The sequence below is a fragment of the Marmota monax genome, unplaced genomic scaffold, assembly GCF_021218885.2.
Source record: "Marmota monax isolate L192 unplaced genomic scaffold, Marmota_monax_Labrador192_F-V1.1 WCK01_AAM20220418_F8-fsc00400, whole genome shotgun sequence".
In the NCBI taxonomy this organism is placed as follows: domain Eukaryota; kingdom Metazoa; phylum Chordata; class Mammalia; order Rodentia; family Sciuridae; genus Marmota; species Marmota monax.
Window position 1 is genome coordinate 362,621 of NW_026692772.1, and position 121,896 is coordinate 484,516.

The following is a 121,896-nucleotide window of genomic DNA, read 5'->3' on the forward strand; positions in this document are numbered from 1 at the left end:
GGCTCCTGCTGAAGGCCCCAGCGCCTGCGTGCTCCCCAGCTCACCTGGCTGGCCACCACAACGCGACCTGCTCACAAGGCTGGAACTCAGGCAGCTCTGGGCCTCTCTGGGCCACCTCCTACCTTGGCTGGGAAAGGGCAGGGTGCCTGCCTCCCAGTGAGCGCAGAGTGGACCCAGCTGGCTGCCCTCTGCAGCAGGGCTGGGGATCTGGATCACACATGGGAATTACCTCCAAGTGTTTACAAACCCTGAGGCCCAGGGCACACCCCAGGCCAATTAATTATCTCCCAAGTGATTACAAACGTTGAGGCCGGGGTATGTTTGCGTTTTATGAACTTTCTTTGGGGGACCACCCTAGCCTACCTCCATCTCTATCCTCTTGGGCACATTTCCAACAAAAAAGGAGAAAAGTTGCATCCAGTCATCTTTACAGATCCCCGTAGCAAGAGCCTGGCCTGTCTCACCGCAGCTTCCCCAGCTCTGGGGCAGAGGCAGCTTCTCACACACACGCTCAGGATCTGCAGAACACTCCAGGAGACGTCACTCACAGGCACTGGAACCCTTCCGGGCACTGGGCAGGACTTGCTGGACACAAGTGCTGTGCCAGGTCCCCACCAGGCAGAGTGCATGCGCAGGGGCATCTGATGCCACCGCGGCCCCACGACTGAGCGCACTGGAACACAATGTCCGGACGAGGGTGTGGACACACCGTTTGCCTGGGAGACGCACCTCATGTGTGGGCTTGGAGCAGACCTGCCTTTGAATTTCTAGTAAGGACCCAAAACCAACCAAGCATCGAGGGATCAGCTCCTTTATGTTAAAGACATCACGAGGTTTCCACTGGTAGTGAGGAGCAGTCTTTCTCAGACGCCCTCCACGCGTTGGCGTCCCTTCCCCACAGGTGGCTGTTTCTGGAATCGCTCTCTCTGAAGCATTCCAGAAACCTCACTGATGGCGCAAGGGATGTGGCACAAGGGGACATGGACCACAGAGCCTGGACTGCACTGAGCCTACAAAATGTGCTTTGTTCAGAGCTTTCCAGGGTCCACAGCAACAGGTAAGAATCACTGAATCCATCACTGCCTCAGGAAGAGATCGATGATTATTTGTGATCTCAACTGTGATCGGTGCTTGAAACTTTGAACTGAAATTCAATGGGAATCAGAACTACAGAGATTTACAGGGTTTAAAGAAAAAAGTCTAACTGTATTAACCATGAAAGATAAATATTCTGAACAATGTTTTGTTCATTGTTTTCAAAATGTGAGTTGTTTTGAATTGTAAGATGTGTTATCCAACAAAAACGGCTCCAATGGCTTGACATGGCGCTTTCCAGAGTGAGCTGCCAAGAGTGTTTCCAGGGAAGCCGCAAAGGGGGTCCCCAGGGAGCTTTGCAGCGGGGTCTGCTGACATCCTCTGGCTCCGACAGTGGGGCTGTCCGTCTGCACAGCTTGCTTCTAGGGACAGATCAGGCCAAGTGGCTTTAGCCTGTGAGGCGTACACTGTGTCATGCAGAATGGAAATTCACAGACACGCAAGCATTCAAACACCAGATGCGTTACTGATTATTTGGCCTTTTTTAAAAATCAGTTTATTAAAAAAAAAAAACAGAAATTGAGAGCACTGAGCTTTTTGTCTCTGAGAAGTTTTGTTAATATTCCTGTTAGTGATCTTTAAAGTGTGGGTTTGTGTGCAGTTTGGTCAGCCAGCAAGTACTGAACATGTCTGAACATCTCTGAGAAGTGACCAGCCAGCACTGGGAGGTGCTCAGTGGCATTTACAAGGCCACTGTGCTCCTGACCACTTAATAACATTACCCTTGTTTTTCCTGCGCTATTTCAGCCTGCTGGGTTTTTTCTATACGGAATTATTAAAGATCTAAACACAAATGTTTCACAACAAGCCAAATTTTGTTTTATCTTTGAACAAAACATTTCATAGCATTCTCATTTTAAGGTCATGGTTCAAGCACTGGCTGAAATTCTATCTTCTTGGGAAATATTTTTTTTCAATTATCAAATTAATCTTTTTTCTCAAAACCACGAGCATCTGGCTTGACAGCAACCATCCTGCACCCAGCCTGTATGTCCCACCTCTAGGTGGGGGCAGCTCCACCCAAAGGAGCCGGTCTCTGCCCCAGAACACCCTCCTGCGCTGAGCTCCGTGGGAGACCCTGAAGTCCACTCTCTGACGGGCGCAGCACTTTAAATAAGAATGGTGGTCCTGGCGAGGCAGGCACAGCGAGCAACCTCTGCTCCCAGGCTTTCTAGAACACCAGCTCCCCTGAGCAACAGAGGACAGTGTGAACCTTGAAACCAGCATCCAGAGAAAGGAGGTGCCACGCCTGCTGAGCTCTTCAGAGCCACTGGACATGACAGCTTTCAGCCTCTGTGTCCTCACATTCCACCCAAACTGTGCCCTGGGGCATAGGACCTTCAGGACCCTGCATCCTCCTTAACTCTCTCCTTTCCACCCAAAGTCTCCCTCTCTCTCCTTACACCCCCTCCAGGAGGGCAGGCCACTCACCCAGGGCTGCCCTGGAGATCAGCGCTGGAGTCAGCCCCATCTCCCTGTGGGAAGCAGATGACCAACCACTGTTCTAGACTCAGTGAAGCGCTGCAGCCTCAGGTCCCAGCCTGGATCACACCTTCACGTTTATCACACCTTCACGTTTATCACACCTTCACGTTTATCACACAATGTTGTCACAAACTTTGGTGCTTTGACTACCAGTAACAGGTGCTTTGTGGTGACCAGAATTTTGGAACCCTGCGGCCCGGGACCCTCTAGTTCTAGCAGGCTCTTTTCTTCTGGTCCCAGGGGCCCTGCCCCTCCTCCCTTGCAGGGCCTTCCCCAATGCTCTTCCTTTCCATCCGAGTGTTGCTTCACCGATGCCCAGGAAGGTGGGATCCCCCAGCACAGTCCTGCTCGCCTGCAGCACTGGCCTGCCCTGGCTCCCGGGGAGCCTCGAGGGCCACAGATCCTCTGAGGTCCAACTGGACACTCCAGAAGCGTTACTTAACCCCTCAGGCTCTCTCCTCATCTGAAAATACTTGAATGACTGATCTCTGATGAACTTTCCAGTCTTATTTTAAAAATCTGCTTCCCCCCCCCCCCCCCGACCTGCTTCTTGTCTGGGCTGAGGACCTGAACTTCCACTAGGGGGCAGGATTCTACCATCGCGATATGAAAGGATTTTCTGATGGATTCCTGAGAGCAGAAAACTTCAAAGAAACTCCTTTTCTCACTCCCACCGCTTTTTAAAAGTAAAAGCCAAGGTGAGAGGATGCCTACAAGGCAGGGACCCACATATTTCAGAAGCATCTGGATCCATTTTTAATATAAGCATAAAACAAAATCCACCTGCTGCCCTCACAAACTCTTCGATATGACACTATAATTTGACATTAAAATCAGGTAAAACTTGTTCACTGTCGTACAGTTCAAGGTTTTTTGTCTGCCAGTTGGAAGGCAGCAGACCCCAGCCCCGCGGTGCACCCCTGCGAACAGCTCCTGCAGCCTGCAGTCACTCTGGGCCCTGGCAGCTCCGGGATCCCTGAATTTTATTGCTGTCCTTAACCAGCTGGGCACACTTCAGGGAATACAGCACTTGGCTTTCTGCGTTTACTTGTCAAATCCTTAAAAGGATATTCTTTAAATAGATTTTATGACATTTCATCATACTTTCAAAATTATTGCCAAAATTGGCTTTTCCGTGCACGCTGCCACCAGCACTAGATCGAGTCCCCAGAGCATCCTGGCCAAGCGGCTACGCCCCGCGGAGCTCTGCTGTCCTCCGAAGGGGGCGTCTTGACTCCAGCTCCTGACCGTGACCCTTCCCGCCGCCGTGGCTTGCCAGTTAATTGCATGATACGCGGTAGTTTGGACTCTAAAGTTTCTTGAAACCAAGCCTGTTCTCCATCAATTCAGCGTCAGAGCCGCCAGAGCTCAGCAGGTTGGGCCCCTGGGGCAGACACGGTGCACAACCTTGACCCTGCTCCCCGCTTACCTTCGCCACTTGTAGAGGCTGCTTCTGCTCCTTGCCGCCCTGCAGCCGGAACCCCCAAGGCGCCCCTCCAGTCATGGAGATGCAGATGAAATCCCCCGTGCCCATTGTCCCTCTGGCTGGGCAGCGTGGTGAGCTGGGAGGCCTTTGGCGGACGCGCGCAGCGGGTGCAATGGGGCCGACTGGGCGCGCACCGCGCGGAGCTCGGCGCCTCTGGTGGGTGCTGCGCCCGCGAGGCTGGGCGTCCAGGAAGAGCCCACTCCTGCGTCACGCTCCTGACTCGGCCCCCCGGAGGGAGGGCGCGCTGCCGCCGCCGGGTCGGGAGGTGGGGAGGGACGGTGGGGAGGGAGGGCAGCATTCCTCCGCGGAACGGCTGAATCCCAGCGCTTAAGAAGAAAGAACAGTGAAAACCTTGCGGCTGATAATTCTATAAATAGCAGAGAACACGTGAAGTTTTAATCCCACGCCACGAGCGACATCCGAAAATATGTGCTTGGAGAATACGACTCCTGGAGGAGCAGATTCTCCAAAGGAATGTGGGGTTGACCACCGTGAAGAATGGAATGGACAGAGAGTTCAGGTGGGTCAGGCTACTGCGTTTATGCCGTCTGCTGAGTGAATCCCATAAGAGGAGGGTTATTAACAATTATCAACATTTCTGCAAACCTCCTGCTTTCTGACCTGTAGTCTGCCTGGAGGAAGGGAGGGAAGAAGAGAGATGGAGAGAGAGGGAACCCTATGCCTCCCCCATCTACCTCCTAATAAGTTCTCTGTTGCCTGGTTTGGGAATTTCAAATCTAAATGCTCTTTATTCCTTCCTCTGACCTTCTTAAAACTGAATCTGAGAGTCAACAGCTGCATCACCTACAAGATGGTTTCTGTAGTTTCTCATTATATGTTCTGAATCTGGGTGGTCCAAAATGGACATGGATTTCATATGTGTTCCAGAATATTCTAATGTTTTAAATTGGAACCTGAGGTACCAGAAATATACAAGTGGAAAGTTTTAACTTGGCCATGATGATTTTCTTTTCCATAACCCTCATCCACATAAGAACACAGGTAGGAGGAGGATCCTGGGAGAGTTGGTGTGCTCCAGGTGGGACCAAAGAGTGGCCAAGCAGACAGATGCAGACGCCCACACAGGGCTTCACACAGCACCCAGGCACCGGGAAGATGAGAAGTCAGCAGCAAAGGTTGCCAGGCCATGGCTCATCCGCAGATGGATTCTCTCAGAAAGGGGAATTAACTTTGACTTTTTTAAACACAGAAGAGGGCTGGAGGTTTAGCACGGCAGAGCACTCGCCTAGTAGGCAGGAGGCCCTGTGTCTCACCCCAGCACCCCACACACACACACACACACACACACACACAAGACAGTCAATAAGGCATTGCAGTAGTGCAGCAGACCTGACCTCTGAGAGCAGAAGGCAATAGCAGCTTGCACAGTTGTATCCACCGCTGTCCCCTTTGCTGTGCTACCCACTCTAGTTTGGCTCCTGTCCCCACAGCAGGAGGAGCTCCAGGCAGACCCACAGGTGACATGCTGACCATGCCCCTGGAGGGTTCCTGCCTCAGCCCAGGGCCTAGCACGCCTTGGCCCTCCTGCCTCCCCAGCCACCCTAATCTCTACTTCCTCTTCCTGGGCAAGTTCTCAGCTCTGCTCAGCCACTGTGTTTGTGTGCCTTTGGGTAGAACCAGTCCTCACATTTCCACTTATGCCCTTTCTGTGGGTTCTCCCATTCACCCTACAGAATTCAACTCTCCCCTATGGTCTCAGACATATTTCCTTAACCCCAGGCCAATGCATTCAACTGTCTGTGAAACCTGTTTCTATGATGTGGATTTATCACAGATACCTACAACTCAGGGCTGGAGTGCAGCTCAGTGGTAGAGCACTTGTCTAGCATGCCCAAAACCCTGGGCTCCATCCCCAGCACCACAGGAAAAAGAAAGAAAGAAGAAATGTGTCTTTGATCTCTATCCCGATTCCTCACACAGAGCTCCTAAAACCCTTGGAAATTGTTAGGAAACCTAAAGTCCATGTGTTGAAATTGAAGTTAATATTCCCCCCAGTACTGTTGTCCCCCTGAGCCCCTCCACCCCTGACTTAATTGTTGTGAGACACTGGAACTGGGACAGCATAATGTAACTGAGCAGAAGATAAGTGGCTCGGCGCCAGCATCTCTAACTGCAAGGGTACGGTGCGGTGCGGTGCGGGGCTCCAAGAGCTGTGTGCGGGTTGCAGCCCAGATCTGACTCCACCCTCCACTGCAGATCAGGGAATCAAATCTGCTAGGCCTGCTGGAGACACTCCTGCCAGGACCTGGATGTGTGTACTGCACTTATCCCCAGGCTCCCGTGCATCCAGCCAGGACTTAAACTCTGCCTAGTTAAAGCACATTCTTCAAAGCTTTGGTGCCAAGGGTGGAGAGCCTCCACTTGCCAGTCTCACTTGACCTCTGCCACGGAGCTGTCATCCCAGCCCTGAGGTGCCTGCTGGTGATGGCTGCCCAGCCTTCAGGCCTTGGGCCCCTCTCTGCTCATCCCCTGCTCCTGCCCCACTCGGCCCTGCACATCCAGCCTCCAGATAGAGGCCAGGGTCACTTCCGTCTGGCTGAGCTGCATCAGCCTCCTAACACTCCCAGCTCCAATCTGCTTCTACCTCCACTCGGCTTCCCTCTATGGCCAGAAGCAATTTCTGAAACACATTTTCTGTTCCACTTTTCCTGTTCCAGGGCTCCTAGAATAAAATCACAGCTCATTCACTCAGACGACTTCTGCCTCGACTTCCAGTGCTCCCCGCCTCCTGCTCCCGCTCCCCACCTTGGTGATCACTCAGACACGGAGCTTCTTTTAATCTCTAACTTGCCTGCTGCTCCATCTGCTCAGCACTCCTCAGCCAGCTAATGCCCACCCTTCCAGCCTCCGGTTCCACATCCCCATCTCAGGAGGCCTGCCCTGATGTCCAGGGTAGGCACTCCTTCCCCACTGCCTGCGCTCGGCACTCTCCCTTTCACTCCCAGGGTCTCCCAAATGGTGTGTGTCCCACGTGAGATTGCTCACCCATGAGACTGGGTCACTGCTGGCCTATTCAGAAGTCTAACAATAATAATTGGTGCTCAGTTAAGGAGAGTGAAGAGTAGGCAAGATTTCCCATGACTAGGACACAGAAAATACATCCAAGGAGTTCTAACTTAGTTTCTTTTTCTTCTCTTCATTTGACTGGAAAGGGGCTTAGGCAGGCCAAAATCCCCAAGCAGACCACACGGGAGGCCACGTGGATCAGGGCCGTCTCCCTATGCCCTCCCCCTCCTGGCTGTGGGCTGGTTTAGCTGGCACCCACGGCTGGAATACCAGACAGTTCTCTCAGTCCCTGCCGTCCCCAGGGGTGCCCAAAAGCTGGGACCTCAGAACCACCTGCTGTCACATGTATGTCCCAGCTACGTGTTTGAGCCTTGTCCCTGCTCTGCACATCCAGACTCAGTGGAGGAACTGCACAGGGGTGGACTTGACCTTCTCCTGCCCTTCAAGGAGAGGAATCCCTCAACTTCTCACATGGCCACAGAACCAGCTTTACAGGCCCTGGACTTTGGGTGAACTTCAGCAAGTACACACAGAGAGAACGACTAGAATCAAGTCAGTTATGTGGCGACACACTGAAAGCAGACTTCGACTGTACAAACCTGGCCTGGACTTTATTGACCAGTAACAAGAAGAATGTCAAGCAACAGTGCTTTCTACATTTCTGACTGCCTGCTCTTTGCAGTCCCAATTAAAAGAATTAAACCTCTCCAAGAAAATGTCATCTGCTAAACTCTGGGGACCAGGGAAGATGGGTGGCCAGGCCAAACACAGCCCCAAGTCTTGCCAGAATCACTAGGAACCTGAGCCCAGAGCCCTCTCTCTGTTTTTAGTGCTGATCCTGGTCTTGATCAGGATCACTAGGAACAGGGCCAAGTGTCCTCATATGTGGGAATTTTTTTCTCTGTAATAATTTAAAATACCTTTGAAAACCCATTTTCTCTTTTTAGCTGAAAGGTAGATTTGTTTTTCAAAACATTAAAGTGATGCTTCAGAAAGTCATCCATTCTACCAGATAGTTCAAGAAAATATAAGAAAGGTGTGTAGAAAGGCATATGTCAACATGTATGAAAATCTAGACAAGTTGACAATCTAAAAAAGTACAATTTATGTCATCATGATAGGGGAATTTATTTCATATATGAGGCATTTCAAATACATTATTTCTGACATATCTCATTTAAGAAATGAATTTTTTAAAAAATCTAGTAATCACCCAGATTTAGATAATTAACTTGCAAAGCTGTAATACCTAGACCAAGAGTATTGTATTTTGGGAGGAATTCAGTGTTTTAGCAAAAATGTCTAGTTAAAAATACATGAAACCCAGCAGTCATTGCACAGAAATTCCAGATGAGATTGTGTCCCTCATTCCAACATTTTTCCATTAACTGAGTAGTTGGGTTTGCTGTGGATCACTGGAACTGGTTTTCCTGTGAAGTGCTTGCTACATTTCTGACTGCCTGCTCTTTGCAGTCCCAATTAAAAGAACTTTTATTTAAAGTTAAACTTGACAGAGCCTGACTTAAACAAAGGGGGAACTTTTCCGTCCAAAAGCAAAATCAGATAATGATCATTAAAACTAATTTTGCTTAAAATTTTCCAAATCCACTTTCTCCTGCCTTACCAATAAATGAAACCAGCTGCTGGAATGATGCAGGATGCTTTGTTTCAGGCTCAGTAAAGCAGAGGCGGTCTTTCTAGTTAGCACAGACATTCAATTAAAAACACTCGGGCTGAGGTTGTGGCTAGTGGTAGAGTGCTCACCTAGCATGTGCGAGGCACTGGGTTTAATCCTCAGCACCACATAAAAATAAATAAATAAAATAAAGGTCTTGTGTTCAACTATGACACACACACACACACACACACACACACACACACACACACTTTAGTTTCCTCAGGAATTGCGTTAGCTCCGGAGCCCCACAAGTAAGTCATTTCCAATAGTCTTCTGGAGTGAACAAGTAATGGGCACCACCCAGTACAGTGGCTGTCAAAACCATTAAATTACAGTTTTAGATTCAAGCAACTTTTGTTCAAAGATTGACAAGCTTTATAGTGGGGCTGGAATTCTTTTGTCACAGAATTAACAGACCAACAAATACACCATCAACACTGAAGCTGAAGGTGAGCTTGGACTCCTCTCTAAAGATCAGGGGAACAGGGCTGTGGCTGCAGCTCAGTGGGGCAGCACCGGCCTCACACACCGGAGGCGCCGGGCTCCATTGCCAGGACGGCAAATGAGCATCAGTAGAACAAATCATCAGTGAGAACGGCTGGACTGTGTGCAGCAGGCAACCTTGTGTCGGCAGACAGGGAGCACGGTATCCTGCAGTCCAAGGACAGTCTCCACAACCCTGAACTGGGAGGTTCATTCTCCCCCCGTTTATGAAACTTCTGTGACTCTCGAGCCTCCAGACCTCCTCCTGTCAGTGCCTGGGTAGGGAAAGGTAACTGCCGCATTTCTCGGTCCATGTGCCTCTGAAAGCAGCTGGGCAGAGACTGGGCAGAGGCAGTCTTAGGTCAAATGTGCAAGTGTCAAAGATAGATGGACACCAGCGGAACGACACAAGGGAGATGGAGATGGACAGCTGCTCTAACCCATGCACAGTGGACGCCCTGGCTGTCTGTCCTGCAGGCACCCCTGGTCTGTGCTGAGGACTCATTTCTCTTCCCCAGCAGGGGTAGCAGGGTCAGGGCAGTCACTGGCTAGGGAGAGAGAGAGGAAGGAGAGGAGTCCCTTCTCTACATGGACGCCTTCAGCACCGTGCCTGGCCCGCATTGCCACTGACCCACGCGGAGCTGCAGCAAGGTGTTCCAATGCACGGTGTCATCTATAGGAGTGAGTGAGTTCCACTATACGCTGAGATAAACCTGAGAAATGATGAAGCCACTCAGGTTCCACCCAGTTCCCCGGGTCAGGCATCATCCACAGGGCTTGGCTCCTACTTCCCCAATGTCAAGATCTAGAGCAAGAGTTAGCAAATGTGGCCCAAAGGCCACACTGACCCTTGAAACTGCTCCAAGGTCTTAGTGGGAAAGCGGCCACAGCAATATGTAAACGGTGGGTGTAACTATACTTCATAAAACTTCATCTCTAAAACAGGCAGCAGCTGGATTTGGCCCACAGGCTAAAGTTTGCTGACCCTATAGTTAGACAGTGGTGTGGACACGAGGTGTCCCCCCAAGCACTGGTGTTAATACAGAAATTTCAGGGGAGAAATGATTGGATTATAAGAGCTGTGCCCTAATTAGTGGATTAATCGATTTGAGGGACTAAATACAGTTTATTTTTATTTTTTTTTTAATTTTTTATTGTTGGTTGTTCAAAACCTTACAAATTTCTTGACATATCATATTCCACACTTTGATTCAAGTGGGTTATGAACTCCCACCTTCACCCCATACACAGATTGCAGAATCACATCAGTTACACATCCATTGATTTACATATTGCCATACTAGTGTCTGTTGTGCTCCGCTGCCTTTCCCATCCTCCACCATCCCCCCTAAATACAGTTTAAATGGACTCCCTGGATGGTGACTGTGGGCAGGTGGCACGTGGCTGGAGGAGCTGCCCCGTGATAGGGTAGTCTCATCACTGGGGTTCTGCCTCCTGGGGCATTTGGACTGTTGTGATGAGTGGGTGGAGAGATATCCTGCTGAGCCGGGCTGCCAGGGCCAGTTATCGGGACCAAAGGTACTGTAACCCAAACTCTGTGGCTCCTGGCTCAGAGACCGGGCTGAGCTGAGAAACACACACACCTGAGTTCTGTATTTCCCATTCCTGACTGGGCTCAGGCATCTCCTAGAGATCTCTGTGGGCGTCTTCGGGCCTGGGCTGTGGAGTTCACAGTCCAGGTCCACCCCGCTGTGTCCTGACTCATCTCCGCCCTCCCGACCAGTTCCCATCCAAGCATATCCACTCTCTTGAGGCTTTGTCAGAGAAATGGGGAGTCCTACACCAGCATTCCCATCACCCGTGGGTCCTCCCACCCCGAAGAAAGAGGAGTAGCTCCCCAGTCCTCCCTCTGGAGCCTGTGGGCCCTGAGAGAAGTCACACACGACAGCTACTTCACCCCTAGAGTGTGTCTGGGGGATTTTCTGCAAACGCCTTCTTAGTCAAATCTCAGCCGTAAAACAAAAGGTCTTTCTTCAGCCACAGTGCTTAACATTGTTTGGAAACGTCTCCGCGCGTCCTCCGTGGCACTTGCTAAGCTGATCTGCCCTCTTCTGGCTGACCGTCTGTCTCTCCACGGCCTGCCAGGCCCACAATCTCTGCCTGCACAGGACTCCACTGTGGCCCATGCTCAGCCCTGTTTGGTTCGGAGGCCAGGCACCCTGCAGCTGGCTGCTCCATCTTCTGTCAGCAGAGGGCGCAGGAGGGCCCTCTGGTGGGACCTCCTCTTCTTTCTTGCGCTCCAGACCCCTCGGCAGGCAGGCAGCATTCTGTATACCTGGAAGGCTACAAAGGAAGTGGAATGAACGCTGTCTTGGAAGCCCCAGCCCTGTCCTCTTCCCTGTCTTGGTGTCTGTCCCTCACTTGGAGCCACGTGGCCGCAGGGCCTGTGGACCGGTCCCCTGGCTTCCTGCACACTTCCCCACCCACCCTGCCTGGCTCCTGCTCGTTCCTGTACCACGGTGTTTTGATGACTCCACGTGTCCCCTCAGGAATCCTGTGCTAGAAGCATGGTCCTCAGCGAGGCAATGTTGAGAGGTGGCAGAACCTTTACCATCTAAGGCCTAAGCCAGGCACAGTGCTGCAGGCCTGTGATCCCCGCTGCTCCAGAGGCTGAGGCAGGAGGATCACAAGTTCAAGGTCAGCCCAGGCAACTTAGACCCTGTCTCAGAATGAAGTTAAAATAGGTGCCCAAGGCCTTGGCTTAGTCCCCAGTGCTGCAAAAACAAATCAGGAGAGAACAGCCCTGCTGGGAGGCAGTTCCACAGGCCGTCACCCTCAGGAGGGATTGGGGCAGTTGTCTCAGGACCCCGAGAGTTCTCAGGGCCTATGGCAGAAGGTAAAGGGTGAGCCTGGCCCCTGACTCTCTCTGGTGTCACATGATCTCTTCTGGAGGTGAGATCCTCCCCAGGAGCCAGACTCATGGGTGTTATGGGCCAGGCTACCCGGGCAATGACTAAACAGACTCCCTTTTACCCCGAGACTCCATATCATGTAAGAAATGCTTCTGCCATGGGAAGCCCCGCCTCTGTGCCCATTAATAGTCACCTAGCACAGCACACCTGGCAACCCAAAATGGCAATTTTAAATTTTTTTACTTTTTAGTTGTAGTTGGACACAATACCTTTTTTTTTTTTAATATTTATTTTTTTGTTTTAGGTGGACACAATATCTTTACTTTTATGTGGTGGGAGGATCGAACCCAGTGCCTCTCGCATGCCAGGGCAGCTCACTACCACTTGAGCCACACCCCCAGCCCCAATACCTTTTTTTTCACTTACTTATTTTTATGTGGTGCTGAGGATCGAACCCAGGGTCTCGCAAGTGTGAGGCAAGGGCTCTACTGCTGAGCCACAGCCCCAACCCCCAAATAGCAATTCTTATACAATGTAAAACTGTTCTCTTTGGTTTCCATTTCTCTTGGGCAATGTACCTTGTCAGAGATTGATTGTGTAGACGTTGGTAACCGTTCTCTAACTTGTACTCAACCAGGGTCATTTTAACCCACTTCCCTTCTGCTTTCTTGCTGCTCTGCCAACCTGGAAAGTCCCGGGAAACACCACGGGACCCATTGCATTGTCTCGCTAACTGCCCAGTCCAGCTTCTGTACCGGCTTGCGACGTCATCGGATGTGGTTTTTGCCTTTAAATATCGTAAAATGCTCAGGCCCCGGGCTGTTCCTTGCAGAGACCATCATGGGTCCTCCTATAGGGAGCTGTCACCAGCCAGCTGGCTAAATAAAGAGTCTTCAATTTGGACAAAACTGGGACTTGGTGAGTTTTCTGAGCTACCTGTCCCACACAATGGAGCTCCCTGATCTTGGATCTTTGGCCTCGACAACTGTGAGCTAAATAGACCTCTTTTCTTTTTAAGGAGCCAGCCTGGGTGTGTTGTTGTAGCATCACAAAGCACAGTCGTACTGTTTCTCTAGCTCTTTCCTCCTCGCCCTGTAACCTTCCGTTCCATTGCCACATGGCTGCCAATGTCAAAAGTACAAAGGCAGCGACTATTATAAGTGGTTTTCTGCTTTGAGTCCCTTTACTGCCCACTCCAGGATGAGCCACTAACACTTGAGTAGAGCATAAAATGCTGTCCAGTACCTGGAGCTGGATTAGGACCTTCCTCACGTGACCCCTGCTGTCCCTGCTTCTGCTGTCCGGGCCACCACTCCAGCATGTCCCCGGGGTGTGTCACAGTTCCAGGCCCTTGGCCGGGCACCATCTGTTCTGGGAAAGCCTTTTCCTGTTCTGCCAGCAGAGAACATCAACTCATCTTTCAGATCATCCCCAGATCCATTTTCTCTGAGAACCCCTCTCTTCTCATTAGGATAAACAAAAACTTAATTTTCTCTTTGGTGATATCATTTTGAAAGTGGTCATTGGCATTTTAAATCTGTTTTTATTGGTGATTAGTTTCTCCTCTCCACAGCTGGAGATGACCTACCCCTCCACAGCACAGAACTCCAGGGTTGGAGCACATGCAGTGCTCTTAATGTCTTAAGTACACAGGAAAGGAAGTTGAATACTAGCAGGAAGCACCAAGTTTTGTGAAATTCCAACATATAAACTGGCAAAAAGTTATGACTTATAGCACATGTGTCCAATATCCAAGTATTTATCCTGCCCTTTAAAAGCTAATTTCAAAAATGGTCTTATATAGCTGGATCTTATAGCCCTTAATATTATGCAGTGTTAGCTTTTTTTGGATTTGACTTTCTTTCTTTTTTTTAACATTCTTGCAGGGATTTTGTTTTTGAGAGTTTCTTTTTTTTCCCTAGAGCCAAATTCCCAGTTTTTCATTTTAACAGAGCTGATCATTTACAGTTCATTTCAGAATAGGTGAAATTCTTCAGCAGCACTCTCCTAGCCCTGCCTGTCACTCCCTGAACTCACATGGTGCCAGTGTGCAGGGAAGACTATGGGCTCCCCTGCTGTTGGGTCAGCCACTGCCATCCGTGAGCCTCACAGCTGCTGCAGGCACAGGGGAGCCCCAGGGTGCTCCAGGAAGCCACATGGAAGACACAGGACATGTGGTTATAAGGTGCCTCCAGTCAAGTGACTGTATCTGGCACTGCAGATGAATTCCTGATGAGTGGCTTCGTTACTGTTCCATCGTTCTAGTAAAAAATAATCTGCAAGGATTTTGTCAAAGAAAAGCTTTGCCACAAGTGGCACCCTCTCCTCTCTGAGCTCCAAGGTCAGAATGATGGTGAGTGTTCCAGGAGGTCTGGAGCTCCATCAACGGCTTGAACACAGGTCTAGAGATGACACGTGGGTGTGAGGGGAAGCAAAATGTCCTGCTTTATAGCCAATGATTCCAAGAGGACATTTTCCCAGCAGTAGAAGACCATGCCACCTTTACATGTTGGTATGGACTTCAGCCTGTCCACCCAGCTGTAAGTGGAGCAGCAACAGGAGAGGCAGGAGAAGCGCCCTTCCATGCTCCCTCCGTGCGCTGGGATCTGCAGCAAGTCTGAGGTTACCGCAGTCTGGCTGCAGCAAAATAACCAGGGGGTGATGAGCAACTTGTGTAGATTGATACAGCAGGAGTGGGAGCCGTTTATTGTAGGACAGGAGGGGTATATCTACATTCCACACAGCTTATCTAATTAACATAAACTAGATACAGCAGTCAACCAATCAGGAATCTCCACACTTAATGGCTCGCTGGAGCCACCTCACAAACCACTCCCTCTGCAAAATGCCAGCCGCCATCCAGACTTGTTTACAGACTCTAACATGATGTGGTGACATTTTCCACCACTACGGCATGAAGGGATATTCTTTTCTTTAAGGCTAATAGAAGAAGGCAAGAAATAAGTAATGGAGGCAAGGCAGGATTTAGAGAGGAAGAAAAGAGATGTGAAAAATCACCTGGAAATCAGTCAGTGATGGTGGAGAGAACACAGCATCACAAAAGTTAGGGTCCTTATATTGAGAAGGAGAATTATCAAGACTTACTCTGCAAAAGGTTTAAGAAAGAGCAGGGAGATCTCTAACTCAGTTTTTTTCCATTCGCTTTGCTGTTTCAAACGCCCAGCTTCATTGCGAACTGTGTGATCGGTTGGTGGGGTAACAAATGGCTTGAGACTGTTGTGGGGCTCAACCTCAGGAACAGAAGGCTCTGCCTCCCCTCTGCTGCTGCAGACAGTGGCCAAGCCTCTGAGCACACAGTGTGGCTCCCTCTTCCTCACCCCACTGAGAGGCTGGAGCCAGACATATAGCAAGAGGGCACACACTGAAATCCAGAGACAGAGGTACTGCTTTTACAGATAAGTCCTGTGACGAAAGCAGGTGGCACCTTTCCTCCAATCCCTTGGAAGCAGTGACCCAAGCCACAGAAAGGAAGCAGAGGCTAGCAGAGGAGACTGCGCCAACTCTGCTGGCAGTCGAGGACTGTGTGGTGCTGGCTTCAGGAGGCACAGGGGAGACGTCCCTCCTGCCTTTCTCCTCTTCTGCCTTCCACTTCTGGTCTTCCTTTCCTTTGCATGTTGGGGCGAAATAGCAGTAAATAGGGAGCTTCCCTCCTCTCTCCTCTGGCCTCCTCCTCCTCTGGCTGGAGCGTCCTGGGCCTGCATGTGCAGGTGCATTTTAACATACGTATGTGCACACACGCACACACACAGGCTTACTCTGCTACTTAAAATCGACTTCAAGGTACAGGAAATGTGGAGAAAATGGTGTCATGGAAAAGGCAGAGGGGGATGATGGCAGCTGCCAGGTCAGATCTCAGCTCTCCCCAGACCCAGGGGACGGTGAGCTCTGCTCCCAGGCTTTGTAAACCTCGATTGTCACACGTGTGCTGTTAATAATGATGATCATGGTGAAAGTGCCTGCTAGAGTCTGGATATTTGGTGTCCCCCAAAAGCTCATGTGTGAGGCAATGCAAGAAGGTTCACAGGGGAAGTGATTAGATCATGAGCGCCTTACCTCATCCATGGAGTAACCGTCCGCAGGTAGGACGTGGCTAGAGGAAACAGGTCACTGGGGGTGTGCCTTGGAGGTTTTTTGTCCCTTGTGAGCAGAGCTCTCTCTGCTTCTGGCTGCCATGTCCTGAGCTGCTCTTCTCCATCTCACACTCTGCCATGATGTTCTGCCTCATCTTGGCCAGAGCAGTGGAGTTGGCTGAGTGTGGACTGAGCCTCTGCGACCATGAGACAAATATACTTTTCCTCCTCTGATGGCTCACCAGGACTTTTGGTCACAGCTGTGCAAAGCTGACAAACACAGTGCCCTAATAACATTGCTGTGTGCCAAACAGGGTGCCAAGAATTTTGTGTTATCTAGTTTAATCCCCACAAGGACCTTGGAGTTACTATTATTTTATAGATAAGGAGCCTGAGATTTAGAAAAGGAGCACGCAGCTGGTAAGTGGCAGGAGCAGAAGTATGGTTTGGCTTGAATTCAAAACCCTATGTTCTTCTGTAGACTGACTTGTAAGTGTTCACCTGTGGGAGGCCAACTAGCACGTGATTGTGTCTGACTCCCCCACTGACCAGTGCGGCGTCCAGTGGTCATGCTGTGGTCTGAACAGCCCGGTCTTCTGGAGTGCGAGCGAGCGACTATGTCTTCGTGCATGGGCGTGCCTTCCTATATCCCCAAGGGTCAAGCTACGCTCACCTGTTCCTTTGTGATATTATCCCCTTGCCCTGTTTGGGACAGAATGTTCCATGGAAATGCCTTCTATGTGTCCCCTTCTCTTACTCTGCCCTTGGGTGTGGCCTACCTAGATGTCAGTCAACCTGCTGATAGCAGACCTCATGAAGCTAGACTCAGCCCCTTGAAACCTGACCCCTTACTTCATTTGAATGGCTTCTCCTCAATATAAGGGGTCAGCATGTGCTCTCTCTCTCTTCCTGTGGACTCTTAAGGTCAGAGGAGCCGTCACAGGACCCAAAGAAAAAGGTATTTTTGTCTCTTGTGTGGTTATTTCATGTAGCCCAATTAGCCCAGTTCCCCTGGAGCGACCCTGAGTGTTTTCGTCGGGAGCAAATTCAGAACCCTATGTTCTTCTGTAGACTGACTTGTAAGTGTTCACCACCGGATGCCTCCCTACCTCCAGACACACACGCCCAACAGGTGGCTGGACATCTCCACTTAGATGTCCCACAGAACATCATTGAAGCAACACCCGCACTTCAGTTCCTGCTCTCGTTCCTGGTCCCCAATCCCTCAGTAGCACCATTCGTCACCAACTGCCAGGTCAGAAGCCTGAGAGCAGTTGTCGCCAGGGGGCAAAGTTGTGACATATGCAGTTGAGGGGGAAAAATAAAGAATGTCCGTGTGCCTCTGCCTTTGCCAATGCTTTATTCACTTACATCATTCAATACAATTTCACTCTAGGTTCTTAATCAAGAAAACAACACTCCTTAATGCTGGGCACTGCAATAGACATAATCAATTCACAGCAAACAATTCTAGATTAACTCTAAGCACTGCAAACACACTTAATCATGAGAGGCTATTGACAGACCTTCTCCCTGCATGCTAAGTTCAAAAGTCTCAAGTCTTAGGCTTTAAGTCCAGCAGATGCACACTCACTCAGACTGTGGTGACCAGGTCCGGAACCAAGGCAGGATTCTCCTGGTGTAGAGTGGACGACCAGTTGAGAAGAGGGTTGTAGGGAGAAGTTGCACCTCTCACCAGGGTCCTGACAAGATGGTAGAGTCTGAGGGCAGTGAGGATCATGCAGTGCATCAGGAAAAGGATGACAAGTGATGGGATGTCAGGTCCTCATGAGGCTCTCTAGCACGAGTGCATCCTTGTTTCAGCTGGCTGAGTCTCTGTTCATTTGCTCTATTATTTATTTATTTTTAATTTTTAAAATTGATTTTTTAAAAGTAAATGACAGTGAAATCATTACAATTCTTATTACACATATACAGCACAATTTTTCATATCTGCTTGTATATAAAGTATGTTCACACCAATTCATGTCTTCATACATGTACTTTGGATAATGATGTCCATCACATTCCACTGTCCTTGTTAGCCCCCTGCCCCCTCCCTTCCCCTCCCACCCCTCTGCTCTATCTAGAGTTCATCTATTCCTCCCATGCTCCCTCTCCCTACCCCACTATGAATCAGCCTCCTCGTAGCAGAGAAAAAAATCAGCATTTGGATTTTTGGGATTGGCTAACTTCACTTAGAATTATATTCTACAAGTCCATCAATTTACCTGCAAATGCCATGATTTCACTCTTTTATTGCTGAATAACATTCCACTGTGTATATATAACACATTTTCTTCATCCATTCATCTACTGAAGGGCATCTAGGTTGCTTCCACAGTTTAGCTATTGAGAATTGTGCTGCTATAAACATTGATGTGGCTGTGTCCCTGTAGTATGCTGTTTTTAAGTCCTTTGGGTATAGATTAAGGAGAGGGATAGCTGGGTCAAAGGGTGGTTCCATTCCCAGTTTTCCAAGGAATCTCCATACTGCTCTCCATATTGGCTGCACGAATTTGCAGTCCCACCAGCAGTGTATGAGTGTGCCATTTTCCCCACCTCCTCACCCGGCTCCATTATTCATATTACACTTTGGGGCTTTTGACCCCCCTTTCAATCCTCATCAGCTACCACTGGATTTCTCAGTGACATCATTTACCCTGGGGTCAGAAACATCTGGTCTAGTGGTCTCCACCCTGATCTTCTCCTTTCCCTCTTGTCAGAGCTTCACTTTGAGGGTGGGGAAGTGACTTGTTTATGTCTGAGGCCACACTGGAGGGCTCTGTGGGTGTGCGTGCTGAGACTGCAGGTTTCAAACTAGAGTTTTTAAAATAGAGTTGCTTAGGCTCAGGCCTAAAGCCATCATCAAAGCAGTTGACGGTATTCTCCGTCTTGTCCCCTGCCTCTTGTTCCATTGGTCCACCTGTAGTCCTCTACGTCACTGTCTTTGCTTAGGCCATCACGTGCTCTCACCTGGATTGTTGCCAACAGTGCTCCAACAGAGCCATCCACCGTCCTGCCCCTTCCTGCCTCCATCTTTTCACCAATCCTGGTCTTTCTGGAAAAGCACCATTGTGTCATTCCTGTGTTAATCCCTCATGCCTCTCCAGTGCCTTCAAGGGACCTGCCTGGGCTCAGGCCACATTTCCCACATGCAAGAGGACCTGACCCCCAGGGCCTCTGGAGGCCCGAACTTCTCCTCCTGTCCTCAGGGCTGGGTGGGCGCTATCTCAACTGCAGATCGGGCCATGTCCCTTCTGACCTGTTCCCATGGCAGCCTGCGTCTCCCCAGAGAACAAGCCACTGGTTTTGAGTGCAGGTTCTCTGAGACCAGGAGCTGACATGCTTTTTATGCAAAAGGCCAGGTGACGTGTATTTTGAGCTTTGCAGGCCTCAAGATCTCAGCTCTGTCATTAGAGTGCAAAAGCAAACAGAGATCAGAATAGTGAAAAGTGCCCAAGTTCCAAGGAAGTTTTATTGATGGACCTTGGGGATTTGAATTTTGTATGTCTCAAAATATCCTTTTTCTTTTTGTGTTCTTTTTAACCATTTAAAAAGGTAAGCAGGTGTGTGGTCCAGAGTTTTCCTACAGGCTATGATTTGCCAATCCCTGTGCTATTCCATATTCTTTAAACAGCCAGGGCAGTGTCTCACCCAACTCTGTGTCCACAGTGCTTAGTCCAGTGTCCAACTCATAGTAGGTGTTTAATAAACACCACCTGACACTATCCTCAGTGCTTACTCCAGTACCCAACTCATAGTAGGTACCTAACAGACACCACCTGACACTATCCACAGTGCTTACTCCAGTACCCAACTCATAGTAGGTGCTTAACAAATACCATCTATGCTATCCATAATGCTTAGTTCATTACCCAACTTAGGGTAGCAGCTAAACAAACACTGTTGCATAAATTAGACCTACCCAGATAGTTGGGATCCAGACCTGAGTCAAGGACAGGGCAGTGTGATGTCATATATACCACGAGGTACACCGGGTGACATCACACAGGGGCTGGAGCTGAAGTGGGTAGTAGCTCAGGGCAGGAGATTCAAGACGCTGGACAAGGTGAACTTGACATGAGAGACACCGTGACATGGGGCCTTGGTGGAAACTGGACCCGTCTTCACTGTCACTAGTTCCTGCTCCACTTGGCGCACTTGTGATACCGCCTCACATGTTGAAGTACAGCCCTAGAGAAGCACACCGAGGAAGCATGTAAAGCAGGGGGGGTTTATTAAAAAGGGGTAACCTGGGGCTGGGGCTCAGTGGTGCAGCGCTTGCCTTGCATGGGTGAGGTGCTGGGTTCCATCCTCAGCACCACATAAAATGAGAAATAAAATCAAGGTATTGTGTCCATCTACAACTTAAAAAAATATTTTTAAAAAACCGGGAGAGGGGGGTAATGACTTCTCCCAGGAGGGAGAAGGGGGTCATAGCTGGTATCCTGGTCTCCCAAGAAGTGAGCGGTCCTGCCTTTTTTATAGGTCTTGGGGTTCCTTTGTTTTCTTCTAGGCTGGAGGGGCCAAGGTGGTATGATCTGAGCAGGAACGGGGTGTACTTAACAGCTCCCTTTAGGAGGGACAGTCCCTGGGCAGGTTACCTTAGCAGCAGGATGGCGCAGGGGCAGGTTATCTTGTTAAGGAATTAGCCCTTCAACCCCTCTCCAATTTCCCAGACTCACTCAAATTCGCCTCCTTGATGGACCTGACTGGATTTACAAGTCTATACTGACTGTCTAACTCTGGCTTCACTTGTACCCCGCTTTCCATCAGCCCATTTAACCTGGCTTTGTTTGCTGTGCTTCTCATTTAGAATAGCCCATGTTTTGTCATTTAATAATGTGAAAGGAAAGCCAGTGACTGGGAGACGGGAGAGCGAGAAATGAAAGATGGAGGCCAGGCAGAGATACCCAGCTCTGACAAATAAAGGCCATCTCTCTAGAGTGCAGAGAGGCACACAGACTCGGGGTTCAGGGCTTTTATGGGGCAGGCTCAGGGATTAGAGCCAGGCTGGTCCTAATGTGGTGGTGAAGGGTTGGGTTGGTATGAGGGAGTGGTGAACCCTGGGAGGGTGGGAAAGCAAAAATTCTCTTAAAATGGTGGCTGTTTTATACATAATGGAATATTACTCAGCATTAAGAAAAGAACAAAATCATGGCATTTGCAGGTAAATGAATGGCGTTGAAGAAGATAATGCTAAGTGGAGTCAGCCAATCCCCAAAAAACAAATTCCGAATGTTTTCTCTGATATAAGGGAGGGCGACTCATAGTGGGGTAGGGAGGGAGAGCATGGGAGGATTAAATTAATTCTAGATAGAAAAGAGGGGTGGGAGGGAAAGGAGGGGGAAGGAGATTAGCAAGGATGGTGGAATGTGGTGGTCATTATTATACAAAGTACATGTCTGAAGACTTGAATTGGGTGTCAACATACCTTATATACAAACTGAGATATGAAAAATTGTGGTATATATGTATATTAAGAATTGTAATGCAAAAAAATTACATGTATAATGGCATAAATTGGTGTGAACGTACTTTATATACAGAGATATGAAAGACTGTGCTTTATATGTGTAATAAGGATTGTAATGCATTCCACTGTTGTCCTGTATTTTTTTAAAAATAAATCAATTAAAAAAAGGAAAAACTGGATAAAAAAAAATACGTTTTACTGGGCTGGGGTTGTGGCTCAATGGTAGAGTGTGTGCCTAGCACATGAGAGGCCCTGGGTTCGATCCTCGGCACCATATAAAAATAAATAAAATAAAGGTATTTTGTCCAACTAAAGATAAATACTTAAAAAAAATAATACCTTTTAAAAAATGGGGGCTGTCACTTAAGATGGCCTTCCAGAAGCTAAGCAAGGACCTTACATCCTCCCCCCACCCGCTTTTTGTTTGTTATTGGGTCCCTTAAGGGACAGGGGCATAGATGGATCTTCTATTACTTCTTCCTGCTGGGAAGGGGCAGCATCTGGACCCTTGTGAGGGGTGTGGGGTGTCATGGAGGCAGTGGAGAGGGCGGGAGGCGCTGGGCGACCCTGACTCTGGATGGCCAAGTTTGGTGAGGGGTTGGAAGTCCTGTGACAGAAGCTGGTTCACAGTTTGGTTAGAGATCCTTGGCACCTCATCTTGAATACATCTAATGGCGCAGGGGGCAAGCATTAGCAAAAGGCCTGTGGCAAGGAGAGAGGTCAGGAAAGGAAGTGTCCACTGGAGAAGGGGGTTCTTAGCTGCCATCCTTCAGACACAATGGCAGTGGGAAGCTCTGAGGCCTAAAGGAGATCAGAGATACAGGGGGCATTAGTAATGAAGTTCCCTTGGTGGTAAGGAATCCGCTCTCCTTCCAGATAGCAGAGTGGGACAGAAGCATGTGGACGGGGTATTTAGAGTCAGTGTGGACATGGAGGGAGGCTCCCTTTGCCAAAGTGAAGGCTCTGGTGAGGGCGACCAGTTCAGCCTGCTGATTGGATGTGTTTTGGGGGAGGAAGCTCTTCCACAACCGAGGTTAGAGTGTAGCAGACCCTGCCCCACGGACTCCCTCCTGCAGGAAGGAGGAGCCATCTGTGGGCCATGTGTATATGACCTGGAGCAAGGGGCCTTCCTGTGTGTGGGAGGGGTGTGGGAGAATCTCCTCCAGAGTTCCAATGCATGAATGGGTGAGAGGAGAGGTGGGAGAGTCCTGAGGGGTGGGGGGAGAGTAGCAGGGTTTAAAGGTGAGCACTGTGGAGAATAAGACTGGGAACTTCCACCAGGGAAACCTGTAGAGATAAATGGCCACTGGGGGGTAAGGAACGTAAGCCCTGGTAGGTGAGGAGACTCTTTAGGTGAGTGGGGCACTAAAGGTCTGTTTCTTTCGACTCATGAATGAGTAGAGAGGCTGCGGCCAACATTGGTAGGCAAGGGGCCCTTCCCTGAACAGTAGGGTCAAGACCCCTCAATAGCTAAGCCACAGGGGCAAAGGTTGGCCCCAGCCTGTGTCCGAGGACTCCTAGAGCAAATCCCTCCTCTTCAGCTATGTAAAGGTGAAATGTGCTTGTAAGATAGGGAGATAGAGAGGGTTTTGAAGTCATTCTCCCGTGTTGTAGCCAAGGGAAAAGTTAAATTGACACCTTTTCCCCTTAGGCCTCTCACCAAGCTGAGTCTGTCCTTCGTATTTCAATGTCAGCTTCAGTGTGGCCGTGGCCAGGGAGATGGCTGCCTACGGCTTCACAAGGTAGGAGAGCTCTGGGTCCCTTGTTTGCCTAGAAGTAGGGTCTCTGGAGGAATCCAGAGCTTTAGTGGCAGGTAGAAGGTGGGTTGGGGAGCAGGAGGAGCAAAGGGAAGGCTTAGAGTGGGGAAAGGAGAAAGCCTGCACATAGGGATTTCCTTCCATTTTCCTGAGCGCTCACAAAAGTCATGAAGATTGGAAGGTTGAATTGGTCCATGGGCCTTTAGATCAGGAGCAAACAGAGTCGGGCTAAGTGGGCAAGGAGGTGGGCCAGGAGGCAGCTGAGAGGAGAGTCAGATGGGACTTGGGGGTTTCCCATGGCGAGTTGGAGTCTGGGACTGAGAGAAGGGAGTCACCCACTACTTCCCTAGTCCTGGTCTCTGCCCATAGAGAGTCTTGGTTGCTTGGTGAAAGATCTGACAAAGAGACCAGGGCTTCCACGAGCTGTGCTCAGGAGCTGAGAACCAAGACCTGAGAGTGAACTCGCCAAGGTAAAGGAATGGGCGAGAATCTTGGTGCTGGGCCAAGATCTAAGTTCTAGAGAGGACACTTGTCACTGCCGCCTCTAGGAGTGGAGGGGAGGGGCAAAGTCACTTACCCAGATGAGGCCTGCGTGGGGATGAAGAAGGGTGCTGCGTGAATGGAGGAAGGTGTGTGGTCATTGTCCTGGGCCCTCGGGCCAGGGTCCCAAAGCAGCTCCGATCCCCGGAGGGGAGAGCAAAGCTGGTGGGAGAACATGATGGAGTCACTGGCATCAGTGAAGACAAGTGCCCAGGACTAGTCACACACACGCCTGGGCTAAGAAGCGGCTTGTGTCAGGAGCCTGACAGGCTGCTCTGCGAAGGGGAGGGACGCAGCAGCAAGGAGGGAGAGTGGGCATTGTGACTGGGCAGAAAAGGGAGGGGGTCTTGAATGATTGAATGGGCTCCTGGTGTGAAGCATCCCAGACAGTAGGGTCCACCTCAGAAGGAGGCAATGGGAAGGGCACTGGCAGGTGGAATCGGGGACGGTCCTAAGGTCAGGGTGAGGGTCAGGGGAGCGGCAGGGGGTCTGGATGGAAGTGAATATGAGGGAAGGAGGAAAGCATAGTCCCCAACTTTGTGAGGATGTCCCTTCCCATAAGGGGAACAGGGCACTGTGGAATGACCAAAAAGGAGAGGGTAAAAACTAGAGAGCCCAAGGCACAAACAAAGCCAGGTGTCTGTAAGGGTTGCTAGTAGGCCCCAGAACTCCTTGAGGACTGAATATGTAGCCCTGGAGTCCAGGAGGAAGGAGACAGGCCCGCACAGCTACCCTGGGTTCCCGTGGAGGGATGGCAGTGTCCGGTGATGGGGACCCGGGCCTCCTTGATTCTCTGTAGCCAGTCCTGAGAGTTGGAAAGGAGAACCAGAAGAGCCGGGTGGCCAGGGGCCATTATGGACTCAGGGACAATCAATGACCCAGGGTCCCCCCTGATGGTTCTTAGGATAAGGGCCCAGAAGCTTGTGAGGCTTAGGACATGTGCAAGCCCAGGGACCCATCTGACCACATTTAAAACAGGGTCCAGGCAGTCCCAAGGGACCTTCCAAGGGCCAGTGGAACCAGGGACAGATGCTGAGGCTGGACGGACAGCTTGAGCGAGCATCTGATATTTCTGCTTCCAGGCCTTCTCGTCTCTCCCATTACACACCTTAAAGGCCACACCCAGGACCCCAGCTCGGGGAGTTAGGGGTCCCCTCTCGAGGCACCTTAGTTTGGCCTTAATATTGGGAAAACTCTGGGAGAAAAAGTAGGTCATTAGTAGTGGTCTCCCATCTGGAGTGTCAGGAGGCAGATTAGTGTACTGTAATAAAGCCTGGGTCAGGGGGTCTGAAAATGTAGAGTTTCATTCTTAACTTGGAGGACTCCCTGGAGCTTTTCATAATTGATAGCCTTATGGGCCGCCTTTCTAAGTCCTGCCATGAGGCAAGTAATGAGTTGGTTTCTACTAGTTACTCCTCCAGGTGAATCATAATCCCAGATGGGGTCCCAATCAGGGACCACTTCAGTGCCCATCGGATGGGCAGGGGAGGGCTGATGTACCTCATCAGCATAATTTCTAGCTTGCTCCCAGACTCTCCTGTGCTCCTCAGGCAGGAGGGTGTTAGGCAAGGTCATATGGACATCGTGGGAGGTTAAATCATATGATTGGGTCAGATATTGGAACTCTTTGATATATGTGGGGGGGCTTGAAGTATAGGGTCCAGGCCACTTTTCTATCTGTGAAAGATCTGACAAAGAGAAAGGCACATGAACCGGATGACAGCATCTACCCCAGCCAGCTTGCATAGAGGGCACAGAGATGCGGGTTGGGCAGTGGCAGCCCATGAGTCAGTACCAAGAGGAAAGGATGGAGGGGCCGAGGGGACAATTGCTGCGGTGGCTTCATCAGAAAGAGGGTTGTGCCATGGTGAGGGCTCATCTGCTAGGTTGAAGGAGGAGGTGTCCTGGGTAGGATTTTCTGTCCCTTTGGAGGCAGGCGTAGGGTAGGTGAGAGCTAAGAGGACTTGTGCGTGAGGACAAGAGTTGCAGAGAGAGGGCTCAGAACATAGAAAGGAGAAGGCCTGAATGTATGATATCTCTTTCCATTTTCCTGAATGCTCACAATAGTTGAAAAGATCCCTGATAATATTGGGATCTAGAGTGCCATTAAGCAGCCATGTAGAGTCATTATCCACAAGATATTGAGGCCACATCTGATTGCACAAGTGGATAAGTTTTGGGGGGGGTTAGGTCCAGGGTGAGAGAGAGCTCAAAACCCAGGACCCAAATAAAAGATGACCTATAGACTCGGTTGACAGTAGGGATCAGCTGTAGCTGTGAAGCTGTGGCTGGGGTGCCCCAGACCACACAGTAACCCTGGGAGTGCCGAATGTTTCAAGAATCCTTTAGGTTAACTGGAGACAGCTGTCTTATGTGCAATGTCCAGTGGTGGGTGCAGAGAGGTCATTTAGCAGAATGGAGGACCTGGTCCCATGATGGAATTCAAACTGGGGCCTAGGGATGCTTAGTGACCTCAAAGAGGGGAGCGGGCACATTGGGGAACCCAATCCTGGGTTTCGGTACCAATGTCAGGAAAGTGAGGAACTGGGAGACAGGCAAGCAAGAAATGAAAGCAGAGACCAGGCAGAGACACACACGAGAGTTTATTTATCAGAGCCATCTCTCCATAAATAAATAAATAAAGGCCATCTCTCCATAGATGGAGAGAGGCAAAACAGGCCTGGGTTTGGGACTTTTATGGGGCAGGCTCAGGGATTAGAGCCAGGCCAGTCCTCATGCCAGTGGTGAAGGGTGGGGTTGGTATGAGGGAGAAGTGAGCCTTTCTCAGAAAAGCCCTTGGGTGGGAAAGTAAAATTCTTCTTAAAAGGGGGGCTGTCATTTAAGATGGCCTTCCAGATGCTTACCAAGGACCTTACATAATGGAGAAAAAAAAAAGCTTCTTCAAAACTGTTTTTGGAATTATGGAATTAGAAACTCCAGACTGAGCTCCATAAATGCTTAGAGCACCTGGGCTCTGACCTCAGAGGCCCATGAGAAGGAATCTTGAGTGCTGTCAGGGAACCACTTCTCTTTCCATGTAGTCTTATGCTCACTTGTTCTGCTTTCTTTCCCCTTTAAAGCTTAGAGCAGGACCCTGAAGGGCAGGGACCAGGACCCTGCCTTCCCTGACCCACCTGACCCACCTGCTGTCAGGCTGTGGTTACCTGGGTGATGGAGTGGTTGCACAGGGAATGTCAGAGGCTTGGCAATAGGGCTGGTGGCCCGTGGCAGGCTGAGAAATCACCTGGCCCTCACAGTGGAAGGCAGTGGCCACCACAGGAATAAGGTCAGTCATAAAAGAGGTGAGCCCTTGGGGCCAGGAGAATGGAAGCAAACTGAAGCCCAGTGGCCATTTCAGAGGAACAAGAGGACTGTGTTGAGCACTCCAGCTGCTGGTGAAACCATACGGCCAGGCAGCACCTCAGTAAGTCCAGAGCTCAGATGTCACACAGTCCTAGAAGATGGGGGAAGCAGCAGATTGGAGGGACACCAAAGTGCCAACGAACAGGTGAATGTGGGCAGGAAGCACTGGCATGACTTCCAACTAGCTTTAAGAATAGTGGCTCATTTTATGTTCTGAAGGAGCCGCCGTCTGTTAACCTACTGAATGATTAGTTCACACTCAATGCTCACTGAATATGGAGTTGATTTAAAGTCTTTTCCAGCGTCACCATGTAGGAACTGGAAACCACAGCTGCCAGTCCTGGTGTCAGACAGTGGGCCTCTGAGCCAGGGCTGAGGATGAATTTACAATCCAGACAGCTGTGCAGGGCCAGTGAGCAGGCCAGCCATCAAGAGGCCCGATGCTTCCCACCCTTGCTGGCATAGCCGTCCTCCTCTCGGAGCTGAACTGTGACATGAGCACCTCCACCAGCACTCTTACAAGCCATGCAAGCCAGACTTCATAAATCCATCTTATGAGGAATAGGAGAAGCAAAACAAGACTTTAGCACGGATTTTCAAGCCTCGTCAATGCTGAAGCCATGAGAGTGGTCACCATCGCTTAAAATCTCATGGAGCGGGGAAAGGAGCCAGAAGCTTGAACTGACTTAAAATTCCTGCACAATTCCTCTGTCACCTCCGCAGTGTTCCCTTATGAGTCTTACCTAGTGGCGCATCAGCAAGGAATGTGTAGTAGCTTTAATTTTCGGTAGCCCAGAAGAAAGCACATTTTGAAAAACAAATCCCAGTGCGGACTGTTTTGTAAACGTTGAGTAGCGCACAGGGCAGCGAAATCGATGGGCTGAAGACCTTCTGCTGACAGCGCGGTGGTCCGGCCTCCAGCCAGCCGCGGGGCAGGCGTCTCCCGGGGGCGCAGACTCCGCGCGGCTGAGGCTCCTGGCCGGGGCGCCATCCGTGTCCCGCACACCGGGTGCAGGCACCGCTGCAGCAGCCCCACGCAGAAGCCCGGCAGGGCCGCCCCAGGCCGCAGAGCGCGGGCGCAGCGCCGCCTGCCGGTGAAGCTCGGCCGGCCTGTGCGCCCGCCCGGCCCCGGGCTCCGCCGGGCAACGCCACCGAGGCCCGGCGTGCAGAGGGGTGGGACGCCGGCGGGGAGAACCCGCGAAAGCCGGGAAAGCGCGAGAAGAAGAGCAAGAAGGGCGCCAGGCCATCGCCACCCATCCCGCCGCCCGGCGATTCTGGGTGGCCCGCCCCTCCCTAGGTCCCGGCCCCGACCGCCAGGCGGCACCGACCCAGGTCTGGCGGCTCTCGGCGGCCCCGCCCCGCCCCGCCCCAGGTCCCCGCCCTGACGGCCGGGCCGCCTCGCCCCGACGGCGGTCGTGCCGCTCTCGGTGGCCCCGCCCTCCACATGGCCCCGCCCTCGTGGCTCCGCCCCCGGACCCTGCGCGTGCGCGTTGGGGAGCGCTGGTCCAGCCCCGCGACGCTGAGCCGCGGGTCTGACGTGGCAGTCCAGCTCCGCGCGGCTCGGGCGCCGGGAGGGGAGACTCCAACAGGAAAGGCGCTGGCAAGCGGTCGCCGGCGCGAGAAGCCGAGCTTCAGGTACTGCCCCCGGCCCAAGCTCGCGGGCGGCGGGAGGGACCCCCGCTTAGCCTGGTGGTCCTCAGGCAGGTTGGAGGCCAGGAGAGGAACCGCCCAGCCCGGTGGTCCTCGGTTGGGGGACTGGGGAGGGACGCATCCTGCCGGTCCTCAGTCAGGTTGGAGGCCAGAGGAATGACCCGCTCAGCCGGTGGCCCTCGGTAAGACAGGGGCCGGGGGAAGGACCCGCTCAGCCGGTGGCCCTCGGTAAGACAGGGGCCGGGGGAAGGACCCGCTCAGCCGGTGGCCCTCGGTAAGACAGGGGCCGGGGGAAGGACCCGCTCAGCCGGTGGCCCTCGGTAAGACAGGGGCCGGGGGAAGGACCCGCTCAGCCGGTGGCCCTCAGTAAGACAGGGGCTGGGGGAAGGACCCGCTCAGCCGGTGGCCCTCCCACAGATTGGGGGCCGGGGGACACCCACTGCCCGCGGTCCCCCGGCTGGTTAGAAATGATGGCGGGGCACAGGTGTCCTTGGTCCTCAGGCAAGTTAGAGATGATGGGGAGAGATCTGCTCAGCCTGATGGTCCTCCGGCCGGGTGTAGACACTGGGGAGGGATAGGAGGGACCTATACTCCCTGGACTTCTGTGCAGACTGGGAGGGGCGCTCTCCGCCTGTGGTCTTCAGGCTGGTTGGAGGCCAGCAGAGGCAGGGGGCGGGCACTTCACCTGTCCCTCCGTACCTTGGACGAGGAAGCTGCCTGGTGAGTCCTGTGGCCATGTCCTCCAGTGTGATCGCTGGACGTTCTCTTCCCGTATTAACTTAGTCTACTCCTTCTTGGAGGAAGAACGCGTTAGAGGTGTTCTTAGTAGAAATGGCAACTGTATCCTTGAGCTTCACGAAGTCTGGATGGCAACACGACCAAGTCCCGATCTTGTTCCAGGGTGAGAGATGCACACGGCTAGGCAGGGGGCTGGGGTCTCTCCGGGTTGCAGCTGCCCAGGTTTTGACCCCAAGCCATCTGTGCCAGGTGGCTTTCTGCCACGTCGCCACTTGAAGCTGAGTCAGGTTTCTGGACTCTGTGGGGTGCGAGGAAGTTTGACGTGGCAAGGGCGGGGAGGAAGCAATTCCTCCCAGGGCCAGCTGAGGCTGGGGTTCCACGCTCTCCAGAGAACACCCCTGTCCCCTTTTCTCCCCAGCTGGGGGCTACTGGAGGGTGTATCCAGCCACTTGCTTCCTACAGTCTGGGAAGGAAGCCCAGCCTGCCACGTCTCTCTCCACTGTGTGGGAGGAGGGGAAAGAGCCGTGGTCCACAAAGCTGACCAGAGACCTGTTGCCTCTCTCTTTCTGCCAGTCCAAGAACAAAGCCATCTCATATTTTTTACTTGTTTGCTTTGATTTTACAAACTTATATTTTAACCTGAAAATGCAACCAAATCACCAACTTTGGGCTTCAGATTTTAAATTTGAATGTCATTCCTGGACATAGACAGATTCCAAGTCTTAGCAGGTATCACCAACCTTTACCTTAAAAGGCACTGAATAAGAGCAAAAGGAACAACGTGCCCATGCTGGGTACAGACACTGGAGAGAAACTGCAGAGCCAGGGTTGTGCATCTCAAAAGGACGGGGGGGGGGGGGTCTTTTCTAAAAGAGCAGAGGCTGGTACCTCTCATACCATGTCACACAGCTAAGTATTAAAGACATGGATTGAAAACTCACTTTTTGGGGGCAGGATTTAGAACACTTTCTGCCTTGTTATAAAATTCTTTTTGAAAATAGTCCTATGAACTGTCTCTTATGTGAAAACCTGGGAAAATGAAAAATTTAAAGCAAACCAATGTTGGGGTTCTGAGAGACTTGAGATGGTTCTGTTACATTTGGGAGTGTTTATGCCTACACACACATGAAATTACACTTTTTTTCTTACAGATGCTATGTTCTTAGAAGTGTGATATCATTTAAATCAGACAGAAATTCTGTCTTCTACTGAGAAACCACTGGTAACTTTGAAATGGTATAGCTGCCTCTCAGCTTGGCCAAATCATGACTCACAAAATAAGGCCATGACCAACTTTATCTTCTGCTGTATTTGCTGGGCTGACTTCTCTTTGTCAGAACTACCAGGTTATAATTGCTGGTTAGAAGAGCACTATACAGATTTGAGTTAAAAAGCCTGTGAATACAGCCGGCTGGCAGCCAGTGGTTGGCCAGTTGCACGAGATGATACTGCCCTGTGGCTATGGAAACCAGCCCTTGAGAGAGGCTGCCAGACACCGAAGGCCTCCGCAGCTGCGGATGTTTCCAGGTGTTGTGCCTGAGAATTGGCCCACGACTGTTGAAGTGATGCTCCTGAGTTTCAGAGGACTCTGGCTGCCCTTTAGGGTGTGACGTGCCACCTGGTCCTTCTGCCTAAGCTCAAACTGTCACTTATTAGCAGTGTCTGTATTTTGGATATTTAGTAACTAAAACCCTCTGTTGATAAGTGTTTTTCTGTTGCAGGGCTCTTTTCTAGAACTAGCTTGGGAATGATATTTTCACAATGAGCCGACAAGGTTATGTGGCCACACCTCCTTACTCTCAGTCCCAGCCAGGAATCGGCCTTTCTCCTCCTCATCACGGACACTATGGGGACCCTTCCCATGCCACTTCTCTACCAGGTAAGGCATGTTATTTTGACCTGGATGTGATTATTCAGCCCTCAGGATCAGAAGATAGATGTTCTGAGGAGGGGCTTTGAAAGAGTGGGGGGTCATTATCTGACACCATGGTTCTGCATTACAGGGTCACGGTGCTGCCCTGTGGCTATGGAAACCAGCCCTTGAAAGAGGCTGCCAGACACCGCAGGCCTCCGCGGCTGCGGATGTTTCCAGGTGTTGTAAAATAAATAAGTAAAATAAAGGTATTGTGTCCAACTACAACTAAAAAATAAATATTAAAACAAAAATCTGGCCCTGGAAGCTTTCTGTCACTATCTTAATCCTCACGGGACAGTAGGTAGCCACTTATGAGCCCTCTTGCAGCTGAGAAATGAGGTTGGGTAGAGGAGGCTTGCCCAGGTCACAGAGTTAGCACCACTGTGGCCAGGACTTGTGCTCGCCCTGGAGGAAGCTGACGACAGCGCTCCTCCACACCCTGGCATGGCCTGGGATGTCTGCCCTCCCTGTCTGTCCACAGCCGTCTTCTCCAGGAAGTGCTGCCGGCCCAGGAGCCCTCAGTGCTGGCCTCCTGTTCCGTCCTCTTCTGCAGGTGGCCCCTGCTCCCTAGGGTGGTAGACACTGCCTTGTCTGCTTGGAATCTGATGTTTGAGGGACACTGTCCTGTTCTTCCTGCTGCGCTCTGGACGGCCCTGTTGAGGGGCCCCTCCTCCTCGGCACTTCTCCCTGCCTGTTTCCCTGGGCTGTGGCGCTCGCCTCAGGTGCGTGTGCTGAGGCTGTGTCTGCAGCCGTCTCCTCTCCCAAGCTCCGGGCAGTGCTTTCCGTTGCCCTCTGTTTATGCAGCTCGTCAGGCTCATGTCCACAACAGTCAGGGTTGTTTCATTGAAACCTATTTTTTTCTGACATTTCATATCGCATCTGTGCATGATTTATTTAGTCATTCACACCAAAACTTTGCACTATTAAAAGAATGTCTCCCTTTAAAGCCACCCCCAGTCAATTGATGTCCTGAATCTCTTTGGAGCAGTTGTAAATATTTCCCAACTGCTCCCTCCTTTTCACCCTCCTGCCGCTCTTTCTGTTGGGTCTGTCCCTCTGTTGGATGGCTGACGAGCTCTCTTTAACGTTGTTGCCCGTCCAGGGCTGCCTGTCTCCCGACGTCAGCTCTTGAGCTGGAGGAAGTGTGTAGCATGCTGGTCTCATTTGGGCTCTGCGTTGCTTAAAGCCTGGTGTGGTCCCCATGGCTCCTGTTTGTACTTAAGCTCCTTACCCCTAGAACTCTACCCACCTTTTCTTGTTGGCCTTCTGATGGATTCAGACAGCTGAGCTGAGGTTTCATGAGCATCTGTCCTGCTATAGATCTGGCCAGTAGCACACTTGCTGTTTTCTCATGTCACGTCTCCATTAGTGCCTGTTAGTTCTGTGTGTGTGTTTAATTCTTGTGCTGTGTAACAAATCTAAAGATTTACTGTTAAATCACAATACTTGTGATAAAACAGTGAAAAGGCAGGCCCCACTTCAGTCTTGCGGTATGATGGATCTGGAGGAACTGCACCAAGCACACTGACCTTGGAGCTGGGCAGCAGTCTCACGAGATGTAGCAGGTGTGGGGCATGCGCTCACAGTCCTGTGGCTGGTGTGCCCACAGGACTGGGGGCAAAGAGGTGCCTTGGCAGACAGGGGCGTTGTCGGGTGGAGGTGGCCTGTTGGCTGGGGCCGTGGCCCTGGCCAGGGCCTTTGTTGCCAGGGACGCGCTATGGTGGAAAATGAGCCATGTCAGGATCTAGGCATGAAGGGCAAGAAGTGCCACCGCATGGTCCAGGTCACAGTCCAATGGGCAGCTTGGTGGAGCTCTGCCTCGCCCGGTGGACAGCTCTGCACAGTCCAGGGTGGGCAGGACTGGGGCAGCTGCTGCTTGCTGGAGCAGGCCCCTCAGGCTTTGCACAGCTGGCTTCTGGGGGCAGCTAACTGTGTGGTGGGCTGTGTCCTGCTTGCTGTGGGAGATTCAGCAGTATCCTGGGCCTCTACCTGCCAGGGGACACTGGGATGTCCTTTGCCCTCCAGGATGTACCAGACATGGCCTGAGGTCCTTCCAGGGAAAACCATTCCTGACTGAGGAGCAGTGGCATTCTGTGGGAGGCGGGAAGTCAAGGATCAGCAGGGGCTCAGCGGGACAAGCTTTGCAGTAAGAGTCCCTACAGCAGAAAGCCTCTTTGCCAACTTCAGACGAACTTCTTCCCCAGATTCTCTCTAATGTTGGTTTCAGTGTGTTAGATCCAGAGCCAAATTCAAGCTATGCTTTCTGCAATACTGTGTTGGTTATGGTTCCTGTGCTGATAACTGAATCCCTTGCAGTGGATTTGTTGATGGGCATCTGGAGGCCAGTGGGGATTAGGGAGAGGCCTACCCAGAAGAGTGTGGGTCCCAGAGTAGTCCAACTTACACAGTGCCTTTCCCTGGTTACTGCCTTTCTAGCCCAGAAAGACCTTGTGAGACGCCACCCGGCCCAGGAATGTGAGGCTTTGCTGAATTTAGAGTACTTAGCAAACCCAGATCCACAGACAGGATGAAAATGGAATTTGCATGGCTCCAGCTCAGGACACAGAGGGGCAAGGTCGCAGGGACTGGATGCGGTGTTGAACAAACCCGCCTGTAGCGTTTGCCATCTTAGGAAGCCGCTGGTGTCCCAGCCAGTCTTCCGTGGGCATAGCATGGCTGCTTTATGCCCATGTGTGCTGCTCCCTTCCTGCCAAGATTCTCCTGCTACTGGGTAAAGAATACGATCCTTTGTACCTGATCAATAATCTGGCTCTGCAGATAACAGTGCTGCTGATTCCCTTTGCCCAGGGTGGAGTACAAATGGCATACAGAACTTTGAAATCTGACACCAACCAAACGGTGACCCTCCTCCAGCCACATCTGAGCCTCCCCACACTGGCCTGTTGCTGGTCCCAACCATACCAGAGTTTGGGGTGGTTGCTAGGCTCTCTGACAGGACTCTTACCAGCCTTTGTATTAACAGACCTTCTACTGATCCACACCATGGAGCACAACACACCTATACAGTCCACCCTAACTCTGCTTGAAGATAGCTCCTCAATGAGAGAGCTCCTGACTGTCCCCACCATGCAGCTCAGCAGCCATCCCTAGGTTCCCCTTGTATCTGCCCCAGGAGGGGCTCCTGTATGTCCCCACCATGCAGCTCAGCAGCCATCCCTAGGTTCCCCTCTGTCTCTGCCCAGGAGGGCTCCTGTATGTCCCCACCATGCAGCTCAGCAGCCACCCCTACATTCCCCTTGTGTCTGCCCAGGAGGGCTCCTGCAAGTCCCCACCATGCAGCTCAGCAGCCGTCCCTAGGTTCCCCTCTGTCTCTGCCCAGGAGGGCTCCTGTATGTCCCCACCATGCAGCTCAGCAGCCATCCTTAGGTTCCCCCCGTCTCTGCCCAGGAGAGCTCCTGCCTGTGCCCACCATGCAGCTCAGCAGCCATCCCTAGGTTCCCCCTTGTCTCTGCCCCAGGAGGGCTCCTGCCTGTCCCCACCATGCAGCTCAGCAGCCATCCCTAGGTTCCCCCTTGTCTCTGCCCCAGGAGGGCTCCTGCAAGTCCCCACCATGCAGCTCAGCAGCCACCCCTAGGTTCCCCCCTGTCTCTGCCCAGGAGAGCTCCTGCCTGTGCCCACCATGCAGCTCAGCAGCCACCCCTAGGTTCCTCTGTCTCTGCCCAGGAGAGCTCCTGACTGTGCCCACCATGCAGCTCAGCAGTCACACCTACGTTCCCCTCGTGTCTGCCCAGGAGAGCTCCTGCCTGTGCCCACCATGCAGCTCAGCAGCCACCCCTAGGTTCCTCTGTCTCTGCCCAGGAGGGCTCCTGCCTGTCCAAACCATGCAGCTCAGCAGCCACCCCTAGGTTATACTCTGTCTCTGCCCCAGGAGAGCTCCTGCCTGTCCCCACCATGCAGCTCAGCAGTACTATGGTGGTGCTGGGGTCTTGCAGGGAGGGTATAGGCAATCAGCAGTGATCACAGGGCACTTTTGTTCTCTGCTCACCCCAGTTCTTTAGAGTCCTTTGGTGCTTGGGATAGTGGAAGGGAATGGGAGTGAGAATGAGTTGCATCACGGCCATGCATTTGAAAGGCAGAACTCCTTTTGTGTGATCTGTCTGTAAAAGTTCCTGTTTGTAGCAGAAGTGTTTTCCATTCTCTAGACCCCTTTGCGATTGATGAAATGGATTGCTTACCTTCCTGTGGTAAACAAGAATGCCTGTTTCCTGTCTTGCATGTAATGTCTAGTTGAAATCATGTGTATGCTGCTGCTGTAGATTTTCTACCTTGATTTGTAAGGCCAGATTCGTGGGACCCAATAGAGCTCCAGGAGCCGAGTCCGATGCAGTCATACAAGAGTCTTTATTGCAAGCTGGAGCCTGGACTCACAACCTCTCCTGAAGCAGTGGTCCCGAGGAGTGAGTCCTGGTCCTTTGACAAGTGAGATTTTATAGGTTTTTGGTGTGTCACAACATCACACAGCAAATCATTTCATATCGCGGGAAAGTCAAATCACAACTCTTAATATTGATTAGCATATTCATTGGCGGAAACAAGTTGGGTAAAGGTATTGGTTAGTACAAGAGGGGGATTCATTTGAACCGATTGGTTTAAGCCACGAGGGATGTACCTTCTGAAGTATATGGTTTCCCAACAATTTATCAACCACCCTAAACTACTGGGGGGGGGGGAGTCATCTGGCATCCCAGGTATTTCCCTGTCTCATGCTGATTGGTGGTTGCTAGGGGTTGCTTTGGGTCCTGACCTATGGTGACTGAGTCAGGGACACCTGGCACCTCAGACCTCTCCTGTTATTTACAGACAAACAAGTCAGCAGGGGGGCTGTCTGCCTAGGAGTGCTCCTGGGTTTTTTCAAGGACAAGGGTCACACCCCCTTCCTTTGGACAGGCCTTGCTCTGAGGTAGAGGCTGGTTTCTCAAAAATGGAGTCACATCAGTTTCTCAGGTCCATAGTGAAAATTCAAGAGTGCCGTGATTCTGTCGTGTTGTGATGATAGAGTTGTGTGTGTTATGAGTGGGCTGGTGTTTGCCCTTGCTCTGAGGCCCTAGGGCAGGGCCCTGGCCTCAGGGAGTTCTGAGCACAGTCCTTGCCAACGGGGAACTGCTGCCAGGCTGGGGATTAAAGTCAGCACTGAAAGATGAAGTGTCTCTTCAGGTCCAGCCTCTGAACAGAGGGGAGGCACTCAGACCCCTTCTGGGACTGCTAGTCTCATGTTCTAACTTAGGTGGGCTCAGGTTTAGGACACCATGTGAAGATGCAGGTGTGTTTTTCTCTTGTGTGGGGCTGAGGATTGAACCCTGGCCTTGCATATGGTACGCAAGTGCTCTACCAGCCACACTCAGCCCCAATGTAGCTATTAGATTAAGTTTTTTTTTTTTTTTTCCACAAAAAGACAAGCACTGTCTGTCCTCACTCATTTGTAGAATCTGAACTGGTCTCATAGAAGTTGAGAGCAGGATGGTGGTGGCTAGGGATGGGGGACGGGGGTAGGCTGATCCTGGCCAGCATGGCTACATGGCCAGGAGGGTTTCTGGCTCTGTGGCCAGGCTGCAGGCCCTGGATGGCAGTAACCTCCCGCCTCACGCCCCCAGAGGCCTTCCGGATGTTTCCACCATAAAGAACAATGAATGCTTGAGGAAATAGCGATGTTCAGTCTGATTTCCCCAATGCAAAGTGCACACATGATCGAAACATCACACACACCCCATTAATGGGCATAGTTGTAATGTTTTGTGTAGGTTTAAAAAACTAAATATAAAAATAGTATTTAATATTCGGGTGTCGTATTTGGAAACTTTATGCTGGTAAAGTTAATATAATTTCTCTGGTTTAAGCAATTGTCTTTAAGGGAAGAAACCCTTGTGAAAGTCTCAGTGTCACCACTCACGGAGACGCCACTTCAGGCTGCCGGCTGCTCCCAAGCACCCAGCTGTCTGCAGCAGCTTCCAGAAGCTGTGGGAAGGGAGCGAGCTGGGGACTGTCAGTGTGAAGCATGGCCGAGGCCCCCTGGAGGAGTGCAGGGTGGCTCCAGGTCACTGGGGATGCCCGAGAGCAGCTAAAGCAGACCACTCCGCTGTGCAAAAGGCAGGCAGAAGGGCGAGAACCGTCTCTTTCCCCCCAGGAGGCTGCAAGGAATGCTCCTTGTGTTTTCTAGAGAGAACCTGAGCTGTGAAGCAGAGCCCTGCCCAGGCCCGCAGCTTCTGGGCTGTGTAGGCAGGGCTTTGGGCTGCTCCAACCTGGGGTGGATCTTCTCCTCCACCGCCTCTCCAGCCGCCAAGAGAAGAAATGCCTGAAGAGCTGCAGAGAGCGGCCTCGGAGGGTGTGTCTGAGAGGTGCCGAGGGAGCCCCTGCCAGGAGTGCCCGCTGACGGCTCATGACCCCGTTCCCTGCCCTTGGCCTGGTGGGACTTGAGCCGCCCACGGCTGGGTCCCTGGGGGTCCTGGGGGTCACAGAGCTCCAGAGGCCATACAGGCCTGGGAGAAGCAGCCCCTTCCCACTCTAGGTCAGACTGCAGGTCTGTCTTCCTCCTTAGTGTGAGGGTGCTCCACCAAGCCTCTTACGGTGTTTTCCTGTGGAATTTTCTGGTATCGACTGCAGTTTGTTTCCTTCCTTCCTTCCTTCCTTTCTGCCTCTTACGGTGTTTTCCTGTGGAATTTTCTGGTATCGACTGCAGTTTTCTTTCTCTCTCTCTCTCTCTCTCTCTCTCTCTCTCTACCAGGGATTGAGCCTGAGGGTGCTTAATCCCTGGGCCACATACCAAGCCACCTTTAAGTTGCTTAGGGCCTCACTAAATTTCTGAGACTGGCTTTGAACTCCTGGTTCTCCTGCCTCAGCCTCCTGTGTGCACCACCGTCCCTAGTGTAACTACAGGTTTCACCGTGTGGCCCACTCTTCCACCAAGTGCCTCCGCCGTGTGCAGATTTATTTACTTATCTGTTTGTTCATTCTTTTCAGCTCTACATGACAACAGACCGTATTTTGACATATCCTACACACATGGAATATAACTTATTCTAATTAGGAGCCCATTCTCATTGTACGTGATGAGGAGTTCCACTGCTTCCATGATAAACACGGGAAAGTTCTGTCCAACTTATTCTACTGTCTTTCCCATTCCCATTACCCCTTCTTTCCCTTCATTCCCCATTCTCTGATCCAATGAACTTCTGTTATTTCCCCCTACCCTGTGGGGTGTTAGCATGTGCATATCAGAGAGAAATTTTGGTCTTTGGTTTTTTGGGACTGGTCTATTTCAGTTGGCAGGATAGTCTCCAGTTCCATTCATTTATTGGCAAATGCTATAATTGCATTCTTTATGACTGAGTAATATTCCATTGTGCATATGTACCACATTTTCTTTATCCACTCATGTATTGAAGGGCATCTAGGTTGGTTCCATAGCTTAGCTACTGTGGATCGTGCTGCTATAAATATTGATGTGGCTGTATCACTGTAGCATGTTGATTTTAAGTCCTTTGGGTGTAGACCAAGGAATGGGGTAGCTGGGTCAAATGGTGGTTCCATTCCTAGTTTTCTGAGGAATCTCCCTACTGCTTTCCAGAGTGGTGGCGCCAGTTTGCATCCCACCGTCCTGCGCTGTTTGTGTTCCAGTCTGTATCACTGTGATGATACAGGCCTCAGAGAGAGGCTCTGTCTGACTGTTGCTTTCTTTCCTCACCCGTCCTGCTGTTGCTCTATCACCTTGTTTTCTCTCTGCCTTTGAACAAGCTTCTGACCGTGCCCCTCTGTTGCAGGTATGATGAAGCCACCAGGGCCTTTGGGGGCAGCTGCCCCTGGGGTGATGCTACCTTCCCCACCGCCTGGACCACAGCAGTTTGGCCAGAATGCACCTTATGCCTCCAGCGTCCCAGGCCTGCCTCCCCAAAGGTGAGCAGGGGGTTCCAACCTGTGTGGACACACCACCACAGTCTCCCGGGCGGTGCCTTGTGTACTTGATGTTCACGTGGAGGAAAGTTCCTCTGCGTGGAGTCCATTCCTTGGGAAGATCTATTGAAAAACTACCCAGAAACAAAGCCCTGGGAAAAGTTAGGGGAAAGGGATATTCAAGAATAGATAAAAGTTACTTGTCTCCATGCCACATGATTTAGTTCTGGGTTATAGTCAGTATTTTAGAACTTTGTGCCCTTCCTTTAGATGCCTATGGTCTCTATGAAACTTTAAATTGCCCTACTCTCTTGGGTCCTTCACAGGATGAGCTCACTGCCAATAAGTGCTCAATAAATAGTCTGAAGTACACATCTGATTCAGCCGGTGAGGCCCGGGGTTATGTGTGAGGGTTTCCCTCGGCAGAAGAGGAATAAGGAACAAACCTTGTACTTGTGATTACAGCAAGCTGAGGAAGCAGTTAGAAGGGGCCTGAGGAGCCCAGGTGTGAGATGCTTCAGTTTTCAGAACCTGCCACTCACAGGGGACTGTCCCTGGGGACCAGAGCCAGCTTCAGGCCCTCCCTGTTGGAAACACCTCTGTTGTCCCGTGAGCTCCTGCTGCCAGCCACAGAGCCAGGCTGTGGGCAAGGGCACCTAGGAACTGCTCCAGAATCGCCGGAGGCTCCCTCCCCAGGTTCCTGTCCCAGGGAGGAGCCTCCCTGTGACCTGGACCCTGCCAAAGCCATTAGCTCCTGCTAGTAAGGAGGTGTGTGCTGTCAGGTTATGTCCTGCAGGGCAGGGCGTGGGAGCCTGAGGCTTCCTGCGTGGGCCTGTGTGGTGACTGTCACTGAGACCAGCCCTGGACCACAGAGGAAGGGTGCCTGGGGACTCCGCGGATGAGCGGCATTTGGCTTCAGTGTGCTTAGCGCACAGAGCGGAAGTCAGAGGGACCTGCCTGGCCTCACCCTCCACCTTCGCCCCAAAGCCTGGCGGAGGCCACAGGGGAGGGAGGAACCAGGGGCCGCCTCGATGCTCTGCCCGAGGGAGGAGAGGTGGCAGAACCCTCAGTCCAGAGTAAAGGGGGAGGCCCAGAATACACATCCTGTGAACTCAGGCACCTGAACATTCCAGACACCAAGGGCAAGCTGGCAGAGAAGGTCTTGGTCACGGCACCAGCTTGAATCCGCTCCATCTTGGTGACAGTGGCCTGCTCCCTTGGGTCAGGCTGCTGAGGAGGGAGAGCTGGACTTTGGCATCACGCTCAGCGTGTCATGGTGTCTGAAGGTGAGATCTGGGAGGCAGGACAGGCTGCGGTCTTCTGAGGGGCCACCACGGCTGTCCCAGTGAGTCCTTGGCTGCAGGATGGTGCTTCCGCACCCACAGGCCTGCAGACAGCCGTGGCCTCCTGTGAGGGGGCATCGCAGAAGGCCTGTGGCCTCCTGACCTCGGGCCAGCCTGGTGTCCCTGGGTCTCCGATGACCTATGGAAGGAAACCACTATGCACTCTGTACCCTGTCATCGGGTGGCAGTCCCTGCTGCCCCCTGTCCTTCCTTAGAGCACAGTCTGGCTTCCCAGGACCACACAGCCTCTGAATCTGCTCCCACTGGGCCTCCAGGGCACCACAGGCGGGTGTCGCCTCCCCTGGGGTTCACTTGAGGCCACCCGAGTGGGACTGGGGGTGGCAGTGGGTCTGGCAGGTGGCAGGGCTGCCATGCTCCCTGTCCTGGGTCAGACGGGGCTGCAGGCTGAGGGCCCAGGAGCTGCAGGGGAGCCCAGCAGAACACTGGCTCAGCCAGCACGGGGCAGGCAGCTTCTGAAGTTGGCATCTCATGTTTGTTGTTCCTGCACAGAGGATCCATCAAAGAGATCCCACTTTTTCTAAATCTCAAATGTCAAATGAAAGCAAGATTAGGGCTGGGGTTGTGGCCCAATGGAGAGCACTTGCCTAGAACATGTGAGGCACTGGGTCCGATGCTCAGAACCACATAGAGTAAATAAATAAAGTTGCTGGGTCCATCTACAACTAAAAAAAAAATTTTAAAGGCAAGATTAAGTCAGGGTCCTGTGTTGATTTGACTTTTTTTTTTTTTTTTTTGGTACTGAGAATTGATCCCAGGGGCACCGGACCACTGAGCCACACCCCCAGCCCTACTTTGTATTTTATTTAGAGACAGGGTCTCACTGAGTTGCTTAGTGCCTCGCTTTTGCTGAGGCTGGCTTTGAACTGGTGGTCCTCCTGTCTCAGCCTCCTGAGCCACTGGGATTACAGGCATGCGCCACCACTCCCAACATTGAGTTTTAAACATATAAGTTTTTGTTTTTAGAACACTGCAATTCCAAAGATAAAAGTAGAAAATCACACCCACTCATGTGTAACTTGATCTTGGCTGAGGCAGAATCAGTGTGTCACAGGCAGTACTACAGTTTTCTGCCTAGGGTCATTGCTAGGAGGGGTTAGCTTAAAAGTACAATAAAACCTAAAGTCAGGGTTTTTTTACATTGAAGGATAAAAAGTAAGTTGGGCTGGAGTTGTGGCTCAGCGGTGGAGCACTTGCTTCACACATGTGAGACCCTGGGTTCCATCCTCAGCACCACATTAAAAAAAAAAAAAGTGAAATGAGGTATTAAAAAAAAGATCAGAAGTAAGTCAATTGTAATTGATCTGTTTGGTGAGGAAGTGAAGAATTGGAGGCAAAAGGGACTCAGATCCCAAATTGAAGGTAATATGTTTGAATCTACTAAGAAAATAATTTTAATGAAAAAGGAAGAAAAGAAGCAACAAAAATAAGTTGATAGTTTTTCCGGGTGTGTTTTTAAGTGTGGAGTGTAATGGTTGGGTCACAGAGGTCCACAGTCCCTGCTCCACGGGGTTCAAAGTCCTGGTGTCTCCGTCAGACCTTGCAGAGTCTGTGCCTGTCCTGGTCCATCTTGAGCCTCTGGGGTGGAAACCTGCAGCCGGGTGATTTAGGAGCGACAGAACTCGCACTCACTGCTCCGGAGGCTGGAGGTCCACACTGCGGCAGGACTGGTGTCCTCTGAAGGCTGTAGCCCCAGTGTCTCCTCCAGGGGCACCCTGTGGGAAGGCAAGGGCCTGTGCGTCCTCCTGGGGCTCTGCTCCTTCGAAGGCCCAGCTCCGGGACCTGCCCGGTAGCACTGCCTGCTGTGGTTGGGACGGTTCCCGCCAGTGCAGACCTCGTCCAGGTACTGACACGCTGAACTGGTTGGCTCTTCAGAAGCACTTTTTCGAGGGGAAGTGTGGAGCAGGGCCACAGTCAGCTCTTCAGAAGCTGAAGTTTAAACTGAGCTAAATTCCATGTCTTATTGATCATCCGGTGGTGATCTCTCATTGATCATTCCTTTCAGTGGTGAGTCTGCCCTTTTCCAACACTGAATGAAATAATAAATAAAACCCATATTTGAATGTTTCTTAGCCCCCAAACAAGACTCTATACTTTAACCACATCATTTCTGTGGCAGAGAAAGGGGCCGTCCTGCCCTCCCTGCTGGCTGTCGTAATCCCAAGGCCAAGGGTCGTGAGGTGAGGTGGCGTGCCTGTGGTCACACCCCAGTCCACAGGCCAGGGTTGGAAGCTGGGTTCCTACCTAGATGTTGACGCCACGTGCTTTGTGACTCTGGGAAAAGTAAATTGAAAAGTGAAAAAAATATTCAACAATTTGTATGTTTTAAATGTCCTGTTAATTCTATCTGGGAGGTAGTGACTTTTGCTGCTATTTAATACTATTCTGTTTTTAAATTGATAACTTTGCTTCTGAAATCCAAATCTGAGTGAGTTTCAGTTGGTTGGAAGGACACGGTTTGTGACTCTCAGAGCCTCCCTCCTGGGCGTCTGTGAAGCCCCGCCACAGGGGAGCTGGTCCTCCTGAGGCGCCTGGAAGGCCCCACCTTTTCCATCCACTTAGTGCAAGGCTCAAGGCCTGTTGGAAACACACTCGACAGAGTAATTGTTGGAGGTTAAGATTAAGATTTATTTTAAAAATCATTCAGTTTGATGGAGGAAAGTGAGGAGAGGTTAGCGTGCTGTTTGGGGCAGTGTGGTCACCAGGCCGGCACAGCAAGCCACTGGCCTCCTCGGGCCCTGCCCCTGCCTCTCTCTGGGTGAGGCCCTAGGGAATGCTTCCCAGTGCACAGACGGGAAATGCAATCAGACCGCAGCACTGGGGAACATTTGATTTTTACTCAAAGTTTAAAACTGTAGGACTAGAGTCACAATGGCGTGGGTGCAAAGCACCGTCTGGCTGCTGTGGCCGATGAACCTCAATTGTAATCGATCTATTTTGAGCGGGAGTGCGCGCAGACAGGCCCCACCTCCCCAGGCAAGCACACTGGAGCTCAGCCCAGAACCGGCAGCTCGGCTCACGTCCACATTTCACAGGGAATGTGCTGCTGGCCTTGGAGCAGAGAACTGCGAGGCCTTGCTCACAGCTTGGTGGGGCGTAAGTGGACTGTCCTGAAGGTGGCCAGGAGCGTGGAGCTTTCTCACCCTGCTGCTGACCATTGGCAGGGTCCACACACCACTGTGGTGAGCTCAGCTTCCCCGTTGACTTCAGGCCGGATTTGCATCCACCTCAGAAGTGTCCTTTGCTCTGGACCCTGCAAGGTGTGAGTGGAGATGTGGGGAGGTGCTGCACGATTTCTGCAGAGCGCCGTCAGGCTCATCTGTGGCACACCATGCTCCTGGCCCCACCTGCCTGGCTTTGCCTGTCAGGACACCCTTTGCCTGCCACTTGCTCCAGAGGTGAGAGCACTGACCTGCTTTCTGTCTTCAGATTCACAGGCCCTGCACCTGTGCACAGTGTGGCCTCCGCATGTGCCCCCTACCAACCCTCTGCACAGCCGTCCTACCCGAGTCCCGCGTCCACGTCACCCGTCACCCAGCTGGGCGGCCAGCTTGGGGCCATGCAGCTCAACAGCCACGGTAACAGCCTCATTGTCAGCACTGCCTGCCTGGTGTGGGCTCCTGTGACTGAGGTGTTCTTCATTTTAAGGCAGCGCCAACCCTGGCGTACCATGGGGCACTGGCACACGAGTCATTGGTATTGTGTATGGCTGTGATGAGTTTGCTTTCTGATAACCCTTCAGATAACCACAGCACTCTCTACATTTAATGTCCGAACAACAAAAAACAGAAAATACTGATTTCATGAGGAAACATTAGAACACTGAAATTATTTTAAGAAATGTGAGGGAATTTTAAACTCGTGTTGTTTATTGTGGATCCCCAAAATAGAAATACGATGCTCACTGCCCACAGTGCTTTCAAACTCTGTGTGTCGACCATGGGGGAGGACAAGCTGGGGCCTTGTGAGGCGGCACACAGTCAGGTTTTGAGAGCTGCCCCGGCAGTCGGGCGCCTAGCAGCCTAGGAAATCTCTACTGTGGTGGTGGGACACCCAGCCAGCTGTTTTGATCAAGAATGTTTCATGTTGCTTAAACGTGATTTTTTTTACAAGTGTCCATTTGAAACCCCTGCAGATATTTCTTATATTTGACCAATTTCAGCTGGATGAGTCTTGGAGCTGTGAGCATAGCTCAGAGGTAGAGCACCTGCTTCGGGTGCAGAAGGCCCTGGGTCGAGTCTCCCCAGAAGGACAGTTTCCACGACGCCGGGGAACAGTCTGGCTGTCAGCTCTCTGCAGTGTGACTGGGGGTTAGCAGCCCACCCCTCTCTCTGGTTGCTTGTTCAGAAATTCATTTGATGGAGAAGCCCAGGATGAAAATGCCTAGTCAAACGTGCAGATTACCTGAGTCATATGTGCAAGAGCAAGAATTCTGCTGGCCCTGTTTCTCGTGCCTTGGCTCATGCACTGATCACATGACCCTAATGCCCCTGGGTGAACGTCAGTCCTGTTCTGTCACCAAGACCAGCTCTTGCCCCTTGTGAGCTTTCCAGGGCCCCAAGGGCCCCCTTCACATCTCTAGGTGAGGCACAGAGGCCCGGGCTGCGCTCAGCGGCGCTGTCTCCCGCAGGTCCCAGCGCGGGCCCCGCCGGCCCTCCCGCGTTCCCAGGCCCTCCGCAGCCCGCGCCGCCCTCCATTCTGCAGCCGGGGCCCCGGGTGCTGCCGCCACCGCCCACTGCGCTGAACGGCCCTGGTGCGCCCCCGCCAGCCGCAGGCACAGCCTTCCCGCCTCAGGGTAAGGGCGGGTGTGGGGCCTGGGTTTCCAGAGCCAGTGGCTCTCTTTAGGGGTGGGGGAATCCCAAGGCGAGGGGAGCCGGAGGCCGCACTGCAGCCTGCTGCAGGGGCCTGGGCCCAGGAGCCAGTGACCCTCCCTTCCCTTCTTCTAGCTGCCGGCTATGGCCCGCAGATGGGCGCACCCGCGTCCTACCCTGGAGGCCTCGCCCCTGGCCCTGCGCGCATGGCTGGGCCGCAGCCCCCAAAGCAGCTGGACCCTGATGCTGTCCCCAGCCCGGTGAGTGCCGTCTCCCTGTAAGGACTCGTTATCCATTAGCATTCATCCGCCCTGGACTGCAGAGGTTGGGGGCCACTCCTCCAGGATCTGGACCCTGAGTCTCCATTGCCGCAGGAGGCAGGCTAGGGAGAACACAGCCTGCGGTGAGGGCCAGGCTATAAGGTGAAGGGCAAGGCCAGGTAGCGGGTAGGCTGGGGGGGGGGGAGGGGCTTGGAAATCCCCCTGTGGGAGAAGGAAGGGTCAGCCCCGTGCTGGTATGGGGGTCTCAGCTTCCTTTACCTGCTCTTGCTGTGTCTCGCCTCAGATCCAGGTGATCGAGAGTGACAGAGCAGCCAGAGGGGGACAAGTGTATACCACCAATACCAGAGGCCAGGTCCCGCCCCTGGTCACCACCGACTGTGTGATTCAAGACCAAGGTACTTGTTTTCAGGGGTTTTACTGAGTGTTCTCACCAGGGTTGAAGCAAACACTTTGGGCAGTGCCCTCAGCTTGGGGAGCCCCAGCGCAGCTGAGAACAGCCCCCTCTGCTCCCAGTAGTCTGGAGCTTCCTGATCTGTTCCGAAAGCCTCTGTGTTGAACCAGCGTCTAAATCCATGCCCCCCGACACTAGGAGGGAGGGCCTAGGTGCAGGTCAGGCTGAGGCCCCCCAGGGTTTTGCCGTGTGCTGTCTACGGTGGGCCCCCTCACTTGCCCTATGAACTCAGCTGAGCTGCTGAAAGTGCTGGGGTTGTCCACCAATGTTGCTGTATCAGAATGGTAATTTCATCTAGCACAATTGCTTTTCAAGTTTCTTTATCTAATTAATTCCACATGCAGATGCTGAAGTGCTGGAGGCGCCACATTTTCTCCTTAGCTGTGCACCCTTCCCCTCACCCCAGCGAGAGCCCCATGTCCCTGGTCTGGCAGGACTCCACGCCAAGGCTGGCCTCCACATCTAACTCTCCTACTCCCTCTCCTCGTCTTTCAGCTCCTTCTCCTCTTCCTCTAGCCCTTCCTGAGGCCCTTGGCCTCCTTCCCGCTACCTTAGTTCTAGCCTCGGTCATACTTAGACACCTTAGTTCTAGCCTAGGTCATACTTAGACACCTTAGTTCTACCCTAGGTCATACTTAGACACCTTAGTTCTACCCTAGGTCATACTTAGACACCTTAGTTCTACCCTAGGTCATACTTAGACACCTTAGTTCTACCCTAGGTCATACTTAGACACCTTAGTTCTAGCCTAGGTCATACTTAGACACCTTAGTTCTAGCCTAGGTCATACTTAGACACCTTAGTTCTACCCTAGGTCATACTTAGACACCTTAGTTCTACCCTAGGTCATACTTAGACACCTTAGTTCTAGCCTAGGTCATACTTAGACACCTTAGTTCTACCCTAGGTCATACTTAGACACCTTAGTTCTACCCTAGGTCATACTTAGACACCTTAGTTCTAGCCTAGGTCATACTTTAGACACCTTAGTTCTACCCTAGGTCATACTTAGACACCTTAGTTCTACCCTAGGTCATACTTAGACACCTTAGTTCTACCCTAGGTCATACTTAGACACCTTAGTTCTACCCTAGGTCATACTTAGACACCTTAGTTCTAGCCTAGGTCATACTTTAGACACCTTAGTTCTACCCTAGGTCATACTTAGACGCCTTAGTTCTACCCTAGGTCATACTTAGACACCTTAGTTCTACCCTAGGTCATACTTAGACACCTTAGTTCTACCCTAGGTCATACTTAGACGCCTTAGTTCTACCCTAGGTCATACTTAGACGCCTTAGTTCTAGCCTAGGTCATACTTAGACACCTTAGTTCTACCCTAGGTCATACTTAGACGCCTTAGTTCTACCCTAGGTCATACTTAGACGCCTTAGTTCTACCCTAGGTCATACTTAGACACCTTAGTTCTACCCTAGGTCATACTTAGACGCCTTAGTTCTACCCTAGGTCATACTTAGACGCCTTAGTTCTAGCCTAGGTCATACTTAGACACCTTAGTTCTACCCTAGGTCATACTTAGACGCCTTAGTTCTACCCTAGGTCATACTTAGACGCCTTAGTTCTACCCTAGGTCATACTTAGACACCTTAGTTCTACCCTAGGTCATACTTAGACACCTTAGTTCTACCCTAGGTCATACTTAGACACCTTAGTTCTAGCCTAGGTCATACTTTAGACACCTTAGTTCTACCCTAGGTCATACTTAGACACCTTAGTTCTACCCTAGGTCATACTTAGACGCCTTAGTTCTACCCTAGGTCATACTTAGACGCCTTAGTTCTAGCCTAGGTCATACTTAGACGCCTTAGTTCTACCCTAGGTCATACTTAGACGCCTTAGTTCTACCCTAGGTCATACTTAGACGCCTTAGTTCTACCCTAGGTCATACTTAGACGCCTTAGTTCTACCCTAGGTCATACTTAGACGCCTTAGTTCTACCCTAGGTCATACTTAGACGCCTTAGTTCTACCCTAGGTCATACTTAGACGCCTTAGTTCTACCCTAGGTCATACTTAGACGCCTTAGTTCTACCCTAGGTCATACTTAGACGCCTTAGTTCTAGCCTAGGTCATACTTAGACGCCTTAGTTCTACCCTAGGTCATACTTAGACGCCTTAGTTCTACCCTAGGTCATACTTAGACGCCTTAGTTCTACCCTAGGTCATACTTAGACGCCTTAGTTCTACCCTAGGTCATACTTTAGACACCTTAGTTCTAGCCTAGGTCATACTTTAGACACCTTAGTTCTACCCTAGGTCATACTTTAGACACCTTAGTTCTAGCCTAGGTCATACTTAGACACCTTAGTTCTAGCCTAGGTCATACTTAGACACCTTAGTTCTACCCTAGGTCATACTTTAGACACCTTAGTTCTAGCCTAGGTCATACTTTAGACACCTTAGTTCTAGCCTAGGTCATACTTAGACACCTTAGTTCTACCCTAGGTCATACTTAGACACCTTAGTTCTAGCCTAGGTCATACTTAGACACCTTAGTTCTACCCTAGGTCATACTTAGACACCTTAGTTCTACCCTAGGTCATACTTTAGACACCTTAGTTCTACCCTAGGTCATACTTAGACACCTTAGTTCTAGCCTAGGTCATACTTTAGACACCTTAGTTCTAGCCTAGGTCATACTTAGACACCGTAGGTCTACCCTAGGTCATACTTTAGACACCTTAGTTCTACCCTAGGTCATACTTAGACACCACTGTGATCCCAGAGCCCTGACGCCTGCCCAGCCCGGCAGACTGGAGGGCCAGGTCTGTCTGTCAGTGCTGCGGGTTGCTACCTCAGCATTATGCGAGCTGGACCTACCTTAACCCAGGCTACTGGTCTCCACCATGCTCCCCTTCTGGATCCTTCCTCCGAGCCTGTGCCTCCGAGTTCCTCAGGCCAGAGGGTGGCTTCCCACTGGTCGTCTCTCTTGCTCTCACCTGTGGCTGCCCCCTGCCCATCAGCAGCCCTCACTGCAGTATCTCTGCCTGCAGAAGCTGGCTGCTCCTCCAGATTTCCGTGGCCTTTGCTAGCAAAGGAGAAACACAGGGGACTTCTGTCCCAAAGGCTGTGGCTCTCCCTATCAGGAGGGGCATGAGGGTTTTCAGGGAGTTCTTCAGTCACATTCCAGGTGTGCTCTGGTGGGGGTCCCAGGGTGCCCTGAAGGCTGTTGGGAGTCACTTGTTCGTTTGGGAGATATCCACTTCCCAGATCCTCAGCAGGCATCTCCTTCCTGTAGTGGGTGTGCTCAGGGCAGTAACTAGGGGAAGAAAAGATAACACTGTCTCCCTGATCTTATTAGGGAAGGGGAGAGGGGAGAAGAGAAGGAAAAACAAACATTAAAAAAAAAAAAAAAACCCTTAGAGCAATGAGGGCTGTTCAGAAGATGAAGAGACTGCTGTTACGTCAGGAGCCGGCGTTGCCAGGAGAGGTGTCATTGAGGGCCACATGCTTTGCGTTCTGGTGCATCATAAATCTCAAGATTCTAGTTAAGTTTTCTGTTGATTAAAAAATATTTTTTGTGTGTGTCAAGGGTAATGTCCGGCACTCAGGTCTGCAGGGAATGAAACATACATTAAAATAGACTGGAGTTCTCTCAAAAGTAATTTTCTTGGTACAAGTAGAATTTTCATTTCTCAGTTTCCAATTTTAGAAAAAATAGAGTCAAAATGAAATCCTGTTTGACAGAGTGTCCCTTGATAGCTCACAGCAGCTCAGTGTGGGCAGGAGGTGAAGGGTCATCTCCAGGAGCACTGTCCTTCCAGGTTTCTGTGCCTCTTCATTTCATCTTTCACTGAGCCCGAACACTGGCTAAGCCTAGCGTCCATGTAAGACCCTCCTTGTAGAAAATAGTAGTGGTCATTACACTGTCTCTTCCTGTACAGGAGAATTCAGAGGGCTCCCCAGGAGACGGATTGCAGAGTGTTTTTAGGAATGCATGTTTTACACTACGGCCTTGTCTAAGATACCTTCTGGGATATTTAATATCAGGGCAGTTCTTCCAACCGAATGTCAAGTGTCCCTCCTGCGTTTCAGGCCATGCCAGTCCCCGGTACATCCGCTGCACCACCTACTGCTTCCCCAGCTCCTCGGACCTGGCCAAGCAGGCGCAGGTCCCGCTGGCTGCCGTCCTCCAGCCCTTCGCCACGCCCCCTGCTGACGAGGTGAGAGTGCGCCCCCCATCACCTGGGTGCTTCCAGGACATTCTACAGCTGATGTCTGCAGCTGTGCCACTTCACCTCCTGTGCACCCAGTGCTGATGGGTACCCTCTTGTCCTGTGGTGGCAATGCACACGACAGACCAGGTGAGACCCCACAAGGAGGCGACTCAGTGTCCTGGCACAGCCCCGTCGCCCCTGTGGAGGGCCCTGACACCTGAGTCCTGCCAGGGAGACGACAGGCTGCTGTCCCAGTTTACCAGCCTGCTGCGAGAGCTCCTGGGCACAAATTCCTGAGCACTGAAGAGTAGGCAGCATGGGTGGTGCATCTGTTCATACCAACCGGAAGGGTGTAGCCAATGTACAGTCGAGTAGAGAAACAGAAGCAGTGCGCATTCAGACTCTGCGGGCTCTGGTCAGAACTGGCCTAATTGCTCACACCACTGCCACCCTCTTTCCAACGGCCAAGTGCCGGTTGCTCACAGCACACAGGTCCAACAGCAGGGAGAGGCGCTCTACCCATGGCACTGCACTCACAACAGACCCAGTGGGCCTTCCTGCTGCTCAGCAGTCTACCAGTTCCTGAATTCTTCATAATTGCTCCTGGCCTGGCTCTGTAGTTTACCAACTCCAGAACCTCAGCTTGGACTCACAATCCTGTCGGAGCAAGAAGAGGGCTATCTGCACAAGACAGCAGACCCACTATCTTGGATGGCTCTCCAGCTGACGTGAGAGCACTGAGCTGGGGAACCACGGGTGGTGAGCCACTCCAAATCAGCCGAGGGCAGAAAGAGGAAGAGAACCACACACTGGATTCTCACCCTTGGGATCTCTGCTCCCTGCCCCATGAGCGTCAGCGCTGCTGCCATCGCTGAGCTAGGTTAGGTCACAGGGAGAGGCCTGAGGTGCTCCTGGAAGCCAGCCTTCCTTATGGCCTGGCTTCATATTTACAAATCAGGAAGTGTGTCCCTGTTACCTCACCCATGTTAAACCTGGTGTCTCCCTTCTTGGACCCACAAATTCAGTACGATGCTTATACGCTCTTCTTCAGAACCACAGTACCTTCTGCAGGTGAGGTGGACCAACATGCTGACCATCCTGCGGTGTGTACAATGAGCGTGCATTTTAAATACTACTTTAACTACAAGTATTTTAAGCTATTTTCATGATTTGATGATGAAAAATTTCAAACATACAGAAAACTTAAAAGCATTGCACAATGAATGTCTACATACCTGCTGCCTAAATTCCACTGCAACTGTTCAGCTACATTTGTCTTCCTTCACGCACCTCCTTTTTATTCCTGGTGTGCTTCAAGGTGAGTGGCAGGTGTGAGCACACTTGCCTGTAGCATGCACATCATTAACTGGTGGCCAGTAACTGCTTGCAGATTATTTTTCCTTTTAAGGTAAAATTTATTTATGATAAAATGAACATGTCTTAAGTAGTCACTGAGTTTTGACGAAACTCCTCGTCCAACCCGAGCTAAGAGCATATAGACCTCAGTGAGCCTAGACGTTTCCCTGGTACTTCCCAGTCGGTCCTTCACACGGCCCTCCCTCCCTGGCCCCCACTCTCTGTCTTTCCACACTAGATCTGTCTTGCTTATCTACTCCATACAGTTAGAGCCATAGGGATGCACCCTTGTCCAGGTAGATCTCTCTCTCAGGAGTGTTTTAGAAAGTCACCATTCATTGCTTGAATCCATAGCTGACTTCTCGTCTGTTGCTGACCATGGTTTTGCTGTGTGGATATGCCAGTTTGCGCACCTTGTCTCCTATTGTTTTGGGGCTGGTGGGTACTTAGGATTGAACTCAGGGACACTCAACCACCAAGCCACACCCCCAGCCCTATTTTGTATTTTATTTAGAGACAGGGTCTCACTGAGTTGCTTAGCACCTTCTTTTGCTGAGGCTGGCTTTGAACTCATGACCCTCCTGTCTCAGCCTCTGACCCCCTAGGATCACAGGCATGTGCCACCGCGCCTGGCACCTAGTCTCTTACTGATGGACATTCGGATGTTTTCACTTTTTGGCCATTGTGAATAGGACTATTAAGAGCAGGGGACAGTGGATAGTATGACACTCAAGTGCACACCACCCTCAGTTAACAAGTGCTAATACTTTGTCAGATTTCTTAAAATAACATCTTTAGAGAACTGTGACTCTTTCAGTGTAGACACATCCGTTTGCCGGGCCCACTCCTTTCCCCTCTCCCTCTCCAGGGCAAACACTGATGCATGTGGTGTGTGCCCTCCCTGCATGGCTTCCAGGTGCCCACTTCCCAGGCAAGCCTACATAGCAACATGACAACATTCAGAAGGATACAGCACAGTGAGAACCAGGCCCCTCCTGCCATTGCCACCATCCTTCGGGACAACCTGCTGTTCCTTGCGGTCCATGTGTCTAAGGAATGCATGCAGCAGACCTGAGTGCCATCCTGTGCGGGATCAGCCTGTGTGTGGTCAGGCACTCGTCCCTGCTGCCGCCCAGCGGCCTGGCCTTCTAGCGTGGTGTCAGTTCAAGGTGCGTGCAGATGGAAGGAATGCAAAGTCTCTAGTCACTGATGAGCTGCATTGGGGGCAGCCATACAGGGGTGCTGCGTCTCGTGAGTCCCCCGCATGCTCCCGCGCTGTCGGCCTTTGTGCAGAGAGCTGTTTTTTTATGATCAGGAAGAGATAACCTCTGAAAGACACTTGCGATGTGTATGAAGTATGTGTATGCCAGTGGACGGGGTTTGTGCGTCGCACAGGCTCGCGGCTCCCAGCGGGGCTCCGGCAGAGCCCTCTCCTGGTGAGAAAGCCTACCCGGGCCACATGCATAGGGAACAGAGGAGAACCCAGCACTGCTTACCGGGAGCCAGAGCCTGACCTTCTCACCATCGTTATGTGCGCAGTGAAGCCAGAGCTTCCTGACGGGAACCCAAGCCTTGCCCAAGAGCTGGGGACCTCCCACGCCGTCCCAGCACCAAGTCTCTCCAGCTTTTTGGTTTAGCCAAATGCTGTCTATCTCTCCTGCAATGTGAGACTTTCCTTTTGTGAAAACTTGCTCTGCACTGGAGTCTCTATGCTTTCTAAAGAGATGAACAGATGAGGTTCAGCCAGCTGGTGGCCTGTCCCTGAGAACGTGCGCTCGGGGCATGCACCTGACAGTGCTCCTCCTCCTCTCAGCCTCTAAGGAAGTCCTATTCCCAGATGTGAGGCTGGGGTTGCTCTGGAGCCCTACCCCCCTCTGGGACTGGCAACCTGTGTGGGGAGTCACCCTTTCTTGAGAGGGTACTGGCAGGAGCTGGCCATGGGAGCCCAGCAGCCCCGGGCTGCCATTGTGCTGAGCCGAGACCACAGGCAGAGAGAGGAAGGCAGAGCCTAAGAGCCATGTAGGTGGCCAGAGAAGGATGTTAATGAAGCAGATCTGCAGAGCTGTCACAGCCAAGGAGCTGTCACGGCAGAGGTCCAAGTAAGGCGGTTTAAGGGTCAGAGCCAGCTCAGAGCATCAGCCTAGAGTGGTCCAGGTGTGGTCACTGTGGGCAGGAGAAACCTGCTGAAACCAGATGGGAAGAGGAAATGGGAGGTTCACTGCTGTGGTGATCAGTCAGGGCAAGGCCCGTGATGGATAACAAGGTGACAGGGCCAAAGTCCTCTATGTCCAGCCTTAGGGAGGCCCCTCCTTTGTGGGTCCTGAGTGGTGAGGTTGTGTCTGGTGAGGTTGGTGAGCTCCTGTGTCTGTGGTTCCTGACATGATTGGGATGGCCACATGTCCAGGTGCTCCTGATTTAGTTTGATGAGTTGGCACATAAAAGTTATTGATCAGGGGCTGGGATTGTGGCTCAGCAGTAGGGTGCTCACCTAGCACATGTGAGTTGCTGGGTTTGATCCTTAGCACCACATAAAAAATAAATAAATTAAGGTATTGTCTCCAACTACAACTAAAAAAAATATTTTAAAAAAAGTTATCGGTCAGTTTGTGCCTTATTGTGCTGCTGGGGAGATGGTGGTTGTTTACTTCTATAAACAAGATATGAATTATTTTACCTTGGCTCTCAAAATGGAGCAGCTCATGGCAAACTACAGTTTAATAAAACGGAGTACCTCGGGGTAAACACAGCCTGACGACTGCTGTTCTACACACCATGGAGTCACTAGGGCAGGCACAGCCTGAGGACTGCTGTTCCACACACCATGGAGTCACCAGGGCAGGCACAGCCTGAGGACTGCTGTCCTACACACCATGGAGTCACCAGGGCAGGCACAGCCTGAGGACTGCTGTTCCACACACCATGGAGTCACCAGGGCAGGCACAGCCTGAGGACTGCTGTTCCACACACCATGGAGTCACCAGGGCAGGCACAGCCTGAGGACTGCTGTTCCACACACCATGGAGTCACTAGGGCAGGCACAGCCTGAGGACTGCTGTCCTACACACCATGGAGTCACCAGGGCAGGCACAGCCTGAGGACTGCTGTCCTACACACCATGGAGTCACCAGGGCAGGCACAGCCTGAGGACTGCTGTTCCACACACCATGGAGTCACTAGGGCAGGCACAGCCTGAGGACTGCTGTTCTACACACCATGGAGTCACTAGGGCAGGCACAGCCTGAGGACTGCTGTTCAACACACCATGGAGTCACTCAGGGCAGGCACAGCCTGAGGACTGCTGTTCTACACACCATGGAGTCACTAGGGCAGGCACAGCCTGAGGACTGCTGCTCTACACACCATGGAGTCACTCAGGGCAGGCGCAGCCTGAGGACTGCTGTTCTACACACCATGGAGTCACTCAGGGCAGGCACAGCCTGAGGACTGCTGTTCCACACACCATGGAGTCACTAGGGCAGGCACAGCCTGAGGACTGCTGTCCTACACACCATGGAGTCACTAGGGCAGGCACAGCCTGAGGACTGCTGTTCTATACACCATGGAGTCACTAGGGCAGGCACAGCCTGAGGACTGCTGTCCTACACACCATGGAGTCACTAGGGCAGGTACAGCCTGAGGACTGCTGTCCTACACACCATGGAGTCACTAGGGCAGGTACAGCCTGAGGACTGCTGTTCTACACACCATGGAGTCACTAGGGCAGGCACAGCCTGAGGACTGCTGTTCTACACACCATGGAGTCACTAGGGCAGGCACAGCCTGAGGACTGCTGTTCTACACACCATGGAGTCACTAGGGCAGGCACAGCCTGAGGACTGCTGTTCTGCACACCATGGAGTCACTAGGGCAGGCACAGCCTGAGGACTGCTGTCCTGCACACCATGGAGTCACTCAGGGCAGGCGCAGCCTGAGGACTGCCTTTCTGTACATTATGGAGTCTCTCAGGTCAGGTGCAGCCTGAGTGCTCCTGTTCTATATATCAAAAAGCAACTGGCATGAGGGCACAGCTTGCTGTGCATAATCCACCCCTGATTCCTGAGAGTAGGAGCCAAAGGCTCTGAGTGGAGAGTAATCTCAAATTGTTCTTTCCACATGATGCTGTACAGAGGCTGATGGTGCAAGTTTTGAGCAAATAGTATCCCAAGTGTTGTTACAGTAGTGAGCATATTCCTTTTAGATGAGCCTCAACTGTGCTGGTGCGTTCTATCAACCAGTCCTGATTCAGCAGTTCCCACCAGACCACAAACCTGTGCACAGTATGTTTGCTTGAAGGGTTTCCCAGGAAAGTGGAAACCATACGTTTTGCAGGCACGCCCTCAATATCTTCTTCAAGTGCAGTGGAATTTGCACTTAGCACTGCAACAGTATGTTTGGTGAGCTGAATTGAATTCTTGACAACAGTCAGTTGTTTGTGGAAGACATCCGGGGCTGTTCTGAGTTCCTCCTGCTTGTGTCAATAATAGTGTCCTTGTGTGTCAGATGGACACACAGAATTCCTTGGATTCTACCATGCCATGGTTCAGGAGATGTCTTGGGCATAATAGGTGAGATTAGGTTTTCCACTCATGGTGACATCAGGGTGACGTTGATCAGTTTGTTCACTTTACATTTCCTGAGTTTGTGACAACACAAGCATCTGGCCTGGGTGTGACTGTGATGTTGCCCTCAGTGACTGGTGTGTGGCACAGTGTCCACAGTGTCCTGTGTCCCAACATGTGCAGGAGCAGCTGCTGGTCTGTGATGTGGCATCAGTTTGTGGTTGGGCAGTCTCCCAACGTGACCCTGTGTGTACCCCTTCTTCCTTCACTGCATGGTGGTGTGCACAACGGTCTCCTTTGCTCAGGGTTGACGTTCGTGGTCATTGCGTGTTTGTGACACGTTGTGGACAGGTGCCGTGTCAGCCTTGTGCTGCCTGCATGCTGGGTGATGAGGTGTGGCGTCTCCTGCCCCCGAGCACTCCAGGCCCGGGGGTCAGCGTGTGCCGCTGCTTGCCCATCAGGCTGTCGGGGGGAGAGGACCCTGCCTTGTGTTCTTTCTGACTTCTTGCTCAGCACCTTCTATGGTGCTGTGTCTGGGCCTGGTGTTGGACCCTTGGTGCTCACAGTACCTGAGAGTGTGAGCCAGTCTCTGTGTCGCCACCTTTGGTTCAGTGGCAGCTGAATTGTTCTTGGCATTTGTGTCCATCGTCCTGTTTTTGGAGCAGCAGTTTGCTGGGTTGAAGTGGACGATACAGCCACTGTCCATGCTTTTGGCTGCTGGAAAGCAGTCAGCCATGGTTGAAAATAAATAGGTTTGTCTTAGGTCCCTGAATTGTTGCTTCTTCTGACCCTGAAGTTGCTAAATTTGCTACTGTTCCCAGTGCTGCACACAGCGGCAGGGTTTCCTTGAATGTGTTCCTCAGTGTGTGGAAGTGCAGGCTGGTCACATGGATGGCTGTTGTTTCCTATAGACGTTGAACAAAGTTGTTTCTTCAGTGTGACGAAATCACTTCCTGGATTCTAATCCCCTCTTGTTGGTGTTGGTCTGTGGATTATCTCATCGGGGCGTGATTATGTTGGTGCTGCCTTGGTGCAGGTGGTGTCTGTGGTTCCTGTATGCTGCTCTCACACAGCTGTGTGTGTCATTCCACACCCCCACACACGCATGAGTCATCCGGCACCTCACACATGCATGGAATCCCAGCACCCCCACACACTCACATGTCAGCCCAGTACCCCTTGCACATTCACGTGTTGCCCCGGCACCCCCCCCCCCGCACACGCACGTGTCATTCTGGTGTCCCCTGCACACTCACATGTCAACGCGGTGCCCCACACATGTGCCTGTCATCCCGACACCCCCTGTACATACAGGTGTCACCCAGTTGCCCCTGCATCCACGGGGGTTATCCCGGCATTCTGTCATGCATCAGGGTCGTGGGGAGGTGTAGTCATGCAGCGAGGTTGATGGGGGACGTCTTCGGCTACATGTGGGTGTTCATGGTGTTAGGCTGCGATGCACTGGGTGTTGTGCTGAAAAGTGTGTTCTTCTAGGGTCCTTGTACAGGGGAAATCATGTCATGATAATAACCTATGAGTTTGGGGCCAATCTGGGCTGTGTCTGCCCCCTCAGAAGCCTTTCCTCTGCAATGCTATCCTGTGAGCCTTTGGAAATGTGAATTTATGTCTTCCTGCATGGGTCTGGACAATGTGCCCATGGCAAGGGGTTTATGTGATGCTTTGTCTTGTTTTCTTAGGTGCCTAATATGTCTTTAAATGTGTTCTGCCTTCAATTTTGTTGTGTGTTGTTAATTAGGTATCTCTTAAATGTGGGCGAATGTGGCCCTGTGGCCAGTGGTGAACTAGCAAGTAGCCCATCATAATCTGGATGTAATTCTTCACTTGTCAAGTGCAGCCCCACAGGTGTAAAGAAACTGCCTGCCCCACTTTCTGTTCGTCTGTCTTAATGGGTCCATTGCACCACGGAGTGAAACGCAGGGCGCGGGACTCCCTCAAGGCTTTGACCGCTGCCTTGAGAGTTCTCCCGAGTCCAGGGTGGTCATGGAACCCAGGGTGGTTGGTCCTGTGAACCTGGTGCTGTCTCGTGGCAGCTGAGTCCATAGTCACAGGTCTATCCACGGTTTCCTCCCAGTGCACGTGTTCTAGATGCATGAGGGCGTGTTGCTGTGTGGTGTGAGGCTCAGCTTGGCTTCTCTTAGTGCAGTGTGTTACGTTGTAATGAGTGTGAGTGCAGGAGGGTCCTAAGTCTGTGTGTGGAGAGGCTGGCTTCTGCCAGGAAATCCTGAGTTCTTGTTTTTGTAGAAATTTTTGACTTGCATCTTTTCTTCTGCATGTTTGTCAGAGTGCTTAGGAGTTGCTGCCCTCCTGTGAAACATGTGCTCCCTCTTGTTCACCTGTCCATCATGGGTTTTGCAAAAGAACAGAAGCAGAAGAAATGCTGGCACTTAGCAGCCTGGGCAGAGGCGTGGCTCGGCTGTGGAGGCCCTTCCTTCTTAGTGCTGTCCTGTGGGCCTTGGGGAATGTCCAGTGGGCCACCAGACATTCATCTTCAGTTCTGCAAGCCGGACTCTGCCGGGACTGGCTCTCTACAGTTCACACTGGGGTTGGGCTGCCTTTAAGCAAATTGTGACAGAAAAAGTTGGATCTCCTTCCCCTACTTCTGGCTTATATAGCTCATAATTGCATCATTTTCTTTCTAAAGTCTCTCAGGGACTTGATCAGCCTTTGAACTCTTGGAAAAAAAACAGTAAGGAAAGCCCACTTGGTGAGGGTAAAAGCAGGCTGCAGGATTCCCGTGCCTGGCTGAGCCTGGAGAGCACAGGCCGCAGCTCTGGAGTCCCCAGCTGTCCCACCCCGTGCACCATCCCCACTGCCCACTGCCCTTGTTCTCCACCAAGAGCCCACGGTTCCCAGTCTGTTTTCTGTGCCTCCATCTTCTCCCCTCTCACCAGGTCATGTCTTACTGTCCCCAGCTAAGAGGACAGACATTTGTCACGTTACGCCTTTCTTTCTAAACCGTGTTAAGTGGTGCCTTACAGTTCACACATAACAGTGGGTTCATTGCACCTCATGTCTTTCTGTATAAACGCGCAGAGTACAACAAACATGTGCATGTGGAGCAAGTTCCTGACACGTCTAAGAATCTACTCTGCCCCTCCACTTTAAACTGGTAGGTCACATCTAAGTCTCTGAGAGGTAGCTTCTGTCTTCAAGATCCGTTTTAGGATAGTGTTTTATGGTGACTGTCAGGTTAGCTTTGGGGACCTCACGTCCGTCTCACACTTACCCAGCTGTGGCCCTCCGGATAAAGGTCAAGACACTCTGTCTCAGGAGTGTGGCTCTGGGGGACACTCGTCTAGCATGCTGAGGCACTGGATCCACACCCATACCACAAGCACATGCACACATGTACACACTCACATGCACACATACGTGCACGCTACACACACATGCACATTTGCAAGTGAGTGGCTGCAGGGAGGACAGGACACTCTGCTGTCCCAGCCATCCATGCTGGGGCAGGGCTGCGTCCTGCACAGCTTCCTTCTTTGATCTCCTTTACTTTCCATCCTCCCGTGGAGCACCAGAGCCGTGGAACTGGGTGGGTTGGAAGAGACGCACTCCATCTGGGCACCTTGGAACATGACTTAATCCCAGTGGCTTGGGAGGCTGAGGCAGGAGGATCTCAAGTTCAAAGCCAGCTTTAGCAACTTAGTGAGGCCCTGTCTCAGATTTTTAAAAATAAATAAATAAGAGGGCTGGGGATGTTGCTCAGTGGTTAAGCACCCCTGGATTCTATCCCTGGTACCAAAAAAAGAATTAAAAAATAAAAAGAAGAGAGGCATTTGGAAGGAAACCCCGTCCTGCTGCCTCCTGCAGGGAGCAGGGAACGGTGCTGAGGCTTGGGCAGTTCTGCATGCATCTCGGTCCCTCCTCTGGTTCGTTTGTGTGCTGCACTAGGCCTGTGTGTGTTCATTCACTCACTCTGCAGCCTCACGACTCCTCTGCACCCTCAGCCGGGGACCAGTTTTCACATGGAACGTGCAAATCGAAAGCGGATCTCGGTTTTCTAAGGCTTTAGTAGAAAAGGGCCTGAGGACCCGCAGCCTGCCTCCTGCTCTCCAGGTCTCCACTGAAGCGCAGCCTGGTTTATCTTTCATCTTCACGAATATCTAGTTGACATGCCAAGACCTGCCCGTCTCAAGCTTTTCTCAAGACCCTGCTGTGAGGCGATCTGTAGGGTGACAAGGTCCTGGTTTCACTCGAGGGGACAGAGGTGAGAGGCCAGTTGACCTGGGAGCTGCGCTTGTTCCTGCACCGCACTTCCTGCCCCCGGTTTGCGGGGAAGCAGGCGGCATGTGCTCGCGGTTCTGGCAGAGCACCACCAGCCGCGGAGAGTGTGCCAGCCTCAGGGCCTGTCATCAGTGACCACTAAGGCCGAGGTGTCCCAGCATGAGAAAGGCACGGGCTTGACTACCGCTTCAGGTGGCTGAACAGCCAGCTGCCCTGCGGCACCAGTGCTTTCAAAACCAGGGCCAGTTCGCCTTCTCATCCGAAGTCACACAGAGGCAGCGCAATGCGTGGTGCGGTGTGCAGGACATTCTAGAGAGAGCACGATGGTGTCATCAGCACCACGACACTGTCGGTCTCCACGCTACCGGTGTGTGTGTGTGTGTGCGTGCACGGACACAATGGGCTTATAAACAAGAGGTCCTGAGCTCATCAATGAGATTTAAATTGATTTTCCTTGGGTATTTCTTTGAATTCCAGTGTTATCAAGTGAGGCTTCTTTACTGTCCTAGCAAAGGCTCAGTGTCCAAGAGCCCCGTGGTGGGTGCTATTGAAGACTTTTAGGCTGATGATCGGGCCGAGAAGCCCCTGCACCTGTGGCCTCATTTTGCCTTCCTCTTCTGCTAGACACCCCTGTACCTGGTGGACCATGGAGAGAGCGGGCCAGTCAGGTGCAACAGGTGCAAGGCCTACATGTGTCCGTTCATGCAGTTCATCGAGGGCGGCAGGAGGTACCAGTGTGGGTTCTGCAGCTGTGTGAATGAAGGTAAGCGGCAGTGGAGTGCTCTTTGGGGAAGCCCTCCTTTAAACCCACAGGGCGTTCTGCTGCCTGGTTGGGAGACTGCAGCTGGTTTCCGCATCGCAGTGACCTCTCGGGATTCCCCTGGAAACTTGGTGTCTGGGACATCCACGTCCCTCTCAGCTTTAGGTGGCTGCTTGAGCCCTCGTGGAAGTTATGAACTCAAGGTGGGGCGGCTTTATCCCAGTCCCCCCACCGAGCTCCGGCTGGAGGCAGATGAGGTCCCACCCGTGCTCCGGGTGACATTCAGGGGACCTCTCTCTTGTCTTGAGTGAGCTTGCTGGCTTAGGAAGAGCTCAGGAATGGGAGGGTCTGACGCTGTGGATGTGCTCCCTCGGGGAGAGGCCTGTGCTTGTTCGTGGGGGAACATCAGGAAGCACCTGCCGCAGTCATCCTGTTTCCAGTTTCAGTCGGGGATGTGAGACAGCTGTGCGGAGTGTGCCTACACTGCCTGCGCTGAGCGTGTCTGGCTGGCAGCATTCCCGCATTGGTCCCAGCTCGTTTTTGATGATGTGGTGATTACTGGCGTGGGGGTCCTCTCTGGGCTCCACTGCTCCTACCACTGTGGACACACCACCCCTGGGATTGGACCCAAGGATGAGTGGCCCTGGTCTGCCTGGATGTCCCCCTCAGCGTGGGCACTCTGAGGGCTGCTGAGCTCCGTTTTCTGCCTTTGTGGCCAGGGTCTTGCTTCTTGGAGTCTAGAATTCTCTGTGGGGGAGCTCCACTGGTCCTATGTCCCTCCACAGTCACACGAAGTCCCTGACCTTGTCCAACGGAGAGGCCAGAGACTGGCCTTGAAAGTCTTTCCCCTAAGACCCGTGGTCAGTTCTTGAAACTGTCCCACTGCGAAGCTGAGTGGCTGGTCTGCCTCATGGGGAGGACATGACAGGGCCTTCTGGCCCCTCTGCCCGCTGCACATCTGCTTGGTGCCACGTGTCCTGGAAGACCAGGGTCCAGAGGTCTCCAGCCTTGCACTCCTTCAAGGAAGATCTCCTTCCAGCGCTCAGCCTGGATGAAATTGGCTGCCAGGTCCTTGGCCATGCTGTCTTGGTCTTGGATTTCAGGAGCCTTTTGTACTTTAGTTTGGAGGAAGTCCTGAGAAGTCCAAGGCCTTCTGCGCCCTTGGCTGAGGTTCTGCTCCAAGCTCTGGCACCGCAGTGCCTTCACACAGCCCTGGCCTCCCTGGAAGGTAGTCATAAATGTCTCCAGCACACAGAACCTTGGGGTCTTCACTGGGCGGCCCCTCCCTGCCTCGCTTCTAGTGTTAGTTCAGGGCCCTCAGCGGCCTAGCACCTTTTGGTGGGAAAAGCCCCTGAGAATCCTGTCTCTCCATGCACAGGTGCCACCCGGCACCCCTCCTGGGAGACTCCCTACCATCTTCCAGTGGTGTTATTCCTACTAGGCTCAACTCTGTGGCCCTGTGGGGAAGTTGGGCTCCCTTGGATTTGTGCTAACCCCTCATTCCTCATTTAGGGCTAAGGCAGAGGCTTGCTGGACGGGATGCCCTGCGTGCTCCCCAGCAGGATGACCAGGGAGACGGATGTTAGGAGGCACGCGGGAGGACTGGCCATAGAGTAGTGCGTGATTAGTGATGTGACTTGAGCTTTGGTCTACTAAAGGGTTAGATAATATGAAATGCTGCTGATACAAAATTATATTTTTTTGAGGTACCAGGGATTGGACCCAGGGTCTCATGCATGCCAGGCAGGTGCTTACCACGACCTCTAGCCCCAGCTCTTTTTATTTTATTTTGAGGCAGGATCTCACTAAGGTGCTGAGGCTTCCTTCAACATGCCATCCTCCTGCCTCAGCCTCTGGAGCAGCTGGGATTACAGGCATGTGCTACCATGCCTGGCCAAAATTAACTGTAAAAAAAAAAATTCACACGACATATACATGGTGAAGGTGAATGAATCTCCTGCTGGGCTGGAATAACTGTCCCACACTTCCCAAGCCAGCCAGTCATCGGGTCTTGCCTGTCACCCACATGTAACCAACAGTAGTTCACAGCTGTCCTAACTCACCTACAGTGTCCACTCCTATAATATTGATAAGGCATTGGATTTTCCAGATTCAGAGATCCACATGTAAATATGAATTGTATAAAGCTTATTTTTAAAAGAAATGACCATGATATGGTAAGCATAGAAAAATGCTTCCGATGGTTTCTTGATAAGTCCAACCTTGGAAAACAGCCCTGTGGTGGTTCACAAGTCAGTTTCACAAGTGAACGCTCCTCAATGCTGGATTGCTGCCCCAAGGTGAGCACCTTCTCTGTGGCTCCAACACGTGGAAGTGTTTCTCACCAGGTGCTTGGAGCCGGTTTGCACAGCTTTCCTGAATGCTGTTCCGGCCTCACTCGGCCACGGGCTCTTCCCACAGATTCCAGGCCTTATTTGTGCAGTTTTCAGTGTGTGACCCATAGTGTTGCAAGCTGCAGAATGACTTCCAAACTGACCTTCCGAGCCCTTTGAATCAAGCCAGAGATCTTTGCTGATATATCAGTGGCCAAGTCTTTCCAAAAACAGCAATTCTCTGCACTCTTAAGCCAGATGCTGGGAGACCACCATGCAGACCCACCCCTGTGAAGACATTTCTTAATCAAAATGCAAAAAGTATTGTAGATAATAGTAATCAAAATAACCAGGGTTTATCTCTGTAAGGTATGTTGAAATTTCAAATAGAAATCTCCAAATTCTTTTAGAAAGATGTAATTAAATATGGACCATTAAATATTTGGGTTGCAAAGACTTAAAAACAACAGTATTTTTTTTTTTAAAATTTAGTTGTAGATGTATACGATATCTTTATTTTATTTATTTTTATATGATGCTAAGGATCAAACCCACTTGCTAGGCAAGTGCTCTAGAGCTACCTTTTTTTAAGTTACTTTTTTGCAATGTGGGGTTGTGCTGTATCAAAAATACTTTTATCCTGTTTTTTTAGGCTGCTCCAAATCATACATGTCCTCAATAACATAGAAGAGCCGAGAGGTGTTTAGGAAAATCCTCATACTTTCCCAGGAGTGCTTTAAAAGGCGTGGGCATTTGGGACACACTGCATTCCAGCCATAAACATGTTCTTCTTACACGAACTCCTTTCCTCCTGTAATACAGTGGGAGAGTTCGTTGAGTCATTTGTGTTCATGCAAACAGAAGCTTTCCTTTCCTCTCTTTTGTCAGTCCCACCATTCTATTTCCAACATCTGGACCACCTTGGGAGAAGACTGGACCACTATGAGAAGCCCGAGCTTTCGCTGGGGTCTTATGAGTACGTGGCCACGTTGGATTACTGCAGGGTGAGTGTTCCCGGGGCTGGAGTGGGTGTGCATCGAGGTCACCTTCAGGTAAACAACCTTGCCATGTGCAGACTGATGCCTAGCTCAGCCGGGCTCTGGCAGCACCAGGGGCTCTGGAGCGAGGCAGGAGTCAGGGATGTGGCCTTTGGAAGGTCAGCCCGATCCAGTGGCCAGACCATGGCTGAAGTGCCAGAAAGAGGGAGCAATGATATTTGTCTTCTCTAGACAGAACATGCTGACTTCCTAGTGCAGCATTTCCACCAGGGCCCCCCAGGGCCTCTGCCCCGGGAGTCTCAAGGCCAGAGTGTAGCCATGTACTCCGAGGACCGTTGCTGGCCCTGTGTCTCCTTTCTTCTCTCCAGCTGTTGCCTCAGGGGCCTGGGGCCATGGCCTCCGCTGTCCTGGCTCCAAAATATACCCATAAGCCTCCCTTCCCAATGGCCTCCCTTCCCAATGGCCTCCCTTCCCAGTGGCCTCTCGTGAACCAATTTTAGTTGTTGTTTTTTTCCTAAAAATGTAAGTTAAAAATATTTTGCCTCCTGTTAAAGCCCTTGACTCTGGGACCCCAAACTGCCCTCAGCTCTGTCTGCCATTGAACAACCTCACCACATGTGCTGAACTCATTGCCCTTTGGTGGCTCACATTCACACAGGTGTTTTTAGGCAAGCGTGTTTTGCTGTCCTTCTCACACCTGTGTGCTCCCCGCTGGGAGACTGCTGCCCCAGCTCTGCTGCCTGGCGGGACGTTGTGTCCGTCCGTGCGGCACACCACTTGCTGTCCTCGTGTGGGCAGTGTGGTCCCACATCTGTGTCCTCAGAGAGCTAGGTCTGGATGGCTGTCTCAGCGTTTCTCCCCGTGGAGCTCAGGTCTCCCTGCTTGTCTGCCTGCCTCGTGTATTCTAACATCCTTGGGCCCAATCATCTTTGTGATATTTCCCAGTGACTGGCACAGGTAGACATTTGAGGGTACACGTGAAATGAATGAGTGAGTTTACAAATGAATGAGTGAGTGAGTGAGTGAATGAATAGGTGAATTAATGAATAAGTTAATGAGTCAGTCGATGAATGAGTGAATGAGAGATGAGTGCCAGTGGATGAGAATGAATGAATGAATGAATAGTGAGTAACTGGACTGAATGAATGAGTGCGTGAATTAATGCATGGATGAGTGGATGGCTGAGTGGATGAGTGAGTGGTGAGTGGACTAATGAGTGGGGGGTGGGAGGCAGGCAGGCTTCTATTCCAGTGCTGCAGGAGGATATCACTGGGGGCCCCCGGCAGAACTTCCCCACCGTCCGGGGATCTGAACACACCTCTGGGTCTCATGCAGGTCTCAGTGTGTAGCTGGAGCAGCCTGTGTGACCTGGAGAAGTGTCCTCCTCACTCTGCTCCTCACTTCCTTCCACAAACAACATCTGCAGTGCCGACTCCCAGGAAGCAGCCTCTGGCCCACAGAATGGACCCAGGGGTGTTTTCTGGGGGGACCAGTCCACACACTGAGAATAGGTGATAGGGAATGTTTCTCAAAACTAAAATTTTTCCAGTTAATTGGCTCTTTAAATTTTTTTCAATGAACATATCTTACTCATTTATTTTAGTGTTTTATATCATCATTTTGAACTACATTACATAGATCCTAATTGCTAAAGAAAAATGTCTTGTTAGTTTAAAATGCTGTAGTGTTTGAACATATTTGGAAAAATAGAAAAACAATTTTGGTACAAATGCTTTCTTTTAGGAAAGAAGCATGTCCTGAAGTACAGCCCAATTAGATTGGATAGTGATTTTTCTTTTTCCTTTCTGCTGTTGACTACAGGAGAATCATTAGGCAACACATAAGCATGTGCTGTTCTAACCAAATAGCAGAGTCACGCCAGCTGGTGGAGGGACATCTGTGCTGTAGGATAAGTCTGACCACGCTGGTCTCAAGCTCTGACCACAGGCCATGCAGGCTCCACGTGATGCTTTGGTAGAACCTCAGGCAGAAGGCAGACCTGCACTGGGAGAGCAGTCCTGGTACCTTCAAACTGCTGCAGGGGGCTGTCTGACTGGTGGAAACCCACTGGGAAGCAGGAGCCAAATCCAATTTGTACATTTTGAAGAGTTTTTATGAGCCTGCTCTTCCTTTTACTTTTCCAGGTAGAGTTCATAAAAAAAAAAATAATAATATGCTGTAAAGATCTTTCAATTCAATTATTATTTAAGATGTAAATGATGTAGACCAGTGAGCTCACACAGGGATTTGAATCATGGAAAGGAGCTTGTCTGCTTTGTGGGTGTGTGTTCAACACACACATTGAAAGGAGAGCTATATAATCATGTCGCCCACTCATCTCAGTCGGTCTTAATGTCCAGGCAAGATGGTGAAGTTGGCATTTCTGCACACACTGTGGTAGGGCCTAGTCTATGTGTGCTCTGGGTGGGTCTCTCAGCGACCCCCTGGCCACCACTGTGCGAGGAGACCAGGGCTGAGGCCTGGAGAGCTGGCCTCAGCTACTCAGATTCAAGCCTTTTTAAGAACCTGTGCCAACAGATTGTGGTGGAGGCCCACCAGGCTCTGCGTGGCAGGTGTCCGAGGAGCAAGGTGCCAGGACGTGTGCCTGAGACACGGCCCAGCTCTCAGTTCCCACTGGCTGAGATCACACCTTTGGTCTCTTGGGTTTTAAAGCAGATTGTTGAGGAGCATGAGGAGGGGCTCATAGGACAGTGAGCTGCTCCTTCTGGCCTGTCCACCCACGCCTGCTTGCTCCAGCAGCAGGGCTGAGCACCCTGTGTGGCACGCCCTGCCCTGGGCTCTCTGGCTGTGGACATTCTGACCTCGGAGGAGGCACGCTATGATCCATGCCACTTCGGGTGGGCTATTCCAACTGCAGTGGATGTGGTGAGGGGAGATCTGGAGGCAAGGGCAGGATGGGTTGGGAGAGAAGTCCAAGCCGGGAGCATGAGGGCTGACTGGCAATCTCTCCAACACTACAAGTGGAGCTGCATGTGGTCAGCCATACACCTAAAAACCCAGAAAGCAGAATCTCAAAGAGGGCCTGCTTTGAGATTGTGAGCAGGTGTTTCCAGTGCACCATTCACCAGGGCCCAAGGGGGAGCAAAGCCGTGTGCCCCGGTGGGTGGGTGGGTGGGTGGGCAGATGGAGGGGCCTGAGCTGCCACAGGTGTCGCTCAGCTCAAGGAGAGGCAGTTTCTGGCAGGTGCTGCCAAGCAGACGAAGGCCCAGGTCTGGTGCTGAGTGGAGCACCTAGCCACAGGCCAGGGCCATGCTGCACATCCAGGTGGCATGAGGCCGGGAGAGGCCAGACCCACAGGTTCAGAGCAGAATGGCGGCCAGCCCCTGGAGGGGCTGCAGGGTCAGTTTCAGTTTTGCAAGTTGGAGGAGTTATGAAAATGGATGTGAGAGCACTTGGCACCACTGACCTGCATGCTGAAGAAGTACTGAGTTTCATCTATTCATTTTACTACATTAAAACCAATTCTAGAGGAAAGAAGTGAGGGCTAACTTTGGGTTTTGCAAGGTGGCGAGTAGGATGGGAGGTCCTTCCAGTTTGGGAAAGCATGCTCTGAGAAACTTCCTTCCAGGAGGTGCTGGGGTAACTGTAGCTTCTGAAACCCGCAGACCTTGCTTGGGGCTGTGCGGCAGCTCACGGGAACACTGGCCTGGAGCTCAGAGGCTAGGAGAGCCCGGGAGGCAGCCCTCACAGTGGCCTAAAGATAGACTCCAGGGCGTTAAGAGGGAGGCTGTGACAAAACACAGTGGAAAAATCACTCTGGAAAAAAGGGTCCCCATGACTGAGGGAAGGGAATGGTCAGACCTGCACTGTCTGCCAGCTTCTGATATGCGTGTGGGAAAGGGGCCACTGGGGAGTGTTGTGGAGCGAGAGGCTGGCACCAGGAGCATGCCCAGAGGGAGCTGCTGGCTGAGGAGAGGGCAGGCGTGGAGGACACTCGGGCTCGTCACAGAGGCGGGTTCACTGATGGGAGTGGCTGCGTGCTCACCCAGCGAGAGTCAGCACAGATGTGCTGCAGGGAGGAGGCAGGACCAGGAGCCACCTGCCAGGAAAGCACCCGTGTGTCAGCAGCAGGTTCCTTTGCCTCTTGACTTTGGGTGTGGCAAAGGGATGAAGTCTTACATTTTGTGCCCTGAAACCTTCAGTGAACTACTTTTAGCCAGGGGTGGCCGGGCATGCCTGTCACCCCAGCTTCTTGGAGGCTGAGGCAGGAAGACCAAGAATCCCAGGCCTTCCTGGGCAAGTTAGGAGACCCTGCCTCCAGATAAAACGTTCTAGGCTGGGACCTAGAGCCCCTCTGGGTTCAGACTCAGTACTGCAAAAGCACGTTAGTAAAATGAAGTACTTCTACTAGAACAGCATCCTATCAGCCTTGTAGTGCATGCAGAATGAATATGATTAAAACATGATTTTATTTTAGAACATTTTTATGGTTTATCATAAAGTTAGAAATCGAGCTGGTGTTTGCTCTGGGGTAGGTCGCGGAAGCTGTTTGCCTGTGGCTCTCTGGTCTGCCTATTTCCTAACCCCCACTAGGAATCACTTCCTTGAGCACCAGAGCCAGACCGGGGGGCAAACAGCCTGAAACCGTTCCATAGCAGCTGCTTCAGGACAGTGACGTTTCAGACACACAAAGGCCCTGTTGACAATGGATATGAAATAAATCGAGCACGCGCTCAACAGTGTGGTGCTATTTTTAAATTCTGCGTTAGATTTTAGTGTCTGATGTCCTATCAGTGCAACTGAAGCAGAGCTTGTAAGAGCCCTAAACAGGGACACGGCCGGTGAGATCTCCTGCAGCAGCTTCAGTCTGGGGGTCTGCCAGCTGTCACAGAGCTGCAGAGTCAGTCAGGTCCCGAGTCAGCTGCTGCCTCATCTCTCCTGCAGCATCAGACTCTCTTCTTGAACATGGTTTGATTCCACTGATGTTACCTCCTAAATATTCAGTGAACCTTCTGAAGACCTGCGGGTCTGCAGTGAGTGAGTTTGATGTGAAAGGTCTTCACCATGTGCACTGTCTGCTTTCCTGCAGAAGAACAAGCCTCCCAGCCCGCCGGCCTTTATCTTCATGATCAACGTTTCATACAGCAACATCAAGAGTGGGCTGGTGAAGCTCATCTGTGAGGAACTGAAGACGGTGCTGCAGCGGCTTCCAAGGTCAGACCTGCCTCCTTGCTACCCCACAGGGTTGCTGGCTAACTGGGCCAGCGCCCAGGACTCAGCGGCCAGTGGAGGTCTTTTGCTAAGGAGGATATTGGGTAATTAGTTACAGATCAAACGGCACCATCCTTTTGAGTTTTTGAAATGTTAAAGTGATCTTCTGTACAAACCCAGGAAACAGGTGCTGGGGTAACAATGCTCAACACCTTTGCAGATTAGCAGGGAACTCTGCAGTGCCAGGAGCATGGAGTTTGTCCTTCACCTTCCAAAGCACTGACTTTCCCGTGGGGTCTGGTCTTATGGTGGATGCAGAGTGAATCAATGATTTACACACAACACCACTAATTTTATAATTATTAAAACATAACTTTATTTTAGAACACTTTTACGATTTATCATCAGGTTAAAAATTGAGCTGGTCTTTTCTCCGTGTAGGTTGTGGAAACTGAATAATGGTGTATTTTATCATGGAATCCTCTCACAGGCTCTGGGTTCTCAGCCTGAACTTTTGAGTTGCTCCAGTTTCCATGATGGGCTTTCCCTCCTCCCGTTTTTTCCAACCCCATCTGCACTAGCACCAGCTCCTCCCTTTGCACCTGCTACCTAGTGGGGAGGAGTGCTGGCCGCGCCCGGGCACCAGGTGTGAGGCCATAGTTGCGCCCCCAGAGGACATCCAAAAGGACAGGCGGGCACCCGAGCTCTTGCCCTGCTGCCTCTCCCTCCCGCCTGACTTGGGGTAGGTCTGGTTGTCTCTCCTCCTGGGATGCATTTGGGCCGCACAGGTGTGGCTTTAAGGTCGCCCTGTCAATCTGACTCCCTTCTTGAAGCAGTCTGGGGTCCTGATGGACGTCTTAGGGTGTGTTTACCTTTTAGCTGATCCTTTGAAAGAAAAGGCCCTGTGCTTCACGACTTCGTTTTGAATTTCTGTCTGAACATATGTCTTGGGCCTGGCAAACTTGCCAGACTTTTCTGACCTTTTTGGAACAGGAAAGAAAAGCTTTGAGATATTCCACCTGGTGTCCATACCCAGCTACTGGGCCAAGTGTGTGGCCGTTTGTGTTTTGAGGATGTTCTGGTTCCTCTCCTTACTAACGACCTCAGCATTGCTCTGTCCAGTTTGCTCTGATAAAATTGTGGCAGGTGTTCAGGAGGCGACAGAGGAAGCAGGTGTTACGGGCTGTACCCTCGCAGCGCAGGTGGGACTGTTGTGAGGGGAGGCTGAGAGTTTTCTTCTGTGGATATGATTGAATGAGGTAGTTATAATGTGGAGAAAACGTTTGGACAGTGTCTGGTTTCTTAAACAAACTTTTAAAAAGTAAAACATGTTCCCGTGGAGATAATGGTGTCTTCTCATGGGAGGGGAACTGACCAGATGCTTTTCAAAATGCTCCTTCGGGTTCTAAGTGATTCCTGTGAGCCTCAGGCCTCCTCCCTCTTGCCTGTGTCTTCCCTGCCCAGTGGAAACAGTGATCTGGATTGTGCTGGGCTGTTTTTCTTTTGCTCTTTGCCCTCTCTGACTCCAGACCACCTGCTAAAGAGAATATTTGTGATTTGCTAGGCACTTTCCCCTTGTGTGATAGAGGTCCACTGGGAAGTGGAGGCCTACCCAGTAGTGTGCTAGTAAACTGTCCCTCAGATGGACAAAGCCTAGCTTGGCAGTGTCCATTCCATGGCCAGGCTGGCCCAACACTCACTGCTGGGACACTGTGCAGTGTGCATGAGCTCATCAATTTGGGCCCCAGATGGCCACCCAACTCAGTGTCTCCCAGTATGGTCATCCTCAGCAGACCCCTAACTGCCCCCTGTGCTACAGCCTGTGGGGCAAAAGAAGACTCTGCTATGAAGACTCTGCACGTGAGAGCAAGGGAGAATGGTTTCTGTAGTATGGTTTGGGCATGGCAAGACATGGATTGGCATGGTATAGTATGGTGTGGCATGACCTGGTATGGCATGACCTGGTATGGCATGGCTTGGTATGGCATGGCTTGGTATGGCATGGCATGACCTGGTATGGTGTAGTATGGCTTGGTATGGCATGACATGGCATGGCATGGCTTGGACTGGTATTGTATGGCATAGTAGGCTTTGGTATTGCATGGCATGGCTTGGCATGGTATGGTACAGTGTAGTATGGCTTCGTATGACCTGGTATAGTGTAGTATGGCTTGGAGTGGTATGGCATGATGTGGCATGGCTTGGTATGGTATGGCATGCTATTGCTATAGTATAGCTTGGTATGGCATGGCATGGCCTGGTATGACCTGGCATAGTGTAGTATGGCTTGGTATGGCATGACGTGGTGTGGCATGTCTTGGTAGACCTGGTATGGTGTAGTAAGGGTTGGTGTCATGGTGTGGTATAGCATAGTGCTAATTACCTGAAGTCATACATCTTGGATACTGAGATGAATATGAGCATCTCTATCTGTATAGTCACAAAAGATGAGGATTCCTACTTCTGAAAGCTTTGCAAGTGTCTAGAATGCCAGTGTGTACTGAGTGTGTGTGGAAGGGATTGAGAGAATCTGTGAACATTTCAACCTTTACTAAGGCAACATAAAGAATACCCTCTGTTGGCAAAGGAAGGAGATAATAAATGACACAGTTGAAAAACACAGTGCTTGTCAGCCTACCCTCTGCTGAACATCAAAGAAATCAAGGCGTCTAAAGCAGAAGCAGATACTCAAACTGGTCTAATGCTCATCTGAATTCTTCCATCTTCCTTTTTCTTGTAACTCTTTATGCCACGTGGAATTGGAGCAGCCAGGTCCTTTGGAAAAATTGTCTTAAGCAAAATGAGCTGCACTGGATCTAAGGGTCAAAGAGAATAGCAAGTGACACTGTGGCCTTCCCTGGGTCAGAGCGGGACGCAGCAGCCAGTGGAAACGAGAGGATTCTGTTTCTCCCTGTGGTTAACCTTGTCTAGGGAGGGAGCAGGGGAGACAGTGCTCCCTGTACATGAACCACCCAGTTCTGAGCACTGCCTCCACACACTGCACCCAGAACCTTCCAGGATCTACACACTCAGGAAGACCAAGGCCTTGTGAAATTCCTAAAGCCATCCACATTATTACAGTTTTACTGCTTTTGTTACTTTTTCACGATACCACAAAAGGGCCCTTTCTTAATAAGAGTAACATTGTCAATATACAATGTAATTGCTTTGGAAGTATTGTTATTAGGACATATAGGTTCAAAAATGAGCCTCCTCTCAGAGGCCCTGGGACTGCAGGAGGGGCAAATCCTTTCCTGGTGGAGTGTAGGAGCTGTGTTCCTGAGTAATGGAGGTAAAATCACACTTACTAAAGAAATGTGGGCTGGGGATGTGGCTCCAGTGTATCGCGCCCGCCTGGCATGCGCGAGGCACTGGGTATGATCCTCAACACCACGTAAAAATTTAAAAAATTAAATTAAATATATTGCGGGCACCTGAAACTAAAAAAAAAAAAAAATAATTAAATATTAAAAAAAAAAAGAAATGTGAGCAAGTGTTCTCATAATATGTATTTTGCTTTCCCTTGGAATTTTGAGATTCCTCATCACTGCCTGATTTTGTAATACCCTCATCCCCAGGATGTGGCTTTGCCTTGTTTTCTTCAGGAAACCCAAATTCAGACACATATTCTTTATATGTCCAACTGAAACACTTCTCATTCCATTTTATGAAAGGCCCACAACAGTTTTTTTGCTTATAGGGAAGAGCACGAAGAGTCGTCTGCAGTTCGCGTTGGGTTTATCACCTACCACACAGTTCTTCACTTCTTTAACGTGAAGAGCAACTTGGCCCAGCCTCAGATGATGGTGGTGACCGACATTGGAGAGGTCTTTGTTCCTCTGCTGGATGGGTTCCTTGTCAACTATCAAGAGTCCCAGTCGGTGATTCACAAGTAAATGTCATGTGTCCTATCATTTCAGGACAGCCAAGACCTGTTGGGTGCACTGCATCTTGATTCTGTCTGATTTTGTGTTGTTTTGCCATCAGTAGAGGGATTTGAAGACATGGATTACACACTTCTGTCATCGTGTTCTGCCTATTGCTCTTTAATGTGAACCAGAATCTAAAAGGACCAGAATCTTTAATGTGGATCATACTCGTCTTAATCCTCTGAATCATTCCTTTTTTCTGGGGGTGCATGGGAGGTACCTTCTGCATGGGGAAGAGTGTCCATGGTGATAGTATTGAAGATACAGGCAGGTGTGGGCACGCCTGTCACCCCAGCTGCCCAGAGGCTGAGGCGGAGGAGCAGAAACGCCAGGCCAGCCGGGGCAATTCAGTGAGGCCCTGATTCAGAATAGAAAGTAAGAAGAGCTGGGCGTGGCTCGGAGGTAGAGCACTTGACTGGCACGTGTGAGGCCCCGGGTTCAACCCTCAGCACAGTATATAAATAAATAAAAAGGGATCCATTGAAAACTTAAAAAATATTAAAAAGAAAAGAAAGAAAGAAAACTAAGAAGAGCTGGGGGGTGTGGCTCAGAGGTAGCACTCCCCTGGGTTCCAACCTCTGTGCTGTAAAGAGATAATACTGTTTCAGAAACTCACAGTCTGAGAGATCAGGAGTGTGGTGAATAGGAGCACATACAGAGTTGACGCAGTTGGTGTCTGGTCCAGGCCCCATACTTGGTTCTGACTGTGCTGGGAGGCCCTGCCCTGAGGAAGGGTCTGTGGACCTTCCCTGAGGCCGTCACCATGCATCTGGGCCTGTGCTGCCAGTGGCTGAGCTCTCAGGGCCTGGACAGGCCCGTGGGCCACTCAGTACCTCTACTTTCTCCTGCCCTGTAGCTTGCTGGACCAGATTCCAGGGATGTTTGCAGACTCCAATGAGAACGAGGCCGTCTTCGCTCCTGTGGTCCAGGCGGGCATGGAGGCTCTGAAGGTGAGACCAGCCGCTCTGCATGCTGGCAACTGCAGCTGAAGACAGGCCCTGGGCTCTGGAGGCTGCCCTGCCCAGCCCACTGCCCAGTGGCCACGCAGCTCCTCCAGGTCCGAGCCCTGGTCTGGAGGCTGCAGCTCAGCACCTGCTCTTGGCTACGTGAGACCGACTTTAAAGTCGGTTTAGCAAGAGCTGACCACCAGCTATGAGGGGAGAAACCCCCTTCCTGTGGGGTTTTCAGGCATGCAGGGCAGGTCCTCAGGGCCCAGTGATAGGGACAGCAGTGACACTTGGGCCTGGCTGAGGCTGAAGGTATGGCCAGTGGAACCCAAATGATTCTGGTGGTTGTCACCAAGGAGGTGGGTGGAGGTGAAGCCACCGATGGCTGCGCCAGTCGGACCCCGGCGGCCGCTTCCCAGTCAGTTCTGAAGTTCTGTTGTTAACGTTGAGTTTAGGTTGACCTGTAAGACACAGTGCAGCCTGACACTGAGAGCAGCAAGATCCTCGTCCTCCCTGGCCTGGGCCTTCCCTCCAGTGCTCTGGGGATGATGGGTTGGTCCCCTCCGCAGGGCCTCTGCCTTGGCCTGAGCTGTCACTGCACCCCAGCCACAGCCCTCAGCCCACTCCTGAAGGACCAGCTGGTTCACCCTGCTGTGGAGGCTTGCTGTGAGCACCTCTGCCACTCAGATCCAGACCCTGCCGTCCTCCTGCTCAGTGGGACTCACGTGCCTGGAGGCTAAACTGGGGGCTGGACAAGGTGCTGCTACTGTGCCTTGTGTCTGGTGCCTGCTACACAGACTAGCATTTGACACTGGCCCATCGGAAACCTTCGTGGGAGGCCTGGCCTTGCTGAGCCTCAGTTTCTCAGCCTGTAACACGGAGGGAACGTACCTGCCTGAGAACACAGATTAGATGGCTGTAGGGCTCACCTCGCAGAACCAACCTGTACATTTTGACATACTTCTATCCCCTTAAAATAAAGCCTCCACGCTCAAGCATTTTCTGAGATTCCCCTGTCTCTGTTCTAGGCAGCAGAGTGTCCTGGCAAGCTGTTCATCTTCCATTCCTCCTTGCCAACTGCTGAAGCGCCAGGGAAGCTCAAAAACAGAGACGACAAGAGACTGCTCAACACAGACAAGGAGAAGGTACAGGCCGGCCGTGGGTGGCAGAGCCCGCCCGCCCTGCTGTCAGGAGGGGAGAGGCTCTGGAGTCAAAGCCTGCATTGCACAGTGCAGGAATGTTTTGAGTTGCAGAAATTTGAGAATTTTTATATTACTAGAAACACATAAATGAGAGCCCAAACATATTCTGTGTATATAATCTGTATAAGAGGCCAAGAACCAGGGGGATGCTGAACACAGAGTCCACGGAGAACAGACACATGCCGTGGGACCCCGAGGCACAGGCTGGGGCCTGAGGCAGAGCTGCTGGGCTCTCCAGACAGCCTTGGCTCAGACCTGCAGTGGTGTAGCCCTGGGTCGAGGACCACAGGGTCGGCACCACTGGGGTTTTGAGAAGAAGGCAGACGAGTGTTTCTGAAGCTCACTTAGCTGGAAAACACAGTTTCCATTTAAAATTTCAATAGTAATCCAACAGAAACTCAGATTTTGTGCCTGAAATACCTTGTGACTTTTCTTTTTCCATTCTTGCACACTTTTCTTCAGATTCTTTTCCAGCCCCAAACCAGTGTCTATGAGTCTCTGGCCAAAGACTGTGTGGCCCATGGCTGCTCTGTGACCCTCTTCCTCTTCCCCAGTCAGTATGTGGATGTGGCCTCCTTGGGCCTTGTTCCTCTGCTCACCGGGGGAACTCTTTACAAGTACAGCGATTTCCAGGTAGGTGACACCATTGTTGTCTGTCTCCCACTTTAACGCAGTGTGTGGGGGAGCCACGCCCAGCACTGAACCAGACACAGATAAATGCAGACACAGATGCACAGTGGACGAGTCCCTTGGTGTTGCCTGGTATTTGCCAAAGGTGGAGCTCATTCAGTCTCAGAGTTAAACATCCACCTATGCTGTCATAATGGAGAAAATAATCTGGGTTTAAGGTACTGTTTAGAAAAATAGATATTTGTTTCAAATTGTCGAAATGGAGGGTCAGTTTATTACACTGCTCTCTTCCACATCTGAGTGGAGACAGATCTGAGGTGATCAGAGCACTAGCCCTGCAAGGCCCCAGGCTGCAGGCAGCTGGCTTCTCCTGCGCCACCCTGAGTCTGACAAGTGCGCACACCCAGGGACGGATCAGGCGTCTCCTCTCAACTCCTGTGTCAGGGAGAGTCACCATGTTGAAGCAGAAGGCCTGAGCCTGCCACAGGACTAGGAGTTGTGCTAGGGCTGCTCAGCTGTGGCCCCTGAACCTCCTCTGCCATGGCGACAGCAGAGTGCCAGCACCATGGGAGATGGCCCACAGGCTCCGTGGAGGACCCTCCTGACCTAACGTGGAGGGGGAAGCAGCACTGGGGAGATGGCCCACGGGCTCCGTGGAGGACCCTCTGACCTAATGTGGAGGGGGAAGCAGCACAGGGGAGATGGCCCACGGGCTCCGTGGAGGACCCTCTGACCTAATGTGGAGGGGGAAGCAGCACAGGGGAGATGGCCCACGGGCTCCGTGGAGGACCCTCTGACCTAATGTGGAGGGGGAAGCAGCACTGGGAGAGATGGCCCACGGGCTCCGTGGAGGACCCTCCTGACCTAACGTGGAGGGGGAAGCAGCACAGGGGAGATGGCCCACGGGCTCCGTGGAGGACCCTCCTGACCTAACGTGGAGGGGGAAGCAGCACTGGGGAGATGGCCCACGGGCTCCGTGGAGGACCCTCTGACCTAATGTGGAGGGGGAAGCAGCACAGGGGAGATGGCCCACGGGCTCCGTGGAGGACCCTCTGACCTAATGTGGAGGGGGGAAGCAGCACTGGGAGAGATGGCCCACGGGCTCCGTGGAGGACCCTCTGACCTAATGTGGAGGGGGGAAGCAGCACTGGGGGAGATGGCCCACGGGCTCCGTGGAGGACCCTCTGACCTAATGTGGAGGGGGAAGCAGCACAGGGGAGATGGCCCACGGGCTCCGTGGAGGACCCTCCTGACCTAATGTGGAGGGGGAAGCAGCCCAGCTGCACGCCTTCCCCAGCCTCATTGAATGGGTGGCACAGTGGTCTTAGTCTTGCCTCTAACACAAAACCCCTAAAATTAGTAACAATTTCCCCATCTAACCATTATGAAAATGAAAGAAATGATATGAGTTTCATTTGAAAACTTCAGAATCTCTGTCCAAAGGTCCTATATTTTCTTTAACCAAAGAAACATAAGCTATGCTTATGATTTAGCATATAAATATGCTAAATCAGGATTAAAAATGAGAACCATTTTAATTATGTTTTAAAAACAAGAATCATCAAGTATTTTACTGCCATCTGCCACACGTGACTGTGCTTGTTTTCTCAGATGCACTTGGATAGCCAGCAGTTCCTGAATGACCTCAGAAGTGACGTGGAGAAGAAAATAGGTTTTGATGCCATCATGCGGGTGCGGACCAGCACAGGTAGGTCTCCGCGTGCTCAGCTATCTGGGTGACGTTGACAGCGGAGCAGTCAGTAGAACCCCTCCTTGTGCTTCAGGTTTCAGAGCCACAGACTTCTTTGGTGGGGTCTTCATGAACAACACCACAGACGTGGAGATGGCTGCCCTGGACTGTGACAAGGCTGTGACGGTGGAGTTCAAGCATGACGACAGGCTCAGTGAGGACAGTGGCGCCCTGATCCAGGTGACCTGCCTGCCCTCACTGCAGCACGGCTCGTGCTGGCCAGAATCAGGGGCCCCCATGCAGACGGGATCACAGTCCCTTCACAAAGAAATGCAGTTCTTTTCCAGGGGCTGGGTCCACCTAGAGAGCCTACTATGCCTGCAGGTGTGGCTGCTATGCCTGCAGCATCCTGGCCTGCACAGAGCCAGGCACCTGTGCTGGGCACCCAGTGTCCAGGGTGCCCACTAGGGCTCACCCACTCTGTCTTTCACGAGGTCCGGGTTCCTGGCTGAGCACTCAGGGCTCAGGGTCCCCATTAGGAATCATTCCATTCCTGCTGCATGTGCATTAGTCAGCTCCAGCCACCAGGAAGTGCACATCTCCTGGTTATAGAGCAGAACTCTGTTCTCAGGGTTCTGGGGGCTGTCCAGGCCTGTGTTCCCCTGTCCTCACACGGTCTCCCTCCTGTCATCATGTCTGTGCCCATGGCTCTCTCCCTGTAAGGACACCAGTCACATTGAACTCAGGTCCCTCTAGTGACCTGGTTTAATAACTTTACCTCCTAGGCCCTCTCTCCCAGCACAGGTTAGGATCCACAGCTCAGCTCTGACACCATGTTGAGCACATTATATCATCAGCAAGTAGAATAGAATTTGGTTTTGTAGTACGTAACATTAATTAGAAGGCATGGAGCTTTTCAATTCAGATGGGAAAAAAGGTCACTAACTGGCCACTGGTTCCAGTTCAGCGTGGCACCAAGAGGGTGCAGAGAGGCTGAGACTTGCTGAGTGGGGGCTCTGATGTCCACTCTTGAGTCGCAAACGCTCAGGCTCTTTGGTGCATACGTCATCACATGAGCCCTGAGCATCCCATGGGTCTTGCTGTGGCTGTGAGTGGTCTGAGCACAGTGGAGCTGCACACGTGGAGGTGGAGTCATGCACGTGCGGCACCCACCGGGCAGTGCATACCAGTGGAATGCTGCTGGAAACCCAGAGGAGGAGCCGTGCACTCTGCTGTGGGGGTGTGGGGCATCCAGGGGTCCCTGCCACACACACTGCTTGGCAAATGCAAACTAGAGGCAGCCAGGCTGGCTGGAGGTCACCCAAACCTGGGCCTCGCCCTGCTTCTTCCACAGTGTGCTGTGCTTTACACCACCATCGGGGGTCAGCGGAGACTTCGGATTCACAACCTCGGCTTAAACTGTAGCTCCCAGCTAGCAGATCTTTACAAGAGCTGTGAGACGGATGCCCTCATCAACTTCTTTGCCAAGTCAGGTACAGCTTTGCTAGCTCTGTGTGAGTGCTCTTGGTGTTCCGTCCAGACCCCTAGGCTAGTTGTGATGGTAGCCGAGATTGGGTGGGGGTGCAGCCATGGCTGCACATAACCAGAATGAGTGAAGGCAGAGCACAAAGGAAGACGTGTGCATCTGCAGCAGCAGGTGATAGGCAGAGGCTAGGCCCTATGGTGGCCACAATGAGCCAGCGGCACACGGCAGGGTGGAAGGAGGCTGCCAGGAATGGTTGGCCTGTCGTCCGTACCTTGGTAACTGAATTCCACGGGCCCAGGGAGGGTGTCTGTGGCTTCTCTCTGCCATGCTACCCCAGGTTATGGAAGCAGTAGCTGTCAGCTGCAGGAATTCAGAACACCAGAAAAGGAAAAAACCAGCCCTTCTCTTCTCGGTGTAGAAGTGTTTATGATATTCTGAAGATGATTCTGGGGCCACAGTGGCCTTTTGCTGTAGGCCGCCCACTGCTCTGCACTGACTAGATGCCACCCAATCAGGAGGGGATGTCAGCAGGGACTAGCATTCTGAATACTGCCATCCTCACTTCAGACCTGAGGACAATAGCAGTTTGTTCTTTCTCTGTCATTTGAAGAGATCAGTATCTAGAACTTTGATGCCTGTTTTCCTAATGGCCTTTTGCATTCAGCTTTTAAAGCAGTTCTACACCAGCCTTTGAAAGTCATCCGGGAAATCCTAGTTAATCAGACTGCACACATGTTGGCGTGTTACCGCAAGAACTGCGCCAGCCCGTCTGCAGCGAGCCAGGTGAGTGTGGGCATGGGGAGGCTGAAAGTGAGAGCAGTGGGTTCCTTCAGCAAGTGGACTGAGGCGGTGACACCGCACCCGGAGCGGGCAGTGAGCCTCACAGCCAAGGGGGCCAAGGGCATGGTCTTGGGGGCCACAATGGGTCCTGAGCCAAAGACAGGTGTCCACGTTCAGCTCAGATCTGTACGTGTAAACAGCAGAATGTGGTGTGCTCAGTGTTCCCAGCTGTAACGGGGCAGGTGTTGGCACGACCGTGGCTCCCCTTACACCTGTGCGACCTTCCTGTTGAAAGTCACCAGCAGGGAGATGCTCTGAAAGCCTTGTCTCAGCCCTCACCCAGGAAGCTCGATGCTTCCAGGGCCCTTTAAGAAGCCCTGCTCAGGCTCTGCGGTGAAGGTGCTCGTGGCTCTCCCCGAGGCAGTGAGCGCGAGGTGCTGGTGCTCCCTGTACTGACTATCTGAACATAGAATTTTGGTTGAAGGGTAAGACGGTGAGAGACCACGGGAGACTCCTGCATCCCTCCCTCAGAAGTGGTCAGTAGGAGGAAGCTGAAGTGCCTTCCCAGGGCCTGCAGTGGCCGCAGTGATGCCGAAGGCTCTGGGTCCCCGTCCGTCCTCTAGGTACGCCTACCTGGACCCTCCCTGAAGCTCCTTTCTGTGCGTTGACGACGGTCAGCCTGCATGCTTTATTCTCCTGCATTGATGGTCCCAGGAGCGTCTCAATCTGCTCATGTGGTCCTGTGGTTGAGCAGTGCACCACTTTGGCATGCCACAGCCCCATACCGAGGCGCCGGGAGCTCATGGGACCCTGTGGGCCTCAGCATCTGTAGTCAGGCAAGCAGAGTCCAGAAGCAGCACTTGCCAGGCTCTGCCGCTTGTCCCTGAGTCCTGGCAGAGCTGCGCTGTCTCGGGAGCCCCTCCTTCAGGATGCGGTGGCTGAACGGATGCTGTTAACATCCTCTGCACATCAGGATGATTGGGAACCTGAGAAAAGCAAATCTGTTAAGGAAAAGGAAGCCAGGCCCTCCTCCTTCCTGGTCTGCTGCCGGAGGCGCTGTCCCGTGCCAGGCCTTCTCCTCGGCAGCGTGTTGTGCGTAAAGACACCACAGTGCCCCGCTCTCGGCACGTCGACGGAGCCATTCCTGCTCACATATGGACTTTTATTCCTCCACTAGCACATTTCAGGCCCTTCGACCAGTGATGCCCTTGAAACAGTGATGTAACTTAGCTGCTGTCGTGGAGTCCAGAAGACAGAGGTCAGGCACCGTTAGAACAGAGCTCTACTGAAGCAAGGCAGTAGCCAGAAGCAGAAGGGCCGAGCTAGCTTCAGGTTCTCTGCAGAAGCTGCAGTGAAGCTGGAGGTGCTCCTGCCGCTCATGTGAGGGAATCAGATCGTGCCTCACATGGAGCCAGACAGCCCAGGAGGAGCCGTGTCCTCGACATGACCCTGGCCTCCACGTAGGGATGAGGCTGAGGCAGGAGAACGTGCTGGGGACAGAGTTCAGGGAGCCCCCAGGCTGTGGGAGGCGCTGGGCCGAGACTGGCTGGACACAGCACTGAAGCGAAATGTTAGGGCCATTTGCTTTGTCAACTCCAGCAGCTCACTGTTCTGAGCTTGAACGCGTTACGCCATTTGGGGTATAAGGACTTCTAAAGGCAAATCAGATGACCTCACTTGCACATTAACCCTTGTTTTGTCATTTCTAAATGCAAAGAAACGCTTCCCTGACTCAAGCAAACTGGACCCTGCTCCTTTCTCACCTGCAGCGTTTCTCTCCAGGAGTGATCGCATCGTGGAGGGGCCTCAGAGCTGGGGAGGAAGGTTTCATAGTGACAGTCTGTTGCGACACCTTCTTCTTCCCCTCATGAACCTTGACTAAGTCAGCTTCTTATTTGCTTTGACCTGTTACGTGTGTGTGGTGCTGCTGGGCCCAGGGCTCACGCTGCGCACGTGCTTTCAAGCTGGGCCGCGCCCTACACTTTCTTTCACTCTTTTTTTTATTTTTAATTTTTTATTGTGGGTTGTTCAAAACCTTACAAATTTCTTGACATATCATATTCCACACTTTGATTCAAGTGGGTTATGAGCTCCCACCTTCACCCCATACACAGATTGCAGAATCACATCAGTTACACATCCATTGATTTACATAGTGCCATACTAGTGTCTGTTGTGCTCCGCTGCCTTTCCCATCCTCCCCCCTCCCCCCTCCCCCCCTCTCCCCTCCCCTCCCCTCCTCTCTCTCTACCTCCTCCACTGTATAACCCTGAGGGTCTCCTTCCATTTACATGCAATTTCCCTTCTCTCTCCCTTTCCCTCCCACCTCTCATCCCTGTTTAATGTTAATCTTCTTCTCCTGCTCTTCGTCCCTACTCTGTTCTTAGTTACTCTCCTTATATCAAAGAAGACATTTGGCATTTGGTTTTTAGGGATTGGCTAGCTTCACTTAGCATAATCTGCTCTAATGCCATCCATTTCCCTGCAAATTCTATGATCTTGTCATTTTTTAATGCAGAGTAATACTCCATTGTGTATAAATGCCACATTTTTTTTATCCATTCGTCTATTGAAGGGCATCTAGGTTGGTTCCACAGTCTTGCTATTGTGAACTGTGCTGCTATGAACATCGATGTAGCAGTGTCCCTGTAGCATGCTCTTTTTAGGTCTTTAGGGAATAGACCAAGAAGGGGAATAGCTGGGTCAAATGGTGGCTCCATTCCCAGCTTTCCAAAAAATCTCCATACCGCTTTCCAAATTGGCTGCACCAATTTGCAGTACCACCAGCAATGTACAAGTGTACCCTTTTCCCCACATCCTCGCCAGCACTTGTTGTTGTTTGACTTCATAATGGCTGCCAATCTTACTGGAGTGACATGGTATCTTAGGGTGGTTTTGATTTGCATTTCTCTGACTGCTAGAGATGGTGAGCATTTTTTCATGTACTTGTTGATTGACTGTATGTCCTCCTCTGAGAAGTGTCTGTTCAGGTCCTTGGCCCATTTGTTGATTGGGTTGTTTGTTCTCTTGTTGTCTAATTTTTTGAGTTCTTTGTATACTCTGGATATTAGGGCTCTATCTGAAGTGTGAGGAGTAAAGATTTGTTCCCAGGATGTAGGCTCCCTATTTACCTCTCTTATTGTTTCTTTTGCTGAGAAAAAACTTTTTAGTTTGAGTAAGTCCCATTTGTTGATTCTAGTTATTAACTTTTGTGCTGTGGGTGTCCTATTGAGGAATTTGGAGCCCGACCCCACCGTATGTAGATCGTAGCCAACTTTTTCTTCTATCAGACGGCGCGTCTCTGATTTGATATCGAGCTCCTTGATCCATTTTGAATTCACTTTTGTGCATGGCGAGAGAAAGGGATTCAGTTTCATTTTGTTGCATATGGATTTCCAGTTTTCCCAGCACCATTTGTTGAAGATGCTATCCTTCCTCCATTGCATGCTTTTAGCCCCTTTATCAAATATAAGGTAGTTGTAGTTTTGTGGATTGGTTTCTGTGTCCTCTATTCTGTACCATTGGTCCACCTGCCTGTTTTGGTACCAGTACCATGCTGTTTTTGTTACTATTGCTCTGTAGTATAGTTTGAAGTCTGGTATCGCTATACCGCCTGATTCACACTTCCTGCTTAGCATTGTTTTTGCTATTCTGGGTCTTTTATTTTTCCATATGAATTTCATGATTGCTTTCTCTATTTCTACAAGAAATGCCGTTGGGATTTTGATTGGCATTGCATTAAACCTATAGAGAACTTTTGGTAATATCGCCATTTTGATGATGTTAGTTCTGCCTATCCATGAACAGGGTATATTTTTCCATCTTCTAAGATCTTCTTCTATTTCTCTCTTTAGGGTTCTGTAGTTTTCATTGTATAAGTCTTTCACCTCTTTTGTTAGGTTGATTCCCAAGTATTTTATTTTTTTTGAAGATATTGTGAATGGAGTGGTTGTCCTCATTTCCATTTCAGAGGATTTGTCGCTGATATACAGGAATGCCTTTGATTTATGCGTGTTGATTTTATATCCTGCCACTTTGCTGAATTCATTTATTAGCTCTACTAGTTTCTTCGTAGAGCCTTTTGGGTCTGCTAGGTATAGAATCATATCATCTGCAAATAGTGATAATTTAAGTTCTTCTTTTCCTATTTTTATGCCTTTAATTTCTTTCGTCTGTCTAATTGCTCTGGCCGGTGTTTCGAGAACTATGTTGAACAGAATTGGAGAGAGAGGGCATCCCTGTCTTTTTCCAGATTTTAGAGGGAATGCCTTCAGTTTTTCTCCATTCAGAATGATGCTAGCCTGAGGCTTAGCATAGATTGCTTTTACAATATTGAGGTATGTTCCTGTTATCCCTAGTTTTTCTAGAGTTTTGAACATAAAGGGATGCTGTACTTTGTCGAATGCTTTTTCCGCATCTATCGAGATGATCATATGGTTCTTATTTTTAAGTCTATTGATGTGGTGAATAACATTTATTGATTTCCGTATATTGAACCCGCCTTGCATCCCAGGGATGAATCCTACTTGATCATGGTGCACAATTTTTTTGATATGTTTTTGTATCCGATTCGCCAGAATTTTATTGAGGATTTTTGCATCTAGGTTCATTAGAGATATTGGTCTGTAGTTTTCTTTCTTTGAAGTGTCTTTGTCTGGTTTAGGTATCAGGGTGATGTTGGCCTCATAGAATGAATTTGGAAGTTCTCCCTCTTTTTCTATTTCCTGAAGTAGCTTGAAAAGTATTGGTATTAGTTCCTCTTTAAAGGTTTTGTAAAACTCTGCTGTATACCCATCCGGTCCTGGGCTTTTCTTAGTTGGTAGTCTTTTGATGGTTTCTTCTATTTCCTCAATTGATATTGGTCTGTTTAGGTTGTCTATATCCTCCTGACTCAATCTGGGCAGATCATATGACTTAAGAAATTTATCGATGCCTTCACTATCTTCTAATTTATTGTAGTATAAGGATTCAAAATAGTTTTTGATTATCTTCTGTATTTCTGAAGTGTCTGTTGTGATATTGCCTTTTTCATCCCGTATGCTGGTAATTTGAGTTCTCTCTCTTCTTCTCTTCGCTAGCATGGCTAAGGGTCTGTCGATTTTGTTTATTTTTTCAAAGAACCAACTTTTAGTTTTGTCAATTTTTTCAATTGTTTCTTTTGTTTCGATTTCATTAATTTCAGCTCTGATTTTCATTATTTCTTGCCTTTTACTTCTTTTGCTGTTGTTTTGCTCTTCTTTTTCTAGGATTTTGAGATGAAGTATGAGATCATTTATTTGTTGGTTTTTTTCTTTTTTTAAGGAATGAACTCCAAGCAATGAATTTTCCTCTTAGAACTGCTTTCAATGTGTCCCATAGATTCCGATATGTTGTGTCTGTGTTTTCATTTATCTCTAAGAATTTTTTAATTTCCTCCTTGATGTCTTCTATAACCCATTGATCATTCAGTAACCTATTGTTCATTCTCCAAATGATGTATGCTTTTTCCTTCCTTCTTTTATCGTTGATTTTCAGTTTCATTCCATTATGATCAGATAAGATGCATGGTATTATCTCTACTCCTTTATATTGTCTAAGAGTTGCCCTGTGACATAATATATGATCTATTTTTGAGAAGGATCCATGTGCTGCTGAGAAAAAAGTGTAACTGCTTGATGTTGGGTGGTATACTCTATATATGTCAATTAAGTCTAGGTTATTAATTGTGTTACTGAGTTCTATAGTTTCCTTATTCAACTTTTGTTTGGAAGATCTGTCCAGTGGCGAGAGAGGTGTGTTGAAGTCTCCCATGATTATTGTATGGTGGTCTATTAGACTCTTGAACTTGAGAAGAGTTTGTTTGATGAACATAGCTGCACCATTGTTTGGGGCATATATATTTATGATTGTTATGTCTTGTTGGTGTATGGTTCCCTTGAGTGGTATGTAGTGTCCCTCTTTATCCCTTTTGATTAACTTTGGCTTGAAATCTATTTTATTTGATATGAGTATGGACACTCCTGCTTGTTTCCGAAGTCCATATGAGTGATATGATTTTTCCCAACCTTTCACCTTCAGCCTATATATGTCTTTTCCTATCAAATGCGTCTCCTGTAGGCAGCATATTGTTGGGTCTTGTTTTGTGATCCATTCTACTAGCCTGTGTCTCTTAATTGGTGAGTTTAAGCCATTAACATTTAGGGTTATTATTGAGATATGGGTTGTTCTTCCAGCCATATTTGTTTATTTCTGTTACTAAACATGGTTTGTTTTCCTCTTTGATTATTTCCCCCCCCCTTTACTGTCCTACCTCCCCCTGTTGGTTTTCATTGTTATTTTCCATTTCCTCTTCCTGTAATGTTTTGGCTAGGATGTTTTGAAGAGATGGTTTTCTAGCTGCGAATTCTTTAAACTTTTGTTTATCGTGGAAGGTTTTAATTTCATCTTCCATCCTGAAGCTTAATTTCGCTGGATACACAATTCTTGGTTGGAACCCATTTTCTTTCAGTGTTTGAAATATGTTATTCCAGGATCTTCTAGCTTTCAGAGTCTGTGTTGAAAGATCAGCTGTTATCCTGATTGGCTTGCCCCTAAATGTAATCTGCTTCCTTTCTCTTGTAGCTTTTAAAATTCTCTCCTTATTCTGTATGTTGGGCATCTTCATTATAATGTGTCTAGGTGTGGGTCTCTTATGATTTTGCACATTCGGCGTCCTGTAGGCTTCTAGGATTTGGGATTCTGTCTCATTCTTCAAGTCTGGGAAGTTTTCTCGTATTATTTCATTGAATAGATTGCTCATTCCTTTGGTTTGGAGCTCTATACCTTCCTGTATCCCAATGACTCTTAAGTTTGGTCTCTTAATGTTATCCCATATTTCTTGGATGTTCTGCTCATGGTTTCTTAACAGTCTTGCTGAGCTGTCTATGTTCTTTTCGAGTTGAAATACTTTGTCTTCATTGTCTGATGTTCTATCTTCTAAGTGTTCTACTCTGCTGGTAGTATTCTCCATTGAGTTTTTAAGTTGGTTTATTGCTTCCTGCATTTCTAGGATTTCTGTTTGTTTGTTTTTTATAACCTCTATCTCCCTGTATAGTTGATCCTTTGCTTCCTGGATTTGTTTGCGTAATTCGTTGTCGAAGTGATCTTTCATTGTCTGATTTTGCTGTTTAATGTCTTCCTTGATACTCCAGATCATCTGAAGCATGTATATCCTGAATTCTTTATCTGACATTCCATCTGCTGCAGCTGTTACCTCTTCTAAAGTTGCGTTGACCTGCATTGCTTGTGGTCCTTTCTTTCCTTGTCTTTTCATACTGCTTGCGTATCTTTCCTGCAGGCGCGGGCGGCGGCTCTGCTCTCTCCTTATTCCAATTGGGGTGTCGTGGCTACCACGCCGGCAGGTCACTGGGCCTGTTCTGGGCACTGGCGGCGGCTCTGTTCTGCCCCTACTCCAATTGGGGTGACGAGTGTACCACGCCGGCAGGCCACCGGGCCTGATCCGCCGGTCGGTTGCAGGTTTGCCTACCCTGCAGGCACGGGCGGTGGCTCTACTCTGCCCCTACTCCAAATGGGGTGACGTGTCTGTCGTACCGGCAGGCCACTGGGCCTGTCCTGCTGGTTGGTCGCAGATCTGCCCACCTTTCGGGCACGGGTGGTGGCTCTGCTCTGCCCCTACTCCAATTGGGGTGTCATGACTACCCTGCCTGCAGGTCGCTGGGCCTGTTCCTGGCACGGGCGGCGACTCTGCTCTGCCCCTACTCCAATTAGGGTGGTGTGTGTACCACGCTGACAGGCTCCTGGGCCTGATACGCCGGTCTGTCACAGGTCTGCCTACCTTGCAGGCGCGGGCGGCGGATCTGCCCTGCCCCTCCTACCACGCCTGCAGTCCGCTGGGCCTGATCTGCAGGTTGGTCACAGGTCTGCTCACCCTGTGGGCATGGGTGGCGGTTCCGCTCCGCCCCCACTCCAATTGGGGTCACGTGACCACCACACCGGCAGGGCCTGATCCGGGCGTGGGCGAAGGATCTGCTCTGCCCCTACTCTAGTTGGGGTGACGTGTGTACCACGCTGGCAGGCCACTGGGCCTGACCCGCCAGTCTGTCACAGGTCTGCTTACCTTGCAAGAGCGGGCGGCGGCTCTGCCCTGCCCCTCCTACCACGCCCGTGTACCACTGGGTCGTGGGTCTGCCCACCTTGCGGGCACGGGTGGTGGCTCCGCTCCGCCCCCTCTCCAATTGGGGTCACGCGGTCACCACGCTGGCGAGCCGCTGGGCCTGCTCCGGGCGCTGGCGGTGGCCCGGCTCCTCCCCTCTGGCTCGACGACAAATCGAGGAGACTCGGGTGTCTGTGCCTCACCCCCCCTACCAGGAGACCAACTGTTTCTGTCGCCGCTGGTATTGATGAAGTTCTCTCCTCCGCCGCTTTCTGATGACATCAGATCTCTGCCATGTTGGTATCCTATGCGAATGGCAGCATTTCGTTCCCCTTGCCGGGCAACCAAAGCAACGGGTGAGTCCTGACCGGCCCTCAGCAGGACCCGGACCGAGAAGCAGTTTCCGCGGGCTCCTAGCCCTGGGCCAGGGCAGTTCCGGGAGCCGGAACTCGGCCGCTCCGTGCTCGGTGTATGCTCCGATAAGAGTAGGCTCCAAGAAGCAGCCCCCGCGGGCTCAGTTCCGGGAGCCGGAACTCGGCCGCTTAGTGCTCAAGAAGCAGCCTCCGCATGCTCCCCAGCCCTGGGCCAGGGCGGTTCCCGGAGCCGGAACTCGGCCACCCCGCGCTCGGTGTTCGCTCCGATAAGAGCAGGTTCTAAGAAGCACCCAGGCACTGAGCCCGAGCAATCTGTCTGCAAGCCGCAGGCGAATGGCAGCCTGAAATTACCTGTTCTATGGCTGAATGAGCTGTGGTCAGTCGAAAACAGGGATGGTGACGTCAGCTTTCCAACATGGTGGCCGCTGGCCTCCTCTGTGGTCTGACCCGTGTGGAGAACCTAGATGGACCGCTTCCTTCCCCCGTCTCGAACCCAGAATTCAGCCCTGAGTACGGTGCTTGCACGGCTGGCAGAAACTGCAGCGCTGTATCCCTGCGTCGCTATCTCCTCGTTTCCCAGCGCGCGCTGCAGACTCTAGCCGCGGGGCGATTAAGCAGTGTTACCCTCCGTGCGACAAACCTCTCGCGTTTGAGTCCCCGTAGCCGATCCTCGTGCGATGGAAATCCTTCCTCCAGGTTCCGCAGCACCCCGCTATTGCTGGAAATTCCTAACAAGATAGCCTTTCGCCGTCCTGACTTGTCATTCTCCCACACAGTGAAGCAGCACACGGGGGCAATGCACTCCCCTCGCCGCCATCTTCCTAATCTCCTTCACTTTCTTTCACTCTTTACTCCACTTTTTTCTTCATCGTCAAGTTTCATTCTTGTTAACCTCCTGTTTTCTTCCCTCTGCTCCCTATAATCCAACCTCTTCTACTCAAATGCTTTGGTCCTAATAGGGTCCTTGCTGGTCATGCTCACCCCTGTGTATCATTTAGGACAACAATTCTCTGAACTATCCTAAAACTACTTGGTTAATTGGAAGCAACTAGTTAAATTTCAAGGTAACATCTTAAAACTGTACTGTTTTCCCAAACAGTATGTGTTTCTAAGAACATTCTTAGTCCATAGCAGTATATAAGATGCCTAACTAATAACCAGCTCAGAAATGCTGCCCAGGCTATGCGGCTCTGGCACGTGACCATGATCCGATTCCTACACCATGGGTCAATTTCCTCTTTAAGAAGTAACATGGTTCCGTGTGTTGTCAAGTGGAAATGTCTTGCTAGAGAAGAAATGATAATCAGGGTGGCCTCCGGTGAGGACACTGGCCCTTCACCACCCCTGTCTCTGTAAAAGGAAGCCAGAAATGGAGCTGCAGGCAGATCTCCAGAATGCATTTGCCCAAGCTGGTTGGGAAGTTCTTTCCTGTGAGTTGCTTCCTGGACCCTGAGCAGAGGCCTGCAAGGGGAAGGAGCTCAGCAGAGCCCTGAGGGAGACTCTCTGCAGTCTGGATCTGATGAGCATGGTGTGTTCTTTTCATCATTAACAGCCACAAAGAGCCCTTGTGTTGCAGGTTTTTCTGGTCTCCTGCTGATGGTTCCCAAGAGCAGACCCAGCACAGCTGCTCGTAGGCACAGCTGGGGAGGGGACCGAACCGCATGGGCTGTCACCTAGGATGTGGCTGGAATCACTGTGTTGCTGTGTGGATCGCATCCTGGCACATGCTCCGGCGCAGTAGGAAACAGGCATCTTTCTTTTTCAGCTCATTCTACCAGATTCCATGAAGATCTTGCCAGTGTACATGAACTCCCTGTTGAAAAGCTGCGTGCTGCTCAGCAGACCAGACACCCCGACGGATGAGCGGGCATTCCAGAGGCAGCTGGTCATGACCATGGGAGTGGCCGACTCCCAGCTCTTCTTCTACCCACAGTTCCTGCCAATCGTAAGCTGCTCCAGGACGCAAGGCCTTCTGCTAGGCAGAAACCAGAGGCCACAGTGCCTGCAGCACGTTCAGAGGGGCCTTAAGGTAGCCACACACGTGCAGGGACAGAGGCAGGTGGCTGGAGGCACAGAGCAGCCCTGCCCTCCCTGAAGGCGGGAGGTGTGCTGGGAGGACTGCTCTCCTCTCCTCCATGAGCAGGTGCCCTGAGGGCACACAGGGAGACAAGTCCCTCAGCCCAGCTGTGGAAGGGCTGCAGCATCAGACAGCTCAGGTGCATGTGTGGGGGATTCCACCTACACACGCCTGCTTGTCACCCGCATGGAATCTCAGGTGCACATGTGCCCACTGTGTTTCCGGGATAATGTGAGCAGGTGTACATCGTGTGTGTGAAGTTGTATGGCATGTGTGTTCATTGTGTGAATGGGACACGGTGCGTGTGTGTGTGTTCACTGTGCACACGTATGTACACCACCTGCCGGCCCGCCTCCAAGCCCCCTGGAATACACGCCACCTGGGTGCTTCCAGCCCCCTTCTCAGTTCTCTGCTTCGTAGCTCTCAGCACCGTGGCCACAACGCTGCGTGTGTCCCTACTGCATGCCCTGCCTTTAACTGCACACAGCAGGCGCTCAGGGAGGGAGAAGCACCAGCAGGAGGTGCCCTTTCTTTCCTACGCAGCACACCTTGGATGTCAAGAGTACAGCCTTACCTGCTGCTGTCCGCTGCTCCGAGTCCCGCCTCTCAGAAGGAGGGATCTTCCTTCTGGCCAACGGTTTGAACATGTTCTTGTGGTTGGGAGTGAGCAGCCCGCCAGAGCTGATCCAAGGGATTTTTAATGTGCCATCTCTTGCACATGTCAGTACAGATATGGTAAGTAGCCTTTCACTGGTTTTGTAGTAATATACAAAATTTAAATTCTTATATAAATGTGCATGTAATTTATGTTACAAAGAAGAGAACAACAAGACATGTAGTTTTGTATAAAGTTGAGAAATTCATGCTTTGATAAAACAGCAATTAGCGTATATGAAAGTATCTGCATCACAGGTTAACCCTCATGGTGACTTTGATAGAACCTGCAGCACTTCCAGAGTATTCTCTGTGCCAATCCCACTGTTTCATTTCACCCCCTACATAGATGAGTGAGGTGGGAGTTGTTCCTGTGTTCTGCAGCTGCAGGTTAGGGCTGAGTTTCCTCAGGTGGTGTGTGGCAGAGGTGGCCCAGGGCAGCTCTTGAGCTTAGGTCCCCTTCCATCATGGTCCTGAGCTGAGCACTGTGGTCAGAATCGTCACAGGTGCTCAACTCAGACTGTATCAGATAGTGATTTGCAAAGCAATACTCTCACGAAAACAGATTTCTCCCCTTCTGTAGCAATCATAACAGAAGGAATTGTGGGTTTGATGTGGGAACAAATTCATATATATCTTGAAAGTGTCTTAGGAAAACCGGCAGCCACAGTTTGTTGGAGAGTCTAGACTTGCTGTGAGCTGCTCACACTGTGGCGCTGCCGCTGTGGCTCGATTGTCCACTCTGTGGCGCGGGGTTCCAAGACCCTCGCCTACGGTGGTGGGATAGCTTAATTCTGGGCGTCACACCTAATTTCTGGTCTGAATGTATAGTTTAGGTATCTAGAGCATCTTGAATGAAGGGGCAGGAGTAAAATCCAGAGCTACCAAGGCAGGTGGTCAATGCAGAGAGCTGCTGTCTATCCACACAAATGTATATTCAAATGGCGGGTGTCCAGGTCTCACCAAAAGATTGGTCATTTATAAATAGTAGTCTGCCTGCCTGTGGCTTAAAGTAAGAAATGGTTAGAATTGAAATTTTCAAAAAATATGAAACAAAATTAAAATTCAGTAGGCAAGAATGACCTCCTGGAGGTTTATAAAATTTAAGAAGATTCTCATATCATGATGTACTGGCTCAGAGCCAAAAGAACACATTTGCAAAACAGCCAGTCACTCCACCAGAATGGCAGGTTGGTGGGTTTGTGCTTCTACCAACACACCTCTTTTTCACCTTCTTCAAGCAATGAAACAAAACTAAGACCAAAGGCAGGCCCTTTTGTTTTAGAGGAGTGGGCACCTTGAGACATACACAGGAAGCAGACTTAGAGAATTTGGGTAGCAGGACCCATCATGAGGTTGAGGGCACATGCAGGGTGCACCAGAGCATGAAGACATGAAGGCAGAAGCTTCTCCCAGGCCTTGAGGCTCTGCAGTGAGATTCCTGCTACTTCCAGCTGACTCCTGGGGCCTGGGCATCTGAGAAGGAAGCCTGAGTGCTTAAAGTCTTAATTGGGGGAACCGAGGAATTCCATGCCTCCGAGGCCAGATGCAGCTGGACTGTCCCCTAAACTACAGCCAGACTTCTGGGGACCTCAGAGGCCATACACCCTGGAGAAGCAAGTGCTTGGGGCTGGCTGCAGTGCGGGAACAGTGGCTTTGAGGCAGAGACTCCCCAGCAACCCTCTGCAGGCACAGGGTACATCTTCTGCTCTCAATACAGCCTTGAAATACACACGTGAGAAGACACTGACCCTTGTGGGACACAGCCCCAGGTGTCCTTTAATAAAGCACAGTCGTGTGTCACCAGGAATGTGCCTATGTCAACTCCAGAGAAGGATTTTTATTCTGAAAAGACAGAGACATTGGTTAATTGGCAAGAATGTCTGCCCACCAACAAGTAGTCTTTCATTCATTTCTTTCCCACACTTTCAGTTTTCAGGTAAATGAACCATGTTTTTCAATGTTCTCATAGTCTCCTGTTGCTGGAAGCATTATGAATTGTACTGAACCTTGGTTTTCTTGAATGCAGACTGTGCTGCCTGAGGTGGGAAGCCCACACTCTCAACAGCTCCGGATGATAATGGGTGTTATCCAGCAGAAGAGGCCGTATGCCATGAAGGTAGGAGACAGCTCTGTCCTTTCCTCAAGCTTTTATTTATCCCATTAAAGACTCCTGGAAGTGCATGTTCTATAGTTTCATAACATGATCTTCATAGCGACCTGCTTGTCAGACACATGCCCCACAGTTCCTCGAGGCATGGTGGCCACAGGTGCCCTTGCCAGGCCTGATGTGATCTTTCCTTGGGTGTCATTAGAGGAGTACCATTCAGAAATTCATGATATTTGATTTTTTTTTCTTAGATAAAGGGGTGGAACTGAGGTAAACTGAACTCATGAACACCTGCTGCCTCCAGCGTGCATCTGGGTGAACATTGGCCCATCGCACCTCCTGTGGTTTGTTTTAAGGACAGGACCTGGAGGTGGCTGAGGTGGTCACATTTGGGCTACTTGAGTGAGCCATTTCTTCTACTGAGAGGGCACATGAGAAAGCTGGGGAGGCCCGTGTGACCATTTCCACATTCTGTCCCACTCCATAAGACCATGTACCCCAGTAGTCTCACACAGAAGGAAAAACAATGGGTCCCTCCTGTACACCCAGTGTTGCCCTTGTTGTGGGGGTGAGCCCTTGAGGAGCCCACCCACCACTTCCTGAGACCCGCACAAGAATGGGCAGTTCACCTTTGCAGAGCCTCTGGGCTGGAGCAGGGGAAGTTCGATCCTGGTGCTCTCTGCCCCCTCAGTCCTTGGCCAGGCATTTCCCCAGAGGAAGTTGTGCCGTGGGCACCCTGTGAGAACCCAAAGCAAAAGTAAATACCCACCAAGACAACTAACACCAGCTCCTCCGCTAGTCTCCATATAGACAGTGAGTTTTAAGACCTTGGCCCTGAGGCCCCTCTCTCCACCAGGTCCCATTTTCGCCCTCCGTCTTAAGTTGCGCGGTCGAGGCTGGACCACACTGCTGCTGCCCAGCCTGGCAGTCACAGTGGCATGGGGAGCAGGTGGGCAAAGCACACAAGGAAAGTGGCCAGGGCCCCGGGCCCCTCAGGAGGCAGCTCTTAAAATCCCTCTGGAGAAGTCTCCATAAGGGCAGCCTGCCCAGCTGCAGCAGTGAGGCTGTGCACCAGTGTGGCCTCCCGTGTACACACAGCAGTCGCAGCGCCACTGCAGGTCCCACACCGACCCAACAGCCATGACACAGGGCCAGAAGTAGCTGCTCACATCACGCCATGCACCCAGGGCTGCTCTCTTCCATGACATTTGACAGTCACTCAGAAGAAATGAAAAGATGCTTTTAGAGAGTGAAAAGTGAGGGCTGGAGATATAGCTCAGTTGGTGGTACACAAAACCCTGGGTTCACTCCTCAGCAACACACACACACACACACACACACACACACGCCTGAATAAGAAGCTGGGCACAGTGGGGCACACCTGTAATCCCAGTGGTTTAGGAGGCTGAAGAAGGAAGAGTCCGAGTTCAAAGCCAACCTCAGCCAAAGAGAGGCGCTAAGCAACTCAGTGAGACCCTGTCTCTAAATAAAATACAAAATAGGGCTGGGCATGTGGCTCAGTAGTTGGGTGCCCCTGAGTTCAATCCCTGGTACTTGCCCCCATCCCCTCAAAAAAAGACTTTACCAGAGAAACAAGTTTGAATGGAACAAAATGGAACCAGATCCACAGGGAGCCATCAGGGTGGGGCAGGCAGGGCAGTTGATGTATGCTATTGATGGTTATTACAGGCCAGGAGCAGCTTAAAGCTTATCAGCCTCAGGCACAGGTCAAAGCAGCAGGTCAGAAGAATCCTTCTTTCCAACAGTAGATGAGGCCAGGGTGGATAGGCTGGGGCCCCAGCCTAGAGGCACTCTTTCCTGCCCCACTTGCAGCCCTCCGTGCTCTCACCAGAGGGGAACCCCGGAGGCCCTCTGTGCAGGCACAGCCATTTCATTTCCGGGGAGTGGGGAGTCACGTGAACCACTGCAGAGGTTCTCCACATTTTCCTTTCTATGTTGTCTTCCATGGCTCAGACGCACTCGGGGCTGTGGCCTGTCGTGGGCAGCACAGCCTTGAAGCACTGGGCCAAGCAGGAATAGCCTCTTGTGCCTCTCACACCCACTCTGTCCTCCACTGCCCCACACCCAGCCTCCTGTGTCCTCTTCCTGTCCGGTCTCCCTCACCTCGTTGCTGTTACATCTGCCACCAGCCAGCTGCCCCATTCTGTTCTGCACCTCACTGGGTCACACTGGCTTAAAGTCAAAGGCGTGGTTGTGTTTCTGTCTAGGAGCCCCTGCCTCCTAAAGCTGTGGCCACTCACAGGCTAGCCAGCTCCAACTCAGACCTGGGCTGAAAGGCCTTGACGCCAAGCACTGCTCACCCCCATGGGAAAACTCTCCACGGGCCCCAGGCCTGTGAGGAACCTCCATCTCATCACTGCCATTTCCAGCCGTGTCCTGGCCTCCCACGTAGCCAGGCAGAGCCCTGGGACGGCCCCTAACCAGCTGCTGTTATTTTCTTCCAGCTCACCATAGTGAAGCAGCGGGAGCAGCCAGAGATGGTTTTCCGACAGCTCCTGGTGGAGGACCGGGGGCTGCACGGAGGGTCCTCCTACGTGGATTTCCTCTGCTGTGTTCACAAGGAGATATGCCAGCTGCTCAGCTAGCCAGCGCTGGGTGCTGCACTTGTGGGGAAGCGGTCTCTGGGCGCCCACTTTTCTAGAAAGCAGCAGGCTCACTCTGAGGCCCGCCACCCTGCAGGGACGCAATGGGGGGATCTGAGAAGGTGCCCTCGTGTCATGAAGGGAAGAGCCTATTTCTGACTGCAGTTTTTAATTTTTAAAACTGATGGAGTTTGCATTTGATAAAGAGCAGAGTTTACAGAACATGACATTCTCAATTTCCTTTGTGCTAGATATATAACTTATTTTTCAAACTGTATAGATTTGGGGTAAAAGATTGTATTGGTTCCTCTCCTATTTCCAGTGAGGGGGAAAAACTTAATTTTTACATTATACCTAATTTTTTAAAACCACATAGCTCCATTGAACACACTTTTCAATTAAGATTTGCAGATTTTAATAATGTGGATTCTATCTAGTAGAACAATGTATGCTCTACTTTTTTTCATAATTACATACTATCTATGTTTAAACTATTTTCCAGTTGTTTTGTCTTAAAACTGTATTAATATTCTTAATGGTTCTTTGTACAATTTTGGCAGTTTCTACCTGTATATAATGGATCTTTACCAGTATCAATAAATCACTTCATATAAAAATTCAATGTGTAGAATCACTTTTATGTATTTGGAAATAAAAAAAAAAAAAACCCAGATGAAGCACTAAGCAAACCAGGTAGCAAAATTGTCTTTTTATCAGGGTTGAGGATTGTTAGGCAATAAACCTAGGAAATGTCAGACAGCATACTTAAAAAGGCACTTTTGAAGGTCCTTGACTGTGTCCTGTGGGTACAGTAAGCAGAAGTTGATCCCACCGGAAGTTGATTGATTGATCCCACAGGAAGCTGATCCACGCTGATGAAACGTCATGCCAGGAGTGGCTGAGAGGGGCCTTGAGCATCCGTCCCAACCAGCAACAGGTATAACGCTGGTGGAGAGCGGAACACGTCGTGTTCCAAGAGCTGCAGTGCCCATGAACATTTCTGTGGCAGACCTGACCCTGTCTGTTATCAGCCCACGCACACTTGGAGCAGGCCGTAGGCAGCCAAGGTAGTGCAGACTACATGGCTCAGCAGGCTGTTCATCATCAGCTGGCAAAGGCTGCAGAGGCCAGTAGAGTAGCGAAGACACTGCCAGGCTGAGCCCCCAGGCCTGCAGCTGGTGTGCTTCAGGTGACTCAATGGTTTGGTTTAAGAAGCACTGCAAGCTCTGCAACCCGTGTCCAGGACATGCCTGCCTGCCTGCCAGATGCCCTGGGAACAGCAGCTGCTGAGAGCTGATGGGAGCTGGTCACCCTGTCAGTGGGAGAAAGCGAAAGCCATCTCAAGCTTCTTCAGTGCATTACAACCCCAGCATAAAATGGAAATGTGGGCAATCTGAGTGGCCACTTGCCAAAAACGGGGTAAATACATCTGAAGTGTGAGGTGTTCTGAAGCAGTGCTCCTGCCCCAGCTGGAGGCAGCACGGGGGGGGGGGGGGGGGCCTGTGCAACCTAGGAAGTCAGATCACTGGAGCCAGTAAAGGCAAAGGACTTAGGCTTCCTGTCTGTTAGACCATGTGCATGTTTGCTGCTGCTAGTATCTTCCTTGCTAGGGCTTTTATTAAATCGGCAGAGGGTGAGGAAGGCTGGGATTAATCTAGCTCCTAGCTGTATCACAAATATTTTAATTGATGGAGCTACTAGCTGTAAGTAACAGTTTAAGGGACGAGAAGCACGGGCCACAACGCCTTAAGTGTTAACCACAAGAACCTCTCAAGAATTCCAGATCAGATGTCAAGGAACCATTAGGAAGAGTTCACTCTCTCAAGAAGGCTTATGTGAACTTCACGTCCCAGAAATCTAACCTAATGACAACTGGCTGAGAGTAAATAAGAAAGATCTGTCACTAATTTTTCACTTTGGCCAGATGGAAATATGTCCTATTAATAGAATAAGAAATCCAGGTCCAATTCCAGCTTGAGTTTTTCCAACATGGAAAAGGATCTGAAACTGGACTTGGAAGCTCCAGGAGGAGGCACCGTGCGCCTCCCAGGCCCACACTGGGCCTTCTAGACCTCTACTCCCAGCCCTGCTGGGAAGTGAATGGTCATCTGTGGCCAGCACCTTCCCAGGCCCACCCAGCCTTTGTCTAGCAGTCGCCTCTCCTTGGGCATCAGTGCTGACCACACAGCTTTCCAAGACTCCGGGGCGCCACCCTGCACCACCCCAGCCCTTCTACACTCCCAGTCTACTGTGCCTGTCCCTTATAGGAGGACACAGTTTTTCCCCTTCAGGCTATTATTAAGGAGGAGGTATAGATGTGGTTTAATCGCTCTCCTTGACAGGTTGTGTTTGGAGGAAAGTAACTAAAAACTTATATCCTGAGGAAAGAGTCACGTTTTAAAATTCGGTCAGTCCACAGGAGTCGACTCTGTTCAAGATGGTTGATAACTAATAATTCATTGGAGATCACTGTTTCCTCACCCTCCCAGATAACGTTCTTGAGACAGAGGGAAAGCCCTTTTAGAAAAACAGGCCCCTATTCAGCAAGAAAGCCCGAGCAGAACGGAAAAGGACCTGAGAGGCTGAAGGCCCTGGCAACCACTCCATGGTGAAGCAGGCCATGGGGAGGGCCCACTGACTAAGCAGTCCACCACTTGCACAGGGACAGGCTGAGAAAGGAGCCTGTTGTCTTCATGTAACACAAGCCACAGACTCATTCCCCACAGCCAAAGGCAAAGAAAGGCAGACAGGCAGGTGTGGCGCCACAGCAAACTGAATACGAAAAGTGAGAGCAGCCAGAAGTGGGAGCGGGCCTGAGACCCTGGTGCCATCACGACTGTGTCAGGGAAGGGCTGGGACGTGAGACATGAGGAGCTGCTTGGCTCACAATCTGGCATCAGTGTCTACTTTTTTCCAAAGTTTGATTTGGAGTTACTATAAATGCAATATTGTCTTCTTTCCCTGTGGTGTTGGGCACGGAACCCTGAGCCCTGTGCAGGCAAGTGCACGCCCACCCCAGTATTCTTAACCACGCATATACTTTGCTTTCGGTCAGCCTCACGGTAGTAAAGTTAGCTGCTCTCTTCAGCCCCTATTTACCACTGTAAGCTTAGCTTCTTAGGGTTCTAAGTTTCACCTGAATTATGGGCAACAGCATTACATCAGAGCCTTTTAACAACCCAGAAGTTGCCTTGAAATGCACAAGCCTATAAAATGGCAGCAGATTGGATCATTAAACCTCCACAAACTACCGGCCTGCAGACATCTGCTTTCCAGAGGCGACGGCTGCAGCCTACCACACAACATGAGTTCTCCAAGGGGCTGAGCACAGCTCAGACTGACTTCCGCTCCCTCCCAAGTGCACTCCAGAGCTCTGCAGACTAAGGCCAAGTCTTTTAACCTACATGCTATGACTTTAAAGGTGATGGTTTCTCGTACTTCCTTTTAGTAAATTTGATCCCAGTATTTATTTTTTAAAATTTTGGGGTACTAGGGACTGAACCCAGGGGTATCCTACTACTGAGCTACATCCCCAGTCCTTTTTGAGACAGGATCTCGCTAAGTTGCCCAGTCTGGCCTCCAACTTGTGATCCTCCTGGCTCAGCCTCCTCAGTTTCTAGGACAAGTGTACACCACTGCACCTGGCTAGGTTTTTGAACAAGCTGCTGTAGCGAACTGAAAGATACACGTTAGCGGTTAAGATCAGCAGCTTTTAAAATCAACTGCTGTAACTAACTGAAAGGTATAAATTAGCAGTTGATATGGGTACCACTCATATAACAATAGCCCTGCCACTGATGCTCACTGTAACTCCGGGTCCCCTTGGCACAACCCTGCTGGACTTTGGCACAGGAAATATGTGGTCCAATTTCTCCACAGGGATCCAAGGGCTCCTAAAGGCGGCCCTGCTATTGACCAAGACTCAGAACAGTGCTGTTGCAGTCCTGCCCCACTATGTGCCCTGGCTCTCAACAGGCACCAAGTCAGACCCCATGATGACCCCATTTCTTGCACCCTGACCTCTTGCACTGAGCTGTTTCTCACAATTCCCTGATAAGAAAAGCAACTAAAAGTTTATTTCTAGACTGAAAATGTGGAACATGTGAATATAAAGAGGATCAAAAATCAGATAAGGCCGGAGTCATGAACGCTCTACTGTAAGCCAATGCCCAGCTTTCCCGAGGGAGAAGGCGGCTGGGCCGAGGCGTCCTTCCAGCCTGTTGTTCAGAAGGCCAGACTACCTTTCAAAGGGATCAATTCTAGGGCTTGCATTCCTTTCCCTTCACCTCCTCTCTCCTTCTTGCTCTTCTCTGATGATGGCAACCTACCAAGGAGCCATTCCTCTCCTCCACAAGAATAATTATGAAACAGATCTCACAGGGCCTAGGCCACCAGCCACAGCACCGTCTCTTGAAGGCCCAGGTATGGAACAAGGGAGAGTCCTAAGCCAGCTCTTCTGAGGGCCCACCAGGGGGCACCTGGAACTTCCCTCCTGCATTCCCAGGTCAAGCTGACCTTTGGTTCTACCTCCAGTTAGTTTATAATGTCATTTCAACAAACACACTAACCAATTGGGAGATACAACATCTGTGTCAAGAAAGGGGATAATCACATGCTACCGATATGCACTGGAAAGTATAACAGGCTGAGCGAGCTGAGCTCACAGGCTCAGTCTTGGTGTGTGTGAGTTCCTCTTTTGTATGAGAACAGAGTGGCCACTACAATGTAGAAACCACAAGAGTTCCCTTCTAAGTCAATCCTGTTTCATCTGGTAACAACTGTGATTCCCATTTACAAAAAATAGAATCTCAAATGCCAAAGATTTAAAGTTTCATTAGAAAAATAAGCCTAAGCTTTCATTCCCTCACCCCCCAAGTACTTACCCCTAGGTGCTCAAGCCCAGCGCCTGGCGACCAGGCATCTCTACTGGTGCCTCAGCTGCTTTTACTTGGCTTTGGAATATGAAACTGCTCTGAAGGTCCATGTAAGTTCCAGCTCACAGCCACATCCTGACACTTGGATTTCTGTCCTGCTTTGTGCCTTAAGAGCAGAAGTCACCTGGAGCTACAGGACCAAGATCATGAGAAAGAGCTTCCATGCTGCGCCCTACCTCCTCCTTATCCTGCCTGGCAGCTCCACCTCACCTCTCAGATTCGGACCTGGAAAGAGGGGATTTTGTTCAAAGTCTCTTACTTTCTTCAGTACTCAAATTATATTTGAATTTATTTAAAATGTTTTTTAAAAGAAAGAAAATGCAGTATGCACTTCTTTTACTGTTTCAACAAGGAAATGCTGAACCCCCACAGATAGGTTCCGAGTGCCCCACTCCACCATGGGTGCAGCAGTCCCCCACTTGCTGTGGTTGCAAAGGAAGGATGTGCCATGGACTCCCTTCAGCTCCAGCCTGATACCAGACGGCGTCTTCCCACTGTCCACCCACTCCCAGAAAGCAGAAGCCTCTGTGACTGTTTAAAATCAGAGTGAATTCAGTCTCTGAAAGCGAAGCTATCTGTGTTGTTCGTCCTGCTCAATTACATGCATGCATGAAGACTGCTCACCCCGAACAAAATGGCGCAGGTATGCACTGGTGAGGAAGTTTGCAAGTTGTTCCTGGCAGGCAGAGCAGCCAGAACAAAGGCGAGAGGGACCGAGTCCTGAAAGTAAGTCTCCCACCCAAAGGCTAGAGGGGCAGGAATAGGACTGACATCTCTAAAAATTACCGAGGGGGAAAGCCACCTCTGTGTGCTCCTCCTCGACCTCCCCGAAAGCCGCCCCTTTCTCCTCGGAAGTTGGATCGATTTCTTTCTCGACCACGGCCAGACGAAGTTCCCCCTCTTCCTCCTCCTCTGGGAGCGCCACCACCCCGATCAGACTTAGATTTGGGAGGAGGTGACTTTGGTCGAAGTCTCTCAATCTCCTCTGTACAGCCAGTCAAGTAGGAATTAGGGGCGCTGAAGTAGGAGGCGTATGTCTCTGCATTGTAGTTGCTATTTGTCAGTGTTGGTCCAACTGTGAGCCAGCCTGAAGAGGAGAAAGACAGATCCCAAGGAATCACACAGTCTTTTTTTTTACTGAGGTCCTACCTGGTCGAATGGTACTATCTCTTCCAAACAGATGAAGACGTCTTCTACCAAGACAAAAATGTTCAATTATATGAAAAATTTCCACAGGTTTTTCTATATTTCCAATCTCAGGTTCTTCTGTAATAATCAAGTCAATGTCGACATTAGCATGAATGAAGTCCCCGTCTGTGCTTCTCTTCACGGTTCCTTTGATCCCCATGAGGCAGTGTTCCTGCACAGTGAGAGCACAATAGTACACTTTCTACCAAGTCATATCTCATAGCATTCCTCAATTCCAAAACAATCTTTGTTTCTGAGCCTTTGGGATACAGTTGTGGGTGTCTGTCCGGGTGACAGGAAACACAGAGTGTCTTCTACACCATCCCTCATAACACTTAACCCCCAGAACTCGTCACGGCTGAAGAGCCCAGGAAAGAGACATTTCCACCAGATTAACTGAACAGTAGATACTGATTTGGAAATGCTTGAGAGAAAAATATGAGAGTAAAGAAAACAAAACAGTAGAAGCCATACCTTTGTTCTCTGGAAAACAGCCTTGGGATCTAAAGTCTTTGTCTTCCCAGGATTGTTTTTGTTGGTTTTAATCCAACAAATATCTTCACATCTTCTGTAACCCCACTTGCGTAAACACTAGAAATATAAGAATTAAAGACAGAAATCCTGAACTTAAATAAACAATACTCAAAATGAGCAACCAACACTAAAGAGCTCACTAAGTTCCAGAGGTCATGGTAATTGCCTTAGTGCAGACAGAAGAAAGAAATGCCAGTCTCAAAGCACCAGTCTCAAAACCAGAGCCATAATAGAGTTGTACTAATGCAAAACACACTATTAAACACCATGCACTGAAGCACTGCATTCTGCCCCAAAGGTTTAGTCAGAGTGAGCATTCACCTGAAATGCTTCAAAATTCAAAACTTTCTGAGTACCAACAGCTCAAATGGTTTCAGATTTCACAGCATTTGGATTTTGATTTTGGGATAAAGGATGCTCAACCTGCTAAGTCTGCAAATAGTCCAAAATTTCAAAACCTCAAAAATCAGAAACACTCTAACCCCAAGCATTCTAGATATAGTACCTGTATTACCTTTCATTGTCAGCAATAGGTGTTTTAACTAAAAGGAAACAGAGACCCTACATAATCACAAAATAATCCAAAAGATAATTTGGTTTCTGCCACCTTTATTTTTACGTAATCACAAAATAATTCAAAAGAGAATTTGATTTCTGCCACCTCCATTTTCTATCTTCTGACAAATGTAAACACTGTTAAAACTTTTCAAACTGATTCAAACTGTTAACTTCTGTCAAATCAGAATCTAATAAAACCTCATTTCTACATACAAAAAGTTCAGACTAAAGCTGCTGTGCATCTGTCTTCATTGGGTAAACCTTATTCTGTCTTCATGCAATTCAGAGACTAGAGGTATGAAGCTGAGTCCCATGAGCTTGCAGCAACAGTGGGGAATCCATGACAAGCAGGTGCAGGCTGGAACTGAAACACGCACAGCACACAGTTGCCACAGAGTCAAGAGGGGGACAATGGACCAAGCAACACAGCGCTGCTGGCGCTGTGATCTAGTACAAAGATGCAGCAAAACACAAAACATGTGCTTCCTGGAATGTTCTAAAGTGAGACAGACCTCAAACTGAGATTTCTTAAATCTTTAAAATCTCAAAAGATCAAGGTCAATATAAGAGTCCCTCTTATCCACAGGGAGATGTTCTAAGACCCCTGGTGGGTGCCTGAGACCAGAGAGTACCGAACCCTACTAATTTTAAATCAGGCAAAGTAAGAGATTAACTTTGTTTTGGTGGTGGTGGGGGGGGGGGGTACCAGGGATTGAACTCAGGGATTGAACTCAGGGGCACTCAACCACTGATCCACATCCCTATTTTGAATTTTATTTAGAGACAAGGTCTCACTAAGTTACTTAGTGCCTCACTTTGGCAGAGGCTGGCTTCGAACTCATGATCTTCCTGCCTTAGCCTCCCAAGCTACAAAAACAATAACTATTAAGAGAAAAATTACAACAATATATGTAAATAAAAAGGTATGTGATGTAGTCTGTCTTTCCCCTTCATGCTGCATGCAAATCACCCTGACAACCCAGATGGTCACTAAGAGAGGAACAAGCAGGTGGCATACATAACACATGCATAATTGACAACTTATAAATTCTGGAATTTTCTATCTAATGTTTGCTGACCATAGAAACCAAAACTACAGGGGTGAGGGTTGGGGTTATTTGTTTCTGTTGCAAATATTTGGTTTTTGCTGGGCACAGTGGTGCACATCTATGATCCCAGCAACTTGTGAGGCTGAAGCAGGAAGATGCAAGTTCAAGATCAGCCTCAGCAAGGCAAGACCCTATCTCAAAATAAAAAAGGCTGGGGATGTGGCTCAGTGGTAGACCACCTCTGGGTTGAATCCCCAGTACTGACAAAAAATTGTTTTGCACTGGAAGTTCATAATACCACCACGGCCTAAATCCCAAATGACCTAATCCACTAATTTACCGAAAGTTATTGTATTGTAATCATTTTGGCCAAACTGTGCTTTCACCAATGAGACGCTCTGCTCCATGAAGGAAAAAGACAGACCCTCCTAGTCATTTTTCAACTTAATTTGGGGCTGGGGATGTGGCTCAGTGGTAGAGCACTTGCCTAGCATGCAGAGACCCTGGGATAAATCTCCAAAACTGGAGGGAAAAATTTTTAAAAATAAAATGAAAACACATCAGCTGAATTTGAGGGTGAGGAGGAAAGACCAAAGTCAGACATTGGAACCAGAAAAGGTAAATAGCACTAGGCCTATAGAAGCAAACAGTGTTCCTTTCTCTCTACTTTCTTGTTTTTCCACAGCACCTTGGGGAACTAGTGCTAAATAAATGCACAGACCCAGCTGGAATACAATCATGGTCTAGCCTTGGAACCAGCAAATGATGGAAGCAGCAATGCTGCCCACCAGCTTCAGCTCACTACTTCTAAAAAAGAACAGAGTGACCACGGAGCTTCAGCGTTGGAGCACAGATTTATCTCAGTCTACTCTTACTTGTAATCTCACATAATCATGCTTAAACTCTTCAGGCACCTCCCCAAATCAGCATAGCTGAATGAGACCGTCTGTTGCATGACAGGAAGTGTGTCCTCAGAGTGGAAGTCTAATCCCATAACATGTGTCTAGACCCAAGACCCACAAGACCAAGTGCCTTTGTGCTGGGGAGCAGTTGAGCTGATTCCTGATCCCAGCTGCAATGCTCGTGCTATTCTTCTTGAACAGTTTATTATTGTGTTTCTTTTGGCACAGAGAAGCTCTGATATAACTGAAAATACATTAAAAGTGCTATAATTACTTTCTCACTCTTATTCATTCAAATTGTTTCAAATGCAGTTATTATTCCAGTTTGACTGTCATTTACAATTCAGGAGTCCATGCTATTCAGAGCAACAATTTTTAGCTAATTATAAGGAACCATAAATGACACCAAGCTCATTTTTGTACTATAGTTTGGAGCTTCAAATCTCTAAAATATTGTGTTCTTACAGCTGTGACAAACATTTTTGAAAGAGCTGCATTCTCCCCAGTAAGCCTTAGCTGAGTCAGGGGTATTGTTTTTTTCTTTAGCATATTTAAAACTATTCAAGAAACAAAGAACAAAACAACATTAATCTTCAAATGTATTACACAGTATATTTAAAAAAAATTTTTTTTAGTTGTAGATACACAAAACTTTTGTTTATTTTTATGTAGTGCTGAGGATTAAACCCAGTGCATCACACGTGCTAGACAAGCGCTCTACCACTGAGCTACAACCCCACCCCTAATATATTGTTTTATATTTTATAAAAACAGCATCTCACCACTCTTCCAAGGTCCAATCCCTCCCCAGAACCACACCAGAGAAATATAAATGACCGGGGTGCTGCAATCTCATCAATTTCTAACTTCATGATCTGTAAGAAACCAAACATATGTGAAATATTATACACAAAATACGTACAAATATTTTGTTTCCTATTCATCCCACATTGAAACTAATGACCATCAATTGTTCCTGTACCAGAATTCTCAGTAGATATGTTCTTTAAATGTACCCATTAGGAAATAAAATTGATGGAAAATCAATTTTATCCTAAAAAAAAAAAAAAAAAAAATCACTTGTTCTCCTGTTTTTTGTTCGTTTATATACAAGCAACACACACCCATATGTCAACCCACGCACGTGCAAGCACACACACACACACAGTTATTTTTATATGGAAAGAATAAACAGGAAATTGCATTTTCAGAATTATGGCATATGACAGAAGTTGAGAGGTACATAAGCAACATTATACTAGAAAAAAGAAAATGAAATGGAATGAGGTTAAATGAGCCCAGAGTTAGGGGCAAAATTAAAATGAAATGTAATAACAAATGTTTGGAATGTACTATGATTTTGGTATCCATAAGAGTACTTCTCCCTGCAATCCCAGTGGCTCCGGAGGCTGAGACAGGAGAATTGCAAGTTCAAAGCCAACCTCAGCTAAAGCGTGGCACTAAGCAACTCAGTGAGACTCCGTCTCTAATACAATAGAAAATAAGGCTGGGGGTGTGGCTTAGTGGTCAAGTGTCCCTGAGTTCAATCCCCAGTTCCAACTTAAAAAAAAAAAAAAGAAGAATATTTCTCAATAAATCAATATGCAGTGTTTTCTTATGATTACTTTAAGTCTAAAATGCTCTGCCCCATTCCATTATCGTTTACCTTGAATGTGTTGTGCCACAGTACATTAAAAAAAAAGTCCTTCAATAATTAAATCTACATTGTGAGCAGTGATTATGCAAGCAACAAATTTATATGACATTCTTTACCTTTTTGGTTTTTTCTAAAGTTAAGAAATTTCTGAGACCATGGTTCATGCAAGAATTTATCAGTTTCATTTATTAAGAAAGTCTTAACTTCTACCTCAATCAAATCAATGTTAGTTAAAACCATTCCATCTCTTAAATCAAAGACATTTTTTTACAGTAATAATGAAAATAGCACATGTATAGACCAATTTTTTACACTTTTTACACTGATGTTTTTTTAAGTCTTGAAATCTCTCCTCATCCAATATGCTCATGATACAATAACCTTTTATCAAATATAAGAATATGAATAAATACACATAGTACATATACACATATATTCCTACATATCTTTAAGTGATATAGCTATAGATAGGCGAAAACATATCTAGAGAAGAACAGTTAGTAAATTAATTATTCTCTAAAGCTACCTGTGGGTATTTTAAATAAGTGCTTACGTCCCCCAGTTAAAACCCACCGACCACTACTGGCTATCTTACATGAAAATGAATACTTGTGGAAAACCAACAATTTTCTCATTCACATTCTGCCTTCTACAGTAACCCCTGGCACTTTCTTCAGAATAATGCCACATAAAAATTAAGAGCTTAGCAATCTGGGGGCCAGGCAGAACTTTTCAATACACCAGCCAGAGCTGAAATTCAGTGAAATTAAACTCCAATCAAGACTTTGCATACACAATAGCTGAATCTGTTATGTGTAACTGAAGCTCTGTGCCTTTAAAACCAAACCTCACAGACTGGCCAGAGAATACAGAGTTCAACCCAATGTGAATCCTAAATGTGATAAAACTCAATGCTTAGATTTTCTTTTCTTTTGACTAAACTGACAAAGGTGTTTTCTTATTACTACTCAGTTTTGATGAGAACATGATGAACTCGAGATGGTTAAACACCTCTAGGAATGTGAATGTGTAAAACCAATATGGAAAACTTCTCAGTTACTAAATCTTTTTGTCTGGGTAATACCACATTCTATACACTTTTCTGATTTTTCAACAATGAGCACAAATTAAAAAACATTTTTAAAGTGGTTAAGAGCCACCAAAACGTAAACAAAAGTGCTAAGTGTATTAAAGCTAAGAGGAAAAACTTCAAGGAGGAAGAACGTGTTATTTAGAACAACAACAACCATTAAATGAGAAAAAATACGCAAAAACCCAAGCACCTTTCTACAAGGCACCAGGCTATGACTGCAGCCCTTCCTGACCCTGCACCTTCTGCACAAGACTTTTCTAACTCTTCTTGAAATCTGCTGTTGCTTGGTTCCTAGGGCATTCCCTTTCTCCTGGTTCTCCTCACTTATCTCTTTTTTATATTTCTTTTATATGTGCCCCTTAAATATAAGTGTTTCCCTAGACTTCACTGTTAGTCCACTTTTATCTTATCTGTGACATTATCCTAGAATAAACTCATCTGTTTACATGAGATAATGTGCTTATCCTCCAACATCTGTCTTCTGAAAACAGATTAATCTGTTCTTTAAGTTTCATACTCTTCCACTTGAATGTCCCGCATACACCTGAAGTCAACATGTTCAACGTTATCAAGTCCATCTAATTCTGCTCCTATTCTTAAATTCACTTACCCCCTCATCCCACACACTTAACCAAATGTATCTCCTGAACTTTACTAAATGTATCACCTTTCTATTATCACCCTAATTTAAGGTCCCATCATCTCAGGACTAGGTTACTCCAAGAGACTTCTAACTGTCCTCCCCATTACTTCTTTGCCTCTAGCTCAACCTCTACACACTAATCCAATGTTCTTTCTTAAACTGGTTAAAACCTTCAAATACTTTGTAATGTTTTCAGAATGAAAGTCAAGCTCCTAGAACAGATCAATCTGTGTCCAACAGGAGTAACACACAGGAAGACCTGCTCCACCCCACAAGCCAGTCGGTGGCCTCCATTCCTCTTGTTCTTGCAGTTCCTTCTGTCGAAGCCTGTCCAATATCTTCCTTGCCTGGCTAACTCAACTGTTCTGCTGTCATCTTCTCAGAGTTCACATGCCCCACATTGCTAGGCTGGGCCTTATTCTCAGGTCATCTCATGCAGTCCTCCATTACTGAGCCAATGAAACTGCAAGGCATTCACTGGTTTTGAGCAACATTCACCCTGTTAAACTTTAAGGCAGAATACCAAGTCCTGTTCGTCTCTGTCTCCAAGCATTACCTACTAGCATCGTTCTTGGTATGTGGGGCTTTCATTACTAGTTATAAAACAAGACACTTGTGTAACTAATTCAGGTTAACAGCTTATTTAACTTCTTTTACCACCTGTAGAGTGAGTTAGCAATCATTCTACACTCTTTTATGCTTTCCTAGCTATATATCCAAGTACCCTAAAACCAAGAATGAATCTTCTACAGTTTACACTCACTAATTGCTCAATTTTTGCCTCAAAAAGAAGAATCAAATTAAAGATATGTACTACCTGTCAGTGCACCTTGGACACTCCTTCATAATACATACTTTAAACCTGTATTTATAATCTCTACAAAAGTAGAGATGGCATATGTGGTCTTTCTTTCTATCACATAAATGTGTATTCATTTGAAAAACAGAAAACCCAGCAAAACATGAACACTGTCACCGTACATCATCCCATGTCCAGCATCTCTCATTGGCGGTGATGCCGGTCTCTCTGTAATACTCTTCCAAAGGTGGCTCCAGGAGAATCACGTCAAACTTGGGTGTCAGTTCTCTAATGTCAAAGGCTTCTATATCTGCTTGTAAATACCTGTGTGATTAAGGCAAAAAACAAACAAGTAAAAGATTTTCAAATACTTTATAGATGGTAATAAAATTTCTTAAATATTAATAAACATTTCTTATTAATTAATCATAAGATAATTATTCAAAGTCTTTTTTATAGCACATTTTCTTTCTTCAGCACAGAGATTAAACTATCTACCAGAAAGTCTTCCTAGAACACAGACGCAACCACTACGAAGCAAAAATAAATATTCCCCATGGATATCTGGACTCTTATATTGACAATGTATACTGGGATGTGCATCTCTGACCCCCTTTCTATTATCATCTGACTTTCCTAAGGAATTTTTTTTTTTTAAATGTTGATGGATCTTTATTTTTTCATTTATTTATATGTTGTGCTGAGAATTGAACCCAGGGCCTCACACATTCTAGGCAAGTGCTCTACCACTAAACCACAACTCCAGCCCCTCATTGTTGTTGGTTTTTTTTCTTCAGTGCTTCAGCTAATTTAAGCTTTTTTTTTTTTTTTTTTTTTTTTTTTTTTGCTGGGCTGGGGTTTGAACCCAGAGCCTTGTGCATGCTAGGCAAGAACTCTACCAATTCAGCTATATCCTCACCTCTTGCTTCAGCTAATTTAAAAAAACTATTCCTCAGTTAAGTTAGTCCCTTTAAAAAATGGCTTCCAAATACGAATGTAATTTTCTTTTGTTAGTTTATTCATTAGTAAAATATTTATAATAAATCTTTTCACATTACCTAACATTATTATTATTAGCCTTTACTGAAAAGTGATTTTCACACAGTATGAAAGTATTTTAAACCTAATATGCTTTAAATGTTAAGAGTATTTTTAACTGAATGGATATTAAGAGTATAAGGCCTGCCTACACCAAGACTTATCTGTGGTTCTTCTAATGACTAACAGAATATATTTCATTAAATTGTTTAATAGAAAACATTCAAAGTTAGCTAAATATGAAACAAATATTCTCCAATTTCAAAGACATTACACACATTTTGGAGGAGAATGTCATGTTGCTCAAAGGTTAAAATGAATGGTAACACTACAAGTCATTAAGGGGACGGGGATGTGGCTCAGCTCTGTGGTACAGCTAGGCAAGGTCCTGGGTTTAATCCCTAGCACCAAAGAAGGAAAGTGGGGGGACCTCAGGAAGGAAAGTGATAATTAATTTGTTTTCTTCAAGTTATCCTTGTTTTTTTCACCTAAGTTTTCTAAATTTTCTTTAATAAACAAATTACTTCATAAGAAAAAACATCATTTAAAAGCATTTTAAGCAAATCATCAAGCATACAATAAACCTGAATTATCTTCTAAAAAGAAAAAAAAAATACTCAGAGGTAAAAGCCAATTTTCTGGAAAGCTGAAAAGTAATTTAGAGGAGAATGTGTGCCCAGCACCAGAGTTTCAAACTAATACATTAAGAAGAAAAACAGCAAGTTAATCTTAAATAGGTATTTTGCACCCCCTCCCCACTAGTTTTTTTTTTAATGTTCAAAACATTTATGAAACCACTTGAGATTGACTTACATAACTACAACAAATAAAGTATTTAATGATAAATTGTGGGATACAATGTACTTCCCTCTTGAAAAAAAGTCTTATTTACAACTTTAAGAACAAAGGTATTTTTTAATTAAATGCAGATTTTAGAAATACATTTATTATGTAGTGTTACTATAATAAAAATGGCTTTTCCAAGAATCGCTAAGTATCCAGGGAAATTAAGAGGTGAACTTTAATATTTTCAATCATATTCAGAAAATATAATGTGTTTACTTGCTTATTGAGTCTTTGCCAGTCTGAGCTTTTCAGCTTTGGTGATTAATTTCTTAGTGCCTCTCTTATTTTCCTGAGGCTGATTAAGTTTGGACTGTCTATCTACCAAAATCCTCTGCCAATACCTCTGTTTGCAATCACCAAAAAAGACCTGAGTTTCCAGCAGTGCTTTTTTTAATTTCAGTATATGCATTCGTTACTGCTTGAGCATCCTCAGGAGTTTTAAATCTGATATGGCATTCTGTATCTCCTTCTAGCAACTCAACATAAAAAACTTGCGAGATTGTGGCCAAAGTGTTCTGTACAACATCATTCATGACTTAAAATACACGTAATAATTGTTCAAGTTTTTATAACATTCACAAAAAAAAAATTTATCAAATCTACAAAAATCCTGGAGTTCTTGAGTAGCTGTACTGCAACAGAGCTCACGAGCTCTTCATTTTTGAAAAAAATATCTAAATAACCTCCCTCCCTGCCAGTTTTAACTTTATTATTCAACCTGAAAGTATCAAGCTGTTAAATTTTATCTGAGTAGAATGAACCCTGAAGCCTCTTCTGAAGCAATGTAGGTCTCTGCTGCTGATGGGGCACACCTGTGTTCCAATCCACAAGAGGTGGGACCCACAAACACGAGTGTGCAGTCCACCTTTGCTCTTTGATGACAGCACGGGGGCACAAGGAGCTCAGCAGGCCTGCCCTGCCTCCTGGAGCCCCCAAAGGTCATCTTTTTCTCATTTCATTTCATAGGCAGGCTCAGAAAACCAGAGCCTGAAAGTATCAGTGACACTTATAAAATTGACATTTTTCTTCTGAAAAAAAGGAAGGTTAGAGAATAAGCCACATGACACTTAACCCTGAGCTGGGAAGGAGGGGTAATCGCACAAGAGCACTTACATAGGAGGAGTGTTAGACTTTGCTATTAACTCGTCCTTGAGCCTAATGAGCTCCCTCAGTTTAGGGTATTCTTCAAATCTGTCAGCTAAACCTGGGGAGAAAAAACAGTAAACCAAACTTGTAGGTTGAGAAAAAGTTGTATGAATGTATTTTGAATCAAGTAGAAGTTGGATTTCAAAATCCGAGAGTGAAACTCCTTGTATGATGGGAACACAGAGCCCTGAACATTTCAAAGAGGGCGTGATGAAAGAAGTTGAGAAGAGAGTACTTGGAAAGTATATCTGACTTGTGCAACATCTGAAAGGCCGACCACACTCCCAGGTTGCAAGCAGGGTACCACGCGTGTTCCTCAGGCCACAGAGAGGTTACGGTTAGGGTGGTTTTAGGTTGTGCCTTCTGTTTTATAGAGGGTCGAGAGCTGACTGTGGAAACCTGATGGTGATAAGATTTTCACACTTTTTTCTTTCTTTCTTTCTTTTTTGTGGCCTTTGGCAATGAGTTCTCCCCCAAATTCAAGGAAATAACACCAATCTATCCAAACTTACACATTTACCCTGGATGCCAAAGAATTTATATTCCCATCTGAACATGGAGGTGTTCATGGCTACTAAACTCTAAATTTTGCCAAATACATGGATGAAAAATGTTATAGCCTTGTTTCTGTTTGCCTCTTGTTTCTGTTAGTCATCAGACTAATGATGTTAAACATCTTTTGATGTTCATTAGCCGTTTTCACTTTATCCATTCATATTTTGCTCACAAACTTTTAAACTTTATTTTGCTTTATAAAATTTTTATGTTCTTATTTTGATACACTTTATGTTTGCAGTCTTCATTTTTGGTACTGGGGATTGGACCCAGGGATGCTTAACAACTGAGCCACATCTCCAGCCCTTTTTATTTTATTTTTTTTATTTTGAGGTAGGATCTCAATAAAATTGCTTAGTGCCTCACCAAGTTGCTGAGACTGGCTTTAAACTCGTGATCCTCCTGCCTCAGCTTTCTGAGCTACTGGGATTATAGGTGTGTGCCACTTCTCCCAGCTTTCAGTTTTTTAGTAGAATATTAAATTTGTATTTATTCTCTTAATAACTACTGTTTTTCTTAAAGAATGCTTTCATTTCTTCAACAAAGTAAATATATTCTAATAATTTCACATTGTAGTATTTTTAGCCCTCTGATTCATTTGCATTTGTTAATATTGTAGGGAGCTAAATTGGTATTTACTCCCCAAATGTTACCAACTGTCTTAAATCATTTTTTTAAATTTGAGAAAATAAATTTTTTATAGCAGTAAAACAAATTTTGGACTAAAGATTTACTGAGAAATGTCCAAACAGATATTTCTCCAAAGAAGATATTGAAATAGTAAATATGCCTATGAAAAGATACTAAACATTATCAGTCACTAGGAAAAATGCAAATCAAAACCACAAGGGCATACCACTCAACACCCACTAAGACAGCTGTGATCAAAATCTCAGACAAGTGTCCAGATATGAAGAGCCTGAGACCTTTCCACTCTGACGGTGGGAATGTAAAATGGTGGAGCCATCATGAAAAACACTGGAGTGGGTCCTCAGGAAGTGAAATACAGAATTACCACATTTAAAAAAATAAAAATAAAAAAGTCAAAAATTTTTGTTGAAAAAAGAAAAAGAATTATAAGATCCAGCAATTCTATTCCTTGGTATATACCAAAGAAAAACAAAAACATACATCCACATAAAAACTTTTATATAACTATTCATAACAGCATTCGGCCTAATAGACCAAAGTACAAAACGAAACAAATGGATAAACAAAATATGGTGTGTGTACACACACACACACACACACACACACTTACTCACACACAAAGGGAATATTATTTGGTAATAAAAACAAATGATGGACTGATATAATCGCCCTTGGAAATATGTTAAGTAAAAGATGCCAGTAACAAGAGACTACCTACTATATGATCCCAATTATATGAAAGGTCCTGAAAAGGCAAATTTATACAGAAAGAAAGTAAATTAATGGTCATGTAAGCCTGGGGGTAGATGAGAGGAAGTGTGGACTGTCTACTAATGTACAGTACAGGGCTTCCTTCCTCAGGGGAGGTGAAGATGTTGTGAATTAGACTGATAATAGTTGACAACTTGCTATGGACATACTAAACACTGAATTATACCCCTAAAATGTGGGTGAACTATATCGTATAGAAATTATACCCAAAAAGTAATCTTGCTGATGAAAAAGAAAGGTGTACTAAAAGCACTCAGAACACAAAAAGGAAGTCAAGCTGAAAAAAATGATTTTTTTTTTTTTTTTTTACAAATCATCTACAAAACTGAAAAACACATGCATATAATAGCAATAGCATAATCCAAATAAATCTGACATACCTACATCCCTGATGAAATTCTGAGGTCTATGTCCAGTGTCTACAAAATGCTGGCAGTAATCATTATGGGGATTTAAGCTCTGTGTTCCCTAAAGAGAAAGTCAAAGTTAACAGCATGCACTCTGATTTGGATACAATAACTTCATACTGTGTCTTTTCTTAGAAAGCCAAACAAAATATGATTTTAAAAGTTGTATATTTGATAATACCACTAAAATGACAGCATGACTTTTCATCAACTACTGGTGTGAATATACCATTGTCTCATCTGAAATAGCCAAATATAAGAATATTTCATAAATAATTTAAATATTATTTTATATAATATTTTATAATGATTATAAAATATTTTATAATAATGATCCCTCAATAACTGAAAAAATCCTGAAGAAAAATAGGTACTTAAAATCCTGAAGAAAAATAAGTACTTAAAATCTTTTCCAGCATGGCTAGACATGCACATGCCTGTGAACCCAGCAATTTAAGGATACCAAGTTCAAGGACTTAAGACCATGTCTCAGAACAAAAAACAAAAAGGGTTGTGGGGTTAGCCCAGTGGTAAAGAGCCCCAGAATTTGATCCCAGTATGATTTTTTTTTTAAAAAAAAAAAGGTGGGGGGGAATCTTTGAGGCACAGAGCTTAAATGTGAAAAGTTACAAGATTTGTAAATTACTTGTTTTATTTACCTTAAGAAAGGTACTAGAATCTTTATAAATCTCTTCTTCATACGGCAAATTTTCTTCTTCCTGTTGCATTTCTAGTTCATCCTTGAAAAATGAAGATTAAAGAAACATGTATACATAGGCTACTTTTTCAATTATCATAATATTTCATATTGGCATTAAAGTGAAACATTTAAGTCTTTGCTTTTTCATCACTAGATCTAACTAGTAAATAAGTTTGAGAGATGGTGGATGTGGTAATTATCTTGACCTAACCTTTTTACAAGACACAATTAAAAATAAAGGAAAAAATCTTTTAAAAATAACTAGTTGATTATTTTTATAATAAAACAAAATTTCCTTATCATTATCATGAATAATAATTATCTATAACTACTAGTGTTTGGTTGACTGAATTGTCTAGAATTATTTATCTCTATAATTTACTGTAATGTTAGCATTTAGCTTGAATCATGAAATTTTGTTTTTATTAGATTGAACCATATGAAACTGCACATTTTATAGGTCAAAAATGTTAGAATATTAGAAATTGACATGACTCAACCTAATATAATCACAAATATTTAAGTTATATATAAGCACATATCAAAGTATAAAACAAAAGACCATATTCATGAGATCAGGAATTATATCATCATAGAGATTTACTGAAACTATGATTATTTTGAAAAGAAAAAAAAAGAATGTAGGCTTTTCTTCCATAATACTTTCTTTTTAACTAAATAACGCAATTATAAGTATAGAAGTTGGGTTTTTCTTCGGTTGATTTCAGAAATGGTTCTACACTGCTCTCTAGCCCATGAGTTCTCAGAATATTCTAATTATCCTACCTAGCCTACATTGTTACACAAAATAATGCAACTCAAAAAAGACTCCTGCAACTGGGCCCACGCCTATAATCCCAGTGGCTTGAGAGGCGGAGGCAGGAGGATAGTGGCTTCAAAGCCAGCCTCAGCAATTTATCCAGGCACTAAGCAACTCAGTAAGACCCTGCCTCTAATAAAATACAAAATAGGGCTAGGGGTGTGGCTCAGTGGTTGAGTGCCCCTGAGTTCAATCCCAAGTACCCCCCCCCCACAAAGACTGCTACAGTCTCTTGGAATTCCAAACAACAAAAGTGCACACCAGAAGGTACACATATCTCTTTCCTCTTATAACAAACATCACGGCCAGTGTGTGGTAAGCACAACCCTTACATTAAAATAAGGGAATGTTCATAAAGGTCATAATCTAACCGATGGTCTCTGCTACTGACAACTATTTTAACACACCTTAGAACTCAGCTTTCTATCAAATTTGTTTTCTTGGATGTCAACTTATGATTATAAGAATTTATTTTTTCTAGACTATAAAAATCACCCCATTCTCCACTTGCCTTATATTCTTCTACTTTATCTTCATCTGTCTCTCCTTCATCCAGACACTTACGCTTTGCATTTGGAGCAGAGGTGTCATAGGAAGCCCTGAAAATTAAAACAAAGAATCACACACAAATACACAGAAGATGCATACTGTCTACTGGAAATATTAAATAGCTTGTATAGGCAAAACTTTCCTGGTGAAACAGTATCTCTTTACCCAGTTTATAAATCATCCAAGAAACTGATGCAATGACAATTCTGTACTTTATGAGAAAGGAACCAAATAAGAAAATAAACTCTTATAAACTAGAATACTTAAAAAATTCTGAAATGCTTTCTAAACTATCAGTGTATACATTTTGAGGGCCAAGTATATTTTTTATAAATGTATAAAAATTATAATTGAAAATATATCAGATATATAAGCCAATTCTAGTCTAACATTCCATTTTCTAACTACTTATAAATGGGCACTTAATATAGTCAAAAATAAATATCTTTTAAGTCATGAACTGACAATATAAACCAATGTTTCTAAAGAACTTTATTTTGATATTTTTCATAACACATTCAGACCTAGGGTTGTTTATTAAAACAAAGATCCTAGTACAATAGTAACATGTTATGAGAAAAGATGATCTGGCTGACCTGCAAGTCTCCCTCGTTTCTGCAATTTCTCTCTGCTCATCTTTGCTGTTCAACACAGCACCAATGCTGTCGGCGCTCTCAGCTCCCAACTAAGGAATGGCAAAAAACAAGTCAAATCACAATTCACTGGACAGCGCTTCCTGGCATTTGTAGCAGAATGTAATGTATCAAACATTTAAAAAACAAATGAGTGAAAAAAAACCACAACTCACACTTCAAAGAATTGGATTAGCTGACAAGACAAACTGGAAATACTCTATAACAAAACCATGTTAGTTAAGATTGACTCTGGCAGCTAGAAAAGTTTTTTATTAGGCTTTCAGTTATATTGGAAATTGAGGCACAACTTTAGCCAACCTCCTGCTTTGAAAGTACATAAAAGTGTAGTAGTAGTAGTAGTAGTAGTAGTAATAACCAGAAAGAGTAGTTAATGTAGATTTTATATAAGATATTTTTTATGAATCAGTTCACATATTGTACCTATTTATTCTATTATCTAACAAAAATCCACCCAGTTTTATTTAGGCTTTTTGATTATAGGCACAATAGTGAATTTTACTAGTACCTTAAACATGGTTATGTTGATTTTGGTAGGCAACTGGGAAAACTGTGTAATTAAATGTGGCAACAAATGTAAACACAGGCTGGACAAGTCAAACAGGCCCAATTCACATAAACTGAAAGCCAAACCAAGGTGTAGCCACTTACACATTTACGCACAAGAAGGGCATGAGAAAATCTGCACTGAATAGTCCCTTGAGAGGAGGCTTATCAGAGCAGCAAGTTACTGGCCTTTAAACAGCCACCCACTCTCCTTCTAGTCCACCCACTTCGCACGGTGCCCCTCAAGTTTCTCCAATGATAAATCTCTTCCAGGATGGGCATGATGGTGCACACCTGTAATCCCAGCGGCTTGGGAGGCTGAGACAGGAGGATCGTGAGTTCAAAACCAGCTTCAGCAAAAGCAAGGCACTAAGCAACTCAGCAAGACCCTGTCTCTAAATAAAACACAAAATAGGGCTAGGGATGTGGCTCAGTGCTTGAGTGTCCCTAAGTTTAATCCCTGATACCAAAATCATCAGCATCAGCAGCATCATCTCTTCCAATCTTATCAACTGTTCATAAAATTTCAGCTCCTCCAATAAAATCTTCCTGGCTCCTTTTCTTTTTAGTCAGGAGACAGCATATCTACTTCCTATAATTGGAATACTTCCTCACAGTAGCTGCTCAATAAATATATAAATAAAGGAATGAGACTGTCTATTGGGGTCTAAATGAGGATATAATGCTTTACAAGAGAAATGCCTTATATCAAAATTCTGCTTCTATTGTCTTCTCACATTCAAACTTTTTTTAAATTGTAGAATGACTACACCAAGTCACTCATTTTTCATGAATTTTCAAATAAGCATATTATTGCACTAATGGGGTTACTCCCAAGTATATTGCTGGTACTAAGGATATTACTGGAGTAATCTCTGATAATTTGTTATCTTTTATAGACATACACGTTCTCTGAAACAAAGGCAGAAGTTAAAATAAAAGACAGGTGTAAACTGTTGCTTGTAGCATCGACAGTCACCACCATGGTCTAGGCCTATTTACTTACTACAAGCATGTCTTCATTCCACAGACTACACTGACCTGGGTTCTACTCCTTTGGTTCATCAAAAACAAAGGTTTGTTAAAGGCTTACTATGTGCAACCATCAACGCTAGAGTAGAAGTCAAATACTTCGCATGTATACTCTGCTTATCTGTGAGTGCACAGGACAGTGTGAGTACGGTATAAACAAGCAATATACAGTATCAGATTAAGTAATAAGGTCAAGAATGTCTGAAAGGAAGAGCCTAGACCAAGGAAATCAGTACAGATTTCATCACTAAATTCTGAGCTGTGCCAGGAGGACAGACAGAATTCAAATTTTAAAAATCAAAACCTATACTGTATAAACTATGTTCTGGAGACTACTTCACCGTTTGCCTTTTTCACAGAGTGAATGAGGTGTCTGTCACTAACTGCATCAGGCATTCTAACTTACATCCATCTGAAAACTCAGGGCAGCGAAGTGTATTAGGTGTAAAAGCCTATGCTAAAACTGCAGCTCACAAACTTACTAGTTTTGTGGCCTTGGGCATATGAACTAATGTTTTTTAATTCTTTTTTTTCGAATCTTTATTTATTTTTATGTGGTGCTGAGACTCAAACCCAGTGCCTCACATGCACGAGGCAGGCACTCTACCACTCATCTACAGTCCCAGCCCCATAACTTAAATTCTTTAAGTACATCTTTTTCACCTACAAAATACTGAGAGCATTTTATTTGCAGGATCAAAGACAATGAGTGTTAAAAGCTTAGCAAATCATGACATACAGAAAGTAATTAATAAATGGCAGCCATTATTAAATTTTATACACTTTGTAAGCTCTTTGAGGGTGGGAGCTACTTACATTATTCACAGTTCATCTGCCAACACCCACTAGAGTCCCTTGTATCTACTGACTGTAAGGCAATCAACTAATAACTCTTCTGTGAATGTATTTTGAGTTAAATATGTTTGAATCATAATTAAAGTTAAAACACCTTTCTTCCTGGCAACAAGAGCCACTGAACATTTCTGAAAACATAATAAAAGAAGGTGGAACCAGGACAACTTAGACACCTGGATTTGTCCCAGCTCTTTATGAAAGAGAGACAAGGAACAGATCGGATTCAATTCCCACATTTTAACAGGATACCACAAATCAATTCATCAGATCATAAAGGAGAAGAGGTTTCAGGCTAACATTCACTAAAACTAGATTTAATGCTGAAAAAAAAAGCCCGAAGCCCGTGTGCTGTCCCCTTCACTGTCATTGACCTGAGCGGCAGAACTGAAGTCTACTCTCTGATAGCTGCAAGCATTAACTGATGCACGAAGAAGCAGCAGCTAAGACGCGGGGTTAGCAGAAAAGCTTTGGAGAGACAAACTGGGCTCAATTTCCTGGCGAGGCCAGGGTCACTCGACCTCCGAACCCCATCTGATGATGCAGGACCTCTACCCATGTCGGGGTCGTGTGGCCTAACAATTCACACATTCGCCGTGGTGACCCGCACGCGTGCTGACGGAATCCGCACCGGCCTCCTTCCCGCGCGGCGCTAGGTCCCCAGCAGGTTCTGCAAATGCAGTCCACGCTGAGCTCGAGAACTCGGTGCTGGCCGCGAGGGCAAGGCACCGACCGCCGAAACCGTGGGAAGGGAGGGAGCCACCCGCCGGCCTAAGCCACCCCGGCGGCGCCGCGCCGCCCGCCGTGGGCCGCCCGGCACCGCGTCCCGGGCCCCAGCCCCGGCCTCCGCGGACCTGCTGCGCGAGGAGCTGCCGCCGCAACTTCTGTCGCTCCCGGATCTCCTGCAGGCGACTGTCCATGTCCCAGCGGTTCACAGCACCCGGCCCTCGTCTCTCGCGGAAACCAGGCCCCGCCCAGCAGGCCGCCCCAGACCGCGGGACACGACGTTCGCCAGGAGCTCCGCTCCACCCGGCCCCGCCGTTCGCCACTCAGGACCGACTTCCGGCACGGCCCGCACTGGCTCAGTCCTACCGGAAGTCCCGCCTCCAGGACGCCGCGATTGGACCCTTCCTCCGGGGCCCAGGAGGGACGCCGCGCTCCGGAAGTGGCTGAGAGCGGCGAGCGGGGCGCTCGCCTGCTGCGGGGCGCCAGCGTCGTTTCGCCTGGTTCGGTGGTTCTGAGCTCTGGGTACCTTACCGGTTAACTGGCGTTTCCCACAGCG

The 121,896-nt window shown here is 48.9% G+C and overlaps 3 protein-coding genes and 1 long non-coding RNA gene across 7 annotated transcripts in view; 1 reads left to right on the forward strand and 3 right to left on the reverse strand.

Annotated features, from left to right (window-relative positions):
- Positions 1-4,252, reverse strand: part of Synpo2 (synaptopodin 2) — a 112,417-nt gene extending 108,165 nt beyond the window's left edge. Inside the window, exon 1 of one of the 2 annotated variants that reach the window (XM_046447115.2) lies at positions 4,010-4,243. In XM_046447115.2, coding sequence (XP_046303071.1) covers positions 4,010-4,114 — 105 coding nt within the window. In that variant the 5' untranslated portion in view covers positions 4,115-4,243. Of the gene's footprint in view, positions 1-4,009 lie in introns of both variants that reach the window. The other variant, XM_046447116.2, reaches the window with a different exon arrangement.
- A 22,326-nt stretch (positions 4,253-26,578) lies between these two features.
- Positions 26,579-28,703, reverse strand: LOC124094420 (uncharacterized). The gene is made up of 2 exons (XR_006852234.2): positions 28,101-28,703; positions 26,579-27,448 (listed from the first exon to the last, which is right to left on the reverse strand). It is a non-coding gene; the product is annotated as an uncharacterized LOC124094420 (long non-coding RNA).
- A 133-nt stretch (positions 28,704-28,836) lies between these two features.
- Positions 28,837-97,313, forward strand: Sec24d (SEC24 homolog D, COPII coat complex component). Of its 3 annotated transcripts, none has more exons than XM_046447117.2 (23): positions 28,837-28,992; positions 31,467-31,624; positions 39,436-39,568; positions 44,356-44,504; positions 45,557-45,721; positions 45,873-45,997; positions 46,302-46,413; positions 50,525-50,652; positions 61,440-61,578; positions 64,797-64,912; positions 69,957-70,081; positions 73,779-73,970; positions 74,864-74,957; positions 75,983-76,099; positions 76,619-76,789; positions 78,398-78,494; positions 78,571-78,716; positions 79,831-79,969; positions 80,627-80,745; positions 91,013-91,192; positions 91,868-92,059; positions 94,008-94,097; positions 96,554-97,313. In XM_046447117.2, the coding sequence occupies exons 2-23, from the start codon at positions 31,507-31,509 to the stop codon at positions 96,692-96,694; spliced, it is 2,988 nt and encodes a 995-aa protein (XP_046303073.1). In that variant the 5' UTR covers positions 28,837-28,992; positions 31,467-31,506; the 3' UTR covers positions 96,695-97,313. The 3 variants fall into 3 exon arrangements, with proteins under 3 accessions (XP_046303073.1, XP_046303074.1, XP_058436110.1); XM_046447118.2 differs by lacking the exon at positions 28,837-28,992 and adding an exon at positions 29,702-29,908; XM_058580127.1 differs by lacking the exons at positions 28,837-28,992; positions 31,467-31,624 and adding an exon at positions 37,952-38,000.
- Positions 97,314-97,380: 67 nt separating this feature from the next.
- Mettl14 (methyltransferase 14, N6-adenosine-methyltransferase subunit) lies at positions 97,381-121,663 on the reverse strand. The gene is made up of 11 exons (XM_046447120.2): positions 121,469-121,663; positions 118,128-118,216; positions 117,494-117,581; positions 116,122-116,202; positions 115,436-115,523; positions 113,046-113,136; positions 110,231-110,372; positions 106,639-106,731; positions 103,288-103,404; positions 102,775-102,985; positions 97,381-102,712 (listed from the first exon to the last, which is right to left on the reverse strand). Exons 1-11 carry the CDS (start codon positions 121,532-121,534, stop codon positions 102,408-102,410), a joined length of 1,371 nt encoding a protein of 456 aa, XP_046303076.1. The 5' UTR covers positions 121,535-121,663; the 3' UTR covers positions 97,381-102,407.
- Between the last annotated feature and the right edge of the window lie 233 nt (positions 121,664-121,896).

Excerpts from the sequence above, each read along its gene's own strand:
- Sec24d (XM_046447117.2), top strand. The coding sequence starts at position 31,507 with ATGAGCCGACAAGGTTATGTGGCCACACCTCCTTACTCTCAGTCCCAG. Across the intron at positions 31,625-39,435 it reads CCATGCCACTTCTCTACCAG|GTATGATGAAGCCACCAGGG; the intron begins GTAAGGCATGTT and ends CCTCTGTTGCAG. Across the intron at positions 91,193-91,867 it reads ACCCACAGTTCCTGCCAATC|CACACCTTGGATGTCAAGAG; the intron begins GTAAGCTGCTCC and ends TTTCCTACGCAG.
- Mettl14 (XM_046447120.2), bottom strand. The coding sequence starts at position 121,534 with ATGGACAGTCGCCTGCAGGAGATCCGGGAGCGACAGAAGTTGCGGCGG. Across the intron at positions 103,405-106,638 it reads GATTGGACCTTGGAAGAGTG|TGTTTACGCAAGTGGGGTTA; the intron begins GTGAGATGCTGT and ends TTATATTTCTAG. Across the intron at positions 102,713-102,774 it reads AGATAGTACCATTCGACCAG|GCTGGCTCACAGTTGGACCA; the intron begins GTAGGACCTCAG and ends TCTCCTCTTCAG.